The following is a 139,679-nucleotide window of genomic DNA, read 5'->3' on the forward strand; positions in this document are numbered from 1 at the left end:
CTGCACTGTCGCAGATCTAGAGCCTGGCTTTAGGCACCCAAATCAGGAACGTGGGCTCACGAGCACCAGAACTCGGCAGGAGGGACGCCGGTCACCCCAAATTCAGTATCCCCCCCAAGTAGGGACCTGGGTCCCCAGTTTTCATCACCTGCGACAATGCACTTGGCCACCATAACCATGTGCCCCAATTTAGACTTTGATCCTCAGGGCCCTGTTGTGTTTGACTAAGACTAAGGCAGCTGAACCCCCCCGAGCCAGAAAGGCCCACAGCCCACTGTGCCCCAGCCTCAGAGACCCCACCCCCCCGCCTCAGACCTGCATTCGGGCCCTGTCCTCCCCACGCTGGGTGTCTCTGTCCCAGTGTCCATCACCTCCACGCCCACGTGTTGAGATATCCCAGCCTTGAAAGCCCTTGGCCCTTTGTGACACAGATGTCCCCAAACCCAATCAAGCACCCCTCAAGTGGATCCTGGGCCCTGGGGTCCTGACCTCTCAGGTTCCAGAAGCCCAGACTCCCAGCTTCTGTAACCCCCAAACGGGGCTCCACACCAAGGCCACGCTTACTCAGAAATCCACACTGGTCCAGGGACCCCACGCCTGGGCCCAGGAGACCCCTGACTCAGTCACCCCAGGAACGCTCAGGTGCCAGCACACTGAGACTCAGCATTTGGAAGGCACTGCGTCCCCAGGCTCTGCACCCCAAACTACAGGACTGGAATGACAAACTGGTGATCTTCCGTCTTACCAAAGGGCACAACCACAACCCCAGTCTCTGTGCCCCAAGCTACACAGCTGGCCCCCGTGTTGCCACCCTCTACACAGATTCCTGGCCTAATGCCCCAGACTAGGCCCTGGACCCTAATCTCTGACATGTGAAACCAGGTCCCCACACCCCTGGGCACACCACCCCAAACAGAGCACCAGACCCTTAGTATGAAAATGTAACCAATCTCCACGATGGCGTGTGTCATCTCAAATTGGGCCACTGGGTCCCCAGTTTGTACCTCCCCAGACTAGACAACTGAGCCCCCATCTGTCATCCCAAAGTAGACTAGCAGAACTCTAGTCTCTGACACCCCAACAAGGTACTCTTGGTCTCTGTCATCCAAAGGAGGCAAGCTAGTTCCCCATCTCAATTCCTTCCAATAGGGGGACTTCCCTGGTGGCCCAGAGGTTAAGACTTCACCTTCCAATGCAGGGGGTGCGGGTTCAATCCCTGGTCGGGGAGCTAAGATCCCACATGCCTCAGGGCCAAAAAACTAAAACAGAAGCAACATTGTAACAAACTCGGTAAAGACTTAAAAAAAATTCTTTCCAACTATTCACCAACACCCCCAATCTCGGTTACCCCATCCCATCACCCCCAAATAGATTGTGAAACCCCAACTCTATCATCCCAAAGTAGATGACTGGCCTCACACAGTTTCTGTCACCCTAAACTGAACCATTGTTCACATGAATTGGCTCCAGACCCAGGGACAGGTAGTCTCTGTCACCTGGAACTGAGAGATGGTATCCCCCCAGCCATGTCACCTTGGACACCTGGTCTTATCACCTCAAACTAGACAACTGATCCCAGTACCTGTCTCCCCCAAATGGACAACTGAACCCCAATTAATGTCAATCCAAACTGGACAAAAGACTCCAGTCCTTATCACCCCAAATTAGAAAACAAGACCAACAGTTTCTGTCACCCCATCTGGGCAACTAGACCTATAGTCTCTGTCACCCCAAACATGACAATGGATGAATAAAGTCTGCAACATCAGGGACTTGCCTGGTGGTCCAGTGGTTAAGACTCTGCGCTCCCAGTGCAGGGGGCACGGGTTCGATCCCCGGTCGTGGGGCTAAGATCCCACATGCCACAGCTAAACCCGTGCACTGCAACTACTGAGCCCACGCGCTCTAGAGCCCACGCACCGCAACGAAGAGCCCTCGTGCTGCAACAAAGACCCGGTGCAGCCAAAACAATTTAATTAACTTTTTAAAAAAAGTTTGCAACATCAAACTAAACAACCAGCACTCAAACTCTCTCCACCAGTTAACAAGCTGAGCACCCAATCCCCCACTCGGACCATACCACCAACCTCTGGTCTTAACCAGCCTGTCACCCCCAAAACATCCTGGGATGTCAGTCTCTCAGTCCTACAAAACAGACGACCACGTAGCCGGCTTTGTCATCCCAAATGCTCCCTGGGACCTCAGTCTCCGTCACACGAAATTAGAACCAGACCCCAAGCTCTGTCACCCCAGGCATGCTCTGGGACCTGCGTCCTTGTTCCACAAAACCAGACAGACTTCAATCTCTGCCACCCCAAATCCTCTCTGAGATCCCAGTCAATATCCAAGCAAACCTGACAACCAGACCCCGGTCTCTGTCTCCCCAAACATACTCTGGGACCTCAGTCTCTGATCTCCAGAACTAGACCACCAGACCCCCATTCTGTCACCCCCAGTACACCCTGGGACCATGGCCTCTGTCCTCTGAAAACCAGACAACCATGTCCCTAGTCTGTCACTCCAAATACACTCAGAACCCTAGTCTCTGTCCCACAAAACTAGGCAACCAGACCTCCAGAGTGTGTCAACTGAATGCCCCTGGGACCCAGTGTTTTCCCCACAAAGGGATACAACCAAACCCGCAGTCTCTGACACCCCAAGTATGCCCTGGGACCCAGTCTTTGCCCCTCCCCCCAAAAACAAGACAACGGTACCTCTAGGCTCTGTCACTCCACTTTGGGCACCTGGGTACATAAATGTCACTTCAAACTAGAGACCTGACCCCACAGCCTGTGTAGCCTTCACCTTGTCAATCAAACTCCAGTCTGTCATCCTAAACTGGACCACCAGACCCCTGCTCCCGCTCATGCCACACTAGACGAGCAAACTCCCATTCTACGTCACCCTAAATGAGACCCCAGAGCTCTAGTCGTTTCATCCCAAACTGGACAACCGATCGCTAATCTCTGTCAGCACAAACTAGACAACTAACCTCCTAGTCTCTGTCACCCCAAGCCGGGTCCTGAATCCCAGAACCTCTGGTCTCTGCCACTTCAATCTAGACACATGAACCCTCAATTCTGATGTCCCAGACTAGACACCTGGACCCCCAGGCTCTGGCCCTGCACACTAAACAAAGACACCCCACGGTCCTCTGAAATCTCATGACAGCGGCATCCCTGGTCTCTGCTTCCCAGGCCAAACAGGAGCCCAGTCGGTCTGTCACCCGAACTAGGCAACCAGACCTGTACTGTCTGCTTCTTCAAACTCGCCAGATGGTCACCCCAATGTCTTTCAGCCCAGACCAGCACCCCAACCCCAGTGTCATCACCCTAAACTAGATAACCAGTCCCTTGGTCTCTATAACCCCAAGCTAGACAGTCGGCCTTGTGTTCCTGGCACCCCAAAGGGAATAACCAGACCACAGGTCTCAGACACCCCAGTGGAGTTCACCAGACCCCCGATTTCTGTTGCTCCAAACTAGAAACTGAAACTTCAATCTGATATCCCAAACCTCAGGATTTTGATATCTCAACCTAACAACTAGACTATCATTCTGTCACCCCCAAAAGGATTCGACGCCAAATCTGATACCCCTAAGGAAACTCCAGGGCCCAGTCTTGGTCACCGAAAACTAGACAATAAGACCCCCGGTCTGTCACCTCAGACTAGACTAGTCACCATCACCCCAACATTGACAAGAACCCCAGCATCTGACACCTCCAACTCCGGTCTCTGTCACTCCCAACCAGACAAAAGAGTCCTAAATCTGTCACTTAAAATCTGAGAACTAGACCCAGTGTTTTCAGCCTCAAACAGGACAAGCAGACATTCTCCAAACTAAAAAAAATGATCTCCTAGGGAGTTCCCTGGTGGTCTAGCGGTTAGGACTTGGTGCTATCACTGCCTTGGCCCAGGGGTTCAACCCCTGGCTGGGGAACTGAGATCCCACAAGCCACGTGGCACAGCCAAAAAAGAAGAGCAAATGTTGTCCAAAAAAAAAAAATCTCCTAGTTGCTGTCACTTCACACTGGGCAGAGAACCCCCCCAATCTCTGGTGTCCCAAATTACACAACAGGGTGCCCAGGCTCTGTCACCACCAACCAGACAGTGTTGCCTGTCTCTGCCACCTCAAGAAACAATCAGACCCCGATCAGGTTGCTTCCAGCCCAGGGGACACCCTACCTTGTCGTCCCAAACTAGGGCCCTGGACTCCCAGTGTCCTCAGGAATCCCAGTCTGTCACCCCAAGCTAGATAAATGACCTCAAAGTTGATAAAAGATCCCCAATTTCTATTACCCCAAACCAGAGACTGGACTCCAAGCTGTCACCCCAAACAAGACAATCAGATGGCCAGTCTGACACCCCGAATGAGGTGCAGGCACTCCCTGACTCTGTCACTCTACACTGGACAAGTAGATCCCTTGTCCCTGTCACCCCAAACCTGGGCCCACGGGCTCTTTAATCATGAAGTTGACAGCCAGAGCCCCAATCTGTCACTCCAACCAGCTAACTGGACCCCCAGCCTCTATCACCAAAATAGACAACCAGACTTTTGGTCCCCTGATGAGACACCAAGCCCCCAGTTTCTCTTTCCCCAAACCAAAACTCTCCACCCCAAGGTCATTCAGGAAGGGATAGAGGGGGAGGTGGCCCCCCCCCGTTCTGCCCACCCCCATGGAAGCTTCTGGTCTCAACATCAGTTAGGGACCTGGAGTTAGTCACCTCCAGGTTAGGCCTCTGGCCTGAGTCTCAGCCTCCCACCACCAACCCCCAGACCCAGGCTGCTGACCCCTTGCCCCAGGGATCTCAGTCCCAGGTCCTTGGGCCCCCGGCCTCTGTCACCTCCAAACAAGTCAGCCTGACCACATTGACTCCAGGCCCTGCAGTGGAAACTGGACGGAGTGACCACCCACCCCAAAGGGCAGTCTCCCCTGGGAATACTGGCAGCTGGATTAACAAACTAAATGCCCTCTGCCACCCCCAAGTTGGGATTGGGACCCCGGCCTCTGAGTAGACTCTCCTCCTCAGGCACCCCAGGTCTCCTTGGCCAGGACAAGTCCATCCCTGGCTCCCTCCCTGGAGAAGGTCTGGAGGAAGCCCTTTTCTGCCCTCTGGTGGCAGCCACTGGAAGTGCGCCCCTGGTGACTGGGAACAGAGTGGTCCCAGACACCTGAGCCCCCTCATGTTCCCATTTTGCCAGAAGTGCGGGGGTCACCCTTGCCTGCTCTCTCCCACTCAGCTCCGACGCAGGTCAGTCGCCAAGCGCCCACCCTCATCTTCCTGAACCTGCCTTCCCGTCCGTCCTTTCCGTTCCACGTCCCTGCCTCATCCTCCCCAACCTGGCTCATCCTCCCTGGTCTCACTCCTTCCAGCCCATCCCCCACACGACACCGAACGGATTTTCTTTTTCTTCTTTTTTTTTTAGCCCGTGAGGCACGGCTTGCAGGATCTTAGTTCCCCCATAAGGGATTGAACCTGTGCCTCCTGCCGTGGAAGCGTGGAGTCCCAATCACTGGACCGCCAGGGAAGTCCCTCAGAGAGATACTTCCAACGTTCACACCTGACCCTGTCCCTCCCCTGCTCAAAAGCCAGCCTTCCACAGTTCCACATTACCTTAAGCTAAAATCCAAAGCCTTCCCGTGGCTTGCAGGTCCTGCCTCATCTGGTCTTCGACTTCCTCCCCACCGTCATCTCCTATGTCACGCCCTTCACCCCAGCCACAGTGTTGCCTTGTCACTGGGCAGGTCCTACCTCAGGGCCTTTGCACTTGCAGTTCCCTCTGGCTGGAATACTCTTCCCCCAGACCTCTGAGGGGCAATCTTCTGCTCATTGCTCAGCAAGGCCCTGCCCCTCCACTCTAAGCGAGTCCCTCCTTCCCCTCCACTCTAAGCGAGTCCCTCCTTCCCCAGCTACCCTCCAGCCTCATCTGTTTCATTGGCTTTGCTGAGAGCTTCCTGCTGGTTGTTGCTTGGCTCATGAATGCGGGCCTACGTCTGTTTGTGGCACTGCTGGTTCCCCAGCATCTAAGCCAGTGTGTCCAGTAGAAACAGGATATGAGCTACAGATGTAATGTTGTATTTTCTTTCTTTTTTTTTTTTTCTGGCCGTGCCGCGCGGCATGCGGGATCTTAGTTCCCTGACCAGGGATCAAACCTGTGGCCCCTGCCGTGGAAGCGCAGAGTCCTAACCACTGGACTGCCAGGGAAGTCCCCTGTGTTTTCTACTGAATTACATTTTAAAAAGTAAAAGAAAAAGGTGAACATAATAATTTACCCTGGCATATCCAACAGATTATCCTTCCAACACATAACCAATATACACAATTATTAACGAGATATTTTACACCCTTTTCCTACTAAGTCTTTGAAATCTGGTGGGTATCTTACCCTCACAGCACATCTCAATCTGGACCAGCCATGTTTCAAGTACTCAGTAGCGACATGTGGCTGGTGGCCACCGTATGTGACAGGATTCCAGAACAATGTTGAGCACTCAGCGGGCCCCTGATAAACACTTGCTGAATGAACGATAAACCGGTGAGTTCTGGTGATGGAGACACGAAGCTGGGGAGGCCAGGGGAAGGCACTGCCAGGCCTGGGCACTGGCTGTACCTCTGCTTAGGCCACTCGGCCCACAGCTCTTCCTGTGGCTGGCTCCGCCTCCCTCAGAGCTCACTGAAATGCCACCTCCTTGGAGAGCGCTTCCAGACCAGCCCCATCTGAAGCAGCTTTTCAGACCCTACCTGTCACCTCACTTTGCTGTCACACCTGCCAAGTGCTTTCCCTACCACGTGCATTTCTCTTTTGTCAGCAGTCCCACACAGCAGCCTTCACGTTACAATGAAAAGCAAATTGTGTCACTCTCACCTCACTCAGGAAAACCAAAGCCCCCCCCGCTCCCCCCCCATCTGCTCCAGCCATACCGGCCTCCTCGCTGTTCCTCAAACCTCCGGGTACAGTGCTGTCTCTGGGCCTTTGCACCTGCTGCTTCCTCTGTCCAGAACATTCTTCCTCCAAAAGATCTGCGGCGGCTCCCTCACTCAATTTAAGTCTTCATTCAACGTCATCTCAGGGAGGTCTTCTTTAAACTATAACTCATTTCCAGAACTTTCTCTATGAGGAAGAGTTAACAGAGTAGGCCCAAGACTGCTGTCCTTAGAGAGGCCTGCTTGCATAGTGGCCCTTGGCTGGTATCTGGGAACCTGGGTTTCAGCACGGTTTTCACCACTCCCTGAAAGAGTGGCTCTCGTGTCTAAACTGTCTGTGCAAACGATGTTGTTTATTCTGAACAACTGCTTTCCTTCTGGGTACTAAGTCTCTGATGAGCTTCCCCAAAGACAACATTTCACTGCTGGGGGTATTACACTCAATCCAGGTGACTCCACTGGGAGAGGACTCTGGGCGGCTTGTGCCTGGTTTCCTCTGGATTTCGCCCCATGTGCCTTTTTCCTTTGCTGATTTTGCTTCATAGTCTTTCATGATAATAAATCACATCTGGGGACTTCCCTGGTGGTGCAGTGGTTAAGAATCTGTCTGCCAATGCAGGGGACAGGGGTTCGATCCCTGGTCCGAGAAGATCCCACATGCTGCAGAGCAACTAAGCCCAAGAGCCACAACTACTGAGCCCGCGTGCCACAACTACTGAAGCCCACGTGCCTAGAGCCCGTGCTCCACAACAAGAGAAGCCACCGCAATGAGAAGCCCGCGCACCGCAACGAAGAGTAGCCCCCGCTCGCCGCAACTAGAGAAAGCCCGCGCGCAGCAACTAAGACTCAACGTGGCCAAAAATAAATAAATTAAAAATAAAATAAAATAAAGCCCCAGTAAGTGGCAATTCATTAGCTTAAAAAAAAAAATCACATCTGTGAGTACAACTTAGATACTGAGTCCTGAGTCCTCCTAGCAAATCACCGAATATGGGGGTCGTCTCGGGGGCCCCTGCATACTCTTCTCCTCCTTAGAACTTGACATCACTGGCCGTCCTATCATATCTGTTATCCATCTTGTTTATTGTCCACCACCCTCCTCCCATCATGCCCGTGGCCCACTCGCTCCCCACCTTCTTGGCCTCTGCAGGATCCCAGCATCACCCGGCACAGACCCCCAGAAGACCCTGGGAGAATATTAGCTGAACAACTGTTAACAGTTTTATTTCCAAAGTTGGAGTCCCTCCCCGGGCTTGTAATGGGAAGGGGGCCTTTGGCCAGACCTGCAGAGCCGAGCGGGACGGGGGTGAACGGGGACAGGGCAGCTGGCCCGGGAGGCTGGCAGGTCCTTGAAGCCGCCTCACACAGGTTCCATTTGCAGCTCCACGCCGTCCACGGCCTCCACCTGATGGAAGGCGGCGTGGGAGCCGATGACCACGAGGGTGGCTCCTGCAGGAAGACGGGCAGTTCAGGGCCTGGCTGCCTCACCTGGCCCCCACTGCCCACAGCGCTACCCAGACCCTGTACTCACCCAGGACCCAGAAGACGGCGGAGCCTGCGCCAGCCAGCCAGAAGAAGGGAAAGGAGACGGTCCCAGCCAGAGCATACTGATGGGCTGGGCTCACCTCTCGGCCTGGGAGCAGACGGCATTGGGGCAGCTGTTCTGATACTCGTGCCCTCTCCCAGAGTAACCCCTGATACCCGCCCCACCACCACCACCACCAATCTGGTGTCACAAGACACCAGATTGTCCGGGAGCCTCAGGATCTAAACTCCTAGTGCCAAGGCCCTCCAAGTCCACGGGCCCCACCCATGTCTCCAACGTCCCCACCCACTGTCCGTGGGAATACAAGGGGCCTTCCTCAGCCCCCTCGCCACCCTCCAACCCCACTCCTACTAGGAAGCTCCCAGCCTCCCTTTCCCGAGACTACAGCTCTCCTGCTCCAACCTGCACTCCCGTAGACCTAGAGTCTCCAGCTGGTGGCCCAAGGGCCAAGTCTGACCCGTGGATGTATTTTTTTTTTTTTTTTGTGGCACGCGGGCCTTTCACTGTTGTGGCCTCTCGCGTTGCGGAGCACAGGCTCCGGACGGACAGGCTCAGCGGCCATGGCTCACGGGCCCAGCCGCTCCGTGGCATGTGGGATCTTCCTGGACCGGGGCACGAACCCGTGTCCCCTGCGTCGGCAGGCAGACTCTCAACCGCTGCGCCACCAGGGAAGCCCCGGCCGTGGATGTATCTTTTGAGTCTGCATATTATTCCACAAGAATTTGATTTGATTTGTGGCTGACCGAGAAACTGGATGATTTTTCTTTCTTTTGTTTTTTTTTGTGGGGGGCCGTGTTGTGCGGCATGCGGGATCTTAGTTCCCTGACGAGGGACGGAACCTGGGCCCCCTGCATTGGAAGCTTGGAGTCTTAACTACTGGACCGCCAGGGAAGTCCCTGGATGATTTCACAAAACAATACAGTCAGTCCTCTGTATCCTCGGATGGAAACCCGTGGATCATTGTTCTTCGTCATTTTTTACCAGGGATGGCAGCAGTGGCTGAAGCCACGTCATGTCTATGCCCCAGGCGCTCCCTCCATGCCCTGGGCTTGCCCGACATGCCCCTCCACCCAGCCCATCTTTGTCATGTACAAAACTGGCAGGCTTCTGAAGGATTCTGTCTTAGCTCTACCTGTTTGTCTGATCCCAATTCCCCCTTATACCCCCTCCAAACCTTGAGCTTCCCCTACTTGGGAACTCAGGCCCCTCTTTCTTCTCAGTGGCGCTTGGTGCCAGTCTGGGACCACATGAGCCACAGGCCTCAGCTTCCCTCTCTGAGAAGTCCCAAGATTTTTCCACTTCCACCCCAGGAAGCAGGAAAGGGGAGCCCAGCTATAGGCCAGTGTAAGGTCGCCACCTGGTGTCCAATGTGGGTACCTGCAGCTGATGCCTTTGGCAGGAGGTAAGGGAGGAGGGAGAGGGAAGGAGGTTTAAGGGACAGGAGCAGGTGGAGGTGGGTTCTGGGATATCTTCTGGGCTTGGGGAATAGCAACTTGGGGGGCTGAGAGTGGGTGGAAGCATCCGGTGTGTCTGAGACTTTAAGGGATTGAGTTTGGGGGATCTAGTGTAGATCTAGGCTTGGGCAGACTTGGGTTCACAAGGACTTAGGTTTGGAGTCAAAGGCTTGCATTCCAAGAGACCAGGATTTGAGGAGGGCAGGGGATTTCTCACCCATCAGCACAAACTTGGACTGCAACGTGCGCAGATAGAGGATGTAACAGGCGCCAAAGAAGACAGCCAGAGCCACCAGCAGCATGGGGGATGTCGCCCTGGAAGAGGGCAGGGAGGCATGCGTCAGGCAGCTGGGACTGGGCCCGACACGGAGGTCCTGACCTTCTACACTGGCGGATGACAGGCTACGCCCTTGGGGCTGGGGAAGTCTAGGTCACATTTGGTCACACTGAATCCTGGCCAGGCTGATGCGGGAGTAGGGACCTGGCCCTTCGGTCAAAAGGTCCGGCAGAACTACCCCACGGGGATGGGGCCTGGCCAGTGAGAGGAGGGGCCGAATGCTGAGGGCGGGGCCGGCCAGTGCGGGCCAGGCAGCATGGTGGGCGCGGGGCTGGGCCGGAGAGGCACTCACACACAGTACAGGATGAGGCCCAGGAACACGAACACATAGTTGCTCTGGTAGTACTCCACGTTGCGTACGAGGCGCTGGCACAGCTCGCCCACGTTGCGGGGCCGCGAGAAGCGCCGCTGGTCCACGAAGGAGCCCCAGGGCCGGATGGTAGCACGGCGCCGCTCCAGCCACTCACGGCCCGCGCCGGACGGAATCAGTTTCGGCAGCAGGGTCCTGGTGGGTGCGGGGCCAGGTCAGCGATAGACCGGGATGGAACCCGGACTCTCGAGCAAGAAGAGGACCGAGGGGGGCCGGACTCCGCGGTTCTGGGGAAGATATGGTCACAGACTCCTGGATCCCCGGGGAGAAAGGGGCTGAGGACCCAGACTCCAGAGTCCTCGAAGAGGACACCAGGGGCCCAGACTCATGTGTCTGGAGGCCCGGATTCCTAGGACCCCAGGGAGGAAGGGGCGGGGGACCAGGACTCCCGGGTCTCGGTCAGGGGGGTTAGATCCAGCTTGCTCACGTGGCGCTCAGCCCTTCCACCTCGGCATCCTTCTGCTGGTCCTTCTCGGCCGCCATGTCTGTGCTATGAGGGAAAGAACCGCTATAACGAACCCAGGGCCCTGCACACTCCGCGGGACCCGCCCGAGCCTGGCCTCACCCAGCGGAGCGGGAGCGGACGTGGCGCCGGTCTGGGGGCGGTAGTTTTTGCCGCCGAGCATTGTGGGAGTTGTAGTCCCGATGATGTCGGAGAGAGCGGGCGCCATGATGGTGGTGTGGCTCGCGAAACACCTTGGGAGATGTAGTCGCGTAAAGTGACGCCTCTGGGCATTGTGGGAGTTGTAGTTTCAGAAGCAGGACGCGTGGAGTCGGAAAAGGTGGGTTGTCAGGAGTCAGGGCGGTACGCGAGCTCTGAGCTCTAAAGTCAGAAGCCGGAGCTCTAAAGGCAGAAAACGTTGTGTACTCCCCCGTGCAGGGTACGATGGAGGCCGTGTAGAGCTGTCATTCTGACTCTAGAAGGTATAAAAGAAAACACTTGCTAAAACACGCAGATGTTCTGACTCAGCAGATCTAGGGTGAGACCATTCATTTGCATTTCTAACAAGTTTCTAGGTGATGTTGATGCTTCTGGTCCATGGCCCACATTTTGAATAGCGAGACTGTAGAGAATTTGTGGGAATCTATTTCTTCCTTCTTCAAGAGGCTAGTGATGGGGCCATGGTTGCTGGAGGGGGGTGCATCTAAGATAGGGGGCAAAGCTCCCCCCACAACCCTTGGGCTCCCAAGGATGAATGGGTTAGGGTTAGGGACCTAGGGATGCCCCTGCTTTGGATAGGACGGAGGGAAGTGGGGGAAAGGAAAGGGTTGAGTTTTTTTTCATTTTATCATTTTATTTTCTTCTAGTTTTATTGAAGGGGTGAGAATTTTTAAAAGACGGAGTTGCTATAACGAAAAGAGCTGGGATTCTGGAGTCAGAGGTCAAAATTCAGGCTGTGTTGACCTCATCACCTCCCTGAACCTCGGTGTCCTCAACTGGACAGTGAAGATCCTGGTGGTACTGTTACCAAGTCCAAGCTCGCTCTGCTCGCCGCAGGACAGGCCAATAAATCAGGAGATGAGGTGTTGAGGCAAGGAATAGCGACTTTATTTGGAAAGCCTGCAGACTGAGAAGATGGTGGACTAGTGTCTCTGACTGGGGTCTGGATGCCAGTTTCTTTTATAGAACAGAGAAGGGGAGGAGGTGAGGAAGTGAAGTAAAAAGGCCTTAAGTCTTGCAGATATCTCCTGGAATGGACAGCCTCAGGGAGGGGATGTGTTAATTTCTTCTTTCTTGCAGCCATTCACAGGTGGACAGGGTCAGGATGTTTCCCTGAACAAAGGCACTTTGGTTTAACATTCAAGCAGAGGGGCAGGGTTCCCTATAGACAGTATCCTTTTAGTGAACAAAAGCAAATGAGAAGCAAAGGTTAAAGTAAAAGAAACAGATCCAACCTGTAGTCCGATTTTGTTCGTCCCTGTAATTGTACCACACTCATGGGGTTGAGATGGGGTTGAATGGTCCATGTAAAGTGCTTGAAAGAGTCTTGATATTTTATAACTGCTCAATAAATGGTAGTCCATGTTATTGCCACTACATTATCATGACTGTTATGATTATTTCTAGAGTTCAGTCTTCTCAAACTTAGCAGTAACTTACTAGGGGCTGCTGGCCCCTTGGATGTCCCAAAGAGTGGCTGGCATCTGAGACATGGACCTTTCTTTCCCCTAGCTCTCACAGCCATAGTTCTCTCAGTCTTTGCCCCTGCCCCTGAGTGAGTTGTGGGAAAGAAGGGAGCACCAGCATGCCTCAAGAAATGTGTGTGGAAGTATTGGGAAGCCTGGGCTCCCTTACACAGACTGAGGACCTCATTTTCCAAGGTTGGGTGGAGCTGAAGGAGAATACTCACCTGGGAGATCCAGGTGACTCTTAACTCCAACTCTTGTCTTCCAAGGATCACATTCCTTTTGGGTTTGGGCTTTGAGGCCTGCTGGAGGGCATCCCCACAAGGTGGGGAAGATGACCCTCTCGAAGGGGCTGGTGTAGCAATAGGAGGGAGGCCGCCTGTGTGCGCGTGGCAGGGGGGTCCCAAGCTGAAACCGAATGAGCCATACTTTGAAGATCAGGTTGGCTCGTTACCGTTCACTTCCTCTTTGTCAGCCCCAGGCTTTTAGTAGAAGCTTGTTCAGGCTTCCCACTTGGGTCGAGCTGGGCTTCAGGAAATCAAGGGGGGGGGGGGTGGGCTGTGAGTCCACAGTTAGCCCAGAGCATTAATGGGGTAGCAGCGCCTGAGTTCAAAGTGATGGGAGCAGCAGGGGTAACCAGAAGAGCCCCCAAGAGGAAGATGAATCTTGGGGAGCAGAGAGTTGGAAGCAGAGGTCCAGCTGCCTTCTTCCAGGGCCGACCTGGGGAAATTGGGGTTTGACTTTTGTTATGAGGGCTTTGGGGTTTCCTCATAGGAACACGAATAAAAGTGATTTCACTCATAACCCGCCAGTACGTGCTCTGAGCAGAAGACATAACAGGCAAAGTCCTGGAGGTGTCAAAAGGCATGGGCCATGGGTGGTGGAGTCCAGAGGCAAGGACACTGTTGGAGAGGAACCCTCTGAGTGGGGCAGGACGGGAACTTTGAATCAGGGGATTCTGAGGGGCCTTGGTGTAGGGGCAATGTGGGGGAGGAGCCCCTTGAAACAGAGATTGTGGGAGAAGGGGCCCTAAGATGGAGATACTGTGAGAGATGGGAAGATCCGTGAGACAGGGGGATGAGGGGAGACTGGGGGAGAAGGGACCTATGGCAAGTGGGCCCTGAATTAGGGGGATGGTGGGAGATAAGGGGGTGCCTGAAAAGATTATGAGAGATGGGCCCTGGCCCTGTGGTCCCTCCACCTGAGGCCTCCTTCCTGCCTCTTGGACCCCTGGAGGAAGTGGAGCTGGGAGGGTAGGAGGACATTAGCACAGACAATCAGAAACCTGGTTTATTTTTCTGCTGTGTGACCTCAAGGAAGTCCCTGCCCTCTCTGGGCCTCAGATTGCCCACTTGTCTATGGGAGTGTTTCTTACCCTGTACCTGATGAATAGTTTCTCTGGCCTCCCCAGGAGAGGTCCAGGCTCACGTAACCCTTACCGGACTGGGCTCTGCCCTGGGCATCACAGGCGTTTCTGGCACACATGGCCGCTGCCTCCTGACTGCCTTGCCCCTCAGATTCAGGCACTCCTCCTCAGCATTGTCCTGTGCAGTGGGCACGTGCACACACTCACACTCATGTGGACTCTCAGCCTCCCGACCACCCAGACACCTGTGCTGGGAGGCAGGCAGGCCCGGGACCAGCCCCAGGCCTTCCTCTCACTCTAGTCTCTGGGCTGTGTTAGAAAGGCTGCCTTGAGGGAAGTGGTAGAGCTGCCCAACCAGAAGGGCTCAAATTCAAAAGACTGACAAGCAAGTGCTGACGTGGATGTGGAGCAACTGTAACTTTGATACACTGTTGGAATGCAGATGACGCAAGGGCTTTGGAAAGGGCGTGGCCATTTCTATTAAAGATAAACACTGTCTATCCCCCAATCAGCAATTCCATTCCTAGGCATGTACCCAACAGAGATGCACACATGTGTTATCAGAGGATATTACTAGAACGTTCCTCTTCCTAGAGGCTTCCAAAGTGTAAACAGCAAATGTCCGTCAACAAGAAAATGGATCAACAAATCGTGTAATAGTCACACACTGGAAAACTCCGCAGCAATGAAAAAGAGCAGCTACTGATACATGGAACACTGTGGATGGCTCTCATAGACATGGTGTGGAGGACAGGAAGCCAGACATGCATGCTGTAAGAGACAGCATGAGACAGCATGCGGTAAGACTGCATTTCTACAAAGTCCAAGAATTGGTACAACTAAACGATGGTGACAGAAAGCAGTTCAGCAGTTACCTCTGGAGGGGGGCTGCCTGGAAAAGGGGCACGAGAGAACTTTATGGCTAGTGGCTACATGGAAGTAATTTTTTAAATCATTGAGCTGTGCCCTTGAGACTTGTGCACGTCACTGTATGAAAGTTTATCTCAACAAAAAGAGAGAGAAGAGCATAGTGACTTAGAGCTTGGACAGCCTAGGTTCAAATCCCAGATTTGTCACCTCTCAGCTGTGTGACCTTGGGCAGGTCACTTTCCCTCTCTGTGCCTTGTGAGGATTGAGTGAGCTAATACACGTAGAGTGCTTAGGAGAGGACAGCACAGGGTGGGAGTTCAATGAACCATTAGCATCATCGCCTCCCCCGGTGCCTCTCCAATATGAGAGGATCCAGAGTCTGATTCCCTTCCTCTCCCCTGTTCTGATCCCATGATCCCATCTCCTGGCGAATTCAAGGTGCCCTCACTCTAACCCTTGTGGGGCTACAACTCCATGATTTGATGACTTTGAGATTCCATGACTCCCAAGCTCATGCCAGGCTAAATTCCTGGGGTTCTGTGAATCACCCAGCCACGGGTGCCAGCACAGGGAACACCGTCCTGCCCACACCCCGGGTCCACAAAGCAAGCAAGACACACACACGCGGCTTCTCTGTCCCCACGGATATATTTGATAATTGTCCAGAACCAGAGACGGCGTCAGCCAGGGGGTGAGGGGGAGTAAAAAAGAGCCCAGGGAGGGGGCTGGGTGGCAGGGATGAGGAGAGGGAGAGGAACAGACACACAAAAGAGAGAGAGGAGAGAGGCAGGGGGCGGGGCGGGGCGGGGCGGGGGCGGGGAGAGAAGCCAGCCAGAGGGGGAAGAGGGGGAGGGAGGCGGGAGATAACTTGAGGGGGCGGGGCCAATGGGCGAGAGGGCCCCTCCCCCCAGAATACAAAATGAGGGGGACCGGAGTGGGCTGTCCTGGGCTTGAGGGGCAGGGTAGAGACGGGTGATGTGATGGGGTTGAGGTCAGTAGTAGGTTTCCTTCTCCACCCAACCTGGAGAGACAAAGGAGGAAAGAAACAGAGAAGAGAGGGAGACGGGCACGGAGAGAAGCACAAGCAGAGACAGACAGACAGACAGCGGCACAGAAAGAAACCAAAAGGGGCAGAGACACAGGGAAAGACACAGAAAGGAGGAGGCCCAGAGAGCCAGGAAGAGAGAAGAGTTGCAAAGAGGGTGGAAAGACGACGCAGGAGGGAGGGGTTGGGGGGAAACAGAGAGTGAGGTTAGTATCAGTCACACAGCGCTCTCTCGCCTCCCCTTCCAGCTGCCCCGTCCCGTCCCCCCAGCCTCCCCCCTGTACCCAGTTAGCCCCTCACCCCCGGGGTTCCTGCGCAGGATGAGTTTGCGGATTTCGTCATAGACGAAGATGAGAAAACTGTAGGGGAAGGCACAGAACCACCAGCTGGGCCTGCGGAGACGAAAGAGCAGGAGGGCGTCAGTGTGGGGCGGAGACGGGGCGGGGGGCGGGGCGGACACACACAGGCAGGGTCCCAGAGGACAGACGGGGCCGCACTGGGAAGATGCTCCCCTGGTCCTTCGTGCCCAAGGTGAGGGGTGCCCGGGCCATGGCTGTGGGCTGGGGTCTGCACAGCACCCCCCTGTGAGGGCGTCCCGCGGGGAAGGCTACCCGGAGGATCCCGGAGCAGGTGGTACAGGGCAGGGGAGGGGGCACTCACTTGAGAGGGTACATGCGAAGGGCCACGTCCATGCCGGGGCAGTAGGACAGGAAGGCAGCCAGGGCTGTCTCCTCAAACAACCCGAAGATCAGGATCTTGTTCCTGGAGGCACAGGCAGGGCTGGACCCAGAGAACTCGAGCAGGCACCCCCATCCCACTGAGACAGAGGCTCTGCCAAGGGCAGATGCACAGAGACAGACATGGAGACACACAGAGATGGAGACCGAAAGAGGCAGAGAGGCACAGATGGGTCCAGGGAGACGGTGACACTGAAGTATAATGACAGAGACAGTGACACACAGGCAGGGGTATGAAAAGATACAGCAGGGAATTCCCTGGCGGTCCAGTGGTTAGCACTCTGCGCTTCCACTGCAGGGTTCCATCTCTGGTGGGGGAACTAAGATCCCACATGCCGTGCGGCCAAAGAAAAAGATAAAGCAGATCTGGAGAGGGACCAGGGACACCCCAGCAGTGTGCACACACACATATGGAGAGAGAGAGACAGAGAATCCAAGATAGATGTGACCACTGGAGAGAAAATCAACTCAGAGGCAAAACTGAAACAGACAGACAGACAGACACGGGGCGGGACGGAGAGCAAGCCCGGCGCCCGCGGCCCTCACTTCATGCCCTGCTGGAAGACGGAGTTCCTCCTGGTCTTACAGATGATCAGGTCAGCCCACTGCACGACCACTATGCTCACAAAGAAGGCCGTGTGGCACGTGAACTCCACCACTTTCCTCTGCTCGTAGGTCTGCAAGGGCGATGACGCGGGTGCCGGTCGGCGGTCAGTGTGGCCGCAGCCCCAGGCCCCACCCTGGGCCCACGTGCTCCTTGTCTGCGCCCCTGCGTAGGGCCCCAGGGCAAAGCGGGGACTCTGTCCAGATGGGATCCCCTAAGGGGCATGCCTTCCCTCTGTAGTTCAGAGCCCCACGGGAAGAGTCAGGAAATGTACAAGGAATTAGAGAGGATAATGGTGACCTCGGTTGTGGACCAGAGATCCTGGGGGCCTCCTGAGGGGCCTCCAGCTGGGCTTTGAAGGCACAGACAGAGATGGGGAATCGGGCAGCAAAGGCGTCTCGCCTGGTGGGGCAGAGAGCATGGCCGGCGGCCAGGACCGCGATGGGCTGGGCCAAGAGCGCCAGGAGGCCCCTTGTGTCCAGCGAGGATCTTGATGCCGCCCCTGGGGCAGAGGGACCATCATAGGAAGCTGCCCCTGCATGGTTGGGACGGCTCGCCCCAGCCCAGGATGCTGTGGGCAGGGATCCCGCCTGGGAGGTCCCAGGCCATGCTGTGGGACCCAGCCCTACGCACCCACTGCTGCCCGTAACTGTCCTCCAGGTCGTTGACGGTGCGGTCATCCCAGTTCAGCCGGATGCCCACCAGGTTGCCAGGCAAGAAGCCATTTTCTGCCAGGATCACAAAGTAGGAGAAAAAGCCACCAAGAGCCTGGATCATTCCTGGGGGAGGAGAGAAGGGAGATGAGAAGAGGCTCAGGTGGGGCAGGCAGCCAGCCCAGGGCACCTCTGAGGCCCCTTGAGACCCACACTGCGAGGATGGTGAGGTACCCGGTCCTCTTGCCTGACATCATCCGGGGCTGAGCTCCCAGAGGGCCATCTGAGGGTGCCACCTGGTGGTGAGCCCCTGAGATGGGCCCCTTGGAGCAGGAACCTTGGAGACGGGGCTCTCCTGAGGGGAGAACCTGGAGGCTCCCTCCCACCTGCGCCAGGCCACCTGGACATCAGGAAACCCCTGAGGACCCCCTAGGCAGGAATGACCTCCCTAGGCCTCTGACCACCCCCACCAAGCCTCTGCTTCCTGGGACACTCCCAGCAACAGGGCGCTCAGCACCTGTAAGACTGCACACCTCACCCCCAGCAAAGATGGAGAAGGCAGGAGGGCGTGGGGCTCACTCCTGCCCTCAGAGAGCTCACAGGCTGACTGGTCCTTCCCATCATGGTGGCGGGTGGAGCAGGGGAGTGGCCATCCTGGGGCCAGCCCCGATCTGCCACTCAGTATCCCACGTGCTCCCCGGGTGCAGCCCTGGGCCTTTCCTCCACCTGTGCCAGCCCCACCTTGGTGACCACCGCCCATCTGTAAGTCACTCCTTCCAAACCTCCAGCACCAAGTCCTACTTTTCACTCCACTCATTCGGCACAAGGTTTCTGAGCGCCCACGGTGGGCCAGGCACCGGGCACCCAGCCATAAGCGAGGCAGGGCCCCCAGGTCCTCACCGATCTGTCCGTAGGCCATGCTGATGAGCCTCTCATTGACCAACTTGTCAGTGCGTGGGTTCCTGGGCTGTCTCTTCATGATGTCACTCTCAGCGGCCTCGTACGCCAGCGAGATGGCAGGGACCTGGGCAGGAGAGGCCGGTAAGTCGGGGATCGGGGGGACCCTACCCTCCCGGAGCCTGGGGGTGGCCGGGGCCTCACCATGTCAGTGCCCAGGTCGATGCAGAGGATGGTGATGGTGCCCAGAGGCAGTGGGATGTTGGCCATGATGAACAGCAGGAAGGGCGTGATCTCGGGGATGTTGCTGGTCAGGGTGTAGGCGATGGACTTCTTCAGGTTGTCGAAGATCAGGCGGCCTGTTGGCAGGGGCAGGCTCAGACCTCGGCACCCACACCAGGGCACCCTAGTCCCTCTGCCCCTTCCCTGCCCAGTCCATGCATCCTTTCTAATCCATCCCCCCCACCGCCTGCCTTTCCATACAGATGCCCAACCATGTTGCCCCTGTTCAAACATTCTCAAAATACAACCACTTCGGAAGACTGCTTGGTAGTTTCTTTTCTTTTTTTGGCCGCACAGTGTGGCTAGCGGAATCTTAGTTCCCCAACCGGGGATCAAACCAGCGCCCTTGGCAGCAAAAGCATGGAGTCCTAACCACTGGACCACCAGGGAATTCCCAGTAGTTTCTGTTAGAAGTTAAACATCCCTGCCTTATTGACCCAGCAATCCTCACCTTATGTTTATATGCAAGAGAAATGAGTGTTTATGTCCACCAAAAAGCAAGTACACGAATGTTCACCATATGGCATTAGTTATAATAGCCCCAAACCAGAACTGACCCGCTGGCCATCAGTAGGTGAGTGGATAAGTAAACTGTGGTCCGTCCATACAAAGGAATACCACCCGGCGAGAAAAAGGAACGAGCTACTGACACCCCCAACTCCATGGATGAATCTCACTGATGTTATGTTGAGTGAAAAAAAGCCAGACACAGAAGCATTCTTATCACATGATTCCATTTGGAAGAGGTTGGAAATGAATCCATGGTGCTGAAAGTCAGGATAGTGGTTATTTCTGGGAGGGGGGATATAGACCAGAGGGGACCTGATAGAACCCTAACGGGAGGCTGGAAACGTTCTCTATCTTGATGGGGGTCCGGTGGTTGTGTGGGTGCGTGCGTGCATAAAAAGTCACGGAGCTGCCTGACTTTGTGTGAAAGCCATATCCCAATAAAGATTCAATCAGTACAGTGCGTATAAAGTAAAAAGAAACTAAAGATGAACCCAGCCAGCCCCTCCCTCCACCTTCCCCCGTGTGCTGATGAGCAACAAGGTGTGTCATTAAGAAGGCACAGAAGGGCTTCCCTGGTGGCGCGGTGTTTGAGAGTCTGCCTGCCAATGCAGGGGACACGGGTTCGTGCCCCGGTCCGGGAAGATTCCCACATGCCGCGGAGCGGCTGGGCGCGTGAGCCATGGCCGCTGAGCCTGCACGTCCAGAGCCTGTGCTCCGCAACGGTAGAGGCCACAACAGTGAGAGGCCCACGTACCGCAAAAAAAAAAAACAAAAAAAACAAGGCACAGAGGACTTCCCTGGAGGTCCAGTGGTTAAGAAAGACTCCACGCTTCCACTGCAGGGGGCGCGGGTTCGATCCCTGGTCAGGGAACTCAGATCCCGCAAACTGCGCGGGGCGGCCAAAAAATAAATAAATAGGTAGGACCCCATCTATCCTAGCACCCTGCTGGTTTTCTTCTTAGCACTTTTCACAATACGTAATTATGTTTGTTATGTTACAATCTGTTCGTTAACTTGCAGAAGGCTGTCTCTCCCAGCTCCTTGAGGGCAAGGACCCATGTCTGCTCTGCTCACAGCTGTTATCTCCAGCCCCTGGCACCATACACAAGGTAAGGAGCCCAATAAGTGTCTGGGCGGCGTGAGCGCCGCCGTGAGTGTGTGCTCTGCAGGTGCATGGAGGATGTCTTGGGGATGAGAAAGGGTTAACCATGTGTCCTCTGGGCCACAGGAGACAAGGGATAAGGGCGTTGAACCTGACACTGTAGGCTCAGCGGTTACCGTCTGAATTCTCTCTTATCAGGAGTTATTTTTTACACTGGGGACATTTCAAGTAGGACAGAGAGACTGGAAGAAAATGCATGAACAGTGATTACTTCTGGATGGTAAGATTATGGGTGATTCCAATTTGCTTCTTAATGCTTTTCTACATTTGCTATAATGATCATGAATTACTCTGATAATTAGAATAAAACGGAATGGGAACAAGCCCCATCTGTGGCCGCATCCAGGCCCGTCAGGAGGTGATGCCCGGCGGCCCCACCTGAGACCTTGAGGCCTTGCCTCTGTCTGCAACTCCCTTCGCTGACACTTCTCTACGTGAAGACTCCCACATGGCCCTAGAGACTTGGCACAGGCGATCCCTGTCCCCTTGGGGAGGCTTCCTTGGCCCCTGACTCCAGGCTGGGTGAGGGGCCTCTTCAGGGCTCCCTCAGGACCCTCTGCTTCCCTGAGGTTGTCCTTATGAGTATTTTTTTTTTAAAGACTTTTTTGATGTGGACCATTTTTAAAGTCCTTATTGAATTTGTTACAATATTGCTTCTGTTTTCTGTTTTGGTTTTTTGGCCCTGAGGCATGTGGGGATCCCAGCCCCCCAACCAGGGATCGAACCCGCACCCCCTGCATTGGAAGGCGAAGTCTTAACCACTGGACTGCCAGGGAAATCCCTATGAGTATTGTTTTTTAATGCTTCCGAATGTGCCTTGCCCACCAGACTGGGCCTGTGCTGGGCGACACCACGACCCAGAAGTGCGTTGGCTGAGTCCTGCCCCCAGGGAGCCCCCAACTCCTCAGGGGGAGAAAACCGAAAAGGACAAGCGCAGGCTCTGCCGGGGGCCTGGTGGGATTCTGTGGTCTCCTGCCGTGCATCTGCTGCAGCCCTGGCCTGTTCCCCTCCCCCTTCTCGGGCTTCACGCAGCGACCCCAGTCTCCAGGGCCACCTGGGCCAACTCACTCACCCTCCTCCACACCCGTGACAATGGAGGCAAAGTTGTCATCCAGCAGAATCATGTCTGCTGCCTGTTTGGAGACGTCAGAGCCGGCAATGCCCATGGCCACCCCGATGTCAGCCTTCTTCAGGGCGGGGGAGTCGTTCACGCCGTCCCCAGTCACAGCCACGATGGCTCCCTGGAGGGAGAGAGGGTGAGGATGACGCCCAGAGGCCTGGCCCCAAACCCTCTTCTCATCAAGGACCCCGGAGTCCAGACCCCCGGCCCCCTCCTCCGAGGGACCCCAGCCCGAGCCCACCTGTCTCTGACAGCCCTCCACAATGATGAGCTTCTGCTGGGGGGAAGTGCGGGCAAAGACGATCTCAGTGTGGTTCTGCAGGATCTCGTCGATTTGCTCAGAGGTGAAGTCCTTGAGGTCGGTGCCATGGATCACACAGGCCTTGGCATCCCTGGGAAGAGCAGAGAGTGTTCAGGACTTGTGGGGCAGTGACACCTGTTGGACAGACTCACAGACAGGAGAGACAGAGGACCAGGCTCCGATAGAGGGACAAGGGCTCTGGGGGTCAGAGATGAAGGGAAACAGGGGAGGAGGGGGCTGCAGTAGGAAGGATAGAGGGCAGACCTCAGGAAGAACCTTGGGACACTGGACTTAGAGGAACAGAGATATGCAGGCAACTAGGAAATAGAGACAGACGCAGAGAGACATGAGCGTGGGAAAGCTAAGTACGTCAGAACAGAGATGAGAGACACAGAGAGAGACAAAGACATGAAAGAGAGATGGGAAGAGAGAATGCCAGACACAGAAATAAGGGGTCTCACAGAATCCTCTCAGATGTGAATTACTAGCAGCCCATTTTAGAGAGGAGGAAACTGAGGCACAGAGAGGCTAAGTGACTTGCCCAAGGTCACACAGCTCATGTGTGGCAAAGCTGGGATGCGAACCTACCCCTTGCTAACCCCATGCAGCTGTAACACCAGGCTGCCCATCCTCACGATGGTAGAGGAACAGGACCCAGATGCTGAGTCAACAGAGGAGGCCCAGGAGGAGGGGGACCCGCAGTCCCAGAGGGACCTGAGCTGGGCAGGGCGGGGCTCACCGGGGGTTGACCTGGCTGACGGGAATGTTGAGCCGGGCGGCGATGTCCTCCACAGTCTCGTTGCCCTCGGAGATGATGCCCACACCCTTGGCAATGGCCTTTGCCGTGATGGGGTGATCGCCGGTGACCATGATGACCTGTGGGCATCATATGCAAACGGTCCAGCCTCACCGCTGGCCGCTGGGGCCCTGGCCCTGCCTCCCCTGCTGCCCCGGGCCATACCTTGATGCCCGCGCTGCGGCACTTGCCCACCGCGTCAGGGACGGCTGCCCGGGGAGGGTCGATCATGGACATGAGGCCCACGAAGCAGAGGTTGTCGGTGGTGAAGTTCACATCGTCACAGTCGAAGGCAAAGCCCTTAGGGAACTGCTCCTCGGGCAGGTAGTAATGGCAGAAACCTGGCGCAGGGAGAGGGGCACAGGGGCTCCAGCCTCGGTCCTCCCTGCCTCCTGCCCGCAGCTCCCGGTGCCAGCAGTCAGGCTCCCTAGTTGGCCAGACAGTCAGTCAACACCCATTTCTGACAGACGCCTTCCTGTCTCATTCATTCATTCATTCATGGTGCATTCTGGGAGGCCCTATTCTGAGCCAGGCTCTGGGCAGCCTCACATCCCTCCTTACCCTCAAGGGGCCCCCAGAGCTGGCCCAGCCCCTGCCCCAACTTGGCTCCACCCTTGGTGCGCACCAAGCACGCGCTCGCCCAGGCCCCCGAGCTCGAGGTAGGCGTTCTGGAAAGCCTCCTTCATCTCCTCGTCCAGCGGCTGCTCCTTGCCCTGCAGCAGGATGGTGGCGCACCGGTCCAGGATGCGTTCAGGGGCGCCCTTCATCACCAGCAGGTACCGGTTGTCATTGGGGTCCTCGGTCTCGTGGATGGAGAGCTGTGGACAGAGCAGAAGGCGGCCGTGCCTGAGCCTCACAGGGAGGGACCCGGAGGCTGCCCTGCACCCAGCTGGGGAAGAGGACCCCCCCTGCCGCCCTATCCAGAGCCACGGATGCCAGGACAGACCACCGCCAGGCTCCCCCAGAGGGCACTGCCCAAATCTCTCTACCCGAGAGATGTTCATCTGTTTCTCAGGCTCTCTCACAGAGACCTCTGCTCATCCCTGCCCGTTTCTGTCTCTCGGTCTTGCAGATATTTCTTCCCCTCTGTGTCTCTCTCACAGAAATCTCAGGGGTCCTTAGGATACGTGCTTCTCTCTCTGGCTTGCCCGACAACCTCTCATCCCGCATCTGACCCATCACCGAATCTGGTCAGCTCACCTCTGAAGTACCCGGATTCTGACCTCTTCTCACCTCCCCTGCCCTCCCATCCAGCCACCACCGTCTCTCATGAAATATCACAGCAGCCTCCACACTGAGTCCCTGTTTCTGCCCTCCCCTCCCCATAATATTTCCTCCCCATGGCAGCCAGAAGAAGCCTTTAAAATATGAGAGTCACAGGACTTCACTGGTGGCCCGGCGGCTAAGACTCCGCGCTCCCAGTGCAGGGGGCCTGGGTTCGATCCCTGGTCAGGGAACTAGATCCCACATGCTGCAACTAAGAGTTCGCATGCCGCAACTAAAGATCCCTCACGAGGCAACGAAGATCCTGTGTGCCGCAGCTGAGACCCGGCACGGCCAAATAAATAAATACTTTTTTAAAAAATGAGAGTCAGTGAAAAATGGTGCCGCCACTTTGGAAAACAGTCTCTGGCAGTCCCCCGAAAGGTTAAACAGAGTTACCACATAAGCCAACAGTTCCCAGATATATACCCAAGAGACATGCAAATGATGTCCACACAAAAACTGGGAGGCGAATGTTCATAGCAGCATCATTCATAGTAGTCAGAGGGTGCAAATAACCCAAATGTCCATTGACAGATGAATGGATAAACAAAATGTGGTCTATCCATTCAATGCAAAATCATTCAGCCATAAAAAAGGATGAAGCACTGATATATGCTACAACACGGAGGAACCTTGAAAACATTATGCTAAGTGAAAGAAGCCAGACATCAAAAAACACATATTGTACGATTCTGTTGCTGAGGGCTCGGGGAGACAGGGGGAGGTAGGGGGATAAAGCTGAGGAGGTGAGGTTGCTTTTTTTTTTTTTTTTTTTGTGAGGTTGCTTTTTGAGGTGATGGAAATGCTCTAAAACTGACTGGGTAGGGACTTCCCTGGTGGTCCAGTGGGTAAGACTCTGAGCTCCCAATGCAGGGGGCCCGGGTTCGATCCCTGGTCAGGAAACTAGATCCCACATGCACGCTGCATGTGCACGCAGCAACTAAAGATCCCGCGTGCCGCAACTAAGACCCGGCGCAGCCAAAATAAATGAATAAGTAAATAAATATTTTTTAAAAACCTGACTGGGCAGATGACAGCACGTATCGGTGAATATACTAAAACTACTGAATTATGCACATTAAGTGGGTGAGCTACGGTGTGTGAACTGTCTCTCTCAATAAAGCAGCTTTTAAAAATGTGGGTCAGGTCCCATCTTGCCTCTGCTCGGTGGCTCATGTCCCCCTGAGGGTCACACCCAAGTCCTGTCCACAAGGCCCTACGGGACCTGACCCAGCACCCACCGCCCTCCCCTCCCACCACGTTTCCTGGCTCAACGTTCCCTGGCTATTCGGTACATCAACACACTCCTTCGTCAAGACCTTTGCACACGCTGTGCCCGCTGCCCCCAGCCGCCTGCAGGGCTCCCTCGCTCAGCATGGTGACTGGCGGACGTATTCCAAATTTCCTAATGTCCTCATGCCTTTGTCATTGTCTGTCTCCCGGCACTAGAGCATAAGTTCCGTGAGAGGAGGGACTTCACTGCCGTCTGCGTCCGCAGCACCTAACACAAGTGCCTCTGACACGTAGTTGCTGCTCAAAAACATATTTGTTGAATGGATGAATGAGATCTCTGGCTGGTTCCCACTCTGCTGCAGGAAGATCTTTACTCCCCTGCTGCCCACTCCAACAGAGACATTGCTCTCACTCCCGGGTCTGTGTTCCTCTCCCCACTGGGTGGATACTCTTGGACTTATTTTACAGATGGGGAAACCAAGGCTCTGGGAAAGTTAATAACTTGCCCAAAGCAGGAGGGCAGCGGGGCAGAGCTGACTGCTTTTCGGGCGTCATAGAGAAAGTGAGATCCAGGCCGACTCTCCTGGAGAGCCTGGGGTACCTGGTATTTGTTGGTGGAGTTGAAGGGGATCTCAGCCACTTTCTTATTACGTTCGCGCATCAGCTTCACGGAGCCGGAGGACAACTCGATGCACTTGAGCAGGGCAGACTCGGAGGCATCCCCGGCCACATCCCTCTGTGGGGAGAGAGGGCTGTCAGAGCAGAGTAGCGCGGGGTGGGCAGGGGCCAAGCTGAGGCGAGCGGGAGGCCAGATCCACCTTGAGCACAGGGATGTTGTCCTGACCCCCCTTGAAGACGGCACGGTTGCAGAGTCCAGCAATGTGAGACAGGGCCACCCAGGTGTGTGAGCTCTTGTCAAATGAAGTCCCTGAAAAAGGTACGAGTCAGGGCTGGGGGGTGTCCGGGAGCCAGGCCCCCTCGGTCTTGCCTGGGCCCCACCCTCACCTGACTGGTCCTCAGTGGTGTCGGCCTCGTGGATCTGGTTGTCAAACCACATGTGGGCGACCGTCATGCGGTTCTGGGTGAGGGTCCCTGTCTTGTCCGAGCAGATGGTGGATGTGGAGCCCAGGGTCTCTACAGCCTCTAGGTTTTTCACAAGGCAGTTCTTCCGAGCCATGCGCTTGGCGGTCAGGGTCAGACACACCTGGAGTGTATGCAAGGGCAGGGGAGTTACAGGTAGAGTCAGGCGGTGCAGTTGGGCCAGCAACACAACTGCCAACAACCCAACTGCCCAGCCCAGAGAGAATCCTGGGCAAAGAATGGGGTGTCGCCCAGCCACTCCACCCAAGGTATAGACCCACAAAAATGGGCTCAGATGCACCCCAAAGAAATATACTAGAATGTTCATAGCAGCAACATAATAGTCCCAAACTGAAAACAACCCAAATGTCCACTAACAGCAGTAAGGACAAATAAATTGGGGAATAAAAGGTGGGAATACTATACAGTGGTGAAAAAGAACAAGCAACCACTGCCTACAACTGCATGGGTGAAATTCAAAAACATAGTGTTCAGCGAAAAATGAGCCAGAAACAAGAGTTCCTGCTGAATGATTCCACTGATGTGAAGTACAAAAGCTACACGGTTTGAAGCCAGTCTATCCTAGGGGTAACCCTGGGGTTGGAGGGGAGGGGCTGAACAGGTCTTGAGGGGGCTTCTGGGGAACTAGATCTGGGTGCAGCTGACCTGGGGTGTGTTCAATTGCCTCCAGCTCATCAGGCAGTACCTTCATATGTGCAACCCTTGTTTGTATAGTGTAGGTCAATGAAAGGCCTTTGACTTAGAGTAGCTTTGAATATGCTAATATGGAAAACGTTGCAGGATCTATTAAGTAAAAGCATCAAGGAACAGAATAGTATTCCTAGGATGGTCCCTTCTGTGTACCCCCAAAACAATGACTACGTACGTGGCAATATGCCCACCGTCGCCGGGAACAGGGCAGAGAGCCTGCTTCTGGAGGGGGGCTGACGGCTGGGCAGTGGGTCGGGACTGTTATTTTATTTTTTAACTATTTTAATGTATTCTTTAGACTTTTTACCATGAGGTTGTGCTTCTTAATTTTGTAAGTTAACTTCAAAAATGATAGGGCTGTTAGCCCTTTCTGACTGGCAGTGTTTCTCAAGATTCTTTGTTGGTTGTTATTTTTTTTCGGGGGGGGGGCCATGCTTCTCAGCTTGTGGGATCTTAGTTCTCCACCAGGTATTGAACATGGGGGCCCTCAGCAGTGAAAGCACGGAGTCCTAACCACTGGACCGCCAGGGGATTCCCTGTTGGTTTGTTTTGTCAATGAGGCCCTCTGAGCCCCAGGACCCTCCTCATTCAACATCTGGCAGGCTTGGCCCTTGATGTCCAAGTTGCAGTCAAGATTGTTGCCATCGGGCCCCAGCCCCCTCCTCCCTCAGACCCAAGGGTCCGGGCCTTACAGTAACAGTGGCCAGCAGGCCCTCTGGGACATTGGCCACGATGATGCCGATGAGGAAGATGACAGCCTCGAGCCAGGTGTATCCGAGAATGAGGGAGAGGATGAAGAAGGAGACGCCCAGGAAGACAGCCACGCCAGTGATGAGCTGGATAAAGTGCTCGATCTCAATGGCGATGGGCGTCTTGCCCACCTCCAGCCCGGAAGCCAGAGTGGCGATGCGGCCCATGACAGTGCGGTCACCCGTGGCCACCACCACGCCCCGAGCTGTGCCTGTGGGGTCAGAGGGGACTGGGCTGAGATTCAGCGAGCTTCAGAGGGACCCCGAGCCCCTGAGGCACGTCCATCTATCTGGACGAGCCCGGCCCCACGTGGGTGCCCGAACTGCCCCTCCCCGCTGCCTCACCTTCCACACAGTTGGTGGAAAAGAAGGTGATGTTCCGAGTCTCCAAGGGGTTGTCGTGAGTGCAGTCGGGGGAGCGGGTCTGGGGCTCTGATTCACCCGTGAGGGATGAGTTATCCACCTGGGGACACAGGAGACAGGTGTCGACCCCGGGCCTGGGGTCAAGGGGCATTTGTCCAGAGGAGATTTCAAGATTTTTGTTTGTTCGTTTGTTTTGTTAACGAGGCTGAAGGCTGTGTCCCTGGGAGTCACAGCTAGAAGTCTGGGTGCCTGTGTCTGGGAGGACAGAGGTTGGGCTCTTGAAGCTGGGGAGGGTACACGGCTTCTTGCCAAGGCCTAAGGTACCTGGAGGTCAGAGGTACTGGATCTGAGGGAGGAGGGGGCCTGGACTGCAGGGTCCTGGGGGAGGAGGGGCCAGGGGCCTGGACTCCTGGGTCTGAGGGAGGAGGGGTCCAGGGGCCTGGACTCCTGGGTCTGAAGGAGGAGGGGGCTGGGGCCTGGACTCCCGGGTCCTGGGGGAGGAAGGGCTGGGGGCCTGGACTCCTGGGCCACTCCAGGAAGGGCAGAGCTGGGCCCCAGGCCCCTGGCCCACCTTGCAGCCGTGGGCTGAGATGATGCGCAGGTCGGCTGGGACTCGGTCTCCGCCCTTGATCTCCACCAGATCCCCGACCACCACCTCCTCAGCATTTACCTGCATCTTCTCACCTTCCCGGATCACCAGGGCTTGCTGGGGGGAGAATGGAGAAGAGTCACCTCCCTGACTCCCTCTACCTGGGGTCACTGGGCATAGCCTTGCCCGCCTGTTCACCTCCATCTGGCCCCTCCCTGGGTACCCCTCACCTGGGGAACCATGTTCTTGAAGGATTCCATGATCTTGGAGCTCTTGGCTTCCTGGTAGTAGGAGAAGCAGCCGGTGATGATGACCACGGCCGCCAGCACGATGCCCAGGTACAGCTGTGGGGAGATGCAGAGTCACAGCCCGCCCTGGAGCAACTCCCCACCACCCCCATCCCGAGGTCTGTGGAACCTGGGAAGAGAGCTTTGAGTCATTGGGGGTCTGTATTTGTATGTCTGACCTCAGGTTGTGTCCATTTGAGGGTCTGTGTCTCTGTCTGCCTGTCCACGTTTGAGTCCCTCTTTCTTTCTTTCTTTTTTTTTATATGTTTGTTGTTTATATATTTATTTATCTATTTATTTGTTTATTTATTGGCTGTTCCCCGACCAGGGATCGAACCCAGGCCCTCGGCAGTGAAAGCACGGAGTCCTAACCACTGGACCACCAGGGAAGTCCCATACTTCACCTTTCTGAGTCCCAGTTTTCCTCATAGCTTCTCTGGTTCTCTCACTGGGTGACTGTGAGAGTTAGATGAGAAGAAGTTGGAGGCTGGGCTTTGAAAAGTCTAAAGGGAGAAGTGGGGTGTGCATACGTGTCCCTACATGTATGAGCCCTTGGGCACAGCAGGGTGGAGGGCACTCACGTTGTCGCCAGAAGGATCATCCTCAGTGCCTGCCTGGATGCCGTAGGCCAGGAAGCAGAGGATGGCCCCGATCCACAGCAGGATTGAGAAGCCCCCAAATAGCTGGCGGCAGAACTTGACCCACTCTGGGGTGGTGGGCGGCGGCGTGAGCGCGTTAGGCCCATCGCGGGCCAGGATCTCCTGGGCTTTGCTGTGGGTCAGACCCTAGGGGACACAGGACTCACACAGAACCCTCCCGGAGCAACCCTGGCGCCCCCAACACTTCCCGAGTGCCCCCAGGCACCCAAGGGTCACGGCTTCCCATCCCCTCCCCCCTCGGACCCTTCTCCCTCCGGTCCGGCCCCACCTGCACACAGTCGGTGTTGTATTTCCGGCAGACCTCTTCCACTGACATCTTGTGCTCTGTCTGAGGAACAGGAGTTTGGGGGGATCGGGTGAGTGAGGAGGCCGGGCAGTGGCGGGTGGGGCCTGCTCTGGGTGGGTGCAGAGGGTGGGACTTACCATAGCCACCTCCTTTTTGAGGTCATCCAGGTCCCGGCGGTCTTTGGTGCCCTTGCTCTTCTTGGGCGAGCCCTTGTCATCTTTCTTGTCCTGCGAGGTGGCGACACGATAGCTGTCAGAGCCACCAGACTGCGGGCGAGAAGGGGTTACAAGGGGACACCAGCCCTGCGTCTGCGCAGCTGCGTCTCTGGGCAGGGGCTGGCTCTGGGGGCTCAGTCTGTCTCTGCCCTGCGGCTCTGGGTATCTCTCAGAACCCCTGAGTCTCATCTCTTCCTACTGGCCTCTCCGTCTCTGGCTCCATGTACCTCTGGGTCTCTGTCCCTGAGAGTCTCCATCTGGGTCTGTCTGTGCCTCTCTCTCTCTCTCTGTAGGTCTCTCCCCTTCAGTCTCCATGTGTCTTTTTATCTCTCTGTGTCTTTTTCTCCCTCTCCCTGGGCACTTAGTCTGTCTCTTGCTAGGTCTGTCTGTCTCTCGCTACGTCTGTCTCTCTCTCTTGATCTATCTCTCCAGGTCTCTGTTTGCGCCTCTCTGTCTTATTCTGTTTTGTCTGTCTCCTTGTACCTCTTTATCTATCCTTCTCTTCATGTGTGTGTATCTCTGTCTCTCTGTGGCTGCTTCTCTGATCTCTCTCTCCCTCATCACTTCATATTGTCCGTCTCTCTCTCTGTCTCTGTCTCTGAGTCTCTGTGTGTGTCTCTCTCTGATCTCTGGCTCTTTATGTTTTCCATCTCATACAATATCTGTTTCTATCTCTTGAACTCTCTCTCCCTGAGTCTGGCTGAGTCTGTCTCTCTGGGTTCCTATCTTTCCCAGTTGGTGTGCAGGGATCTCAGACTGTCTCTGAGTGTCCGTATTTTCTGTCTGTATCTTTCTCCATCCTTATCTCTGCTTCTCTCTGATTTCATCTCTCAAGGTACCTCCTTTTCTGTAATGCTTGGTGTGTCTCTCCGTAACTGTCTCTACTGTTTCAACCACCTTGTCTATCTCTCACGATCTCGCTCTGCCATCTTCCTCTCTATCCCTGCATCTCTCCTTCTCCGAGTCCATCTCGGCATCTCTGTCCTTCCAGTTGAAGGTCTCCCCATATATCACTCTCCCTGTCTTTTCTGCCTGACTCTTTTTCTGGGCCTCTCTCCCCAACCCCATGGATGTCTCTGTCTCTCAAAGGACCCAGCAAATCTTGGGAGACCCCACAGGCCTGGCAGGAAGGGGGAGGAAAGGGCACTCCAGGTGTTAGTCACAGCTGGGACCAACGCCTGGGAGGCAGCCTACTGTGCACAGGGATGGTGGCCTGGCTGGACATGCAGCCAGTCCTGAGGGCCTAGACTGACAAGCTGTGGGCCTAGACTCTTTCCTGGGGGCTGGTGGGAGCCATGGATAGGTTTGGACAAGGGGTTGGCATGGTTAGGCCTCTGGAGGACAGACTAGGAGCTGGCTGGGATTTGGGGTGCAGAACAGCAAGAGGCAAAAGCCCCCGGGCTTGACTTGAACTGGATGTAGTGTGAGGGGGAGTGACTGAAGTTCCAGTTTGGGGATCTGGGCTGATGGGGAAGGAAGTGTCCTTGGAGGCTGGCAGGAGGGGTGGGGTGAGGCCAGGTGCTGGTAGAGGAGCGCTGACAGATCCTAAGGGTCCAGGGCCAAGCTGGGATCCCAGGCTCAGTGCAGCTCAGCGCTAATCCCCTCATGACCTTGTAGAGAGTTGAGCTGCCTGCTGTCTGCCCCCAGACTGGGAGGCTGAGCCTGGGAGGCTACTGCAGCCTGGAGGCCTGGGAGCCTGGGTTTCAGGGGTGGGAAAGAGGCTTGGCCCTGGGCCAGCCCTGCAGCAGCACTGCGTCTGACATGGAACATGGAGGCTTGGGGGACAGGGAGGACACTCCTCCACCCCCAGCTTCAGGAGGGGTCTCAGACTCCACAGAGGGGTAGACCCAAGGATGGAGAGAGTGGAGATATGAGGTCATGGGCACAAGTTAGAGAAATAAGAGGAAGGCAGGAGAGGAAAGAGATGGAGGCCTGGAAGGCAGGAGAGGAGAAGTTGGGAAGAAAACCAGCTGCCCACCCCTGAAACCTCAGGGAAGGCTGGGGAGCTGATGCTTGGCCCCTATGAGGCCTAGGGGTGGCTTCCTGGACTCCTGGGTCTGAGGGAGGAGGGGCCGGGGGCCTGGATCCTGGGGCTGAGGGGGGAGGGACTGGGATACCCCAGTCCCTGGCAGACAAGCCTTGGCTCCTCCTTGCCCTTGCCATGACCAGACTCCCTTGGGGGCGGGCTTCCATCTGTTAGAGGGGGAGCCGAGGCTTTCCCAGTCAAGGCAGGAGGCCCAGATGGGCGCACTGCAGGGCGGGAGCACCTCTGAGGGTGGGGGACCCGCCTGCCTCGCTGCAGCCCGCCTCTGCGGCTCCTCGCCATTTTCCATGCTGTCCGCCTCCCCTGACACCTGCCCAGCTCACGCAGCCTCTGCCCCTCAGCCTGCCTCTCCCTCCCCCTTTCAAGGTGTCTGAGGCCTCATCTCTGCGTCTCTCCCTCGACCTCCCCTTCTGCCCTCTGTCCCCTCTTCCTATCATTCAGGCTGCCTCTGGTTGTCTCTGGATAGGAAATGTCTGTCCTTGGGTCTCCTCATCTCAGCCTCAGTTTCTCTCTTTGTCTCTCCTTGTCTATGTCCCACTCATGTCTCTCTTCGTCTTTCCATGTCTCTCTGCCTGTGTCCGTCTCTTTGTCTCTATGTCTCTTTTTCTCTGTCTCTTTCAGAGCCTCTCTCTCAGTCTCTGCCCATTTCTCTCTGCTTTCCATGTCTCTGCCCCCATGTCTAAAGAGCCTCACTTCTCCTGTTCTCACGTCTTTTCCTAAGACCCTCCCGCTCCTTTTTTCTCTAAGGCACTTAGCCCCAGTCCTCTCCTCCAATCTGCCCTCGGCTTCCCCTCCATTTCCACTTACCTGGAAGCCATCACTGACTCCTACCTCCCCCTTCTCTCTCCCAGTCTCCTCCCCACCCAGTTCTTCTCTCCTTCTCCCCTCGCCCACCCCAAGCCACAGATCTGCAGCCCCATTCCCCAGCTCCATCCCTGGGCCCATCAGCCTTCATCCGCCATCTTTCTCTTCATCCTTCATACTCCCTCTCCATTAGCCTCTCCCATCCCGACCCCCTCTCTCTCTCCATCCCATCCATCCCAGCCCACCCGCCTCCTAGCCCCCCATGGCCCCGCCTGACACGCAGGGAGAAATCCAGGGCTGCAGCGGGGGTCAGGTGGTCAGCCAGGGGAGGAGGCAGCATCTGCTGGAGAGACTCACAGACAAGGACACACGGACACGGAGGAAAGGGCATAGCCAGGCATGCACAACCCCTCCCCCCATACACACACGTACGCATTTGCATACATACACCCTCAGCCAGGCTCTCAGTCTCCCCGCCATGACTCTCCTGCTCCCCCCAGCCCCTGTGTCTGCTCCCCCAGATTAGGAGCTAGACACACACTGCAGCCCCAGGCCACTCCGCATTGCGGAGCACCTCCATCCAGGCCTGGAAGGAGAAAGAGAGGTCATCTGGTGTTCATCCCATAGTCTGGACCTGTCCCCGCCTGGCCAAGGAAGCAGACGGGCTTCAACGCCCCCAGACACAAACACCAGCTTTCAGACACACCCAGACACGGTTACAGACATTCAGACACAAACCCGGGCCACACAATCGCAGGCAGACGGTGCTGCAGGGCCTGACAGAGCCAGGAGCACACACACGCACACATGCACACGCACACATACGGTTGAGCAGGCAACCGCACCAGGTCAGGCAGAGGTGCTGAGGGCGGGTCCGTGCCCCGCGGGCCCCGCACACAAAGGACACACCAACATGCGCCACAGACCCCAGCCAAGCCAGGCGGCCCCGCGCACACACTCAACCAGAGACACAACCACACGGACGGGCTGAGTCAGCCGGCTCACAGGTTCCTGAACCCGGGTCCCGGAGAGCAGGGGTCCCAGAGTCCCCGGCCCCCGCAGACACCCAATCTCACAGGACCCACAATGTCACACACACACACACACACGCATCGCCCGGCCGGCCCGAGCACCTACCCCCATCTTGTCGGCTCCGGGGGACAGGGGCAGGCGGGCGGGGCAGGGGCCGGGGCAGCGGCCTCAGGGTGGGCTCAGGCGCGGGCTCGCGCTGGGGGCCTCTGCAGCGCCCGCGCCTCGGTCCGCGCGTCCGTCCGGCGGTCAGCCCCACTGCACACAGTCTGCGGCGACCGCCGCCTCCGCCTCCTCATATGCCCGCGCCCGCCGGGGGGCCGGCGCTGGCCAATCAGGGGCGCCGCCGTTCTGATGGACGGCCCGCGGCCCCGCCCCCGGTACTGCAGCTGTCCTCCCCGCCCCCCACCCACTGCAAAGCGGCGGCGAGGCGGCGAAAGGGGAGCGCTGCGGGAGGCGGAGACCCCCGAAATGAGGGACCTGGAAACCCCCGCAGTGTGGGGTGTCGGCTCCGAGGAAGGGGCGCCGAGGGTGGGAGAGCCCCAGAATCCCCCTCATTGTGTGCCACCAGAGGGAGGAGTGCGCTGTGGAAGGTGGACACCCACCACGGGGTGGGGGGAAAGCCCCGTAAATCACCGCAATAAGGCAGGAGGGCCAGAGCACCTTCTTCTGCACTGAGGCAGGAGGGAACCCTGGGGACTGTGGGGTGCTGTTCAGGAGGGGGAGATGGAGGGGGCACAAGGGGCAAGGAAGACCCCACAGTGAGCGGGGAAGCTGCAGAGGGGGTAGGAGCCCTGAGGCTCCCCTCACTGTGTGACCTCCCCCCAACACACACACTATGGTATGGCAGTTATCCAACGAGACACAGCTACACAGGTACACAAGAGACACATCACAGCCAGAGGATTCCACCAAGCATCATACTCACACAGGACCATCACCCAGACAGCACAGATGCTGTGGACACACACGGACACCACCCCACCACTCACCACCAGTTTCACAATCACATTCCATCACACACCAGCTAATACCCTCCCACACACCCTACACTACCCCATCAAACAACCCCAGGGACTCACAAACATGTAGAAATGAAACACACATAGCACACACACCTTGCGCACCCCATCACACCATAGAATCAGAGTCATAAAATGCCATGTAGATTAACACACACCCTCAAAACACAACCTCACAGATATGCACATCACGCACTCCATCAGAGCTGGCCTTAAACCACCTCACATAGAGAGCCATAACCACAAAATCCACGGACCCACAAACCAGTACACATCTACACTCAGCACCATAGCACAGGCCTCACACTGCCCCAGACACCACTTGAGGCTTTGTGAACACTGTTTCACGCAACATCACACACACTCCTCCCCAATATATCTGGGCATAAGCAAAGGCCCACAGTGCAAAATTGCCGAAGTGTTGCTAATTGTGAATGACAGACAAAAGGTGCACACAGACTCACACACAGCACAATAATTCACCGACACAGATCACACAACACCATCCCACACACCTCACACACTACACACATCATGTATCGCAGTGCTATCTCATACACCTCTGTTGTAGCTCCAAACACACCCCCCATGCCCACACCCACACACCATGCACATCCCATCTTGGTATGTATATACACACACAGATGCACAGCCAGCACCCACACCCCAGGCCTGTCACATACACACAACACCCCGTCAGCCACCCACTGGAGCCTGAGGAGTTACAGCCTCCTACCTCCACCTCTCTGCTCTACGAGGAACACTCCCAGACTCTCCCTGAGAAGGGCAGAAGGGGCAGAGAGCAGGCAAGAGCCTGTCTCTGTAGCTTTCTCAGAATGTGGGTATCCTCCCCACCTATGGGAGTGGGGATGTGGGGGACAGGCAAGGGGCACAGAGTAAGCCTGGTGTATAGCAGGTGAGAGGGGAAGGTTAAGGACCTGGTCACCGAAATGTGTGAAAGGGTGAAGGCCAGAGGGAGACACACAAACTGAGAAAGACAAGAGTCAGAGATTCGAAGCCACAGAAAGATGGGCATGGACAGGGAAACTGGGCCAGAGAGTAAAAGGGGGCAGGGAGGTGGGTTCCTTGGCTTCCCCCAGCACCCAGAGCCTCAGCCCAATCCTGTACTCTGACCCATCCCCATCCCTCCTCGCTGTCCCTTGTTGCCATGGTAATAGGGAGGCCGCATTTGCAGCAAAGGAGGCTGGGCTTGCAGACCTGGCTTGTCTCCATGGAGACTGGGGAAGGGGGGAAGCCACATCTTCTAGCCCTGGTAGTTGCCCCCTACAACTCTGCCCCCTTCCAGAGGGAGGGAGGGAAGGAGGGAGAAACTGTCAACATATTATCTTTTCCCCCTCCACCTTGTCCTACAGGGATGGGCTTGGACCATGGGAGGGAGATTGGGGTGACAGAGAAGCCTGGGGATGTCAGGATCCCAGGAGATTCTCGGCTTTCTCTCCTCCTGCTTTCCAGCTGGACTGGGGGAGACCCCGGTCCCCCACACCACATCCCAGACACAGGCTCACGTCCCGCCCTCATGCACTCCTCAGCCTGGTGAGACTGATGACTGTGCACCGTGTTCCCAGCGCGAGGCTTTGCGGAAGTTGGGTGAGGGGGGAGGGAAGATTTACGAAGGTCACAGGGATGGATGGGGACAAGAGAACTCGGCAAGAGAGATGGAGGGAGAGACTAAGAGAAGAAATGGACGCACAGAGTTCAGAACCAGAGAGAGGCAAATAGGAACAATAAAACAGAAACACCAACAAAGACAGAGAGATGGGCAAAGACAGAAATGAGAAAACAGGCGTAAGAGGCAGATAAACAGAATTACTTAGTGAAGATGACAGTGACACGCAGGGACATAGAAAGCTAGGCAGACACGTTTGGCACACTGGGGAGACTTAGAGATAAAGACTGGGGAGACAGAGCAGAAATGGGGGTGGGGGAGACTCAGAAATGGGGAAAGACCCCAGAGGAGATCTGCTTGGTACTGGAACAGAGAGGGAGACAGACCAGAAATGTCTGCAATCATATTCTAGTCACCTTGACAGACTGACAGTCCCGCCCAAGGGCAGAGACATTGATTAGTCTGTGAGAGATGTGGAAACGAGAGACCTTGAGACACAAGCTCATCCCCACACCTGTCTGGGCACACACGGCAAGGGTCTGAGACACAGAAGAGGTCAGATGGAGACTGGGGGCGCTGTGTACCAGGCGGGGTCCCCCGAAGAGTGGCCTGCCCAAACACTGAGAAGGCAGGCAGGTCCTGCAAGTGAGACAGGGCAATGCTGCGCTCCAGGACCGCCAAGCCCAGCAGGCCGGTGCTGAACGGACAGCTCCCGAGCTCTGGGCCCCCTGCCCGAGGGGCGGGGCCCAGCCTCGCTCCTTTCCCTCGCTTGCTCCCTCTCTCGGTCTAGCGTTCCTCACTGCTCGGGCCCCCTACTGTCCTCATCTAGTTTTCTACAGCTTCTTGTCTCACCTGTCTCTGTTCCACCTCAGTCTCTGCTTCTCTCAGCCCCAACTCCCCGGGTCTGTTATTAATATCCCTGTTTTCTCTGTCTCCACCTCGTCCCCTTCTCCATTCTGTCTCACCCTTCTCCCACCTCATCATGGTATGTCTCCCTGTGTCTCCCCCTTTGCCCTATTTCTCCATCTCTCTCTGAGCCCCCCCATAGTCTCTCCCCATCTCTACCCCATCTCTGTCTCTTCCCTTTCTGTCTCTCCGCCATCCTCTCCCCATCTCTTTCTTTCTCTCCACCTCTCCATCTCTCCCCCTTCCACTTGGCCTCGTTTTGGTTTTGGCTGTGTGACCTTCACTTGTCCTTTCTCAGCTGCAGTTTCCACAGAAACCTCCAGTGGGGCGGAGGAGGGCGTGGACAGAAAGCAGACCTACCCTTCTCCCCGCTCAACCAGCCGTCAGCCTACCCCGCCCCACCTCCTCCCTCCCCCCGACTGGGATTTCTCACTTCCTCTCTTGGGGCTGAGGAGGTACGTTCTCAGCAGAAACACAGGGTCACAGTCACACAGCTGAAGGTGGGTTCACGGATGTACACACATACACACATGCACATGACTACAAAGTCATGACAAATTACCCTGGCCCAGGCACACACTTACCACCATACGGGCCACCCAGGCACCACCACACTGAACTGTTCACTCACCCTCCCCTCCCCCAGCCCCATCTGGTTTCTGTCTATGTCTCCTTTTCCTGGTGTCTCCGCCTCTCCAGATCCCTGTATCTCTCTCCATCTGTCTCAGGGTCTCTGTCGCAGCCTCCTTCTGTCCTGAGAGAAGGTCAGTGGAGAAGGGCCAGCTGCCCGGACCTGGGCTGACCTGCTGTCTGTGGGCAGGGCGGAGAATCGAGAGAGTGCAGGAGTGACTATCCAGTCTGTGGTTCTCAGCAGACTCCCTGGAGGGGGGAGCCCAAGCCTTCAGTGCCCTCGCACCCCTAGGAAATGAGACCCGGGTATCCCCAGTTTTGGGGTTTTGTTCTTTTTTTATTCCAACGGGGACTGGGGTGTGGCAGGGGGAGGGATGGGGGCCCAACTGACCCCCTCCCTGTGGGGGTCTCATAGAAATTCCGAAGTTTCTCCCCAAAAAAAAGAGAGAAAGAGAAGAGTCGAGGGGCACCAGGGGACACCCATCTGCCCAGAGGCCTCCCACTTCTCCAGAAGTGGGGAGGGCTGCGTTAAGTCTTGGGGAGCCCGAGCAGTCCCAGGATGGGGTTCTCCCCACGAACTGCTTTCCGCTTCCGGGAACAGCCCCTGCAGTCCTCGGCCCCTGGAGTCCTCGGTTCCTGCGCTCCTCTTGTTCGCAGTGGGGGACGGAGTGCGGGCGTCCGCGGCACCCTCTGGCGAGTCCACTAGGGGGCGCAGGCAGGTTCCGGAGCCGAGCCTCAGACTTCACCGGGAACCAAAGGCAAAATCGCGGCGTCCGGCGCGCGGGGGCACAAGTCCCGTCCCTCGCCCACCAGGGAAGCGAGGGCGGCCGGGGCCTGGGGCGAGCCCAGTCCCTGCGGTCAGTCCGGGCGCCCGCCCGGCCCCGCCCATGATCACTCGTGCTCGGCCAGCTCGCGGGGGCCGGCGGGGCCGGGCCGGGACCGGGGCGGGCTGGTGGCTTCAGCGGGGGCGCCCAGGCCACGCGAGGGCGCGCCGGCTCCGGAGGCCCGCAGCGCCTGGATGCGCCGGCACTCCTGACAGACACGCACGTGGGTGCAAGGGGTGGGGGCGGGGGGCCGGGCCCCGCCGGGCGGTCCCGGGTCGTCCAGGAGGCGCTGGGGGCCCCCGTGCGCGCTGCCAGCATCGCCCGCGCCGGCGGAGTAGAGCTTGCCGTTGCTGAGGCGCATCTCGCGGACGGCGCGTAGCGACAGCAGGGCCCGGCTTGGGCCTCCCGGGCGCCGGCGCCGGCGAGAACGCGACGTCTTGCGGCAGGACACCGCGTGCCGCAGCTCCTGCAGCATCTCCTGGCACACCGACACCTGGGGGCGGCGCGGGGCGCGGTGGTCACTGCCTGCGACCTCCTTGCCGCCGCCCCTCGCCGCTCCTTTCCCCTCTGGTCCTCTCGGAAACCTCCACACCCTCCTGCTCTCCCCGCCCCACCTCTGTGTTCACCTCTCTTTCTCTTTCCTGCAAGCCCTTTCACCTCCTCTCTTCCACCCTTTCCTCATTTCCCATTCTCTTCCCTCATAGTTCCCTTATTTCCCCGTGCTCTTCCTGTCTCGTCTCTCCACCTCTCAACTCCTGTCTCTCCTCCACTTCTCGCTCCCTTCTCCATTCTTCTTTGGATTTGTTCTGAAATCTGCCCTTCACCTCCGATCCACGCTCCTCTCTTCCTACTCCTTCCTCTTGCCTTTTCACTCGAAAGTTTATAACTGCTTCTAGTCCTTCCCTCGTACTCGTTCTCCATCCTCGGCCACTGATTCACGCACGCACTATTGCCAGACGTATTTGCTGACCGCCTACTGTGTTCCAGGCACTGTTTCAGGCACTGGAGATACAGCAGAGAACAAAACAGACAGAAGTCCCTGCCCTCATGGAGGTTATATTGTGCAGAGACAAAACATAAATATGTAAATATAAGTTGTATGTTAGATGGTGATGAGTGCTTTGGAGAAATATTAAATTGGGAAAATAGGTGGGGGTGTGGGTGGGGAGTGATGCTGAATTTTGAGATGGGTCCTTAGGGGAGACTCATTGAGAAGAGGAACTGCAAGTAGACAAACGCAGTGCAGGATGAGCTGCGTGGGGCCTGGCAGGAGGGAAGGCAGACCGTTCAGCTGGTTACAGGTGTGAGGTGCTGGAGGAATGTGGAGCAGGTCAGGGTGGCCAAGGCGCGGTGGGCAAAGGGGAGAGGGAGGAGGTGAGGTCAGGGGAGCAACGGGGGCCGGCTTGTGTAAGGCCCAGAGGCCACGGTAAGGGTTTGGCTTTTACTCTGAGCCAGACGGGAGCCACTGGAGAGTTTTAAGCATAGGACTGCTGTGCTTTCACAGGATCACTCTGGAGCTGTGCAGAGAACAGACTGTAGGGAGGCCAAGGGCAAGAGCAGGGGGCCCACTAGGAAGCTGCTACGGTCACCAGAGATCAGATAGAGGGCGTGAGAAAGAGGGAGGAGTGAAGGGTGACTCCACATATTTTGGCCTGAGCAACTGGAATGATGGCATTGCCTGACGGGTGGGCAGGAGCTCTGTGTTGGCCACATGACGTCACTCACTACCTGGTGGACATCCACGGGGAGATGTCAAGTGTGGAGCTGAATTTACAAACCGTGGGTTCAGGGAGAGGCCCCTGTAAGGGATACACATTTGAGGGTTATGGTAGGCAGCCTCCAAGATCCTGCCCCTGGGGTGTTCACACCCTTGTGTAGTCCCCTTTGCCTTTGTATGAGGTTCACTCTGTGACCAACAGAATAAGGCTAGGTCAGCTGACATTTTGGCTTCTTCCTGACTCTCTCTTGCATCACTCGCTCTGGGGAAACTCAGCTGCCACGGTGTGAGGACACTCAAGCGGCCCTATGGAGAAGTCCCTGTGTGAGGAACCGAGGCCTCCTGCCAACTGCTATGTGAATGAGTGTATTTTTATTCTCTCTATCTTAGGATGTTTTGACATCTGAAACATCTTGCTAGCCAGGGAGAGACTGCCCTCCCAGAGCTAGCCAATTGTTAGGGATAGCAAAGGGCTGGGAACCTGCCTTTCACATGAAAACCAACCAATCCTGAGTCTATACACCCCCTTTATCTGACTCTCACACATCAAGCCAATATTTCCCCTGCCCTAAATCAACCCAGGGCCGGGTACCAGACAATTAAAGACCACCCCTGTAGTCCAGAGCCTGCTGACAGTACGCACACTGCCCAGTCCTAAGCCGTTTCCTTAGCTGCCTTGCCCTTCTCATGGAAACCCCAATAAAGGCTCTGCCCTAGGTTTCTCTCTCCCTTCTTCTGCCTCCTGACCAAATCTGGTGCTTTCCTTGTGGCCCTATGTGGCGTGGTAGGCCCCCTCCTGTCAGGTAATGTAAGTAATAATTTCTTCTTTCACTGGCATTGGCCTCTTCTGCTCAGTCACTTCCATAAATTAAAACCCCACAGGTACATTTTGAGACAGTGAGCCATCCTGGAAGTGGATCCTCCAGCCCCAGTCGAGCCTCCAGACAACAGCAGCCCCAGCCAACATCATGACCATGACCTTACCAGAGACACTGGGCAGCCAGAACCACCCAGCTAAGCTGCTCCCAGATTCGTGACCTATGGACACTGTGAACTGATAGAAGTTTGCTGTTTTAAGTTGCTAAATTGCGGGATAATTTGCTACATGGCAAAAGATAAATAATACAGGAGTCATCAGCATACAGATGGTCTTACAAACCATTTGGCTGGATGGGATCACCAAGAGAAGGGAGAAAGAGAAGAGAAGAAGTCCAAGGATCGAGCCCTAGGGCGCCCCAACAGAACAGTGCCCGAGAGGTAGGAGTAAATGAGGCAGGAGCAGGGAAGAGAGCATTGTGAGGAGACAGTGATCGGCTGTGCTGAAGCCCATGGCTGCCTCACGATGATGAGGCCAGAGACTCAGGCGCTGGATTTCAGATGCGGAGGTCGCTGGTGGCAAGATTGGCTTCAGAAGAGAGGTGGGGACAGGAGCTGGATGGGAGTGTGTCCAAGAAGGAATGGGAGGACAGAAACTGGAAACAGCAGAGGGACACACCCTGTCAAGGCTACAACAGAAGGGGAGAAATGGGGTGGTGACTAGGAGGGGAAACGGGGTCCAGAGAGGGTTCCTTGATGATGGGAGAAATGACAGCACATCTGTATGCTGCCGGGCTTGATCCAGTAGAGGGAGAAAAGCTGATGATGCCGGAGGGAAGGAGAGAACAGCTGAGGAATGTCCTTGGGAAGGCGAGAGAGGAGGAGACAGGGCGCATGCGGAGAAGCCTTAGCGAGGAGCGTGGATGTTCATCTAGAGTCACTAACGGGGCGAGTGGAGAAAGCATGAGGGTAGGTGGATGTAGAGGTGGGGCTTGGCACGCTTTCCGACTCCTCTGCTTTTCTCAGGCCAGGAGAAGCAAGGTCATGGGCTCAAAGCAAGGAGGAGAGGGGGTTGGCTGGAGGCTGGCAGAGAGAGGGAAAGGTTGGAATCGCGGAGGAGCACGGGGGCCCGCGGGGTTAGCACTGGAGTATGGCTGGGGACCACCATGCCCGCGTGTGGGCTGAGACCGGCCAGCAAGTCTGTCTTCCTGCTGTCGCATTCAGCTGCATTCTCCTTGCCCCTGTCCCTCCTCCTATTTCTTCTTGCTTTACCACCTCATTCTTTCCCCATATCCTTCTCTCTCTGCCCCTCCACACTCCTTCCCCTGCATCCTCATCTCTGCCTGCGCCCTCTTCCCCCTCTGTCCTTCCTCATGTCCGTGGACCCTCTCTACCGCCTTCCGTCTGCTCTCACCTCTTTTTTTTTTTTCTTCTGGCTGCACCGCGGCTTGTGGGATCTTAGTTTTTTCCCCCATCAGCGATCGAACCTGGGCCCTCTGCAGTGACAGCGCAGAGTCCTAACCGCTGGACCGTCAGGGAGTTCCCTGCTCTCACCTCTTCATGGACCTCCTGGACCCCTGGAGTCGCTCCGATCCTCTCACGTCCCCAGCTCCCAGCCCCCCAACCCTCGCATTCTTCCAGTAACGGCTCCCAATGCCATAGTGTTCACACCCCCTGCCCCTGGGGTCCCACTTCTTCCCACACACCCTTCGCCAGCCCCCTCACCTCTTCTGACTCTGCCGACCTCCGCGTGGACCATATGAATTCCATGACTGCCACGAAGACAGCAATGATGAGGCCACAGATGAGCACGACAAAAATGCCGCCGATGTTCTCCATGCCCAAGCCTGGGGGTGGAGGGGGAGAGCCAGGGGTCGGGCTGCGTGGGCCAGGGGTGGCAAGGGGCCTTTGGGAAGGGCACAGCGTGCAGGAGTGGCTGACCTTTAGCTCGATGGTCCTCTTCCTTGGGGCACCGGCTCCCCTCCCACCACTTGCGCTTCAGGATCTCCAGCCGGTTGTTCTCCTGAAGCTGCAGAATGGCCAGTGTGATCTCATCCCGGAACGGGGAGCCTGGACCAGGCACACGGGGGGTGGATGGTCATCGGGACCCTGGAGCCCTGCCGGCCCAAGCCCCAGATGTTCCCTCCCCTCTGCAGCTGCTCTCCTCCCACCTCTGCAGCATCCCCAGCATCTTCCCTGTCCACCTTCAAATCTGACTACTGCTCACCACCTCCCCTGCAACCACCCCTGGGCCAAGCCCCCACTTGTCACATTTGTCACCGGTCCCCTCTCCCTGTGCCCCCTCCCCACTCTCTCCCCACCAGGCTCTTCTCAACACAGCAGCCAGAGGGACAGTTTCAGAAACACAGCCAGAGATCACGCCTCTCTGGTGCTTAAAACTCTCCAACAGCTCTGTCTGCAGCTAGAAAAAAAAATCTTCAAATGTTCAACAACATTCTGCATTCACTGGTCCCACCACCTGGGGCTCCCTTAGGACCTTTGCCTCTGCCTGGAATATTCCTTCCCTCACTTCCTCCGGACTCTGCTCACAGGGTGCCTCAGGGGCTCTTCTCTAACTCTATTTAAAATGACAGCAAGCACCCCACTCCCTGTCCATCTCTTCCCCTTATTTACTTCAGAGCAGTTGACACTGCTTGACATCACATTATAAAGCTATGTGTTTACTGTCTGTCTGCACCCCTAGTAGACGGCTGGAGGTGAGGGCTGAGCAGCTAGCTCCCCGCTGTGGCATCCCAGCACCTAGAGCAGTCCCGGCACACAGTAGGACATCAGATCTGCCAAGTGAACGAATCCCCAGCCACACCTCTCCTCTGCGTGGCCCCAACCCTGGACCACCTCTCTCCTCTCTACCCTCAGATCCTCCCCTTAAACCATCCTTGGGCCCCACACACCCCACCCATATCCTACCCTCTACTCATTTCTTCATTTACTACTATAGTTCTTGAGCATCTACCAGGTGCCAGGAACTAGGGATGCAGGCAAGTGGGGTGCTTGGTATTTATCAGGCACCTACTACGTGCCAGACCCTTGGTCCACAGAAGCGTACTTAAGTCTCACAATAATCCTGTGAGGCACGTGTTACCACCCTCATTATCTGCATGAAGCAGGTGACACTCTTGCCTGAGTCAGGGAGGAAGCTGGGATTTGAATCCAGGTTGTTGGGACTCCAGAGTCTGTCCCTCAAAGCACCAGGCTATACTGCTTCCCTGATACAGCACTGACCCTACCACAAAGATGCTAAGATTTGGGGTAATTTGTTATGTAGTCATAGCTAAGAAATGCAGTGGTCATCAGAATATAGGTGGGTTTAAAAGCCGAAATGCCAAAATTTGGTGGCAAAATTGGTGGTGAGTTTCCAGCACCAAGCCCTGGAAAAGCATGTCCAAGTCTCCCTAGCAGATCCATCCATCATTCTTCCTCCCTCCCTCCTTCCCTCTCTCCCTCCCTTCCACCCATCCAGCAGCATCCATTATGTTGCTGGACCACCTGCTCTGAGCCAGGCTGTGGGTTTGGTGCAGAGAATATGAAGTAAATAAACCCAGGTCCTCACCCTCGAGGGGCCCTCGGACCAATGGGGGAAGGCAGGGAATGCGCCTCACGGTTCACGCGCACTGACTTGTGCACAGTATCACCGGGTTCTCCCAACAGCCCTCCAGGGCTGGAGCTGATCGTTCCTAGGCCTGTTCATATGCAGGTGGAGGGTGCAGAGGCTCAGGAAGGTGGCATCACCTTCCCAAGGCCACATAGCTAGGAGGCCACACACAGCACACCCAGCCTGCTCGGGAAGGGCCTGGCCTACTCCCTGGCCTGCTCACACAGCTTGGTTTCAGCTGCTTGGGGACCCACGGCCTCCCACCCCACCCCACTGCCGCCATACCCAGCGGCATGCCGATGCCGTAGCCCTTGGTGTCGAGGAGACCCCCGATCTGGGTGAGGTTGCAGTTGAGGCGCCGGTGGTACTCATTCATGGTGGACTCGAGCAGGAAGGCATAGCGGGAGTTGAGGACGCGGGCGATGCCCTCCTCTGTGCTCTTGACAAACACACTGGGCTGCTTCGACTGCATGTAGTTCCACATACGCTGGTACGTCTGGTACCGTGAATTCTGGACAGAGGGCGCATGAGGGGAAGACGGGTGAGGGTCTTTCCACTCCTGCCTTTCCCCTGAGCCCTGTCCCCTGCCCTCTAGAAAGTCTCCCTCAACCCGAGAGAGCGGGGAGACCAGAGGAAGACAGGAAGAGCCAAAGACAGAGGAGACGCACAAGACAGACAGACTGCTCAGGGCCAGATCCAAGCCAACCCCACACCCACCAGCCCAGCGAGGACCCTGAGGACCGAAGGCTTGGGAAGACGCAGCCACAGCCTGCTCTTCAACCCTTTTTCTCTCTTCCACCCCTGGGCCTCGGCTCGGCTTGACACCAGCCCTGTCTTCCCAGTGTTCCCAGGCCTTATTCAGAGAAGCTGGGAGCAGATGCTCAACCATATACACCCAGGGCCCAGCCTGCTTCAGGGAGACCTGCGTCCAAGCCAAACAGGACAGCTTACTTCCTATGGGCCCCGCGGGAATCTTCTGAGGAATGCACTGCCCCACCCTGCGCTGCTGTGCACAGCGGGGATCCCGAAACCAAGCCTGGGTGGCTCCGGGGGCCCCACCTGAAAGAAGGTCATGGTGGAACCAGCGTGGATGGTACCATACTCAATGTTGGTCTGGTCCGCCAGGTCGTCGGCCGACTCCACAGGCACCTCCATGCGCTGCACGGTGAGGAAGGCAGCCAGGTTGGCCGTGTAGGAGGAGATGATGATCAAGGTGAAGGCCCACCTGGGGGGGGGGGCAGGGGTGAGCTACAGGCTGGAGCCGCCACTGCCCCCCTGCCCCTGTGGCCGTGCGCCCCACTGGTGGTGCCCCCTCAGTGACCCCAGCATCTAGAAGGCTGACTGCTGACTAGTGGAGGGGCTGGGAACATGGAATCTGGAGCAGATTCCTTGGGTTTAAAATTGCTTTCAGAGGGCTTCCCTGGTGGCTCAGTGGTTAAGAATCCGCCTGCCAATGCAGGGGACACGGGTTCGAGCCCTGGCCCGGGAAGATTCCACATGCCACGGAGCAACTAAGCCTGTGCGCCACAACTACTGAGCCTGTGCTCTAGACTCCGCGAGCCACAACTCCTGAGCCCGCGTGCCACAACTACTGAAGCCCGCGTGCCTAGAGCCCGTGCTCCGCAACAAGAGAAGCCACCGCGATGAGAAGCCTGTGCACCGCAACGAAGAGTAGCCCCCACTCGCCGCGACTAGGGAAAGCCCGCGCGCAGCAACGAAGACCCAACGCAGCCAAAAATAAATAAATTAATTAATTAAAAGAAAAGAAACGTTGATTTCCAAGGCAGAGCTGTCCTGAACCATGGCGAGCCCTTGGGTGTGGCGGCAGGAGGCTATGGCCCGTGTGGACATGAGATGAGGGGCCCAGGAGGGGAGTTCTGGCCGAGCTGCTGCTATTCAGGGAGCGGCCAGGTCCCTAGAGCACTGGCACCCACCCCCACCGCCCTACCACCGGCCCTGGCTTGCTGAATCACCAGGCCGAGGTCACATTTGGAGATTAAGAAACATCTGTTGAATGACTGAATGTGGGGGAAGACTCGGGGTGGAGACAAGAGTGAGCCTGAGGTCAAAGGGGTCAAAGGTGAGAGAGGGGACATGACTGTGGGCTTCCTGGGTGACAGCGATGGGAAGGGGCAGAGAACGCCCAGCTGGGGAAGAGGGTCCCTGACTGAGGAGCAGAAGGGATGGGCTGTAGAGAGTTGGTCACTGGTCCCCCACCTGACTGGGGGACTCGGCCAGATTTTTCACAGTGGGTCCCTTCACGCCCTCTCAGCCACCTCCTCACACATGCCTCCCTCTCGTGCCCGGCTGGAATGCGCCTCCCTCTCTTTGGCAGGCATGCCTCTGTTTGCACCTTCAGATGAAACAGCCTAGATGGTACCTCCTCAGAGGGGCCCTTCCCGAGCCCCTCATTCTCTACTGTTCTCTTTCACTGCACCCTGTTTGGTTCTTCAATAGCGCAGTTTACATACATCTGATACGTCATTATATTAAAAATGTTAATAAAGTTTAGTCGGGGTGTGTGGTAGGCAGAAGAAAGGCTTGCCTCCCAAAGATGTCTACATGCTCATCCCTGGAACTTGTGAGTATGTTCCCTCACAGGGTAAAAGGGTCTTTGCAGATATGATTAAGTTAAGAGTCTTGAGATGGGGAGATTAGCCTGGATTATCCTGTTGGGCCCATGGAATCACAAGGGCCCTTATGCGGAAGAAGGAGGTCAGAGTCAGAGAGAGAGATTTGAAGACGTTATGCTGTTGGCTTTGAAGTTGGAGGAAGGGGTCACAAGCCCAGGAACGCAGGCGGCTTCTAAAAGCTGGAAAAGGCAAGGAAATGGATTCTCCCCCAAAGCCTCCAGAAGAACTGGCCCTGCCAACAGCCTGATTTTAGCACAGTCATATCTATTTTGCACTTCTGACCTCCAGAACTATAAGAGAATAAATTTATGTTGTTTTTAAGCCACGAAGTTTGTGGTAATTTGTTGCAGCAGCAACAGGAAATGAATACAGGGTATAACTCCTGACATGATGCCAATTTCAAAATGTTAAAAAAAAAAAATCATCAAGATTCAAAAGTTTAGGGATCTCCCTGGCGGTCCAGTGGTTAGGACTCCAAGCTTCTACTGCAGGGGGCACGGTTTCGATCCCTGGTCAGGGAACTAAGATCCTACATGCCATGCGGCACATCCAGAAAATTTTAAAAATTAAAGAAAAAAAAACGTAGGGGCTTCCCTGGTGGCACAGTGGTTGAGAGTCCGCCTGCCGATGCAGGGGATGCGGGTTCGTGCCCCGGTCCAGGAGGATCCCACGTGCCGCAGAGCAGCTGGTTCCATGAGCCATGGCCGCTGAGGCTGCGCGTCTGGAGTCTGTGCTCCGCAACGGGAGAGGCCACGACAGTAAGAGGCCCACATACCACCAAAAAAAAAAAAAAGAAAAGAAAAAGAACGTTTCAAAGCCCCGCTGCAACTAAGGAGCCCACGTGCTGCAACTTAGGAGCCCACATGCTGCAACTAAGGAGCTCTGGAGCCGCAACTAAGGAGTCCGCCAGGTACATCTAAGACCTGGTGCAACCAAAACAAACAAACAAAAAGTTTCAAAGCCAATGGACCAAGCAAATTGCAAACAACTGCCAGATGGTAGTTAGCCTCGCTTAGCTGGGAAAGAGAAAAACCTGCCACCGTTATGGTTAGTCCTGAACAAACAAGTTTTGAATCAAACAATATCTTCGGGACATATTCTTGGCATAAAATATGATGTCCTTGTGTTTATTTATCTGTTTATTCTCAGTTCCTTTGCCTCTTGAGGACTGATTTTCCACCTGCCTGAGTGCCTGGCACATGGAAGGGCCTGAGAAGCACCTCTTGCTGAATGACTACTGAGCATAGATCCTGACTGATGGGGAGGAGGCCCCATGCCTCAGTTTGCCCTGGAGAGGCACCCAGGGCCTACGGGGTGGGTGGCACTGGGGCGGGAGGCTGGCTCAGCCCAGCCCTGCCTCTAGCCAAATGCATGCTCTTTAGCAAACCACTTCCTCTCTCTGGGTCTCGATCTTCTAATCCATAAAACCAGAGAATATTCCTTATCCTAAGCATGCTCCTCGGCTTTCTGTGGTTCTGATGAGGAAAAGGAGCTGAGAAGAGTTATATGAACTGCAACCAAGCCCAGATGCTATTTCAAAGATAGGGTGGCAAATGTGAGTGCTTATGGAAGCCAGGCCAGAAAGTGACTGAAGGAGGACTTTCCTGGTGGCGCAGTGGTTAAGAATCTGCCTGCCAATGCAGGGGACACGGGTTCGAGCCCCGGTCGGGGAAGATCCCACAGGCCACGGAGCAACTAAGCCCATGTGTCACAACTACTGAGCCTGCACTCTAGAGCCCTCGAGCCACAACTACTGAGTCCGTGCACCACAACTACTGAAGCCTGCGCGCCTAGAGCCTGTGCTCCGCAACAAGAGAAGCCACCGCGATGAGAAGCCCGCGCACCGCAGTGAAGAGTAGCCCCCGCTCGCTGCAACTAGAGAAAGCCCACATGCAGCAACAAAGACCCAATGCAGTCAAAAAAAAAAAATTAAAAAAAAAAAGTGACTGAAGGAGGGAGAGAGGACTGAGGCCAGTGGAACAGGCATCGACGCCAGGTGGGAACGCCAGCCGAGCACTACCAGATCTCCCAAATCTTTGAGAAAAGTGAGAAATCTGAATTTGGGGAGTTTCCTGGTGGCCTAGTGGTTAGGATTCCGGGCTTTCACTGCTGTGCCCCGGAACAAAGATCCCACAAGCCGCGCAGCGTGGCCAAAACAAAACAAAAAGAGGAATCTGAATTTGTAAGTGAATTTACCCAATTTTTAAATGCCAACTAATTCAAAATCTTTTAAACTATGGGCCAGATACCACCAGTTGTCAGTGTCTGCTCTCTGACACATAGGTTCTTGGAGCTTGTCTTGGGGGCAAAATAAGTTCCGTTCAAAATAAGTTACTGGGTCTGGGTAATTCCCTGGCAGTCCAGTGGTTGGGACTTGGTGCGTTCACTGCTGAGGGTCCAAGTTCAATCCCTGGTCAAGGAACTAACATCCCACAAGCCATGCGAGGTGTGGCCAAAAACAAAAGTTACGGGATCCACGTGGGACTTTGAGGGAGCAGGTATCCCTGTCCGGGGCCTCAGCCTCAACGTCTGGACAGTGAAGGCTGTCCTGGCTCAAGGATTCCAGTGTCTCTGTGATTGCCCGGGCAATGTCCGAGACAGCAGTAACAATGCCAATACTGTCCTGATTATAACCCCTCAGGTCAGCAGAAGCACTTTCCCATCCCTTAGCCACACCGAATCCTTACAACCTGAGACATGGGCATTTTTATCCCCATTTATCAGATGAGGAGACTGAGGCATGGAGACCCAAGGTCACACGGCCAGTGAGTGGCAGAGCTGGGGCTCAGCTGCCCCCACCCCATTCCCTGTCACACAGCTTGTGTGGGACACAGGAATGGGCCCAGGCCTCAGAATCCCCCCGCCCTCCTCCCCACCTCCGTCAGCCCCGGCTGGGGCAGACAGGCAGCCTCTCACCAGACTCCGCTGACGCAGCGTGTGGACAGCGCCCGGGGCATGATCTCTGAGCCCTGCTGCATGAAGCCCCCCACGGGGAACCAGAGGCTGTTGCCCAGCGTGTACTGATTCTCCAGGATGTGGGGACGTGCCCGCAGGCACGGGTGCGGGTTATACCACTCGTAGGGGCTCAGCCTGTGGAGAGACACGGGGAATGGGGAGAAAAAGGAGAGGAACAGAGGAAAGAGAGAGCCACCGTGATCAGAAGAGATGGGGGGACAAAAACGGAGGGGAAGATAGACAGAGATGGACAGAGAGAGACACACACACACACAGAGAAACAGAGACAGTGCAGGCAAAAGGGGAGGGGGACAGAAAGAATGGGAAGGGGAGAGACCCAGAGAGAACCACGGAGCAAAAGTCAGAACCACAAGAAGGAAATACAGAGACAGGGCCAGAAAGGGAGAAGGGAGGGTGCAGGGAATCCAAGGCCCCAAGTGGAGGCCGAGGATGGTCCAGACAGACAACAGAAAGGTCAGGCATGGAGACCCCAGCTCGTGCTTCCTCCCCGCCCTCTCCTTCCCAGGCAGCAGGTAGTGGACTCACCTGGCGGCCAGGAACAGGACGCAGCTGACAGCCAGGTAGGCCAGAAGCATGAAGAGCCACACAGCAGGGGAGAAGGGGTCCAGGAAGGAAAAGTAGCCAGGCTTGCGGCCCTGGTGGGAGACGGAATGAGAGCCGGAGCCACACAGACCTGAGCCCCTCCCCCAGCCCCAGGGCCCATGAGCCCCACCGGCCCATCCGAGGTCCAGCCCACAGCCTCTGCCTCCCTTGGGTGTCCGGCCCCAGCACCAGCCCCCACCCCCACCTCCAGGGGAACCGTACCATGTGCACACGGTAGAGGATGCTGATTCCCAGGGTCATGAAGGGTTTGGAAAAGTCGATGACCTTCTCCCGCTCAGCTGTGATGGTGAACGCAGCCACAGCCAGGTCTGCCTTCTGCTGGAGGGGAAGCGGGGCGGGGGTAGATGGGCGGGCCAGGGAGACAGATGGGCAGTTAGAGAGAACGCACTGAGGGAGCGACTTAGAATATCAGAAGGTGAGAGAGAGGCAAAGAGAGAGGACAGCAGAAGGAGCCAGGGGACTGGCTCCAAGAGTGCACCTCGGGCCTCCAGCTGGACCCTTGTCATCTCACATCTGCTGTAAGCGGCTCCTGTGGCCTCCTTCCTGCCCGGCTGCCCTGCCTCATCCAATCTCTCCCACTCCCCAGTCAAGTTCATCATTAAGACCCTGCTTTATAAAACCTACCGCTGACCCCCACCACTCCCACCATGCCGGGGTCCTGAAGAGAGAGCCTGAGATTGGAGCTGAGATGCCTGGACGCTGACCCACTCAGGATCCTCTTGGAGCTTTGGTTTTCTCTTCTGTATGAACAATTAACAGGGAATATTTATCAAGCGCTTACTGTGTGCCAGGCTCCATGCTAGATGTCACTTTATATAGATTATCTTGTATAATCCTCTTAACAGCTCCCTGAGGGCCACTACTAGGCCCATTTTATAGAAGGGGAAACTGAGGCTCAGAGAGGCAAAGGCACTAGGGAGGAAAGGCAGGGGCTGGGGACCATAAAGCAGAGACATGACCTCCACTCTCCTGCCCCTGGCAGACACCAGGGACCTAGATGTGTGCATGAAGCCACCCCTGACACACAGGACCACGCCCGGCTCAGTTGAGGTAACGACCTCAGGAGAAGCTGCACGTGGTCTTGAGTCGGGGAGGGGTGGCTGGGGTCCAGGTCTGAAGTGGTGAAGGGTGGGCAGTGGGTGGGGTATGGCGGAGAAAAGGGTGTGTGTTGGGGTCTCGCTGACACACTGGAATGCCTGATCCAAAGAGGCCATCTCGCTCTTGGCCAAGTGCACATCAGCCAGTCGTTAGCTGTGGGCAGGACACAGGCTGGGAAAAAACCTGGCACTTCTCACACACACACACACACACACACACTGCACACGTGAGCACTGTACCCGGTCAGGTCTACACCACCATGTGCACACCGTGCCATATCCACACATGCGTGCCCAGACACAGGCTGACCCAGTGACATACTGTCCACGTGGACTCAGGCAGACAAACCCGTGCCCTGCACGCGAGTGTAGGGAGGAGTGATGACATCGTGGGGGGCATTCCCTAGAGGCACAGTGCACACACCCAAACACGTGGGCTCACGTGTGCACATACATGACAGAGGGGGCAGGGTGCTGGGAAGGGCCGCGGGTGGGAGTAGAGAGCCCTGGCTCTGCCCCAAGCTCACTGGGTGACCAGGGGCAGGCGCTTGCTTCCATGTCTCTGGGCCTCAGTTTGGTCCTCTGTAAAACTGGGCGGGAGGGGAGCGAGTTGTCTCCTGGATTTGGAACCCGGCTCCCAGGACGCTCCTTCCAGGCATACTGATTCCATCGCCCAGGGCTCAACCGGGCCCCAGCACTGACTCCAAATTCAAGTAGAGTCCTCCCCCTGGGGCTGAAATAAGAGTCAAGGTCCTGGATCACTGGCCTGGGAGGAGGGACACACTCACCCCCCAGGGGGCTGAGACTGAGACCACATGAGGTAATACAGACTAGGACAGAACTGGGGTGGGGAGAGAGGGCACAGGCCCCAAAGATACTGCAAAGAGACGTGGCACAGGCTGAAAAGAAAACCAAGGTCAGGGAGAGATCACGTGGACCCAAAATGAAATCCAGGGTCTAGGAGAGAAGAGATCTGAAAGGCAATTCGATGTCAGGGAAAGAGGACAGACCCAGAAGATTAACCAAGAGTAGAGAGAGACAGCATAGATGAAGCAACTACGGCAGGGTGAGAGAGAGATGGCACGTCCCCAAGGCAGAATCCAGAGGCGGCCATGTGTGGCAGGGGCCCAGAACGCACTGGATTCAGAGCATACCCCTGGGAATTCCTGGGTGTTGAGAGTAAGGAGTGGTTCCCCCCCCCTTTTTTTTGGCCACACCCCACGGTTTGTGGGATCTTAGTTCCCCAACCAGGGATCGAACCCGCGCCCTCGGCAGTGAAACAGCAGAGTCCCAACCACTGGACCACCAGGGAATTCCCGGTTTTCTCCTTTCTTGTGCACTTGCCACTCTCGTGACTAATATGTGAATCGTTGTGAACAATGTTAGCTAATACAGGAATCTTTATTTTTATGCACCCACAGGAGGTCTGTCCTGGCAAAGGCCCCCCACGATAACCCATCAGCCTCCTCACTGGACCCCTGCCTCTGCTCATAACACGCCCCCCATCCAAAATGATAGTCACCTGTTTAAAAACCCTTGGGTGGCTTTTCCACTGCACCTAAGACAGTGTCCAGGGTGGCTGGAGCAGAAAGGGGGGTGGGGTGGGCAATGCAGCAGAGTGGGGACCAGAGCCCTGCAGGGCCTTGCAGGCCAGGGGAAGGGGGCCGGATTCTACCCCAAGGGCAACAGAGGACATCACATCAGAGGGTGTGTGCAGCGGAGGGTAACATGATCTGGCCGCCCTGAGAACAGACCACAGGGGCAAGAGTGGAAGCTGACTAAAGATGCCCACAGAGGTGCTGGGGGTGGGGCTAAGTAGAGGTGGAGAGGAGGTGGTCCGATTTGAGATGAATTCCGAATGGAGGATAGACAGATCCTTAAATGCTGCAAGTTCTTCTAGACCCCTCTCAGAGTCTTGGGAACCCCTGCCCCCTTTCCACCTCCTCCTCTTCCTCCTTCATTTCCCAAAAGGGACACCTGTTCCTTAGAGAAGACTTCCCTCCCCAAGGGAACCCTGACAGTTTAATCTCTGGGATGAAATCAGGAAGAATCCAAATGATAAGCCACCTGTAGAAATGACAGGGGGATTGTCTAAATGCCTAAAAACCAACCAAAGCACTTGTGACTGTCCCTCTGCCCCAGCCCGCCCTGTACACCAGCTCTGTGCAAACCATCTGTGCTGTGCCATCAGCTCCCTGACAGGCTCTGCCAATAGGGGGCACTAGAGGAAGGCTGCAAGGCTGGAGGAAGGACAGTTACCTGCTCCTTCTGGTCTACTCTCGGGTCGCCAGCCTTTCTGCGCCAAAGGCAGCAGCATTTCTTCCACAGGGCGGCAGACAAGTTCAGCCTGCAGCTTCCCAGCACTTGCAGAACCAGCCTAGCCCAGCCTTTCTTGGGGCACCAGCACCAGCTGGCGAGTGCCCCTTCCTCGGGGTCTGAGTTTCCGCCCCACAGAGCCCTTCCTCTAAGTTTCTGAGTTTCAGCTCTTCTCTGTTCCTTCAGAACTTGAGACAGAGCCACTTCCTGCCTTGCTACCTCCTTGATGCCTGAGAGAGAGCAAGGGTGTGTAAACTATGGCCCTCAGGCCAAGTCCCAACTGCCCGATTTTGAAAAATAAAGTTTTATTGGAACACAGCCAGGCGCACTTGTTTAGGTATTGTCTACAACTGCTTTCCATACAATGGAAGAACTGAGTAGTGACAGGATGACCTGGAAGCCAGAAATATTTACATGTGGCCCCTTGCAGAAAAAATGCTGATTCCTGCCTTGGACTTCAACTTTTACCCTCTCAGTTAACTAGTTAGCAACTTTATTCCTAGTAAATAATTCTCTTCATTCAAATATCTGGGGACTTCCCTGGTGGCCCAGTGGTTAAGAATCTGCCTTCCAATGCAGGGGATGCAGGTTTGATCCCTGGTCAGGGAACTCAGATCCCACGTGCCACGGGGCAACTAAGCCCGTGTGCCACAACTACTGAGGCTGTGTGCCACACCTAGAGAGAAGCCCACGGGCCGCAACGAGGAGCCTGCACGCTGCAGCGGAGATCCTGCGCGCCGCAACAAAGATCCCGCATGCTGCAACTAAGACCCGATGCAGCCAAAAATTAAATAAATTAATAAATATTTTTAAAAACCCCACAAATATCTGGAGTGATTAGTTTCCCCGTAGACCCCTGACTGATGCCAAAATGACAATACCCAGGTGACATGAGCGCTCAGGTCACGGGGTCACTCACTGTCCATGGGCAGGTGTTCAGTGTCTAGCAGGTAATGAGCAGTTTCTCAAAAGGAGAATAGTATCTGCAGAAAACAGCATGATTTGCTTCAAAACCCTAGAGGTCTGCATGCGAGTCACCTCTTGGTGCCTGCTCCCCTATTTGCCACCAGCACTCTACACTTCCCGGGATCTGCCGGGTCATCAGGCCCAGGTGGCAGATCAGCTTGCATGAAGCCAGGACCTGCTGCAGAGCTTTTGCACGCTCTGGGCCTCCCTCAATATGGAAAGCCTTGCAGGTTGTTTGGTAAAGGGATTAAAGCAGCACACACAAGTTATACCCAGGTATAAGTTGTTGCTCAAATCCAAAAACCCCACCAGATATCCGCAATACCAGACAAACAGCAAAGGTCTGAGTTTCAGCTCTATGGGGACCCTCGTCTGAGTTTCTAAGGTTTAATCTTTCCAACTTCTTCCCCTTTCCCCTTAGCCCTCGGGGTGATGGCTGCTTCCTCCAGCTGCTACCTTCAGGATCCATTAGATTTCTTTTTACTCTTTCAGTTAGTGGGTTAACAACTTTACATCTAGTTAACAATTTTTTTTTTTTTTTTTTTTTGGCTGCGCTGTGTGGCTTGCAGAATCTTAGTTCCCTGATCAGGGGCTGAACCTGGGACCTCAGCAGTGAAAGCATGGAGTCCTAACCACTGGACCGCCAGGGAACCCCTAGTTAACAATTCTTTGTATTAAATTCTCTCTGTTCAAATAGCTGATAAGAGGGGAATTCCCTGGCGGTCCAGTGGTTAAGACTCCGAACTTCCACTGCAGGGGGCACGGGTCCGATCTCTGGTCAGGGAACTAAGATCCCACATGCCTCGAGGTGCAGCCAAAAAAAAAAACAACAACAAAACAAAACAAAGAAACAAACAAATATAGCTGATATGATTCTGTTCAAGTAACTGGCGCTGTTTTGTCTCCAGACTGGACACTGACTGACTGGTATCAGCCGTGGGTTTATTGCCAACCTCCTCACTAAATGTTATTTCAGACTCATAAGATCTGATCAGCAAAATGTTGCCAATGTGATGGACCAGCGTCAAGAGACCAAGTTCTCGGTGTTCTATATCGGGGTCCCCAACCCCTGGACCGTGGACCGGCACCGGTCCGCAGCCTGTTAGGAACCAGGCCGCACAGCAGGAGGTGAGCGGCGGGCGAGTGAAGCTTCATCTGTCGCTGCCCATGGCTCCCCATCGCTCGCATTATCGCCTGAACCATCCCCCCGCCAGTCTGTGGAAAAATTGTCTTCCACGAAACCAGTCCCTGGTGCCAAAAAGGTTGGGAACTGCTGGTCTGTATGATGGCAGAAAGCAAGAGAGTTGATGTCAGCCTGAGGCAAGACTGAAGGTTTATACTCCTGGCTTCTGGTGGTCCTTGGAAAGTGGTATGGAGGAAAAAGCATTTGCTAGGTCAGTAGCTCACACCAGCTGCCAACGGCTGTGTTGACTTGCTCCAGTAAAGATACTTCATTTGGGCCAGCATCTGCGATTGGAGTCACCACCTGATTGCATTTACAAGAATCCACAGTCATTCTCCAAGATCCAGCTGCCTTCTGCACAGGCCAAACAGGCTAGTTGAACAGGGATGAGATCACTACCCCTGCTTCTTTCAAGCCGTTAATGGCGGCACTAACCTCTGCAATTCCTCCAAAGGATGTAGAATTGCTTTTGGATTACTATCCTGGGAAACAGGGGGAGTTCTAGGGGCTTCCTCTGGCTCTTTCTACCGTAATGACCCTGACTCCACAGGTCAGAAAGCGTATTCCAGTTATACAACCAGGACCTGGAAAAACACAGAGTGAGTCCAAGGGCCTATCAGGCCCACTCTGAGTGGAACTTGGGCTCAGACTCCATTTATCACTTGGCCACATAAACCCTACTGTGGTCCACCAGACAAAGCAGGAAAAATCAAAATGACTTGCCATCTATGAAAATGACAGGAGGTTGTCTGAATATCTAAAAATCCATCAAAAGCCTCAGTGCCAAGAAGGAGCCTGTATAGAAACTGGTGTTAAAAAAGAAAAAAAAAAAAAAAAGAAACTGATGTAGTCTTTCTGGAAAGCAGTTCAACAGTATATAACAAAAGCCATACGAAGGGTTTTCCTCTATCACCTGGTAATTCTATTGAGATTCAATCCTAATCAGCTACAATGCAAGCCAAGCTTTCGTGCATAAAGATGTTTGCTTATGGTTGTTTTTAACAGCACAAACAAACATCTAAAAATACCTGGAAACAACTAAATATAAAAGATGCTTCAATAAATTACAGTACATCCACATGGGAGTTAATATGCAGCCATGTGACATTCTGTTTAGCTTAAAACAATGAGATATTTTTAGCCTCTCAGATTGGCAAAGGTTTTTTTAAAAGATTGATAATACCCATTGTTGGCAAGAGTGTGGAAAACTTGACATTCTCGTGAACTTTTGGTGGGAATATAAATTGGTGGAACCTTTTTGAAGGACCATTTGGCAGTATATACTTAAAAAACATTCATACCCTTTGAACCAGTGCCTCCACCACTTGGAACTTATCCCTCAGGAATACCCCCACCAATCCAATTGATGGTAGCGTTGTCTATGCCTGCAAAAACTGGAGACCACCCAAATATCCATCAATAGTGGACAAGTTAAATAATTCATGCTCAGTCACACAAGGAAATTCTTTTGTCTCCCCCTTGAATTTCAAATAGGCATCTCAAACAACCCACGCCCAGAGATAATTCTTATCCCCCCGACCCCCGACCCCACCAAGCTTCTCCTCCTATGTCCTCCCCATGGTGGAAACTGGCCTTGCCATTGGCCCAGCTGCTTAGCCAAACCCTGAGTCACTCTTGATTCCTCTCACCCTCTGGCACACATCCCACCTGGTGGTACACCTGACACAGCTACCACTCGAGCACAAGCCAGCATCTTCTCTCTTCCACACCTTCCAATGGACCCCCTTGTCTCTACTCTTGGTCCACTACGGTTATTTCTCAGCAGCCAGAGTAATCATTTTTAAATGATTTTGAAATTAAATCAAGGTCCTCTATCCATACAATGGAATATTAGTCAGCCCTAAAAGGCAGTACTCATCATTTTACAGCGTGGATGGACCTCAAGCACATCATGCCGTGTGAGAAGCCAGGCACAAAAGGCCACATATTGGCTGATTCCATTTATATGAAACGTCTAGAATAAGTAAATCCATGGAGACAGAGAGCAGAGTGGTGGTTGCCGGGAGCTGGGGAAGGGGGGAATTGGGAGTGACTGCTTAATGGGTTCGGGTTTTCTTTGGGGGTCATGAAAATGTCTTGGAACTAGATAGAGGTGATGGTTGCACAATACTGTGAATATACTAAATGTCACTGAATTTTATGTTATATGAATTTCACCTCAATAAAAAAAAAGAATAGGGCTTCCCTGGTGGCGCAGTGGTTGAGAGTCCGCCTGCCGATGCAGGGGACACGGGTTCGTGCCCCAGTCCGGGAAGATCCCACATGCCGCGGAGCGGCTGGCCCCGTGAACCATGGCCGCTGAGCCTGCGCGTCCGGAGCCTGTGCTCCACAACGGGAGAGGCCACAACAATGAGAGGCCCGTGTACCGCAAAAAAAAAAAAAAAAAAAAAAAAGAATAAATAAATTAGATCATGGCACCTTCCAGTGACTTCATAACACAATAAAAACAACATCCAAAAAGGAGAAAAGGGACTTCCCTGGTGGCACAGTGGTTAAGAATCTGCCTGCCCATGCAGGGGACACAGGTTCAAGCCCTGGTCTGGGAAGATCCCACATGCTGCGGAGCAACTAAGCCCGTGTGCCACAACTACTGAGCCTGCGCTCTAGAGCCCGTGAGCCACAACTCCTAAAGCACGCACGCCTAGAGCCCGTGCTCCGCAACAAGAGAAGCCATCACAGTAAGAAGCCCAGGCACCGCAGCGAAGAGTAGCCCCCGCTCTCTGCAACTAGAGAAAGCCTGCGCGCAACAATGAAGACCCAACGCAGCCAAAAATAAATAAATTAATTAATTTAAAAAGGAGGAAAAAAGGGGGGGTTGATTCCCTGGCCATCCAGTGGTTGGGATGCGGTGCTTTCAATTCTGGGGCCCGGCTTCAATTCCAGGTCAGGGAACTAGGATCCTGCAAGCCACTTGGCTCGGCCAAAAAGAAAACAACAAGAACACGCAAACTCCTTACCTGCAAGGCCCCGGTAACTCAGGCTCTGTTGTGGGACCTCCAGCTTACCCCTCACCCACTCCCCACAAAACTCTGTGAGGGAGGGAACATCATTCCCACTTCAAGAGGGGAAGCTAGTTCAGAGAGATGAAATGGCTCACCAGGGACCACACGGGAAAGCGGGCAACCTGAAGCTGGCTCTGTCTGGCATCTAACCAGCCCACAGCTGTAGTGGACACCGTGGTGGCCGCCCAGACCCTCCTTCCGGATCAGGCACTCATGGTACCAGGTGTTGGTGGCTGATTGCTCTGTAGATGGAAGAACCCCTTTGCCCCAGGTCCTGACCCTCCCCGAGGACAGCCCTCATCCAATGACGTGTCGGTGGGGAGCATAAAAGCCTTCCCCCTTACCTCAGGGGGATGTCTTTTTTTTTTTTGCGGTACGCGGGCCTCTCACTGCTGTGGCCTCTCCCGTTGCGGAGCACAGGCTCCGGACGCGCAGGCTCAGCGGCCATGGCTCACGGGCCCAGCCGCTCCGCGGCATGTGGGATCTTCCCGGACCAGGGCACGAACCCGCGTCCCCTGCATCAGCAGGCGGACTCTCAACCACTGCGTCACCAGGGAAGCCCAGGGGGATGTCTTTGATGGCCATCCCAGCGCCAGAGCTGCCCGTGGGACGGCTGAGGTCCAGTCATGACTGCAACACAGCTCAACTCCTCCCTCTGCCCAGGCCTCCTCCTCCACTCGCTGCTTTCCAAGGGCACCGCACACACCTGCCTGCTAATCTGCACCTCGGAATCTGCTCCCTGGAAACCCGACCTAAGATATCTGCCTAGTCCTTTAGGGCCAGACTGGAGGGCCCCGGGGGGTGACAGCTAAAGCCTGTGAGTGATAGGTCAGACTTGCCTCGTACAGAGATCCTACTGGAGGACAAACTGGAGTGGAGAGAGACGGGAGGCCAGGAGGCCCAGGAGGAGGCTGGTGAGAGGGGCGGGGCCTGAATTCACAGCACAGCGGTGATGGCAGGGAGAAAGGTAATTCCAGCAGTGGCCACTGGGTGGAATAAATGGACCATAATTCGAGACTGGCCTACAAGCCCTGAGCCTGGCCGGGGGTGGGGGGTGGGTTGGGGGGCGGTGGCTGGGGGGATGCTGGTGCCCTGGGCTGTCTTCCATCTGGAAGTCACTTATCAGCTCTGGGCCAGCCTGCTGGGGTGCCAGCCCTGGCTCTGCCTGTCACTAGCCATGTGGCCTGGACAGTATCTTGGTGCCTTACTCTGTCCATTAGAGAAAACTGGGCAAACACCAGGCCTTCCTCAGGGGGTGCCTGTGAGGAGTCAAGGAGTTAACACAAGTTCATACGGTTCGGACAAGGGCCTGGCACGGTGTGAGCACCACCTTGACCACTCTAGGCTTCCCAAGTACCTGCTGGGTGTCTGGAAAGGACACAGGCCTTGGGTCAGTCACACCTGGCTGCAGCCCTGAGTGTTGGGGGCAAGTCCGTTCACTACTGAGCCCCTGATCTCACATCAGTAGGAGGGCAGTGATCCTCTGGGCCAGGAAGGATTATTAGAAGAATTAAGTAACACTTGCAAAGTTCCTGGCGCGTGGCGTGAAGTCCATAAACGTCAGCTGCTGCTGCTGTGAGGACAGTGCTGAGTATCTGTGCGAAGCTCAGTGTACTTGGCCATCCCACAGCAGGCAGCTGAGCCTTGCAGAGGCCAAACTCCGCCCATCCTTTGCACTCTCAGCCTGCTCCTCCTCCAGTGTTCTCTCCCTAAATGTCATCGCCATCGCCCAGCTGCCCAAGCCAGAAACAGAAGGAACGCTCACGTCCTCTCTCCTCCGCCCCCGCCACAGGCGGTCACCAAGTCCTGGCCCTCTCCAGCCTCCCCTGACCTCCCCGCAGGCCATCGAGCAGCCGCGATGATTCTGTTTCCTCATTTGAGCCAGCTCAGCCCTTTGTGTGCAGGGGGTGCATCCCATGGACCTCTGGCTGCGGGCCAAAGTCTTTAACCGTAAGAGCAAGGCCAGGCCAGGCCACTGAATCCCCAGGGTGTATCACAGGGCCTGGTATACAGTAGGCACTCAATAAATACTAGCTGGCTGGAGGACGGACGAACGCATGAATGTATGTATGTGCTGGCAGGAATAACACTAACGATAGCACAGGCACACAGCACCCACTACCTGCCCGGCCTTGTTCCAAGCCCGTACATGGATTAACGCATTTCATGCTCACAACAGCCCTATGTGCTAGCATTTGTTATTTCCCCAGTTTTACAGGGAGGTTATGTAACTCACCCAAGGTCACACAACAAATGCTCAGCAGAGACTCAAACAGGACGCAGGACCACAAGAGCAGTAACCAATGAGAAAAGCTCCCAGCCCTGCTATGCTTACCCCAGGCACCTTCACACTAAGTCCTAAGGGAAGGCTCGAGGCACAGGGAGTTAAGACTCTTGCCCAAGGTCATACAGCTGTAAATAGGACTTCTCTGTTGATGAATAAACAGAGGTCCAGTTGACGGTGACTTTGGCTGCGGGGGCTGCTCTCCCGGAGTCTTATTTCTGGGCGCCCTGATGAACAAAAGTTCTGAGCTTACGAGACTGGGGACCCGGCTATGGCAATGAGGTCACAGGGAAGCCTGCCAGTGAGGTGGGCGTCCGGCCACCAGCCCCTGCCTCCTGTCTCCTCAGGCCCTGGCTTCAGACTCTTGAACCCACCCAGGGCAGAAGCTTTCAACCAGCTGGCTGCCTGTAGGGCAGTGCCTCGGGCCTGCCAGCTGGGTGGGGTGAGAGAGACCGAGCCACCAGAACCCGGGGGACACCCCCGACCTCTGTCACCCCCAGAGCAGCTCTGCTTTGTCCAGGGCCCTGAGGGCGCTTTCAAACGGAAGAAAGGCTCTGCAGTCAAAACAACTTTCGAAAATCAGTGCCTTCCGGGGATAAACATCCTTGTCAAGCAAAGTGGCCTTTCTGAGTCTCCCCCGGTGACATTCGGGGCTCAAGAGGGTGAGAGTCTCTGACGCTGTCAGCCAAGTCCAATGTCAAGGCCACCCTGACCGTTTGTGGCCACAGGTCCCGGCTCCACACACCTGCCCTGGACGTGCCCCTAAGCTGGGGGCCTGTTTGTCTTTTTTGGGCATTCGCCCACATGGCTTCTCATGACTGGAATAAAAAGAACAACCTATGACAAGAACGTGTGCAGCGTGTCTGTAACCTTACTACAGACCTGTCAGGTATCATTATCCCCATCCTAGGGAGAGGAAACTGAGGTTCCGAGGAAAGAAATGACTCACCCCAGCACTCAAAGCCAGGTTGGTCTGACTCCAAAATATTTTTTCCGCTGCACCCCTGCCTACCACCCCCCACCCCACTGCCTCTTGCCCTCCTCACCTACATTCAAATCCTGCCCACACTCAGGGCCCGGCTGCTCTTCTAATACGCCCCACACCCAACTCGTTCTTACTCATGTTCCCAACCCACCCCCCGCTGTTTGTAAATGCCATCAAACACATTGCCCGTCTCCCATACCCCCCCTTCACCCTGCTGACTCCTTCACACTCTTTGGGAATCTGCTTGGGCATCACCTCTTCTGGGAAGCCCTCCCTGGATGCCTGGCTGGGTCAGGAGCCTCTGGGTCCCTCCTCTGAGTTTTCCCCATCAGCCAATGGCTCTGTCTTGCGGTCATTTGCTTTTCTGCATCTCAGTGGAGCCCTAAGTTGCTGGGAGCAGGGTCCAGGTCCCCTGTGCTCACCACTATATCCCGCGCCAGCGTGGTGCAAGGCACACACTAGGTGCTCAATAAACACCTACTGAATGCGTGGCCTTGTGAGCGCAACAGGCAGCCTCCATGTCCACCTCCTGGCAGGTGCTGGGCACAGCGAACGTCCCGGCCGCCTAGCCCTCTCCCTGCCTCTCACAGGAAGCCTTCTTCATCTCCTCCACATCTGTCCAATTCCCACTCCACATCTCTTTCATTCACTCAACACATCTTTGAGCACCGACTAAGCCAAGGTGACGTGAGGGAAGCATTTGAAAGAGGAACACGGGAAGGGATGCATCGCCCTTCTTCCCCACTGTGCCCACCCCGTGGTGCTCACCAGCCACAGGGACACAGCGCACCGTCGGCTCCCACCCCTTGTATGCACCAGGCTGGTTCTGAGGCACCATTGGCTGCCCGCCTGCCCGCCTGCCCACCCTTGCTCACCCAACCCACGGCCCCTTCCTCAGCCCCGGCCCTGCCGTACCCGGTTGATGAGCTCGCCGACCATGCCCGTCCAGGAGCCGTTGGGCTCGGGCGCCCCGTATAGCCCGTCCTCCACCAACCGCAGGCGGTAGCGGAAGCGCAGCAGCTCGGCCAGCTCCCGCAGCATGTCCACGCAGAAGCCCTCAAAGCGTTCGTTCCCCGACAGGGCCTGGAAGTTGGGCCGGCGCATGACGTACGGGTTCTCCTGGGGAAGCAGGAGAGAAGGGGTGGGGGGGTCAGAGACTGGGGCATCTGGGGGCTGGGTCGTGGGTCCCAGGGCCCAGGCTACAGCCAGATCAGGAACCTGCCCGCAGAGTGGAGATGACGGAGTCCTTGCCCTCATCCCCTGCTTACAAATGCTCAGAGTCGGTGGCGGGGGCATGTAAATTAGGAGGCTGGGATTAACATATACACACTGCTGTATATAAAATAGATAACCAACAAGGGCCTACTCTATGGCGCAGGGAACTCTACTCACATTTTGTAATAAGCTATAAGAGAAAAGAATCTGAAAAAGAATATATGTATATATACATACATATATATGTATAACCTGAAACTAACAACACTGTAAATCAACTATACTTCAATTTAAAAACTAAAACTAAAAATAACTATCAAAACAAAAACAAATACTCAGAACCAGGGAAAAAGCACAGGGACCCTGACAGGCCCTAGCAGATCGCAGGAAACTGGTTTGATCTCCACCAGACAACCTCATCTCAAGCTCAAATGGCTACAAGGGAGGCAGGTAACTTGAATGAATCAGACTGGATGGAGATCTTGCCAAACTTTCAAACTTTTGGCTAAAACCCGCAGTAAGATATATATATTTTACTTGTAATCCAAGTCATACACATATGTCTGTGTGCTCACAGTTGCACACATGTAACTAGACTTAGTTCCACAAAGCAGTCCTGTCCCTTAAGACTATGGCAGAATACCCTGCTATTTTCCATCCTGCTCTACTTCATTTTTCTACACAACCAATAACAACCCATTAAACTGACTTCATGAGCCACCAAGGGATCAAAGAGGATCTGCCCCACCAGGATTTAGCTCCAGCCCAATGCTGCCACAAGGGAAGCAGGCCTGAGATGCCAGATGGTCCAATGTCAAGAGAATTTGGAAACCCAGGATGTTTTGTAAAATCTCCTGATTTTAAAGGTTAGCAACAGTTCAAATTCTAATACCAATTTTTTTTTTTTTAATGCTTTGCAGGCTAAACAAACACCTGACAGTTTGCAATCTCTGGCCTACAGCTGTTTTGCTATGTTGATGCTTATTTCTGAGGGGTTTGAGCAAACTTTACCGACCGTTTTTGTGCCAAATAAGGACAAAAGCAGAGAGAATATTCCAAGTGCTAGTAAGACGAGGCATATGAAGATGATGGTAACAAAAGGGATACTTATCTTACATAGCTATTGTCTAAATGGTCGTTTGTACAGTGTCACTTTGGACTTAGGAATAAAACGAGTTAGGACTTAGGAATCAGCAAGAAGACCTTTGGCAATAATACCCATATGGTTACCATGTGGACTGAACACCTGCGAAGTTCCAGCCCCTGTGCTGTGTGCGTTCTCTGGATTTTATCAATTTAATTCCTCACAGTGGGAATTCCCTGGCGGTCCAGGGGTTAGGACTCCATGCTTTCACTGCCGAGAGCGCAGGTTCAATCCCTGGTGGGGGAACTAAGATCCTGCAAGCTGTGTGGCGTGGCCATTAAAAAAAAAAAAAAAGGGCTTCCCTGGTGGCGCAGCGGTTGACAGTCCGCCTGCCGATGCAGGGGACACGGGTTCGTGCCCCGGTCTGGGAAGATCCCACATGCCGCGGAGCGGCTGGGCCCAAGAGCCATGGCCGCTGAGCCTGCGCATCTGGAGACTGTGCTCCGCAACGGGAGAGGCTACAACAGTGAGAGGCTCGTGTACCGCAATAAAAATAGAAAAAAAATTCCTCACAGTGACCTTCCACGGGAGGTATCCTTAGACTCACTTTACACATGTGGAAACTGAGGCTCACAGAGGTCAAGTGACCTCTGCCACCTCTCATTCATTCAGCACAAAATTACTGAGCTCCGAGGTAGAAGCCCAGTATTTTGCAGCTCCTCCCATCAAGAGATAGAGCGGGGCTTCCCTGGTGGCGCAGTGGTTGAGAGTCTGCCTGCCGATGCAGGGGACACGGGTTCGTGCCCCGGTCCGGGAGGATCCCACGTGCCACGGAGCGGCTAGGCCCGTAAGCCATGGCCGCTGAGCCTGCGCATCTGGAGCCTGTGCTCCGCAACAGGAGAGGCCACAACAGTGAGAGGCCCGCTTACCACAAAAAAAAAAAAAAAAAAAAAAAAGAGAGCGGATTTCTCCACTCCTTGGGTCTGAGCGGCCCTCAAGACTTGCTTTGGACAACAGAATGCATTGGAAGTAGTGCTGTCTGACTTTCAGAGCCTGGGCCCTCAGAGAGATCTCTTGGGACCCCAGTGTAAGGAAGCCCGGGCCAAGGACTTCCCCGGTAGGACAGTGGTTAAGAATCCACCTTCCAATGCAGGGGATGTGGGTTTGATCCCTGGTCAGGGAACTAAGATCCCACATGCCGCAGGGCAACTAAGCCCACGCACTGCAACTACTGAGCCTGCGCACTCTGGAGCCCATGCGCTACAACAAAAGATCCCGCATGCTACAACTAAGACCCGACGCAGCCAAATAAATAAATATTTTTTTTTAAAAAAAAGGAAGCCCAGGCCAGCCTGCTGAAGGATGAGGGAGAATGAGTGAACCAAGATGTGCCGGCCAACAGCCCAGCCTAGACGCCAGCTGAATGCAACCACGGTGAGCTTAGCAGAACTGCTTAGTTGGCCCACAGAACTGTGAGAAATAATAATCGTTATTGTTGGAAGCCTCTAGGTTTTGGGGCGGTTTGTTATACAGTGATGGGTACTATAAGGTACCTATAGACTAGATTCCAGGACCCCAACAAAGTCTCAGAGCTGAGGGGAGATGGGATGGAGGGAAGTCAGTGCTTTTCTCTCTCTCCCAAACCACATTTTCAAATCCAAAACTGTGGAACCAGGAATAGGAATGAGATAATACTAATAATAGCAGCAGCAGCTAGCATTTCTTGTGGGCTTGCTGTGTGACAGCTATTCTGTCAGCGTAGGAGGTCAGTATTATTACCTCTATTTGAGAGTTGAGGACACAGGTCCTGAGAAGTGAAGTAGTGAGTGGCTGAGATGGACAAGTCAGGCTGAGTCCAAAGCTCTGCTCTTAAGCCCTATGCCAGACTAAACAAGATCGGAGCTGGGAGAAGCTAGACACAGAGACGGGGGGGCTTGGCCGGGTATCAAAGCTAGAGAATCAGAAATCAAGAATTCTCTAGACAAACACCCAGTGTTAGAGCTGGAAGGTGCTCATACAGCCCTCTTGATGTACGTAGGAGGAAGCCAAAGTTCAGAGAGGTCAGGTGTTTTGCCCAAGGTCACACAGCTGAAGCAGGGCAGTAGGAAGGGGAGATTGGGCAGAGCTGGGATTCAAAATCCAGTTGCTGTGCTCTCCAAAGCCCTTGTTCCTTCCACCAGGCCAAGCTGATCTTCAAATTCAAGACTGAGGCACCTGGGTTCTGGATTTGGGTTTGAGGCCTCAGGATCAGGTGGGAGCTGATAGAGCCAAAAACAGGGACTGAGGCCTGTGAACAGAACGCTAGGTCAGAAAACAATGATCTATCACTCAACCCGCAGCCCCAGACCATCAGATCCAAGGGTTTTAAGAAGCCTCTAATCCAAGGTTTTCAGATTTCTTCAAAAAGAATCTTCTGCAGAAGCCCAGCATTGCAGACGGACAGTGGGATGTTGCTAAGTCTGATTCTAAGAACTCATCCTACGAATGGCTATGCACCTGTACACAAAAATGTAGGTCCAGGAGGATCATGGCAGCATTTCTTGTATCAGGAACAAAGACTGAAACAGCCTAATTTGGAACAGGTTAAAAAGATTATTGATGTCATCAAAGAATCCCAGGCAACTACTAAAATAAGTTCTATAAGATATATTCAGAGGAAAAAAACAAGCTACAGAACAACGTGTACAATATGCTATCCTTTGTGAAGGAAAAAGTGGGTATGGGCTCGTACATGCTCAGACATATCTGGGAGGATGGGGAAAAAAATGGGGGACTGGGGAGGGAAGGGGATGGATTTTTTCACTCCCCCCCTCCCCACACGCTTTGAATTCTATTTAGTGTAGAATTAAACTGAATGCTACTTAATTCTATTTAATTAACTTCTGTCCTGCCCCCAGTTTAAAATATTAATATTAAAATATTTTAAAAATTTTAGAGATGATATTTAAATGCATATGGAAATGTAAAAGATCAAAAGAACCAAAGCAATCCTAAAGAAGAACACGAAAACTGGAGGATTCACCCTACTGGGTACGAAGACAATTTAAAACTGTGGTGTTATGAAAGAATGCTCAACATCATTAATTATTAGAGAAATGCAAATCAAAACTACAATGAGGTATCATCTCACACCGGTCAGAATGGCCATCAACAAAAAATCTAGAAACAATAAATGCTGGAGAGGGTGTGGAGAAAAGGGAACCCTCTTGCACTGTTGGTGGGAATGCAAATTGATACAGCCACTATGGAGAACAGTATGGAGGTTCCTTAAAAAACTAAAAATGGAATTACCATACGACCCAGCAATCCCACTACTGGACATATACCCTGAGAAAACCATAATTCAAAAAGAGTCATGTACCAAAATGTTCATTGCAGCTCTATTTACAACAGCCAGGTCATGGAGGCAACCTAAGTGTCCATCAACAGATGAATGGATAAAGAAGATGTGGCACATATATACAATGGAATACTACTCAGCCATAAAAAGAAACGAAATTGAGTTATTTGTAGTGAGGTGGATGGACCTAGAGTCTGTCATACAGAGTGAAGTTAAGTCAGAAAGAGAAAAATACCGTATGCTAACACATATATATGGAATCTAAGAAAAAAAAAAAGGTCATGAAGAACCTAGGGGTAAGACGGGAATAAAGACACAGACCTACTAGAGAATGGGCTTGAGGATATGGGGAGGGGGAAGGGTAAGCTGTGACAAAGTGAGAGAGCGGCATGGACATATATACACTACCAAACGTAAAATAGCTAGCTAGTGGGAAGCAGCCGCATAGCACAGGGAGATAGCTCGTTGCTTTGTGACCACCTAGAGGGGTGGGATAGGGAGGGTGGGAGGGAGGGAGACACAAGAGGGAAGAGATATAGGAACATATGTATAACTGATTCACTTTGTTATAAAGCAGAAACTAACACACAATTGTAAAGCAATTATACTCCAGTAAAGATGTTAAAAATAAATAAATCAATAAATAAAATAATTAAAATAAAACTATGGTATTTAAGACACTGTGGTATTAGAGCAAAGACAGACAAACAGACAATAGAATGGAGAGTTTGGAAACCCACACATAAATGGATACTCGATTTATGACAAGGGTAAGACTGTGCTGAAGGGGGAAAGAATGAACATTTTAATAAATGGTGCCATTCAATAGAACATCCATATGGAAAAAACGTACTCTGACCCCTCTACCTCACATAACACATAAAAACCAATTCTAGGTGGATTGTAGATCTAAATGTAAAAGGCAAAATTATTACATTTTCAAGAAACATATAGGAGACTAGCTTTATGAACCTGGGGTAGGCAGAGAACTTTTTTTTTTGGCCGTGCTGTGTGGCATGTTGGATCTTAGTTCCCCGACCACAGATTGAACCCATGCCCTCTGCCGTGGAAACACGGGGTCTTAACCACAGGACCGCCAGGGAAATCCCAAGAATTCTTAAATTCTAAAAGCATTAACTGGACTTCCCTGGTGGTGCAGTGGTTAAGAATCCACCTGCCAATGCAGGGGACACGGGTTCCAGTCCTGGTCTGGGAAGATCCCATATGTTGTGGAGCAACTAAGCCCGTGCGCCACAACTACTGAGCCTACTCACCACAGCTACTGAAGCCCACACGCTCTAGGGCTCGTGCTCTGCAACAAGAGAAGCCACCACAATGAGATGCCCGCGCACCGCAATGAAGAGTAGCCCCTGCTCGCCACAACTAGAGGAAGCCCGCGCGCAGCAACGAAGACCCAACGCAGCCAAAAATAAATAAATAAGTACGTACGTAAATAAATAAATAAATAAAAGCATTAACCGTAAAGCAGGGAGAAAAGGATAAAATGGACTTTAGGAAAATTAAAAATCTTTTCATCAAAAGATACCACTGGGGGGACTTCCCTGGTGGTCCAGTGACTAAGACTCTGTGCTCCCAATGCAGGGGGCCCGGATTCAATCCCTGGTCAGGGAACTAGATCCCGCATGCTGCAAACAAGAGTTCATAAGCTGCAACTAAAGATCCCGCACGCCGCAACAAAGATCCTGCACTCAGCAACAAAGATCCCGCATGCCGCAACTAAGACCTGGCACGGCCAAATAAATAAATAAATATTGAAAAAAAAAAAAAAGATACCATCGAGGGGAATTCTCTGGCTGTCCACTGGTTAAGACTCCTCACTTTCACTGCCGAGAGCCCAGGTTCAATCCCTGGTCGGGGAACTAAGATCCCACAAGCTGCACGGCACAGCCAAAAAAAATACCACCAAGAGTGAAAAGGCAAGCCTCAGAGTGGGAGAAGTTCTCTGCAATGCATATTCCAACAAAGAACTTATATCCAGAACATATAAATAGATTACAAATCAATAAAAAGGTCAGATATTCCAATTTTCTAAAAATAGAGAAAGATCTTAGCAGGGACTTCCCAAAAGAAGGTTCCAAACAGGCAATAAATGAAAAAGTGGTCACCTTCCACGGTCGTTAAGGAAATGTAAGTTAAAACTACAGTAGGGTTGGCACCTTCCTATACTCAGCACCGGCTAAACTGAGGAGCGACTGGAATTCTCCTTCACACACTGCCAGTGGGAATGGGGAATGGTACCGCCACTTTGGAAAATGCTTTGGCAGTATCTACCGAGGCTGGAAAACTCCAGCAATTCCACTCCTGCAAATACACTCGACAGAAATGCCTATGCATGTTCACCGAAAGGCGTGTGGTAGGGTGTTCACAGCAGGACTATTCACAATAGCAAAAGAACTAGAAACAACTTCAATGCGCATCAATTTGGTGGGTAAGTAAATCGCGGTTCGTTCATGTAACAGGACATATAACGAGACTAAACTATTTGCAGCAACGTGGGTGAATCTCACAAACACGTGTTGTGCACAAGAAGGCAGACCAGAGAGAGAACATAGAATACGATGCCATTTATGTGAAGTTCAAAGCAGGCAAAGCTAACCTGGGGGGCGGTTAGAGACCAGAAGGGGCATATGGAGAGCTGGGGGTGGGAGAACTGGTCCCACAGGTGTGTTCAGTAATTGCAAATTCAGTGACTGGTACACTTAACGATTTGTGCAAATTTCTGTATGCATGTTACACTTCTATAAAAATCCCTTGAAACTAAGAAATGTTAAAGTAGGGTGGGTTCTAGAACATTCCTCACAAGCTGCTTGCCTGGACCTTTTTTGTGAAGCCAGGACCCAATTCCATATCCAAGACTTCCTGGAGGGCAGTTTAAAGGACCCCAATCTAGTTTACCCCCTTCAGTTTATTATGAATATTTTAGTTCCCTCATTTTATAGGAGGAAGCTGAGGACAGAGAGAAGAGACCCACCCAGGTCACAAAGTGTACGGACGGCAGGGCCAGGCCTAGAACGCAGAAGCGAGGGCTTGGAAAGAAGCAGAAATCGACGTGGTGTGGCACAACGTAGAAGCACGTGGGCTCTGCCATCCTCTAGTTGCGCGATTCACGTCACCTAACCCTCCTGCACCTTAGTTTTGTCTGAAAATCGGCGCTCACAACGGTACCTGCCTCAGGGCTGCCATGAATGCCAAGTAACTCCAGCAAAGAGCTCAGCATACAGCTCAAAGACTCTGGCCACGATGGTGGCTATTCTTTACTTTTTTTGGCCCAACTACTCGGCTTGTGGGATCCTAGTTCCCTGACCGGGGATTGAACCCCGGCCCTCAGCAGTGAAAGCGCAGAGTCCTAACCACTGGACAGCCAGGGAATTCCCGACTGCTATTCTTACTGATGATGCCAGATGGGGAGAGAAAAGGGATTCACATGTGCTCAGCACATCTTCCCAGCAGGACACTGCCAGGGGGGCCTGCTGATCTCATGCCATCCTCCCACAGCCCTTCAAGGTGGGACTATAAGACCCATTTTACGGATGAGCGTATGGAGCCTCGAGAGTTGGATGACCTGAGGTCCAGGCAAAGCCAGGAATGCAAGTGAGGTCTGTCTGACCCCAGAGGCACCAAAGAGCAGGACGACATGTCCCAGTCTGATGAAGGGAGAACCTCTCTGGGAGGGGGCGGGGCCTGGGGCTTGGGGAAGGGTCCTGCAAAGCCTCATCCCCTGGGGCACCTCTCCTGCACCCCCAGCTTCCCTGAGGGACCTCTCTCGGTCTTGGCACCAGCCCGCCCTCGCTCAACTCCAGATGTGTGGGCACCACCCAGGGACAGCCCCAGCCTCCACCCCACCTGCTCTCTCCCCCAGCCCAGCCCATCAACATCCCACACCAGATCCCCTCCCTCCCCACAGCCCCAGACAGCTCAGGCCTCATCCTCCCCAACCTGGGGCGTCTCTCTCTCCTGCAGCCTCCCTCAGGGCCCCACTTTTCTGACACCCAGATCTGGCCCTGCCCCTTCCTGCTTAATGGTCTCTAACGACCAGGATAAGCATAACTAAGTTCTCCAGAGACCCTTCCCCACCTCTGTCACAGCACTCACCACCCCTCCATCTCCATGTTCGTTAGGTGCCAGGCACCACCCCAGGCCCAAGGGACAGAGCAGGGAATAAGACAAGCCCTGAAAGCTTCCTGTCCCCGGCGCCCAGGTTGACTCACGTCTGAATTCCCAAGTGCCTGGAGCAGGCCCAGCCCAGAAACACAAGTCTGAAAATGTTAGTGAACGAATGGGCAGGTCTGGCTGTGCACACTGAGGCCACTGCCTCCGCATCCGATCTGGCAGACACCTCCTGAGGCCCCTGCTCCTGTGGTTCCTGCTGCCTGGAAGGCCAGGTCCCTCCTTCTCTGTGCAACCAACTCCTACACAGCTTCTAAAGCCCTGTCTAACACCACCTCCTCTGTGAAGCCTTCTTCAGGCCTTTGAAGGCTGAGGTAGCCCCTCCTTTCTGTGGGGGTCCCTTATTACCCTGTGTGAAAATGATTGTGTCCAGGTCTGTCTCCATCAGACTGGGATTCCCCCTGCAGGGTCACTCAAGGATAGGGAGACCACGGGACCACCTGGGACTCATTCCTCCGCCTCCAGAATATGTGTGAGGTCTGGCGCAGGGCAGCTTCAGTAAATATTTGTGGAATGAATGAGAAAATGAATGACTCCATCAGGAGAAAAATGAAGGTCAGGAAGAGGGCAACACTGGCTCAGGGGCCCTGGGGAGAACTGGAGACAAGTGTGGGAAAAGACTGGAAGCCCCCCGGGGTCACAGCCCTGCTCTCCTGATACCCCCTCCCTGACCTCCGCCCCTGCTCCCCACCGAGAACCCCAGGAAGCCTCTGGGGTTGGCTCCACTCCCACACGTGCAGAGGCGCTCCGTCTCCCAGCCAGCCTGGCCTGGTCCTCAGGGCCCCTGAGTGAGGCTGTTACGAAGTGTTTGGTTTCCTGTCTGTAAGCCATCTGGCCCTCCCCCGGAGAAGGTCCACATTAGGTCAGGAGCTCCCTAGGGACAGAGGAAATAGCTCTGTGACGCGCTGCTTTAGGGGGCCTCCGACGTCCTGTGGAGCCTGTGTAATCCTCTCAACCTCAGCATCCACAGCTCTCAGCCAGTCCGCCTCACGGTGACCGAGGGGCTTCGCCCAGACAACGGATGCCAGCGGGCCAGGGACCCAGTTGCTCGAGGCAGCTTCCTGCTCCCCAGGTCCTGTGCGTCTCCCGTCCCTGGCCTCCTGGCAGGAAGCAGCAGGTGCAGGGGAGAGGGCAGGGGCTCCGAGCATGTCACTCAGCTCCAGCAGGGACTCGCCCTGTGACCTGTTTCCTTACCTTCAAAAGGAGGAAGATAGGACAAACCTCACCGACTAGCTGAGAGGTTTAATGAGTGACACCTGAAAGGGCCTAGCACCGTGCTGGTGCAGAACAGGTGCTCCATATATCCTCGCGGACCCACAAAGGCACCTCGGTCTCTGGTCTGGTAAAATGCAGGAGTGACACTCCAGGGGCTACAGGACCATCTCCACGGCTGGTGCTCAGGAAGGAGAGGACTGGACATTCAGAGCACAGTGGTTAAGACTCGGGCTCTGGAGACTCAGAGACGCGGCATCCATCCTGGCTATGCCTTATAAGAGACGTGGCATTCGTCCTGGCTATGCCTTATACTTGCGGTGTGACCTGGGCAAGTCGCTTTACCTCTCTTCAAGATGGATATTAAATAAGTTGGCATGTGTCAACACACTCGGTGGGCAAATGTGACAAAATGACTGCTCTAGCAATGGCGATTTACAGGGGCCTACCCTGGGCCAGGCGCTGCGAGAGGCGCCCCGCCTGTACCGCCTCGTGGAATCCTCATGATGCCAGTCGTTCCCATCTCTGCCGTGCATCGGCAGGCTGGCAGCACCCAGGGCTGGACCTGGCTCTGATGGCAGAGTCTGTGCCCACCGCTGCTCCAGCAGCAATTAGGCTGGTGACGTCGCGGCCACAGTCAGGAGTTGTTGGGTGCCTGGGTCACGTCCCCACTGGTCCGTGTGCCGTGCCAGCCCAGGCATCCCTCCTCCTCACTAGGACTGGCCTGGGGCACCGCTCAGGAAAGGCACCTTCATCTACCGCCTGTCCCCACAAGGGCCACTCACCAGGATGGTCGTAACCACCAGCGTCTTATTGGCCAGTGTCTGCGACAGGTTGATGTCCAGGGTGGTGGCGTTCATCGCCAGGGTCCGGTTGGAGTACCACACCCCGATCTGAGGCAGAGAGGGCACTGTCAGCACAGGCCCTGCCTGAGGATGCCTCAGCCCTCTGGGCCCCGCCCCGCCCTGCCCCAGCCCCCAGCTCCATCCAGGCTCTGGCATTGTCCTGGGGATGCTCACCTCACGGTGGCCCTGCCGAGACTTCTCCAGGATGCGCAGGGTGTAGTTGGTCCTCTGACCTTTGCTATTGAACTCGACACGCCCAGTCAGCCCGTCATACTCTACCTAGCAGGGCGGGAGGAGGGCAGAGGGAAGGGTGGCAGGGGCCCAGAGGGGAAGAGACAGAGATGGAGGAGACGAGAGAGAGGGAGAGGGACCAGGAAGGACCACAGTTAAACGAGTAAGACAACATGCCAGCAAACGAGAGGAGATGGAACAAAGAAGCAGGGCAAGGGCAGCGCAGACAGGCAGAGGAAGGCCGGGAGAGGAGAGACAGATGGGAGAGTGAGGCCCAGGGAGAGCAGGAGGTGGGGCCGGGGTCGGAGGTGGGGGGACAGGGCAGGGGGGGTGCCGCGGGGTGGACACAGTGAGCACCGCCCCGGGAGGCAGGCTGCCACGCCACCTCGGCCCTCCCCACTCCCGGCTCACCATGCGCAGGTAGTTCATGAGGCTGGTCCCATGGGGCCAAATGTTGGCCGACGTACAGGCCAGCGGCTTCACACCGATCTCCTGGCTGCGGTTCAGCTCCCGGACGGCACTCACCACCACGTGCACGGCGTCGAACATCAGGGCAGCTGACAGCTGGGGTGTGGGGTGTGGGGGGGGCAGAGATGGGGAGGGATGGGAAAGATGCAGTTCAGCCAGGAGAGCCCCAAAGCCCCGTGTACCACCCCCAAGCCCTGAGACAACTCTCCTCTCTCCAGGAACATAAAACCACGCAGGTCAGGAGCGAGGACGGTCTTCTAGGGGATCGGAGATGACAGTGGGAAAGACGTGCATGCTGCCCACGCCGCCATGGGGGCAGCTCTTCCTGACTGCGTGCGGCCTGTGTCTGTTTGGGGAAGGGCACGTCTGACAGGGTTTGCCTAGACGGCCAGCTGTCACCCTCAAGGGGGATGTTGGTGGGCGCAGGAATCTGTGTGTCTTTGTGGCTGATGTAGGGTCATGGAGGGTGGGGGGAGACAGCCACAGCCCCTGTCTGAGTGTGTCTGGGGACACATTTATGTGGGTGGGGCTGGAAAAACATGCTTATTTGTCTATATACAGGGTGGGCCTGATGTGCAGGAAGCAGGAGAACGTAACGGTTATGAGTCCAGGGCTTGGGAGGCTCTGAGCTGGAGGCCCGGCCCTACTACTTCCTGTAGAGAACCAAGTCCACACCTCTCTCAGAATCTCAGTTTCCTCCCTTGTAAAGGAAGGGTGATAGTTATCTCTGCCTCCGAGTGCTTATGTGGGGCTCAAGCGAGACAATGCATGCAAAGTGCTCAAAATAGCGCCTGGCACACAGTGAGCGCTCGACACAAACTGGCCACTGAGCGGTGACGGCCAACATGGGATGTGTGTCTGGGAGAGCGTGTCTTGGCTGGGTGGGGTAAAGGTCTGAATATCCGTGTTGGGTAGGTAGGTGTGGGGTGCAGATGGACGCTCCCCTGTCCGTGTATGTGTGCGATGGCCCTGCATGCACACGTCTGACTGCAAGGCTCAGTGTCTGTGTGAGTTTTTGTGCACGTAGGAGTGTCTTGGTACCTTGGTGTATGGCTAGATGTTTGTGAACAAATACACATAAATATGCATCTTTTGTATGTTTGCATTTATTCAACATATATTATCAGATACTACTCTGAGCAGGTGGTTTTAGATGCTGGTTATACCATAGTGAACAAAACAGAAATGCCCGCCCTCATGGAACTTACAAGCTAAATATCTGTACATACCTCTAAGCAAAACATAGAGCAAGCCACATGGTGATTAGATAAGCAAAGATAGATGCTATGGAGAAAAATCTGGCAGGGAAGGTGGCTAAATAGTGGGTAGTTTGCCATTTTGTAAACAGGGGGACATTTGAGCAGTAACTTGGAGAGGAGGGAGCAAATTGCTAGTTCCCTGGGGAAGTGCACGCAAAGCAGCAGGAAGAGCAAGTGCAAAGGCCCTGAGTTGCGCATGTGCTGGGGCAGCAGAGGCACCTGGAGGAGACCCATGTGGCTGGAGCGGCTTGGGAGGTGGAAAGGAAGAAAGGGCTCAGACTTAGCTCAGGGCCACGCTGTGAGGCCTCGTGGATGTTCTCAGAAAGCGAGTGGGGCACCGGAGGGTTCTGAGCACAACCGGCCAAGGCCTGAAGGGGCCCCGGAAGTGTCTGTGTGCAGGATGCCCATGTGCCGGGGGCAAGGGTGTGAGCTCACCGCGGGGCCGGGGTAGGTGCTGGCTTCACAGTTCTCCCTCCAGGACATGTTGAGGCTGCGCACAAACTCAGGATAGAAGGGGTGAGAGGTGTTGAACATGGAGAAGCCCAGGATGTTGGAGGAGTCCTCCACGATCCCGTCCAGGTGCAGGATGGGGAAGTCCTGGGACCGAGAAGAGGGGGTGAGGGAGGGGCTGGGCCCACGTCAGGGCAGATGCTGCACGGGGAGATGGGGGCTTCGGGGGCTGCAGAGGGTACGCACCATGGTGGTGAGGATGTACTTGTAAAACGCTGAGGTCATTCCCAGCTCCGAGGCCTGGAGAACACAGGAGGCAGGCATGGGGAGAAGTCGAGAGAGCAAGAGAGATTTAGAGACAGGTCTTGCAAGGAGACACCCCATAAGGAACAGTAAGAGACACCCAGAGACAGAGAGAGACAGGGGAAAGGAGACAAGTGGGGGCAGAGGGAGACCTTGGCTGCTCATGTCCCGCAGGGTGACTAGGGCCCAGGTGGGAAGAAGATTTTGTTGGAGGAGAGAATGACACCCTCAAGTGCCCGCCTCCCTCTTTAGGTCACATAGAAGACTGCCTTCTGGAGACAGGCAAAGGGACACCTCAGAAACAGGGTGGGGGAGGGCAACCTTAACCTTAACCTTAACCCCCAGGTTGCCCCAAAGCCAAATTTGGGCTGCTAATTTGTAAGGCTCAGCCTGGTCACAGGTCAGAAAAACTACCCCCTGCAATCTTTAAAAGCACTTTGCAGGGCTTCCCTGGTGGCGCAGTGGTTGAGAGTCCACCTGCCGATGCAGGGGACGCGGGTTCGTGCCCCAGTCTGGGAAGATCCCACATGCCGCGGAGCGGCTGGGCCCGTGAGCCATGGCCGCTGAGCCTGCGCATCCGGAGCCTGTGCTCCGCAGCGGGAGAGGCCACAACAGTGAAACGCCCGCATACCGCAAAAAAAAAAAAAAAAAAAAAAGCACTTTGCAATGAAAGGCAGCCAATTTAAATCTCAAGATTCGGGAATTCCCTGGCGGTCCAGTGGTTGGGACTCCACGCTTCCACTGCAGGGGGCACAGGTTTGATCCCTGGTCAGGGAACTAAGATCCCGCAAGCCGTGCAGCACAGCCAAAAAAATAAAAAAAATAAAAAGTAAATAAAAATAAATAAATCTCAAGATTCATGTTGTGAGCCCCCTTTCTCACAGTCCTCAAGGAAAACAAAGTTAGAAGACGTCTCCATGCTAGGAGTGCCCAGTTCTGTCCTGCTACCACCATTAGAACATGAAATGGCACCAGACTGCATTGCCTGTGTGGCAGGAGCTGTTATCACATGGGTTACAGCCCATTCCAGGACAGAAAAATGCAGGCTTGAGAGGAAAGTGACCACCGGTCACTCGGCTCGCACAGGAGGGGCTGGGACCCCGGCCCAGGCCTGCATTGTCTGGCTCCAGAACCCGAAATCTTTTCTCTAAGCCTCAAGAGCCCTGTGGATTCTGTCCACACTTCTTCCTGTTAGCTACGATAGACAATGATATATGGTTTTAATTTTTTAAAAACTGGAGAAAAATAAATAATACACATTCGATTATGAGGAAAAATTAAGAGCAGGGAACAATGAATGATTAATGAATGTGGGTCACCATTGGATGGCATGCGGAGGGCCCATGGGGAAATGTCCTGTGCTGGCCCTTCCTGGGTGGTGCCCTTGAGACAGTCCATTCCCCGCCCCCGCCAGAACCCCTGCTTCTTCATCCAAAAAATGGTATCATACCTGCCCTGCCCTGCAGGTTGGAGTGAGAGCCAAATTACCTTGTTTTTTTTTGTTTTTTGGGGGCCACACTGAACGAATTGTGGGCTCCTAGTTCTCCGACCAGGGAGAGAACCAGGGCCCCCTGCAGTGGAAGCGCAGAGCCCTAACCACTGGACCACCAGGGAAGTCCCGAGAGCCAAATTAAAGAAGGCACGCGAACACCTCGACACAGAGTAGGAGAGGCACTCAGTAAAGATGACAGGCGCTCCCACCACGCCCGCGTTTATTCTGGGCCAGGGCCTGTCCCAGTGCTTCCCCACCTTTCACTCATTAACCCTCACGGCACCCCACTGAGGTAGCAGGTATGCACAGAGAGGGAAGGCGACTGTCCAGGGTCCAACCAAGGGTGCAGCCGGCAAGCAGCTGAGCTGAGAGACAAAACTTCCTATTTAGCGTTTGCACGTAGGAAGCGGGGCTCCAGACCACCACGTGATAACTGAGGCCCATGGGCCTTGGTTGACTTGTTCTGTCACCCCATGTTTCTGCTCCTGATCCTGTAGGGAAATCAGAGACGGGACCCACCAGAGAGGGGAAATCAGGTGGGGACCCACCTTACGGAGAATGAGGTGGGAAATGGATGCGTTGGCGTCGATGATGATGGTGGACACTTTGTCATCTCGGATCTCCTTGAGCAGCGGCGTGGGGTCCCGGCTGTCGTCCAGCATCCTCACTGACAGCGTCTCCTTGGAGATGAGGAAGCCACGCACCAGTTCCTCCAATCGCAGCAGGCCTGAGGGAGGGGTGGGGCCCTGGGTTAGAGCCCCTCCGTGTGCCTGGAGTTGGGGCAGCCGCTCCCTCCTTTCTGGCACGGGGTAGCTGGGAGAGGACCAGGGCTCGCCCAGGATGTGGGGTGGCTGTTTGGAGTGCAGCTGGCTCTCTTGGGGTGCTGGGCCCAGGTGCCTGATGCTCAGGTCCTCTCAAATTGAAGTCTCAACCGAGACCTCCCCCGACCTCCAGATCGCTGTCTCCTGCCACCTTTCTGCCCCCACCGGGCTGCATGACAAACGTCGCACACTTCACGTGTGCATAGTCGCAATCTGCTCTCCTCGCCAAACCACCACAGTGGTGAACAGACTCCAGCCGGCCAGACGCTCAGGTCAGAACCTTTGACGGCAGCCTGGCCCCTGTCTGTCTCTCACACCCACGGCCAATCCACCCAGGCTCTACTTTCAAAACACACCCCATGGCACCGCATCCCCGTCACGGCCCTGGCCCGAGCCACTGCCATCTCCCGCCTGTGACATCGGCCACGCCTGCCCCCGGAGAGTCTGTTCCCTACACAGCAGCCAGAACTGCTGCTGTAACGCAGATGTGTCCTCCTCTGTTCCAAACCCTCCAACGGCTTCTCGCTGGTTCGGAGTGAAGGCCAAAGTCCTCACAGTCTGCAAGGCCCTACTCCATCTGCCGACTCACTTCATTATGTCCCTGACCTCATCTCCTCCTCTCCCACTCGCTTGGCTCCAGCCACGCCGGCCTCCTTGTTGTCACACACACACACACACACACGTGCCCCATGGCCTCTGCGCTGGCTGTTCCCTCTGCCTGGAACGCTCCTCTCCAGACCCCCACACTCCAGATCTTTACTCAGATATCACCTCCTCAGTGAGGTCCACGCCAACCATTCTATTTCAAATTGCACCCCCTTACTCCAGCTCTCCCAATTCCCATCATCCTCCTCTATTTGTCCACAGGACTCACTACTCCTGACCAGACCACGTCTTCTCTATGTCCACTGCCTGGCTCTTCTCATTAGGTTTGACAAGGGCCTGGTTCATGCACTGCCACATCCCTAATACCAAGAACAATGTCTGGGGACTTCGCTGGTGGATCAGTGGTTAAGAATCCACCTGCCAATGCAGGGGACAGGGGTTCGAGCCCTGGTCCAGGAAGATCTCACACGTCTCAGAGCAACTAAGCCCGTGCGCCACAACTACTGAGCCTGCGCTCTACAGCCTGCGAGCCACAACTACTGAAGCCTGCGCGCCTAGAGCCCATGCTCCACAACAAGAGAAGCCACTGCAGTGAGAAGCCTGCACACTGCAATGAGTGACCCCCGTTGGCCGCAACTAGAGAAAGCCTGCGTGCAGCAACGAACACCCAACACAGCCAAAAATAAATAAATTAAATAAATAAGTAAAAAGTAAAAAATAAAAATAATGTCTGGACCACGGCAGGTGTGCAGTGAATACCTTTTGAAAGAGGAATCCCTCCTGGAGGTGACTGAGCACAGTCCTCTCTCTCTCCAGCGGCACCCACAAGCCCGTCAGCCTCCCAGACGTCTCCACTTGAATGTCTCAAAGACACCTCAAACACAGTGTGTGCCCCTGAACTGACTGTCCCCTCCTCCTCGGGCAGGACCTGGTCACCGTCCGTGACCCCACCCTCTCCCTTCCCTCACAACTCTCCTCAAATCCATTCTGGCCCCTCCGTCCCCATGCCACCACCTGAGCCCTAACCAGGACCATCCCTCCCCGCCTCTAGCTGCTCTCCATGCCACATCTCGTGTCATGGAGTCTCCAAGTCTGCTCTCTGTGTTGCAGCCAAAGAGCCCAAAGAGCTCTTCCTGCAACACACTCGTCCCTGCCCGGTATGGGTACTTTCCATGGCCCCCATCGTCTTCAGGAAAAAACAAAAGGCCCTCAGTGATCATGCCCCGTTCCCGGGTCCTACTTCATTGCTCCCATGCTGGGAGCATCTCTGAGCCTCCCAGGGCCTCGCCTCTGCCCTGCCCTGCCCTCTGCTTTGTACATACTCCCTCTCTTCTCTCCCACCTCACCTCCTCCCTACCTTTCAGGTCCATCTTAGAGGTCCCTTTCTCTGGGAGGCAGGCTCTGAACCTCCTAGACTAGGGTTGGATCACCCCCGCTTAACTCCTGAGAGCTCGCAACACTCCGCATCACAACTGCTCGACCACGGCGTCCCCCAGTGGCCCCGGAGCTCCGGGAAGCCGGGGACCACGCCTAGCGTTGTTCACTGCTAAATCACTGGGACCTAGCAGGGGCCCTGCTCCGAGCACGTGCTCAGTCACTATCTGCGGACTAAAGAGTCTCTTTAGGGGCAGGAGTGGGTGGGGAGGGGGTGGCCTGTGGAACCAGAGGTCTGGGTTCCTAAAGGGGAAGGGATGGTGGAGACTAGGAGAGCCTGTGTCTGGATCCCCCGGGCCTTAAAATCAGGGGGCATTCATGACTGTGGGAGACTAGATGTCTTGGGAAGGGGAGTTTGGGGAAATAGAAAACAAGGCATCCAGTTCTCCTCCCTCGTGGGACTTCCCTGGCAGTCCGGTGGTTAGGACTCTGCACTCTCACTGCCAAGGGCCTGGGTTCAATCCCCAGTCGGGGAAACTAGGATCCCACAGGCCGGGCGGCGTGTCCAAAAAAATAAAATAAGAAACAGTTCTCCTCCCTCACACTCGGCCTTGGCGCAGATGAGGCTGGCCGAAGGGTAGTTGAAGGACTTGAGGATCCGGGAGACCGCCAGGCTGACGTCCTCGTTACTGGGGTACAGGCTGACAGACGCGAAGCGAAGGTACTGAAGGCGGGGCATCTCCTCGGGACCCACCTTGACGTGGGGGATCTGAACAGAGAAGAACCTTTGCTTCCATCCTGCTCCCCCCTCCCCAGCCCTCGCCTCCAGGGACCGCCCCCCCGCCAACCCCGCGTTCCCACCTCACCTCCTTCTCCCCACAGATATGGCTCACGGTGGAGGCCGACGCAGGGCTGGAGGAGGGCCCCAGGACAGACACGACCCCCTTGGGCAGGATCTGACACACTGTGAGGGGTGGGAAGAGACCGCAGATTCAGGGACCCTCTTCCTCCTCTCTGTCCCCGCCCTCAGGGAACTGCCTTGGCCCAGGAGAGAACCCGACACTCCACATGGAGCTGCCTGACCCTCCTCCACCACCTGGGGACCCAGAAGCCCAGTCCCTGACCCAGCCCACCGCAGGAGACAAAAGGAGGGGGCACGAGACAGAGGGAGGCAGGGAGACATGGCAACAGAGGGCCGGCTCAGACCAAGAGAGAGACAAAGGAAGAAATGAAGAGGATACACCAAGGACCTCCTTCTGGCTGCAAATCCAGTGCCTGGTTTCTCAGCCTTTGTCTCTCTTAAGCTTTTGAACCACGCACAACCTAAGGTGCATCCAACACCCCCTCTACCCTGAACCCACAGCCAAGGTCCCCTCTACACTCTACACCCCAAACACCATTCCTCTGCTGCATTTCCTCGCTCCTCTTTCTTCCATTTTCTTTCTCCTTAAACGTGTGCATCTCAAGACTGGGAGGTGGACGGAAGCCTTGGTTTTTACCTGTCCAGTGCCCATCCCCATGGCAGAACCCTAACTTTTCCTGAGGGAATCACATGGTTCCCAGAATTGATTGGTACCTGACCCAGGATCAAAGAACCACATTGTGCTGGCCACAGGGATCGGTTCAGAGATGGGGACAGGCTCAAACTAGGCCACTGAGAGCCTTCCCCAGGTCCTCTGCTAAAATTATCACTGCGTTTGCTAAACTGGTGAGATGCAAAGTTTTGAGCAGTTGAGGCCATCTTGCCACCAGCTGGGGAGGGCCTTCCTGAAAATGAAGCCAATTTAGAGGAAAGTAGGACCCAGAGATGAAGACACAGAGGTTCCTGGAACATCATTTGAGTGCCTGTATTAAGCCTTGCCTGAAACAATCCTGGGATATCATTTGGGTACCTGGATTCAACCAAGCCTGAAATTAATCTTTAGGCCTTTTAGTGACATGAGCTGATAAGTTCTCTTTTTTCCTTAAGGCAGCCTGAGTTGGGTTTCTGCCATCCAACTAAGAGCACCGTAACTAAACGTCTCACCTTCCTCCAAACTTATTCCTTCTGTGTCTTCCATGTTGGTGAGGGTCCCACCATTTACACTCACCAAATACCTGGAAATGGTCCTTGCCTTCAATCTTCCTCCTAATGGCCAATTAGTCACCAAATCCTGTCTCTTTTTTGTCCCCAAATTTTCTCCTATCTGTCCGCTTCTCTTCGACCCCTCCTCCCCTGTCCTGCTTTAGGGCTGTCAACTCAGGCACGCACCAGTCTCCTCGCCAGCTACCCAAATCTAGCTTCCAGACTCCACTTTCACCAGCTCCCTGTTCCAAACCCATCAACGACTCCCCACTGCCTGTAGGTGAAGGTAGCGTCTTTCAACCTGACCTGTAGACCTCCTCGAGCTGGCCTGTCAACCTGCCCAGCCTCACCTCCCACTGCCGAGTCCCACTCCAGTCCAGAAGTCTCTCACCATCCCCCCAAACACGTCCTGAGTCCAGGTGTTCAGGATGGGCGCAACCCCACATCGAGTTGCTTGGCTCCAAATACTCAGCCCTCCCCTCTCCCCAGCTCCAGACTACAGGCACATGCCTGGAATACCATCTCCCTCCATACCCTCCGACCCGGTCTCTCATTGTGTTCTGTGCTATACCAGTCAAAAAAGTCCAGGAAACATTGGACCCCATTCTCCCTCTCAGTGATCTGAAACACACATGAACATAACAAAGGCTCCGATAAAGGCCTGCAGGAAAGAACCTGTCTAAAACACCTTTGAAGGCAGCATCTCCCGAAGGTCTAATGTCCCCAGCACGTCTGTTCAAGGGACATTTGCTCAGTCTGTGAGTATTCAACAGACTCAGGCACCCCTACTATAGGGCTGGTTGTGTTCCACGGGGCATACCTTGAGCAACACCTCTCCCTCTATATCCTGCTCATCTTTCAGAGCTCAGCTTCAGTTTAGTCTTCTCCAGAACACCTTCGCTGTCCCTGCCCCTGAGGCACCCTGGCCTCGCTGCCTGGGCCCCTCATTACTTAGCTCTGGGGGCTAAGTGTCCCCAGCCAGCTGTGAAGCTTCTCTTTCAAACGAGGCCCTCAGCTCCTCCAGGGCAGCACGGGGGTTGATGCTCTCCCCACCGCCCCAGGCCCAGCAGCACCATCTCTGGGAAGGAGAGGGCAGTGCAGACAGGAAGGAAGGGGCAGATGGAACTAGAAGAGAACACGGCAAGCTGAGGTGGCCAGGGCCGAGGAACAGACGGAGGGCCACCAGCCTGCCCTGCCTCACCCCACGGCCCCTGTGGCCCTGCTCACTGGTGTCCGTGGTCTCGTACTGGCTGTCCCGCTGCAGCTCAAAGATGTCTACTTCCACGCGGGCCTTGGCTGGGACCTCGATGATCCCGTTGATCTGCTCCCGGGCCAGGGCCAGGGCCAGACGTTCACCGCGGCCACACACTGTCTGGTCGTCCAGGATGGCAGCTGAGGGGACACAGGAGTTGGGGACCATACTCCTGGGTCCTGAGGGAGGAAGGGCTGGGCTCCTGGATTCCTTGGCTCTGAGGGAGGCTGGAGGTGGGGTCAGGGCTCCAGACTCCCTGATCTGAGGTTGGAGAGAGCCGGGATCTGGACTCCTAGGTCCGGAGGAGGAAGGAGCCGGGGGCTGCTGGGCCGAGGCCCAGATCCCTGGGTCCTGAGGGGCTGGCAGGCCCAGAAAAGAACCCCAGGGAGGGCTCCGGGAGGGTCTGTGAGGAGGCAGGGGCCAGCGGGGGCGCTGTAGGGCCTCACCCATGCGCAGTGATGAGAGCACCTGGCAGCTGGGGCTGGCAAAGGCGACAATCAGCAGCAGCAGCAGCTCAGCCGGCATCTTCCTCCTTCCTCATGGGGACGCAGCTGCCGCGGCCCCCACTCGCCACCTGCAGGGAGACCCCCAGCCCACAGGGAGATTGCTGATATGGGGGCCTCTGAGCCCCTCTGGGGACTGCTGGATGGGGTGGTGACCACAGAGCCTGGGACACTGTTGCTGAGCTCTGAAGGGCCCTGCCCTCATTAGAGCTGATGAGACTGAAGGCATCGCTGTAGGGGGAGCTGAGAATCAGAGGAGCGCTAGCAGGGAGAAGCCCACAGCACGCAGGCACTGAGTGGGAGAAACACTGCTAGAGCCACCAAAATGGGAGGCAGGCATGAAAAGGATCTCAGGTAAGAGCGAATTCCAGGAACCATCTCCACCCCAGGAGGAGACCAGGAAGTGCCACCCCCCCACCCAATTCTGCCCCTGTCTCTGGGCAGGCAGCTGTTACTAGGCAACAGAAACCGGCTGGAGAGGATGCAGTGGTTGCTAGGCAACCCCATCCCAGGCCTCACTTGCCACCTTCCTGACGTCCCTGGTTCCCACAATCCCACAGGGAGAGAGGCCTGGACATCCGGGGTCTGGAGGGGAGAGTATCCAGGAGTTAGGAAACTTGGGAAGAGAAAGACACATGGAGGCACACAGATGGAGTCAGATGGTCAGACCCGAGGCACCTAAGGGACTAAAAAAGAAAAAAGGAAAAAAGAAGGGTAAAGAGAGGGAAGGGGGGGAAGCCGAGAGACAGAAAGAGGAAGAGAGGCCAGAGGTGGGAGGGATACCAAGAGACTCAGGAAAGGAGAAAGGGAAAATAGGCCAAAATATAAGGGAACAGAAAGCTGATATGAAGACAAGAGAATGGGGATAGCAATGGAGAGAAACAGAGGAGAGTTACAGGAAGATGAGGACAGGACTAGGAAAGAGAAAGAGGGAAGAGATAGGAAGACAGTGAGACACGGAGATGGAGAGAGAAAGGGCAGGGCAGAGAGAGGAAGAGAGCAGGCAGGCAGAAGAGAGGGAAGTCAAGACACAGGAGGGACACAGAATAGAACAGGAAGACAGAATGGAGAGGACACAAACCCACCGGAGATGCCACCAGAGACCTGGATGGGAAGACTCAGTGAGGCAAGGGGTGCACTGTCTGCAGAAGCGGGTCCCAAACTGTGCCCCCGCACCCAGCACCAGGGAGCTGAAGACTAGGGGCAGACAGTGAGTCTCTGCTCCCCACAACTGCTCCAGGTGCCCTGGGCTTCTGCAGGGTGACCACTGGGCAGGGATGAGTTTGGCCAGATGCATGGTGCCCCCTGGCCAACGGCCATGCCCCCAAGGGAAGGGACACTTGGGTTTCCATGGGAGGGGGTTACTGAGAGGCCTAGAATGCTGTGAGGTGAGCCTGGGGGGCTCCCCGCACCCCACTCATGCCCACAGAAGGAGGGCTCAAGCTGGGGAGATGGTAGAATGAAACTTGCTAATGGAGACAGAGGCACAATGCAAAGTTCAGATCATCCCTTGAAGCCAGAAAACCTAGGCCAGGGCCACAAGAGACCCCGCCCTCAGCCCCTGCTCTGCCACCGACTCCCAGGTGACCTCGAGCGGATCCCTCTCTCTCTCGGGACCTCTGGGAAAGACAGGCTGGGGCTGGGAGGGCCTGCTGGACAGCCTGGGGCCTGTGGACTGTAATCGGCATCTAAGGTGAAGGCCTGTCAAGGGTGGAGGAGCAAGGGAAGCAGGGAGAAGCTGGAAGGAGAATTCACAGGGGGAGGGATGTGGAGGGCGGGGCTAGGAGAGAGGCTGGAGTGAGGGGGTCATCCTGAGACACCAGGGGCTTCTGGGGGCAAATCAGGGAGCAGAGACTAGAGGATAGATAGAAAGACCGAGAATGAGACAGGAGCCAGAAGGGCAGGGACCCACAGGTGGCAGACACGGGTGGAAGCCGAAAGACACAGTCCAGGGACAGGGCTGGGGGCAGCAGATGGACACAGAGGTACAGGAAGGCACAGACAGAAAAACAGACAGACCAAAAGTAAGTAACTGGGGCTAAATGAGAGAGAAGGACACACACACATCACCTACAAGTGAGACACCAAAGGGGACAGAGACAAGACAGAGAGCGTGAGAGAGGAGGGGCAGGGAATCAGGCCCGAGTCTCACAGGCCCAGGTACTTAGGCAAAGCCAGATAAAGATGGAAACACAGCAGCTGAGTGAGCGGAAAGGGCCCTGCCAGGGTAGGAAGACAGACAAGTGGGCAAGTGAGAGATATCACAAAGGGGAGAGGGCAAATGAGGTGAGGCAAAACAACTAACAGGTACAGGAACCGTGGGGAGAAGAGAAATTGAAAAACTCTGGAAAGAAGGAGGGCTAGTCGGAAAGAGACAGAGAGAAAAGGTACGTGAGCCACACAGTTTCTCTCGAGAAGAGGAAGGGGCAAGTGGGACAGACACAAGATAGACAGAGTCCCAAACAAGGAGAGACGAGAAGTGAGAGTCAGGGAGGGAAACTGAGGGAGGAAGAGTGAGTGACCTGGAGGGGCACAGGCAGGAGACAGGACAAGCACCCACCTAAGGGGGGCAGGTCCACACAGAGGTGCATCACTCAGAGCACCTTGGAAGGGGCGGTCATTCCCAGAGCCTGCAAGCCCCAAAGGGAGGGAAGGAATGGGAACCAAAGGCCTGGCAGGGGAATGGAGAAGTGGGAAGAGAGAATGGGGGTGGGGGGGAGATCACCATAGAAAAAACAAAGTGGACCATGGAGGGGGGCAGTTGCTAAAGGAGTGAGGGATGGAGGAGACAGGACGAGGAGTGGATCCGGGGAAGAAAGCAGAAAAGTAAGAGGAGGAAGACAGCCTCCGAGCCCAGAGTTAGAGAGGCAGACAGGGGAGCAGAGGCACAGGCAAAGCAAACAGGGGACAGAGGGCAGTGCAGAGAGGGCTAGACGGGGCATGGGATCCTCCCAAAAGAGAGAGAGGAGAGACAGGGGAGTTTCGAGAGACAGAGGGAGGAGAGGGAGACGGAGACAGAGATCAGCAGAGACACACCAAGAAAGGGCTGGGCTAGCAGTAAGGAGAAACAAGTTGGACAGAGCTAGAGCGAGGCCCAAGAGACACATGAAATGGAGATTCCAAAACGGAAAGACATTTCCAGGAGATACAGACCGGCTGGGATGGGACGCATGGCAGGCAGAGAGGATGAGGCTCAGAGGAAAGAAGAGAGACTGAAACAGAGTGAGAGAGCAGAGCCGGTCACCGCGGGGCCGAGGCTGGAGCAAGCAGGGGCGGAGACCAGCCAGGAGTCCCGGAGAGGGAGTGAGACCGCAAGTAAGAGCCAGCCAGCCCCTCAGGAGCCCAGCAGCTGGGGGCTGGGAGGCAAGATGAGCTCTGTACCCAGAAGAAGGGGTGAGGAAAGGCCAAGGGGAAGGAAGGCTGGGAGATGGAGGGCGCAGGGCAGGCCCTTGGTGGGGGAGGGTATCTGCCGTTCCGGGGAGCAGGGGAATGCGGGGCCCCCCACCAGGCCGCAGTGAGCCCAGCCTTCCAGGACCCGGGCCCGGCCCCAGCCCAACCCCCATCCTGCAGACACTCACGGATCCTGGTGGGACGGAGGGCTGGGCTCCCTCGAGGCCCGAGGAACGACAAGGAGGAGATGCTCTGACGCTGGGCGGTGTGGCTGGGGCGGGGGGAGAGGGCAGTCCAGAGGGCCCCCTCCCCCACCTCCGGCAGTGGCCCCCAACTAACCCAAAATGGGGGTGCTCCCGGGGCGCAGGGAGGAAGGACAGGTGGAAGAGGAGAGGGCGGGCCGGGGAGGGGAGGAAGGGGAAAGGAGAAAATGGAGGAGGGAAGGGGAGAGAGGAGAGGGGGAAGGAGCAAATGGAGGGGAAGGAGGGAGGAAGGTGAAAACGAAAGGGAGGGGGCACAGGCAGAGCCGGGGGAGGGGGAAGCCGGCCCAGGCAAGGGCCCCCGCCCCCTCCCCTAGCCAGGCCGGCCTGGGGGGGCCACGGGGGGCGAGGACTGGGTGGAGACAAGGAAGCTGGCCATCGGGAGAAGTGGGGGAGGGGAGGGCTTGGTGGGGGGGAGGGGGCCACCCCTTCCCCCCTCCCCCCTGGAGCCCCGGCCCTGCCCTGGAAGAGGCTAGGGCCTGTGGACCTCAAGCCCTCAGCCCCCACGGGAAAGCATGCTGGGGGCAGGGAGAGGCAGAGGAGTGGAGGGCCTGGGGAGGACGGGGTGCTGGGAGACCCAAAGAGTGATGAGAGGGCCGGAGAGGTGGAGAGATAGGGAGGAGGGAGAGGAGGAGGGAGGGGAGGATGGAGAGAAGCAGGTGGAAGAGGGAGAAGGAGGGGGGGGGTGTCCCGGGGGCACCCAGCGCAGGGCCTCAGCAGGAGGGCCTGGCCATGGACCCCTGGTTCCCTGTGAGAAGCAGCCGCCGGCTCCGGGTCCCCAGCTGGGCCTGCCTTCCTGCTGCTGGTTGCCACCGCAGCCGCGGCCACCACCACCACTTCTCCTTCTCCCCTCCGAGGCCGCCGCCTGCCTGCCCGCCTGCCGCCCGCGCTGGGTCCTGGAGCGCAGGGGGGCGGGGGGGAGAGAGATGAGGGAGGGAGGGAAGGAGAGAGGGAGGGAGGGAGACGGGGAGGAGGGTGGGCAGGAGGGAGGCAGGCAGTCAGAGAGAGAGAGAGAGAGAGAGAGATGGAGCGATGGGAGTCAGGGGAGGGGGAGCCCGTAATGGTCCGAGCTGGGGAGCCCCCGGAGAGGAGAATGCTGATGAGGGGAAGGCGCTGCATTGGACAGAGGGCCCACCCGCCGCCACCTCCTCCACCACACCATGCCACCGCCCTGCCCAGGCAGCCCTTGGGCACAGGAGTCCACAGAGACACAGCTGAGAGGCAGGGAGACCTGGGGAGAAGGCCATGGAGCTGGGGGAGAGGGCTACAGAGATGAAGAAAAATGCAGAGAAACAGCAAGACAGCCATCAAGAGCCACAGAGGTGGACCAAGGTCCGCAAACCCCACAAGGACAAGGACAGGGAAAAGCCCAGAGCAAAGAAAGGGTCATCTAGACCAGGGAGCAGACCACAGAGACAAGCTAAGGACCTCGGAGACAAGGGCAGTTCGTGGACTCAGAGAGCCCCCCATGAAGATGGGGACAGGGGGCAGCTCATGGACTCAGAGAGCCCCCAGGAAGATGGAGAGAGGCCCACAGGAACGGAAAGCACTCCTCAGGCATGGGGAGTGGTCCATAGTGACAGGAGAAGACCATGGACAGGAGGAGAGAACCACAGACACTGGAACAAGGATGCATATTACAGAGACAAGGAGGAGGGCCAAGAAAAGTGGGAGAGGGTCACGGAAATGGAGGGAGGCCCACAGACACCAGAAAACCCACAAAGGCAGAATGTGGACACAAAAGGCCCACTGAGGCAGGAGCAGCCGGCCCATGGAGAAAAGGGAGAAGCCCCCAGAAATAGAAATAGTCCCCATGGAGGTGAAGGGATGGGTGGTGAGTATGAGAATTCTCCATCATGCAGAAAGAAATCCTGGGGACCTGAGTGGGTGGGAGAAGATTCACCCAAGCATAGTCAGTGGGAAAGGGCAGGGAGCTGGAGGGCAGAGCCAGCAGAAGTGGAAGACTCCCTCCCTCTTGGAGAGAGCTGAGCAGGGCAGGGGGATGGAAGAGAGAAGCAGAGATACAGATCTTGGAGTGGGGGTGGGTGGTGCATGGCTGGGTGGGGGGTGAAATTTTGGGGGAAGGAACATGACAGTTGGCGCTGAAGGCTGAGTCCATGACTCACCACCACCCCCAATGCTCGTGATGGGGAGGAGACACTGAGACACTCACGTGCAGCCCCCAGCACACGTGACCGCATGCCTCGCGCGCATATACTCTGCACGTGGCAACTCTCACATCGGCCTGGCATGGGAGGCCCCCTGCATCCCCCACATGCTTCTGACATATACATCTGACCCTGAAGGCCCACCGACTTTACATATACCTCCTCGCCCTACTTAAGGGGCCCCCAACACCCACCCTCAGCTCCAGCTCGCTCTGAAAGCGCAGACTCGCCCTGGCCTCTAGGCCTTTGCTTATGCAGGGACCCCAGCGTAGAATGCCTATCCTAGATTGAACCTGTCCCAGAAGTCCTAGTCCTGTGCCACCATCTCCAGAAAAACTGACGCAGGCCTCAGGTTACTCCTGTATCATCTGAAGTGAAGGGACCTAGTCAATCCAGATAAATTGGGAAATACAAGCAGAAGGTCGCAGCAGAAAGGGGCCTGATAAATCAAGCCTGACCCTTCCATTTTCAAGTGGACAGGAGTGAGACTCTGCCCCAGGGCATGGAGCCTGTCAAAGGCTGAGTCTAGCTTCCAGGTTATCTGGTTCCTGCCCCTGGTGATTTCATCCTGAGGGCAAATCCAGATTACTAGCCTTAGAGCTCACTGGTTACCACCAACTTCTTTCCTTTACTTATTGCATTCATCCATTTAGCATGCCACTCTGGACGTCCCACCTGTCAGGCAGTAGAGCCTGGGAGCCAAGAGTATAGACCTTGGAGTCAACTCCTGGGTTACAATCCTGGCTCTGTCTCTTCCTAATGGAGGACAATTTATTTAATTTCTCTGAGCCTCAGTTTCTTTGCAAAGTGAGAGCAATAGTTCCTCCCTCCCAGGGTTATTGAGAGGATTAAACTGTATGATGCATGGAAAGCACTGAGCATAATACTTAGCAAGTCATAACACACTCAAGACACATTAGCTATTATTACTAGGCTCCTTGAGATCCTAATAAAAATAACTCTTGGGTTTCCCTGGTGGCGCAGTGGTTGAGAGTCCGCCCGCCGATGCAGGGGACACGGGTTCGTGCCCCGATCCGGGAAGATCCCACATGCCGCGGAGCAGCTGGGCCCGTGAGCCATGGCCACTGAGCCTGTGCGTCCAAAGCCTGTGCTCTGCAACGTGAGAGGTCACAAAAAAAAAAAAAAAAAAACCTCTTACATAGATTAAAAAGTTTTTTTAATTAAAAAAATCTTACTGAAGTATAGTCGATTTACGTGTTAATTTCTGTTGTACAGCAAAGTGATTCAGTTATACATATATATTCTTTTTCATTATGGTTTATCACAGGATATTGAGTATAGTTCCCTGTGCTATATGGTAGTACTTTGTTGTTGCTGTTGTTGTTTTGCACTTTGTTGTTTAATCCATCATACATATAATAGTTTTCATCTGCTAATCCCAAACTCTCAATCCTTCCCTCCCCCACCTCACCTCCTTGGCAACCACAAGTCTGTTGTCTATACCAGTGAGTCTGTTTCGTAGGTATCTTCATTTGTGTCGTATTTTAGATTCCACATATGAGTGATATCATATGGTATTTGGCTTTCTCTTTCTGACTTACTTCACGTAGTACGATAATCTCAAGGTCCATCCGTGTTGCTGCACATGGCATTATTTCATTCTTCTTCGTGGCTGAGTACTATTCCATTGTATATATACCACATCTTCTTTATTCATTCATCTGTTGATGGACATTTAGGTTGCTCCCATGTCTTGGCTACTGTACATAGTGTTGCTATGAACATAGGGGTGCGTGTATATTTCCAAATTATAGTTCTGTCTGGATATATGCCCAGGAGTGGGATTGCTGGATCATAAAGCAACTCTATTTTTAGTTTTTTGAGGAACCTCCATACTGTTTTCCATAGTGGCTACACCAATTTACATTCCCACCAACAGTGTAGGAGGGTTCCCTTTTCTCCGCACCCCCCCCAGCACTTAACTCTTACATAGCTTTTACTCTGTGCCTCACAACCACACAAGACAGGGGCTATTATCCTGCAAGTGAGGAAACTGAGGCACAGAGGAGTTGACTTGCCCAAGACAACAGCTAAGAAGTGGCAGGGCCAGGATTCCAATCCAGGCAGCCTGGTTTAATTACATGGGTCTGGAGTTAGAGTTTAATCTAGTAGAAAGTTAGGATACCCAGTTAGAATCCAATTGAAGGACATAGCAAGAGTGGCTGAAGAGTCAGACCTAGGTCTGACTCAGTGTTTGGGGTCCCCTAGGAGCTTTTTGGCCTTAGGAAAGTAAATGACCAATTCCTCTAGACTCAGTTTACTCATCTGAGAAATGGGGGGGGGCAGTTAGAACAAGTGAATCTCTTGCAGCTCCTGTCCTTGGGAAGTAGCACTGGAAACATAACAGTGCTGGGGCAACTTGCTCCCAAGGCTCTGAGGGCCAGAAGGGGACGTTGAGTAGGAGTGGCCAGAGCTCCTTGAACATATAGGTACTCCAGCTTCCCTGAGCTTTGGGGGCATCAGCCTGGAAGGGGGGCACCCTAGAAGAAAGGAGAATATAATCCAGACATTACAGGGTCACTTTCTTCAGGTTCTCACCCTGGTTGTCCTTCAGGTCATCTACCCCCGACATTTCCTGTTTCTTCAAATGAAACTGCCTGAGCTGTCTGAGGACTGGGCACTGTCACACCCACTGGCTCAGCCCTGGGGTCGGGATTGGCCTGAGACCTTAGTGACACTTGAGTAAGGGAGATGGGGCAGGGACTAGGTTTCCCAATAGGCAGGGATTCAGACCTCTGCCCTTGGCTAGAGGAAGCCTGTGGGTACCATGGCAGGGAGAGAAGGGGCCCTCGAGATCCCCATTGCAACTTCCTCTGTCCTGTCTGACCTGGCTCTGAAAGCCTTGATAATAAAGAGACACTGTCCTGGACTTGGTTTCCTTTGAGACTCTCTTGGACCAGGGCCTGGGTTGAGGGGAGCTTGGGGAAAAATGATGATCCATCTGGATACTTTCCATCAGTAGTTTACTGGCTAGCTCCTTCCTGTCATTCCTCAGTGACCTCCGAGAGAGGCCCACCCAAGTTCATTCCACACCCTCTGCCTACCTGCTGTATTTTCTTTACAACACTGTCACTGGCTGTCTACATTTATTTTTGTACCTGGTATTTTCTACCCTCACTAAAATGTAAACTCCACGAGGGCACAGACTTTTCTTGTTCCTTCTCTATCCCTACAAAGATTAACCTTGACCTGGCATATCGTAGCCGGTTATTAAATAATCACGAATAGAAAACAAATGAAACTGCCCGTCCCCGATTTTATGTTTTCTCCTCCATTTCCCATTTCCTCCCTTATGCTTCAGGTTTTCATTGTTCCCTCAGATTCCTTCTCTCCTTGTTTTTCCTCCGACATTTCTTCTCCCCCTCCCTCAAGAGTCCCTCGGTTTTTCTTCCCTTCCTTCTTGCTGCCTTTATTCCTCTTTTTTAAAAAATTAATTAATTTATTTTTGGCTATGTTGGTGGTGTTGTTGTTGCCGCTCCCGGGCTTTCTCTAGTTGCAGAGAGCGGGGGCTACTCTTCGTTGCGGTGCCCGGGCTTCTCATTGCAGTGGCTTCCCTTGTTGTAGAGCCAGGCTCTAGGCGCCCGGGCTTCAGTAGTTGTGGCTCACGGGCTCTACAGCGCAGGCTCGGTAGTTGTGGCGCATGGGTTTAGTTGCTCGGCGACAATGTGGGACGTTCCCCGTCCAGGGCTCGTACCTGTGTCCCCTGCATTGGCCGGCAGATTCTTAACCACTGCGCCACCAGGGAAGTCCCTATTCCCTTCTTTCTAATGAAGTGAGTCTGGAGCCTTGATTTCCCCTTTTTCTCTCCCTGCAATTGGTGCTATAGTTTCCCGTCTCCCCTTCGCGCTGACTGTGCTTCACTCTCTCCTTTCTTTCCTCTGGAATTCCTGCGCCTCGAGTCCCCCGCCTCCGCCCTCCGAGTGTCGGGTACCTCAATTTCCCCCACTTTACCCCTCGACCCCGAGGGACCTCCCGACCGGCAACCCCAACATGGCGCCCGAAGCAGCGCTCCGCCGTCTGACGTCACCGCGCTGTCCTCCCCTCTAGAGCCTTCAAACGGAATCGCTGAGGAGGTGGAGGAGGAACATCCTTCAGGGGGCGTAAGGGGGCGGGCACTATCAACCCGGGGGCCGGCCGGTGAGAGAACGTCGCTGGAGGATTGGTTGGGCGCTGCGGGGGATCCAAACGTCACATATTATTGGCCCAGGGCTCGGAGACGTGAGCGTCGATTGGCAGAACGGCAGGGGCCAGACAGGCGATGATTGGGCTCATTCGCCATCGGCGCGGCGGCCGACGAGGAAGGTGGGAGGGGCGTTCCTGAGGGTGATTGGGGGCGAGAGCGAGGCTGCGGAGCAGGCGAGAGGAGACGGCGGGAGCTAGAGAGGGCGTAGCGCTAGGGTGGCCGCGCGAGGGGAGCTGCGGCCCGGGCCCGGGGGGTGCGAGACGGCTGAGGCGGGTAAGTGCGGGCGGGCGTGTGAAGGCCGGCCGGGCTCCCCACCCTCCCCCCGCGGTCTCCACTCGTCACCTCGCCTGCGCACTGAGGGCCGGAGGGGGGCGCGCGCCGGGAGATGAGGGCGGAGCGGTACCAACGGCCCGCGGGGCGCGCGGGAAGCTGGGCGGGGCCCGGGCCGGGGTGGCGGGTGGGAAAGGGGCCAGAGTCCTGGGAAGGGCGAGGAGGGACGGGGCTTGGGCTGGGGGCTGGCAGGGACCTGGGTGGTAAGGGAGGCGTTAGAGCTGCCCCCGGGAGGGTCTCCAAGACTCCTGGGAGTACGCGGCAAAGGGCTGGGCGCTGGGACAGTCCAGGACCGAAGGAGGGTGGACGGTTAGAGGGCAGTAGGGTGCCCAGGGAGGGGTTTAGGCCGTGAGAACAGAGGTGGTTAAGTTACCGTAAAGAGAAACTCTAGTTATTCCTGGAGAGTTAGGCCAATGAGAGGGGTCTTGGTGTGAAAAGATATCAGGAAATGGATGTGCCTAGAGGGGAGATTTAGAGCTGAGGGAGAGGTCCCGGTGTGAAGAATGGGGTTACATTAATGTGAAGAGTTAAACCACAGTGGGGGGGGCGCGTTGGGTACCCTTGGAATGGGTTGAGAGGGGTCTCTGTGCAAAGAAGGGTTATGTTTTATGTTATGTTAAGTGAAACTGGCGTCTGGGTATCCCTAGAATAACTTGAGGAGAAATGGTCTTTCTGAAAAGTACTAGGAATTAGGTCAAGGTGAAGAGTAGGAATTGGGGATCCCTGGAGGGAGTTAGGGTGGTGAGAGAGATCTGTGTGTTAAGCTGGGGAGGTCTGGGTAGCCGCAGGGTAGTAGGATGGTCAGAGGGCCCTGGGTGTGAGGAAGAGGGGTCTGGCTATCTATCAGGGTTAGGGTGGTGGTAGGAGGGGTTTTGCCTAAGGGGGGGTTTCACGGTATTCTTAATGAGATTTGGACAGTGGGAGGGGTATGTGGGAAAGGAGTTTAAGCCATTATGAAGTATAGTCTGTATATCCTTGGATTGTAATGGAGTATGTGTGGGATCTTTTTGTGGAAAAGAGGAATTTTGATATGAAGAGGGGGTCTGAGCATCCCTGGAATGGGTTAGGGTGGGGTTGGGTCTTTTTGCAAATAAGAGGGGTTTAGGTTGATACGAAGAATGGTGTCTGGGCATCCCTAGAATGGGTTGGGGTGGGGAGGAAGGGGGTCTTTTTGCAAAGAAGAAAAGGTTAGGCTAATAATGTGAGGTGGCGGGAGTCTGTCCCTAGAATGGGTTAGGGTGAGGGTGGGTCTTTTTGTAAAGAAGAGGGGTCTGGGTATCCCAAGAATGGGTTAGGGTGGGAGGGGTCTTTTTTGCAAAGAAGAATATGTGAAGAGAGGTTCTGGGAATCCCTGAATGGTCTAGGGTGGTTGTCCATAAAGAAGGAGGGTTTAAATCAGTATGAAGAGGGGGTCTGGGTACCCCAGAGAGAATTGTAGATGATGTCTCAGTGCACAGAAGAGGTAGGTGATTAATGTGAAGGGTGTCTGGGTGCCCTGGAAACATGAGTTAGGGTGGTGGGAAGGGTCTGAATGTGAAGAAAGGATTAGGCTTTTGTGAAGATGGGTTTGGGTGTCCTGGATAGGCCCTTAGGGTTGTGGGAGAGGGCTTTGATTTGTAGAGGGAGTTAAATAATTTGAAGAGGGGGATCTGGGGATCACGGGGAAGTGGTTAAGGTTTGGAAAAGGTCTGCGTGTGGAGATGGGTTAGGCCAATGTGAGAAAAGTTTATTGATGTGAGGAACCTGGGCATCAAAGGGAGAAAGTTAGCGGGTGACAAGCTGTGTACAAAGGAGGAGGGTTGCATCATGAGAGGGTGCTGAAAGTGGCAGGGCCCTGGGGCAGTTTGAGTGGTCAGTGTAAAAAGAGATAGAGAACCTGGGGGTGGGAGCAGAGGAGGAGTGAAGCTCTGAACAGTGGGTGGTTTGGGCCTGTGTGAGGACTCTCCCCGGCAGTTGGGGGTAGGGATGGGGTAGTATGTTGGTAAGAAGAGTCAGTGGAAGGAAATCTGACTGGAGAGGGTCCTGTGTGATGGGTTGGGGCTTTGGGCCAGCTGTGAGGCATGAGAATGAGAGATTGGACAGGTTGCAAGGATCTGGTAGGTGGAGTTTAATGCTAGTTGATGCAGAGGTGAGATTTGGACAGATCCACTGGGAACGGACTGCGGGGAAGGTTTTGTGCTTGGTGCTCTTGTGTGTTCAGGAGAGGAAGGATTGTTAGGGAGTGGAAATATGGAAGCAAGAAGTTAGATGGGGAAATTGATCTAGGATTTTGGTAGGGAAATGATAAAGGGAAAGAATTTTCCCTGGGAAGGACTGAGGAAGCAGTGGCTTAGATACAATTTGTCCCCACTTCTCCCAGCCCAGGGTCTTGCCGCCGTCATGACTGAGGAGTCAGAGGAGACAGTCCTATACATTGAGCACCGCTATGTCTGCTCTGAGTGCAACCAGCTGTATGGATCCCTGGAGGAGGTGCTCATGCATCAGAACTCCCACGTGCCCCAGCAGCACTTTGAGCTGGTGGGTGTGGCTGACCCTGGAGTCACTGTGGCCACAGAGGCAGCTTCTGGCACGGGCCTCTATCAGACCCTAGTGCAGGAGAGCCAGTACCAGTGCCTGGAGTGTGGGCAGCTGCTGATGTCACCCAGCCAGCTCCTGGAGCACCAGGAGCTGCACCTGAAGATGATGGCGCCCCAGGAGGCAGCGCCAGCTGAGCCACCACCCAAGGCACCCCCCCTGAGCGCCAGTACCATCCACTATGAGTGTGTGGATTGCAAGGCTCTCTTTGCCAGCCAGGAGCTCTGGCTGAACCACCGGCAGACGCACCTCAGGGCCACTCCCACCAAGCCTCCGGCTCCAGTTGTCCTGGGGTCCCCAGTTGTCCTGGGGTCCCCCGTGGGCCAGGCCCGCGTGGCTGTGGAGCACTCATACCGCAAGGCGGAAGAAGGTGGGGAAGGGGCAGCTGTCCCCTCTGCCGCTGCCACCACCGAGGTGGTGACTGAGGTGGAGCTGCTCCTCTACAAGTGTTCTGAGTGCTCGCAGCTCTTCCAGCTGCCAGGCGACTTCCTGGAGCATCAGGCCACCCACTTCCCGGCTCCCGCCCCAGAGTCTGAGGAGCCTGCCTTGCAGCAGGAGACTCTGACCCCATCACCTGCAGAGGTGCCTGTGTCTCAGCCTGACCCACTGCCATCCTCTGACCACAGTTATGAGCTGCGCAACGGTGAAGCCATTGGACGCGATCGCCGGGGGCGCAGGGCACGGAGGAACAACAGTGGAGAGCCAGGCGGGGCAGCCACCCAGGAGCTCTTCTGCTCAGCCTGTGACCAGCTCTTTCTCTCACCTCACCAGCTGCAGCAGCACCTGCGGAGTCACCGGGAGGGTGTCTTTAAGTGCCCCCTGTGCAGTCGTGTCTTCCCCAGCCCTTCCAGTCTGGACCAGCACCTCGGAGACCACAGCAGCGAGTCTCATTTCCTGTGTGTGGACTGTGGCCTGGCCTTTGGCACAGAGGCCCTCCTCCTGGCCCACCGGCGAGCCCACACCCCAAATCCTCTGCATTCGTGTCCATGTGGAAAGACCTTTGTCAACCTCACCAAGTTCCTTTATCACCGGCGTACCCATGGGGTTGGGGGTGTCCCTCTGCCCACAACACCAGTCCCACCGGAGGAGCCTGTCATTGGCTTCCCTGAGCCAGCCCCAGCAGAGACTGGAGAGCCAGAGGCCCCGGAGCCCCCCGCTGCTGAGGAGAGCCCAGCAGGGCCTGCTGCCCCAGGCACCTACCGCTGCCTCCTGTGCAGCCGTGAATTTGGCAAGGCGTTGCAACTGACACGGCACCAGCGTTTTGTGCACCGGCTGGAACGGCGCCATAAGTGTAGCATCTGCGGCAAGATGTTCAAGAAGAAGTCTCACGTGCGTAACCACCTGCGCACACACACAGGTGAACGGCCCTTCCCCTGCCCAGACTGCTCCAAGCCTTTCAACTCACCCGCCAACCTGGCCCGCCACCGGCTCACACACACAGGGGAGCGGCCCTACCGGTGTGGGGACTGCGGCAAGGCTTTCACACAGAGCTCCACCCTGAGGCAGCACCGCCTGGTGCATGCCCAGCACTTCCCCTACCGCTGCCAGGAGTGCGGAGTGCGTTTTCACCGCCCCTACCGCCTGCTCATGCACCGCTACCACCACACGGGCGAGTACCCCTACAAGTGTCGCGAGTGCCCCCGCTCCTTCTTGCTGCGACGGCTGCTGGAGGTTCACCAGCTTGTGGCCCATGCCGGGCGCCAGCCCCACCGCTGCTCGTCCTGTGGTGCTGCCTTCCCTTCCTCGCTGCGGCTGCATGAGCACCGCTGTGCAGCTGCCGCTGCCCAGGCCCCGCGGCGCTTCGAGTGTGGCACCTGTGGCAAGAAAGTGGGCTCAGCTGCTCGGCTGCAGGCCCACGAGGCAGCCCACGCAGCTGCTGGGCCTGGGGAGGTCCTGGCTAAGGAGCCTCCGGCCCCTCGGGCCCCACGGGCTGCTCGCACACCAGTGGCCTCCCCAACGACCCTTGGAGGCATGGCACCTGCAGCCCCTGCGGCCCCTGCCCGACGCCGTGGCCTGGAGTGCAGCGAGTGCAAGAAGCTGTTCAGCACGGAAACGTCACTGCAGGTACACCGGCGCATCCACACAGGCGAGCGGCCATACCCGTGTCCAGACTGTGGCAAGGCCTTCCGTCAGAGTACCCACCTGAAGGACCACCGCCGCCTGCACACAGGGGAGCGGCCGTTCGCCTGTGAAGTGTGTGGTAAAGCCTTTGCCATCTCCATGCGCCTGGCAGAACATCGCCGCATTCACACGGGTGAGCGGCCCTACTCCTGCCCCGATTGTGGCAAGAGCTACCGCTCCTTCTCCAACCTATGGAAGCACCGCAAGACCCACCAGCAGCAGCATCAGGCAGCTGTGCGGCAGCAGCTGGCAGAGGCAGAGGCTGCCGTCGGCCTGGCTGTGATGGAGACTGCAGTGGAAGCCCTGCCCCTGGTGGAGGCCATTGAGATCTACCCTCTGGCTGAGGCTGAGGGGGTCCAGATCAGTGGCTGACCCTGCCTCATGTCCCTCTTCAGCACCACCATGCCCTCTTGCTGAAGAGCTTTCTCTACCATCCCCTTAAGTCTCTGTACATACTGTGCCCCTTTTCCACCCCTCTCAACTGCCATGTAAGTTCTGTAACTGGATTTATTCTTTCTTCTGAGGGGGGTGCTCTAGGGTCCTTGACGTGCATAAAGGTGCCCCCGCCCCCACACACACCTGTTGGCCCCAAGGTGAAATGGTCAATAAAGACTGAGTTGGACATTTATGTGCTTTTGTCTGGCCTGGCCGTGTGGGGTGGTGGAATTTGGGAGCTGTGAGCCCCAGGTTCTTGGGTCTGACTTTTCATGGCTGCATTCCCAGTGCCTAGAACAGGGCCTGGCAAGTAGTGGAGCTCAGTAAACGGAAACTAAGGAGGACCTAGAGTCCATGGGCATGGCTTTCAGGGAGCAGGGACTTCACTGTGGTAGTAGATGGGGCCAGCATGGTTCTCTTGCCACTAGAGGTCCCCACAGCCCCATAGAAAAGCCTGAAGCTGTTTCTGCTGGTGGCAGGAACATTTAGGAAAATCTTCAGGTTCTCACCACCCCTGTCCCCTTCTCTCTGGCCTGACGTGAGCCTTCTCCTCCAAGGCCATCTGATTTTCTCACTATGCATCCCTGAAGGCGAACACAGGTCTCGGAAGGGCACGGTCTCCGGGGCAGTAGAGGAGGTGGCTTCTGGGACACGATCCAGCTGTGGGATTGGAGAAGATTCTGAGTAACAGTCTCTGGGGGTAGGAAGCCTCACAAGGGGAGGTGCTCTGACACCCACCTGGAGTTGGCCTCTGGCTCAGCCCACGGATGTTGGTTGTGGGGAGAGGGGTGGTTGGGGTAGCTGACTGATGTTTGAATGCCCAATTTGTCTCAAATATTTTCCTACATTTTTGGGAATGATCTTCACACTGATCCCGTGAAGAGAATGTTTTGTAGGAAAGGAGTCTGAAGTCAAAAGCAGTGAAGTGACTTGCCCAAGGTCATTCAAACCAGATAGGGCAGAGCTTGAATTTCAGTGTAGTTTGATTTGGTTTAATCACCTGGACGCATTCCTCTACACTCTTCTGCCTTCTCCATACTTGGGGGAGGGCAGTGGAGAGAGGATACGGTGAATGTGTGACTGGTGGAAATGCTCAGCTCCTATGCTAGTCTTTTCTCTTAAGAGCCACACTCCAAGAAAAATACCCCCCCCCCAAGGTTACTGTAGTCTTTTTGTTAGAATTCTTATCGGAACCCTAGTAAATGAGAGGTAAAGGGAAGCTGTTTGCATTGAAACGAGGGGAAAGGGAGGCCTGAGAGCAGCCCACTCAGCCTCTCCATTACTCTCGACTCCCTTCATCAATCCTGTAGCCCTCTGTGGGCACTGGAGCTTATGCTTCTCTTCATTTTTAAAAAGGTAAACCACTCAGCCTTTTGATATCTCGACAGCTCCTAATGAAGTAGAGCGCTTAATATGTTAAGCAGTTGTTTTCGACCAGAGTGTTTTGATCGTGGGCACCATCTTTCAGTAACCTCATACCCTGCAGAAAGGACTCGAGCCATCTTAGCCCAGCATGCCAGAGCCCCTTAATCCACAGGTGAAGATTCATTCTCAGACTGCCTCCTTTCAGGAAGAGCTGTAACATCCAGAAAGTCATATCAAATAAATGCTTAGAACAATTGGAGGATTTATCTTTGCAAAACCAGATAAAAATCAGGCTGAATCAAGGGACAGGAATGGAGGAAAAAACCCTGAGGGTCAACCCTGGATGACCCCAAGATAAAGATGCTTTCAGCAGAGAAGCAGCTGGGTGACAGTGGAGGGGATCACCCTTCCTCTATTGTGGTTCCTTTTTAGAGCCTCTAATGAAAACTTTAGACTCCCACCCTGAGAAAAGTTTATGTGTGCAAACATGTTTATGAACAAGCCATGGTTCACCGTCACCCTACCGAAACTTCCGTGGTCCTCAGTTGGACCACTCTCCTAAAAAAGATCGGACTAATCAGACCCTTCTTGGATGCTGGGATTTGCATCGGACAGGCAAAGGTTCTTGAACTTTCATGTGTGTTAGGCAATTTCCCCAGAGATTTGGATCCAGCAAGCACGTCTTGGTGAGACCTAGGCATCTGTGTTTTGAACACACCAATTCGGATGCAGGTGACTTGCAGACCCCACTAAAAAGAACCTTGCATTGCTTGGTTTTAGTTGGATGTGGAAGCTGCTTAAGCAGAACTGTCAGGGGGACAGAACAGTGGTCCTCTAGTGACAATATGTTCTTGATGATATGAGGCCCAAGTATGACTGTACAGGGGAGACCCTGTAGAGCAGCTGAGCACGTTTACAAGGCTACAGGTGGATGCCTAGTTCAGCTCCAGAGTGCTCTCAGGTGTGGCATCTGTGCTTGTCACAGGCTGGCCTGGGTGCCAAAGACCTTTTGGGTCTGTATGGTTCTGACTGCACCCCCTACAGTCAGGGGGCTGGAACAAATGACCTTCCTCCGGGTACTACTCTGAACCTCCAGCCCAACATCCCACTGCCCCATCCCTACTGACTTGGCTGGAGAGTTGGAGAAGTACTTTTTTTTTTCTCTCTTGCCAAAACGGTGCAGTACTAATATATTTTCTCTTTCGAAATGATCAAATCCTCTCCTACTCGTTTCCTTTCTCCTGTTCCCCTATCCCTTACTATTGAATTTGCAGAATCCCAGCACCTGTGTGCCAGGCATACGTTAGAGCATGGAACAGTGACAAGAAGACCTGACAGCAGTGAGAACACACAGTTATTGACACCATTTCAGATTTTCAGCAGTGAGGTCCTGGGGATCAGCCCGTGGTCTGGCCTGTGGAACGGTTGTTCCTGCCAAATGACTTAGTCGAGATGAGCACAAAAATTTGAGCGAATGAGAGACCTAATGTTCTGAAAAAGAAGTCAGGTGTGTATCTTGTACCACCAGACAACTTCAAAGTCAACTCTTTGTAAAGGGTCTTGTTAGTCCTCTGTGGATGGAGGTAGGGAACTACTCACTTGTTTCCTGCATTTCTCATAGTTATTTATTGAAGCCAGCGTGCTGGAGATCTGTCCTAAGCACCTACGCCATCTCATTTAATTCTTACAACCCCACAGGCTACATATTGTCTCTGTGTTACAGATGTGGACACAAGTTCACATGTTGAAGGTCATATAAAATGGCAGAACTGAGATTTAAATTCAGGAATTTGAATTCGTTCTAAGTTCCAAGGCTTGTTTTTTTCTTTTCTTTCTTTTTTTTTTTTTTTGGCTGCATTGGGTCTTCATTGCTGTGTGCAGGCTTTCTCTAGTTGCGGAGAGCAGGGGCTACTCTTCGTTGTGGTGCTCAGGCTTCTCATTGTGGTGGCTTCTCTTGTTGCAGAGCATGGGCTCTAGAGCACAGGCTCAGTAGTTGTGGCTCACGGGCTCTAGAGCAGAGGCTCAGTAGTTGTGGCGCATGGGCTTAGTTTCTCCGCGGCATGTGGGATCTTCCCAGACCAGGGCTCGAACCTGTGTCCCCTGCATTGGCAGGCGGATTCTTAACCACTGCACCACCAGGGAAGCCCCGAGGCTTGTTTTTTTAATTGGTGAAAAAAAATTGCTCAGGTCTTACTTCTGAACATTCCCTGAACAGAAGTAAAGCCTTCCCCTCCACAGCACGCACACACCCACCCCATACCCTGATTTCCCCGCCACCTTTCCCAAGACAGAGAGGAGACCAAGGGAGAAGAGGCTGTATTTCTCTCTGTACAGTTTTTAATTTTTTATTTTTTGATGTTGTTCAGATGAATGACACACTCAAGTTACAAAAATGGGGCCTTAAAAGAAGCACATTGTACAATGAACAAGCAGATTGGAGTTAAGAACACTGAAACGCTAACCCGCTACCACGAGAAGAGACAGGGAGGGGGTACAGGGTGGGAAGGGAGGGGCTACCAACACAGGGGTCAAACAGAACTGAAAGGGGGGCTAACTTGTTGAGAATGGAGGAGAGGCAGGTCTCCTCCAGGGCCTACTCAATTTCCAGATGCCACTTCTTGGTCTCCCTTACTCACCACTTGCCACCTCTTCCCATCCCCATTCCAACCTGGTCTTTCAAATGAGTAGGTGAGAGACACCCACCCCAAAAAGGGCCAAGCCAATCGGATCTTTACAAGGTGGGATCGTCACCTTGCCCTAGTGGAGCCTTGGATTTGGGAGGAGATGGTGGCAGCAGTGGGATAAGAAGCCAGAAAGGAGCTAGCAGAGAGGAACTGACCAAAGATCAGGCCCCTGCTTTTCTCCAAAGACTCCTTGCCCCTTCCCCACCCTACCATGATTCAAAGGACCTCTCTACAAGTTGTCGAGAGAGGACCCCAGTCACCCTGCAATTATATAAATAAATAAATACTGAGCCCCTGGGCTTGGGGGACAGGCTGGGGGAGGGGCAGCAGGGATAGAGGAAAGGGAAGAGGAGAGGAGGGTGAGGCAGAGGGGAGGGGTCACAGACATAGTAAATAGTTGTCTCCGTCCCAGCAACAATTCTCTCTGGATTTTTCTCTCCTTTTTGTGTTTGTTTAACAAGGAGTTAACATCTCAAGGACAAATACTTAAAAATATACATTATTTTTTCTTTTTTTTGTTCACCTTTCTCATCGTCATCTTGCTTTGGAGACTGCTGAGGTCAAAGTTCAAACCGCATGAAGGAACTGCGGCTTGGAGTTTTTGTGTATTTTTTTTAATTTTTATTTTTAAATTTTTTTCACTTTTTTTTCCAACATATAAAAAGGTAGCGGAGTTGTCTGTGGGTTTTTTTTTTTTTTAATGGTTAAATCTTTGGTTTGTTTCTTTTTTCTCTTGGAGGCCTTTATCTCTCGCACTTGCCTTTCCCACTCAGAGGCCAGTGGGGGCCCGCGTGTCTCAATCTTGCTCAGTCTGTCTCACTCTCTCTCTCACTCAGTTCCCCCTACCCTGGGCTAAAGGGAGAGAGAGGCACCCTGGGATTTGGGTAGGGGGGGAAATCTAGCCAGTTCAAGAGGTCCCCCACTACGTGGCTAGTCCCTTACCCCATCTTCCCAGGGTGCAGGGCTTGGAGACCCTCTCTTGGCCTTCCCCAGGGAGGAGATGTGCGGGAAACTCACAGCCTTACTACCCCTTCTGATCTTAGCCCCAATCCATACAGAGGCTTGGGTTCCTCATCTCCACTGACCCCTACTTACCCTCCCCCAGCCCTCCCTCCCACTTCCACCCCCACCCTCCCAGAAGAGAACAGAGAGAGGTGTTTTAGTTACTGGCTTTTTTTTTTTTTTTTGGCACAATTAAAAGGCCCACCATTAGGTAGACCCAGTCTCTGTCCCTCCCTCCAGTAGGAGGTCAGGGTTGGGGAGGAGAAATTCAGAGGGCTTCCACTTTCTCCAACCCATTCATCATCCTTTCTAGCCCAGGCCCCTGGCCCCCCACCTCAGACATCTCACCTAGCCCAGAACCCAGCCTGGGGTCTCCTTCCCCAACCCCACGTAAAGTTCCCCAGCCCCCCAACTCTCTCGCTCGCACACAGACACACGGACACAGGCTCTGTACAGACCACAAAATAAAAACGATGAGATAGTTTTGTTTCCCGGAGTCGAGACGGGGTGGGGGACTGGAGTGAAAGGGGCAGAGGGGGTTGGGGGGCATGAATTCCCCCATCACCTTCCCAACCCTGGCTCCCCCAGGCCCCCGGCCCCTTGCCCTGGCTGGCCCCCAGCCAACGATATTTGGTTTCCATTTTTTAACATTAAAGTTCTATGAGGTATTTGGTGCCTTATCTCGAGTCCTCGGGGGAGGGGGCCCAGAGGGGAGACCTGGGGCGCACTTGCCCCTCCCTCCCTCCCACCCCCTTCCCAATATTTGGTTTCACAGCTGTAGTTAAAGCTTGGGATTTGGTTATTTTTCCCCCTTCCAGGAATTTTCTTTTTTTCTTGTTTTTCTTTTCCCAGTTATGGGGGTCGGACGGGGAGGGTCCCCACCACCCCGGCTGCACAGGGGTCCCTCCACCAATGTCAGGGCATCAGCCCCATCCCTGCCCCCTGCTTCCTCCTCTCCCCTCTGCCCCGCTCCTCCCACACTGGGGTGGAGGAAGGTCCCAGGTGGCAGGACTTGATGGAGAGGAAGCAGGATGAAGTGGGTGGTGGTGAGTCCTGGATTTTCTTTCCTTTTTTTTTTTCTTTTTCTTTTTTCTTTTTTTTTCCTTTTTTTCTTTCTTTTTTTTTTTTTTTTTTTTCTTTTTTTCCTTTTTTTTGGTCTAGAATCATAGTTTTTGTTTGAGTCATCTCCACCATGCCTTCCATGCTGCCTGTCTTCTCAGAGGGGTTTTTGGTTGTAATTCCTTTCACTTGGCTCTGCTCAAATGTCCTTCCTATCTGTTCAGGAGCCCTTGGCCCCCTCTCCACCCTTGGGCTGGGGCCCAGGCCCTCTAGCCAGTCCCTTCTCTTCAGGAAATAAAAATGGACAAACTCAGAGGTAGGGTAAGGGCAGGGAGTCGGTTCAGCGGAGATGCTTACATTCTGGCGAGGATGGGTCGACGGCAGGCCAGGCCCCATCGGTGCCAGGGTGGGAGGGGCAGCCACTCCACCACTGCCCAGACAAGGCACCCCGAGACCCCTGAAACAGCTGAGCCTCTGCTGCCTCCATGTCCCAGCCCAACAGTTTCATTTCCCGAGTGGGAGAAAGGAGGCAAGAAAGAGAGAGAACGCTGAGGCCTCGGGGCCCGGGGTGGTGTCTGAGGCTCTGTCTGCCTCTCCTCGGAAGTGTCCGGCGGCACTGCCCATCTCCCGGGGCTCTCCCCTCCCTCTGCTCCTGCCCGGCGAGGGGCGGGGCCACTCTGATTTCAATGGCTCGCGTCCTTCACAGCAACACTTTGGTTTGAGGAGAGACACAGAAAGAAGGAGATTAAGAGAGGTGAAAGCGGAGGGAAGGAAGAGGGAGAGACAGACCAAGAGAAAGGAGGAGACAGAGGGAAGAGGACAGACTGCAGAGAACAGAAGAAGAACTCAAAGGAGGAATCAAACCACCCGAAAGTTTGTTAGTTTTCCTTCGTCCATTCTTTTTTGCTTTCTTATTCCTTTTTTTCCTGTTTTTTTTTTTAAAGCTTTTTCAGTTGATTGGGGGGGCGGGGAGCTCGGGGCTCTTCACCCCTGTCCCTGACACCCTCTCTCAGCCCTGCCCACCCGCTTCCATCCACCCTGGCTGAGGGACAGGCCCTGCCCCAGCCGCCCCCGTCCGGCTTTCCCGAAGACGACGTCCATGAGGTATTTGTGAAGAGAAAGAAGCATCTGTCCTTCCATCCGCCTCGGGGACCAAGGGCCTGGACCACTGGTGCAGGGGCTTGGCTCCCCCTCGCGGCTCCTTCGTATCCTTTGAAGAGTCCTCGTCTTCTTTCCCTTAAATATATATATATCTATAAATTCTTTTTTTTTCTAGTTTTAATTTATTGTTTGGTTTTTTGTTTTTGTTTTTTTTGGTTCAGAACTTTGTTGGCCTCCACAACAGCAGGAGGGCAACGTGGCTCCCAGCAGCGTCTCTCCTCTGTCCGTCGAGATGTGTCCAGGGCTGGGCAAACACAGGGTCCAGCCAAGACTTGAGGGAGGTCTTGTGGGAGTGGTGGCCACCACAGCGCCCTCTCGGATGGGGGCCACAGGTCACGGCACTGTCCCTGCCACACGGACCCTGATGGGGACGCCATCTCGAGGAACCCCACCACTGGGGTGCGTGCGTGTGTGCATGTGTGTGAGGGGAGAGGAAGAGGCATCTGCCAGTATCGGAGGGGCACAGGGTGGGAAGAGCGAGGTGAGTTCTCTTTTTGGTTTCTGGTCAATGTCAAAGAACGTGAAGGATCCCACGGATAGGCACTGGAATATGAATTTTTTTTTTTTTCAGGGAAACTGACAGACGAGGATGGAAAAAAAGACAACTTGAAAGCCCTCACCTCATCCTCTCTTGCCTGAAGCTTCCACCTTCCCTCGGACTAGGGATGGGGGGGAGATTCCAGAGCAGAGGAGGGTGACAGGGTTGAGGGGGGACATGTGAGAGCTAGAACTTGGCAAAACGGCCTAGCCCACCCTTCAAAGGGAAAAAGGGGGAGGTACAAGGGGTGAAAAGTCAGCCCAGGCCTTCCCCTGAACTCTCCCCTGGCTGGGGTAGGGAGGAGGTTAAAGCGAGACCCCCCTGCCCGGGCAGGGAGAGCTGGGGGCCGGGCGAGAGGGGGGACACGTGACAGGGACACATTCTGTTGAGCACAACGCTAAAAATTCTGTACATCCTTTGGATGAAGCTACTGAATATTTGGTGTAAAGTTGTTCAGGCCCTTTCTCTTTCACCTTCTGGAAAGGAATATTTGGCGGGTGGTTCTGAGCCCACCCCATCAGCCCCAGGCTGTGCCCTCCCTGCCTTGGCTGGCCCAGGACTGAGGGCTGCGGCTGGGAGGCTGGTACATTCTCTTTTTCCTTCTCTGCCCACGCCACACGCAGCGGGAGGCTTCGCCCCGCAGCCAGGGGCCCGCGTGTCCGCCCCGCCGAGGCTTCTCCGCCCCTGGCTGGGGTTCTTATTTGGTGTCGTAGCAGTGAGGGTGAGCACACTGAGGTCTGGCTCGAGACTGGTTTTTGGTTTGTTCGGTTTGGTGAGGGATTTTTTGTTTGTTTTTGGTTTTCTTTTTTTTTTTTTAATGTTTGTTTTTCACCTCTTGTTCCTTTGGGGCAGCTGGTTTCTTTGTGATTATTTTTGGTTTTCTTTTTTCTGTTGGTTGGTTTCTTTTCTTTCTTTCTTTTCTTTCTTTCTTTCTTTCTTTTTGGTTGGTTGTTTTTTTGTTTCTTGTTTTTTGGTCTTTCCTCCCTCGTCACTCCTGCTCCGAGGACCCTCTGCATCCCCACCAATGGCCTCCTCGCCCTCTTCCCAGGTGGGGGACGGAGGCGGGGGTCAGAGGAGGAGGAGGGGAGGCGTGGCGGGCCCTCACTCAGGCTTGGACCCTACCTCGGGCCCCCCTGGGCCTCCAGGGGTCTGTGCTGCCGCCTCACTGCAAGTGGAGGAGGACGACGAGGATGAGGACGAGGACGAGGAGAGGCCAGGAGACTTGCTGGAGATGGAGGCCGCCACGGCCGCCGCGGCTGCCGAGACCAGGCCCACACCAGGCGGGGCGCTGAGCAGGGGCAGCCCGGCGTGGTTCAAGAAGAGTGACGAGGTCACCAGGCCCGGACTCCCTGGGGCCGCGCCAGCCGCCCCCAGCACCAGGTTTCCGCTGCTGTCAAGGCTGGTAAGGGGCAGGGTTCCACCAGAGGCCAGGGCTGGCGGGGAGAGAGAGAGGCTGGGCTGGGGGCGCCTTCCGGCGTCCCACCCGCAGTGCCCCGTCTTCCCGTCTGACCCACGGACCCCCATCAGCACCCCTCACACCTTCCCCAAAGGTGAGATGGGTATGAAGAGGCGAGCGATGCAGTGTGCAGGGGCAGGATGGCATGGCTGGAGCAGGAATGGGATGGGGGCTCGAGGCCCTGGGGGACAGGGCTGGTGGCGAGGGGAGTGACATGCGGGAGCACGCACCTTGGATAGTGGCCAAAGGGTTGTTGCTCATGAGGGCTGGACTCAGCCCGGAGCTCAACCCCACCATTGTGCTTCTGCAAGAGGCAAAGCAGAGGCATTAGCGGGGGCAGAGACCCTCCCACAGAACTGGGGGCGCAGCTCCCCACCCTGGAAGCAGCAGCGGCCCTGCTTCTCCCCACAGCCTCCTACCTGCAGCTGCCCACTTACCCCGTGCTGGGGTTCAGGCCCGACAAGCCGATAGCCGAGTGGCTGCCTTGAGGGCTGGGATTTGTGCTGTTGGTGGTGGCCGGGGGTGGGGGAGTGACAGAGGGGATGGAATTGAGGGGGGGCGCGGCCCCGCCCCCGGCCCCACCCCCTCCAGCTGTCCGGCTGGGGTGGAGGGTCCCCACAGCTGAGGATAAGGTAGTAACTGCCAGAGAGAGACAAAGAGATGGAGACTTCAGCTTCCACTCGTCCTCCACTGAGGTCGACGCCTGCTGTCTTCCCTGCCCCGTCCCGCGGCATCTCCTCAGTCAGAACACACTTAGGCCTCCTGCCCTTATCTTCTCACAGCCATTTCTTTGTGCCTCTGCCACGGTGACAGTAATCGCAGTAAGAGCAGCTGCCTCCCACCGAGCCTGTGCCCTATGCCAGGAGCGTGCTCACACCCTGCTTATCCAGCCCGGAATCTCACCTCTGGGCCCCTCTGTACAAAGAACCAAGGGTTCCCAGAAGACAGAGCCCTATGGCTCCCTCTAGAGGCCAGGCACGGGCGTGTGGCCGCGCACACTGAGGCTGAGAGGGCTCTGAGCCCAGACTGAGACCAGACACCCAGGACAGCAATTCCCGGCCCTGGGACGTCCCAGCTGTGCCTTCAGGTGAGCACCTTCATCTCTCTGACCTTCAGTTCCCTCATCTGGAAAATGGGGCAGATAATGGAACCTATCTTATAAAATGGGTGTGAAGATTAAGTGGGTCAATATTCTTTATAAAGAGTTTAGACCAGTGCCAGGCACACCCTTATTACTTTATAAACTTCCACTTATTATTTCTTAACCTGGGGAGGGGAAATATGGCGTCTGTTTTTATATTATTCTTACATATGGTGTTATACATGCCCTACCCCAGGAAGGGGCAAAGGAGGGCTTTGGGTACAAAAGTGTGTGTGAGTGTGTGTGTTTGTACACACACACACACACACACACACGTACACACTCTTCTGTGTATATATTCATGGATATAGCTTCTGTATGTATGTTATATTCACAATAATTTTATAACTGAGGCTCAGAGAAGTAAGGTCACTTCTGGAGTTCACACAGTTCATAAATGCCAGAAAGAGAACCCAAATACATCACCTTTATCAACCCCGTGCTTTTCTCACATGAAATCGTGGAGCAGATGAAGCCTGAGCTGCTCTGGCAGGGGGGGGTGAGGCTGCCCTCTCCCCTTCCCTGCCCCGCCTCCCGACCTCCAGGCTCAGCCTTGAGGCCTAGGGGTGCCCTGAACCGCTTGAGAACCTTGCGCTCGGGCCCGCGCTGTGTTCTCCCAATCCCCCTCACCATCCTCTGCCCTCCCTGACCTGTTGTGCTCAGACTGCTGGAAGCTTGGGACAAAGGCAGGGTCCCGGCGCCCCCTTGGGGCGTGACCTGGGGAGAGAAAGAAGGCACGGTTAGGCCACTGTCTTCCAGCAGCTCCCATGGTGCTCGCTGTGGTTACAACCCCCACACCTCTGCCTCCAAGACGGAGAAAGGGGGCTCTGGCTGCAAGGCTGTTTGTATCACGCCAAGCGCTTTCCATCAGCTTTCGTCACGTTTACCCTAGGTGATCCCGGGGCACAGACAGGAGGCAGTCGTTCCCTGCCTCTCCTCTGACACTGTCCAGTTGCAGGTCTGAAGTGTGTGTGTGTGTATATGTGAGAGCGCGCAAGCACACGTGCTCGTGAGGCTAGGGGGTGGGGTGGGTTATGAGGATAAGGTGTGTCTCTGCATCACAGTGTTGATACGTTATACTGCTTGATTTTCTGGGACCACCCACCAGCCTCCTTCTTAGCCTCCCTGCCTCCAGTCTCATCCTCCATCAACCCCAGAAGCCTCACTCTAAGAGTGACCCAGTCCCTCCCGGGCTCAAAACTCATCCTTAGCGCCTCACTGCCTACGGTTCAAGTTCAAGCCCCTTCAGCATTTGACTTGGTGTCTGGCCCCTGCCCATCCCCCACCCTACCCCCATACTCATTCATAAATAATCATTCCAGCTCTAAACCGCACTGGAGTTCCTCAAATTGGGCTCGGCACTCTGGCTTCTAGGTCTTCATGCACGTAGATCCCTTTGCCTGTCCTTCACGTGACTGACTCTTGTCCTTATGACTCAGCTTAGATGATCCCTCCCTTTACGTCATTGGGGAAGGGGGCTCCTCTGGGCCCCTTGCTGCTCTCTGTAGTGTCACAACCCTTTCCACACTAGATGGAATAAAGGGATGTCCCAGTGTGTCTGATCTCGAGGAGGCTGTGGACCTGAGTGCACACCCAGGGGTATAATGATCTCCCTGCCAGCATCTGTGTGGTCGTGAACCTGTGTGAGGGGGGATGCCTGTATCCTTTACCTAGTATCCATCCCCGTGTGGCTACGTCCTGTGATAACTCTGTGTTTGGCTACGTCAGTGTGTGTCGGTGGGTGCTTGTATCCCCCATGTAAGACCACAGTTCCCTGGAAACGGTGTTTCTCTGTGTGACTGTGCCCCACCGCTGTGACAGCCTGTTCCCAAGGGTGACTCTCCCTGCCTCTGTTCTAGGAACTGTGGCCAACCGGGTAGGTTGTGCTTCACACGAGGCGCCTGCCAGGAGGCGAGGGTGTGCCAGAGCTTTGTGGCCCCACCCCTCGAGGGGCTCTTGGTACCAGATGGGGGCTGTAGCTGGCTGGCTTGCCCGGGCTGGGCAGCATGGGGGCCGCGCTGCAGGGGTTGATGCGTTTTTCCTTCTGGCGCCGGTTGCAGAACCAGACGCGGATCACCTCCTTCTCCATGTGCAGCTGCTCTGCGATCAGCAGGATCTCCTCTGAGGTAGGCTTCTGGTTCTGCGGGCAGAGGGCTCGTTAGCCCGGGGCCCCTCCTCCCGCCAGCCCTCAGGACCGCCCGGGAGGGTGGGGCCTCACCGCTAGAAAACTCTTCTCTAAGGCGAAGCGGACGTTTGTCTCGATGCTGGTCCTCTTCTTGCGTCTCCGGCCGGGGAGCCCGTCGAAACCCAGGCTGGGACTGCTCAGCTGGTTGGGACTGGGCAGGCTTGAGTCCACAGACATAGTCTCTGTGTCCAGGAGGAGACGGGGTCATGAGAGGGCGCTTCCCCCGGCCCGCCGCCCGCAGCCCGCCCGGGAGCCCCCAGCCCAAGTCTCACCTGCGTCGTTGAGCCACTTCTCCAGGAGAGGCTTGAGTTTGCACATGTTCTTGAAGCTCAGGTTGAGGGCCTCGAAGCGGGAGATGGTCGTCTGGCTGAAGTCGTTGCCGTAGAGCTTGCCCATGGCCAGACCCACGTCACCCTGGACCAGTGGGGCAGGGATGGGGCTGCGTTCAGAGCCGGGCAAAGGGCTCAGCCCCGCCCACCATCTGGCCACACCACACCCCGCCCACCAGGTGACTATGCCCCCCTTCACCCCGCCCACTAGGCAGCTACGCTCCCTCCCCCTGCCCACCTGCCGGTCACGCCCCTCACCCCGCCTACCATATGGCTACGCTCTCTACCCCGCCCACTAGATGACTAGGGCCCAACACCCCGGCCACCAGCTGGTCACACCGCCCTGTCACCCCACGCCCACCGCCTGTCCTGCCGGGTGGCCCCAGACCTGCGTGAAGCCCAGCTTGATGCGGCGTTGCTTGAAGGTGCGAGCAAACTGCTCCAGCTCCTCCAGGTCACTGGGCTCCTCGGGATGGGATGGTGGCTCCAAGCATTTGGGGGGCTGCGGGTGCGAGAGGTGCGGGTCGGGCAGCGTGGGGCGGGTCACGGCCTGGTGGGGTGGGCAGGTGGGTGGGATGCAGGACCGAGGACCAGGACGGGGCTCAGCATTGGCTGCGCAGTCCCCCCTCCCTCCCGCCCTGCCGTCCAGCCTCTTCCTGCAGACTCCCCTCCACCCACCCCCAGGTGGCCCCTCCACACTCATTGCCAATCAAGGTGACATTCTGCTGCCCCACAAGGGCCCGCTCACTGCCTGAAACTCTCTGCACATTCCTCCCAGTCTGCAGGCTTCATAAGGAGCAGCCATCTCCTTTCACCAAAGGCTCTTTCCCTGAAGCTGGGGGAGGGGCTGGTGGTTTTAGCCTCCTCTCAGGCAGGGAATCAAGGATCAGCTCTGCTACCGAATTGCTGGGTAACTCAGGCAAGTTTCTTAATCTCCCTGGGCCTCAGTTTCCCCCTCTGCAGAATGGGAACAATCATGGCTACTCTACCTACCCCATGGGGTTGTTGGGAGAATCGGGTTAAAAGTAAGTAGGCTGCAAATAAAGTAAAAGTATTTTTAAAAATAGACAAGGAGGGTGACTGGGGGAATTTACAAGGAAGCAACAGTTCTCTCTGGAATGCTTCATTTCCCTAAAAATAAAACATCTAAGTAGGTGGTGGGTACAGGGATGTTGGACGCACAAGTCCTTGATCCGTTATCCAAAACCCTGGGACCAGATGTGTTTTGGAATTCAGAATTTTTTCAGATTTTAGAAAGCCTACATGGGGCATGTATCATAGATAATGTGAACCTCCACCATTAGGGTCAAGGCATCACCCCATATTCGGACATATCAACAGCTGTCAGCAAAGCACAAGTACCACACAAGAGGGATAAAGAAAAGTCACACGCTGCCTGGCATCAGGCCAAGACAGGTTTTGCAGACTTCCCTAGTGGCACAGTGGTTAAGAATCCGCCTGCCAATGCAGGGGACTTGGGTTCGAGCCCTGGTCCAGGAAGATCCCACACGCCGTGGAGCAACTAAGCCCGTGCGCCACAACTACTGAGCCCGCGTGCCACGACTACTGAAGCCCGCGCGCCTAGAGCCCATGCTCCGCAACAAGAGAAGCCACCGCAATGAGAAGCCCGCGCACCGCAACTAAGAGTAGCCTTGCGCACAGCAGTGAAGACCCAATGCAGCCAAAAATTAATTAATTAATTAACTTTTTGGTTTTTTTGAAACAGTTCATATATTTTTTAAATTTTATTTTATTTTTTTGCGGTACGCAGGCCTCTCACTGTTGTGGCCTCTCCCGTTGCGGAGCACAGGCTCCAGACGCGCAGGCTCAGCGGCCATGGCTCACGGGCCCAGCCGCTCCGCGGCATGTGGGATCCTCCCGGACCGGGGCACGAACCCGTGTCCCCTGCATCGGCAGGCGGACTCTCAACCACTGCGCCACCAGGGAAGCCCCCCATATATTTTTTAAAAGGGCTGTTTTAAAAAATAGGTAGGAGGGAACTTTAAAATCCATAATCATGAAAAATTATTATTAAAGTTTAGGACCCAGTGGGAATTCCGTGGTGGTCCGGGGTTAGGACTGCACACTTCTACTGCAGGGGGCGTGAGTTTGATCCCTGGTTGGGGAACTAAGATCCCTCAAGCCCCAAGGCGCGGCCAGGAAAAAAGAAAAAAAAAAAAAGTTTAGAACCCAGGCAGCAAACTTCAAGAAAGGCCACGGGGACCAGGCAGGAGGACACCAAGGCAGCCTGAAGAACTCACGCCTTCCAGGAGGGGGCCTGAGCTCACGCCGTGTGTATGCAGATCCAGCCTTCCCAGAGCTTCTGGCTTGTCAAAAGAAGCTGGGAATCTGGTGTTTTCCGGGAATTTTGTTGACAACTAACTAAATTTTTAAATGAGTGTGGGCCCTTGTTTGCAGTCTCTGGTCTGGGAAGGGGACGCGAACTAGTACCCAACAGACCCTCAGGGAACGGCCCCCATTTGGAGTGCTGGAAGAGAGCTGAGGCATTCATGCCCTAAAGGCCTGTGAACCCCCTGAAGTTTTGTGTTTGTGCACACGTGCATTTGGGGGCAGTGGGGGTCGGATTCAAATAATCCATCAGATTCTCAAAGGAGTCCATGTGCCTGCAAGGGTTAAGAGCCACTGGTCTGGCTGACTCCCCTCATTCCGTGGAGGAGGAAGCTGACTCAGACAGGGAAAGTGGCTTGCCTGGGGTCCCACAGCAAATTAGTAGCAGAGCAGCACTGGGCCCCAGGGCTCCTGACTCCTATCTTGGCCCCTGTGGCTGGTGGAGGGGGGAGACCCTCACTGACCACCACTCCACGCCATCTGGCCACAGCCTGACGCACTCAGTGGACCACTCACCTGTGTGGGCAGCCCTGCCCGGGGCTGGGAGGTCAGAAGAGCTCCCTGGGTTTGCTGAGGTAGCTGGAATAGATTTGGCGTCGGTAGCAGGCCTGGGGGGACAAGAGGGATCGCACAGGGTGAGGGGGGCAGAGAGAGTTCTGTGGAGGCGTTGGGGAGGCCATCCGGGGTGAGGGCCTTACCTGGCTGACTCTGCTGGGCCTGCGGCAGCAGGAACTGAGCAGGTGGCTGGAGGTGGTGACCCGGCACAAGCACCAGCTGCTGCAGCTGGAGGAGCTGCTGGATGTCCTGACGGGGAGGGGGGTGGACAGAACGACAGCCTGAGTCCTGGCCCTGCTCTTCCCTCTGCATCGCCCGAGCCCCGAGGGGTGCGCCGCAGGGCAGGCTGGCATAAGGCGTAGAGGGATGGAGCATGGGTCACTGGGTGCAGCCCTGAGCTAAGGGCATCCGGGAGGCCGGAGCACCCTACATGGGTCATCACAGGAGGGCTCGCTCTTTATTTACCTTTTCTTTCTTGATGAAATATTTGCCTTTTCCTATATTCCCACAGAACAAATAGGATCGTTTTAAAATGTAAATCAGACCAAGTCTTCCTTTTAAAACACTCCCAAGGCAAATTACATCATGTCTGGGAATAGCTCTAAAATACTCCAGCCCCTAGCGGCTGATTAAATTGGTACAGAGACTTTGGAAAACTCTCTGGCACTCCTGTAAGTTGAATTGTGTTCCGCCCCACCCACCACCAAAAAAAAAAGATATGTTGGAATCATAACCATCCCCCAGAACCCCAGAGTGTGACGTCATTTGGTGATAGAGTCTTTGCATATGATCACGTTAAAATGAGGTCATATTGGGGTGGAACCTAATCCGGTACGACTAGTGTCCATATAATACGGGGAAATTTGGAGACAGACGCACTACAGCTGCACTGAGATACTATTTTTACCTCATGACAGTGCATGACACACTATGTTGGGGCGTGAGGGAAAACAAAAATTCTTGCACATCGCTGGTGAGAGGGTAATCCGGCAACGTCTATTAAATTACCAGTACACATATCCTTTGACTCAGCCACTCCACTTCTAGGAATTTATCTTAGGGATATACTTGCACTTGTGCAGAATGTCCTCACTAGAAGGATACTCCCAGTAGCAAGCAGTGTTTTAGCAAAAGAGTGGAAACAAGCTGAGTGTGTAGCAGCAGGGGATGGGTGAATGAATTAGGGTAGATCTTCATGACAGAATATTATGTGTTCATCAAAAAGATCGAGGACACTCTTTGTTCTGATATGGAACAATCTTCAAGATGTCCTGTGGAATGGAGAGCTCAAGAGGAAAAACACTGGGTATGATGTGCTACTGTTTGTGTTAAAAAAAAAAAATTATACCCTGGTACCTGCTTGGGTATGCATAGATTATACTTAAAAAACGATACCAGAAACTGGCAACGCTATAAACCCTTCTGTACCTCTTGAATTTTGAACATTTACCTTGTCCAAATAAAGGAATAAATACCCAGGTGTCCCACCCCCACTCGCCTGGTTGAGCAGTCACTTGTGCCCAGCATCCCTCCTTTTCCAACCACTCGTCTTGCAAGAGTTCCAGGCTGTTCCCTGTCCACCTGCAAAGGCCTCTGCTTTCTCCGTGTGCTTTAGCAAGTGGACAGAGTCCCCAGATGCTCCCTCACCTCTCAGCTTTCTCACTCTAGCTGCCAATCATCTAAGAATACAGTTTAAGGAGTTTGACATCCTACTCTATATCCTTTGAAACTGTATCCACTCTGCCTTCCCTTTTGAGACCCTCCCCACCCACCCAAGAAGGCCTCCCTGGCTATTTCTCTTCCACACTTGGATTGACCCTGGGCGGTGAGTGAAGCCGGGGCTTTAAGGCCTGCCATTTACGGTGGGGCCTGCCATTTATGGTGGACCCTTCCAAGACCCCCATACCTAATCTTGTTTTATAATTTTGTCTTCTTCTTCTTCTTTTTCTGGCTGTGAGGTGGCTTGCAGGATCTCAGCTCCCCAACCAGGGATTGAACCTGGCCCCTGGCAGTGAAAGCGTGGAGTCCTAACCACTGGACCGCCAGGGAAGTCCCTTTTCATCAAATTTGTAATATCGATTGTACACCCAGCTCCTTGCCATGGCCCTGCATGACCTGGCCTTCCTCACCTCCCACGACTCTCTCACCCCCTAACTCATCCAGCCACACTGGTCTCCCTCCTGCCACTGAACCCAGAAAGAAATCCCCACCTCAGGGCCTTTGCACGTGCTATTCCCCCCCCACCGCCGCCGCTCTTGATCTGCACATGACTGGCCCCTCATCATCATTTAAGCCGTTATCAAATGCTCCTTCCTCAGAGAGGCTTCCTCTGGCCACCTGCTCTGACACGGAGATTTTTCCCCCCTAGTCGCTCTCTTACAATATGTTCTTTTCCTTCCCTCATAGCAATATCAGCTTCCTGTCTGTCTCCTCAAGAAGGGTTGGTGCCAGCTCCACGAGGGCACAGATTTGTTTGCCTAATTCCTCACTGTAACCCTCATGCAGAAAGGTGCCTGGGTGTGGTGGATGATCCCCAAACGCTGGTTGACCAAAGGAATTCAAGAAGGAGAGAAAGAGAGAAGATTCTGGGTGAACAGTGAGCTGACTCAAGACTGGGGTTAGGAACTTCCCTGGTGGCGCAGTGGATAAGACTCTGCCTGCCAATGCAGGAGAACGGGTTCGAGCCCTGGTCGGGGAAGATCCCACATGCCGCGGAGCAACTAAGCCCATGAGTCAGAAGTACTGAGCCCGCATGCCGCAACTACTGAAGCCCGCGCGCCTACAGCCCGAGCTCCGCAACAAAAGAAGCCACCGCAATGAGAAGCCCGCGCACCGCAACAAAGAGTAGTCCCCTATCGCCACAACTAGAGAAAGCCCGCGCGCAGCAACGAAGACCCAACGCAGCCAAAAAAAAAAAAGACTGGGGTTAGCCAGTAGAAGGCGCCATTTCTCCACAACCTAGAGCCAGCTGAATCGGCACACCAGCTGAAGCCACTTGGGGGCGTGTTAGGACGGAGACAGGGTGGAGAAATTGGAGTAGGCGGAGGGATGCCAGCGCTCCGCAGGCCCACCCCTCCCCACCCCCGCCCGTAGTGGATCGTCTGCTCTGTCCCTAACCCGTGAGAAGAGCTAGCACAGCCCATTAAAACCGAGAAGGGGGGAGAGAAATTCTTGCTCATCGCTATATTCTCTTCACTCCCCTGCCCCAGTGCAGGCATAGAACGGGCAATCCATGAATTTTCAGTGAATGAATAAGGTAACCCTTAGGACTGGTGGTGTTTGGGGGCAGACTGGCTGTGCTTTGCCACAGGTGGGATCTTGGCCACAGACTGGGGGCAGAAAGACTGAGACACACGGTTCATATGACACATATGGGTTCATATGGGTGAACTGCAGTGTAATCACCCACTGGGCTTGGTTCCACCTGGTGGGGAGAAGGCAGCCTTGAGCAGGAACTAGAGGCCGCTGGGGCCCCAGAGCCGTGCAGGTGCGCTGCCTCACTCCAGCGCGCAGGGCCGACTCCCCTCTCCCCCATGACTGGCCTCACATGCTACACTCCCGCAGCCCCAGTGGGGACGGTGTTGACATGCACGTCGTCGACACTCACTTGCCGTCTCTGATATGGCAAATTTTGACCAGTTCTGGACACTGTGTGCTGCGAAGACGTGGACAGCCTAGAGTGACGTCCAGAGTGGGGAAGGGATGGGGTCTGGGGACCCTGTAAGTTACTTGCAATTGATTGTAGAAGGGACCGCCTAGGGAGGAAGGCAGTGAGCACCGTCCTGGGGGTCAGCTGGGTGAAACTGCACCCCCAGAATGGTGCAGAGGGAGTTCCCACACTGGGTGGGAAGGTCACCTCGGTGTGCAAGGATCCCTTCCAGCCGAGAACCGTGAGGGCTAGAGTCCTGGCCATCGTGCCTGCTTTTTTTTTTTTTCTTTGTTTGTTTTTGTTTTGTGGGATCTTTGGGGATCTTAGTTCCCCACCAGGGATTGAACCCGGGCCCTTGGCAGTGAAAGCGCGTAGCCTTAACAACTGGACCGCCAGGGAATTCCTGTGCCTGCTTCTTGCTGTGTGACTTGGAGGAAGCCAGCTGTCTCTCTGGGCCTTACTGTATAGGGTGACAATGCACGGTGTCCTGGAACCACCTGGGCTCTGGAGATGGCCAGACACCTGACTCTGTCCCTGACACACCGTGAGACCATGGGCCGTTCCTTACCCTCTTTAAGCCTCAACTTCCTCAGGTGACACCTCAATAATTCTTACCTCATGGAGCTGTTAAAGGATTAAATGAGACAACAGGTGTAGAACGTTTAGTCTGATCCCTGGTTCACTGAAGTGGTCCTCCGTAAATGGCAGTCCTTTTTAACCGAGTCATTTCTCTCAGGGCTCAGTTTTATCATCTATAAAATGGGAGTAATAATGTCTAACTCTTCACTGGGTTGTTTTGAGGCCTGAGGAATATTATTCTTCTCAAAGCATTTTGGAAATCACAACCTACTCCTCCAACACCAGCATTTGCTAGCACTGCACCCTCACATCAGCCGCTTCATGTCACCCCGTGAGCTCTCGAGGGCGGCAGCCCCACCAGTCCATCCTCTTCCTGAAAACTTACAACGTCCAGCTCCCGCCCAGACCCTCCACTGAGCTGCAGCCCCGAATATCCATCTGCCTATTTGATGTCTCCCACTTGGGTGATTAATAGACTCTGAACACTACCACGTCCGAAGTGAAACTCCTGGTTCCCCAGCCCCACCCTCCAAAACACCCTGTTCCTCCCCTGCCTCCCCCAGCGCAGGAAACCACCTCACCACCACCAATCTCTGAAGCCCAAATCCCAGGAATCACCCTTGACCTATCGGATCCACACGAAATAGCATCCCGGACCCCACCTTCACCCTCATCGCCACCTCGATGCCTGCAAGGACTTCCCACTCCTTACTTCTAGCCCATTCTCCCCACAGCAGCTGGAGGGAGCTTCGTAAAGGGTCAGTTGGGACCCTCGCCAGCTTAGAACCCCCAACAACCTCCCATCATACCCAGCACACATTCCAAACTCCTTGATCTTGCCCGTGAGGCCCTGCAAAAGCCAGTCCTGCCTGCCTCCCCACCTCACCAGTTATTTGTCTCCCGCTCACTCTGTCCCAGCCATTCCACTTTCCCCTGTACCCTGAACAAGTCAAGCTGGTTTCCACCTCAGGACCTTTGCACTTGCTGTTGCCCTTTCCTAATCTCTCCCGCTGCCTTCTTCATGCCTGACTCATTCAGGTCTCGGTTCTCAAAGGCCACCTTCTCAGTGAAACTTTTCCTGACCACCCCATTAAAAGTGGCTTCCTCCCTTGGGACTTCCCTGGCAGTCCAGTGGTTAAGGCACTGCACTTGCACTGCAGGGGGCACAGGTTCCATCCCCTATGCCGTGCAGCAAGGCAAGAAAAAAAAAATTGTGGCTTCCTCGGTCTAGGACAGCGCCCTGTGTCATTTTCTTCATTACCCTTATGCTAAAACCGTCTTGTTTTGCTGATATGTTTACTTGTTTACTGTCTCGCCACTAGAACATAATGTCCTCAAGGACAGCCACCTCTGCCTCATTCACAGCTGTCCCCTCAGGGCCATGAATGAGCACCTGGCATACACAAGGTGCTCGATAAGTATTAGTTGAATGAATAAATGACTATGATTATTCCAGTCCCTCCACTAGGGGAAGCTCTAAAGGTTGGAGGTGGGGGGTGGACAGAGGTAGCCTGTCTCTAGCGCCGGATCTGCTACGTACCCCCGTCCCCCAGAGGTTGGCCCTGCCACATGGAGCCCACGAGGTCCTGGCGACTGGGGCAGAACACCGTGGAGCAGAGAACCATTCAACAGGGAGAAAAAAACACCTACCTGCCAATTGCACATTACATTCCATGCTACCTCATGCTAAAATTCCAGGACAGACGAGCAACGGCAGATCCCAACCCAGGAGTCCTGGAGTGACTGGCATGCCTCTGGACCGGCCCAGCTCCTGGACTCTGGGGCCTGTGGTGCCAGGTGGGCGGCTGAGCTGACCTGGCATCCTCTGCCCCTGCTCCAGCAGCAGGACCCATCTCCTCCTCTTGGGGACCTGCCCTCCCCCACTCTCAGGTCTCGCAGTCCAGGTGGGGCTGACCCCACCCTCCCGGGAGCTGGGAGCAACGACTCAAACCTGGCCACTGGGTGTGTTTCTTCTCTCTGGGTGGGGTGGCTGCAAGTCTTGAAGTGCTGGTACCCATTATGCCCGACCCAGAATGAAAAGGGAGACAGATCCCTGGGGCCAGGCCTGATGTTCCAGGCTGGACCTTTTCTGTGATTTGAGCCAAACAGTCCCTTTTCCTCTTCAGCTGCCTAGAGTGTGGCTGTGGCCCCACTGACACCCGCTCCTGGCTCATCCTTTGCTGCCTCCCACCCCTCACCTCCCCAAGCCTGCCCTGCTCTCTCGCTTTGCCTTCACCAGTCCCACGCCTGGAACCCTTTCCCCAGCTCATCCACCTGGTAAACTCCTACTTGTTTCCCGCCTCGGTTCAGATACCACCTCCTCCAGGAAGCCTTCCCTGACTCCCTCAGACACAGACCCCTTTCTTTTCCCGCATCCCCCACTACATCCAGCAGGTTTCTCTGCGAAACCCTTCTTCACTAGGTCCTACCCCCTGAAAGATCTTCTCAAGCATTATTTGCCGTGGTCTTATTACGAAAATAGGGACGTTCCTCCCCGCCCCCACCGCCGCCGCTCTCCAAATACAAAATGATGTTTTAACAGTTAATGTAAATGTTCAGTCAATGCCTACCCTACCCCAGGCATTCTGAATTTACTCCCCTGGAGAGATGTCTTCCCTACCCTTGATTGAAAAGCTGCAGCAAAACATCCCTCATTGCTTCAGTAAACGTCTGTGTGGCCCCCTCGGTAGAAAGCATCATGCTGAGTTGAGTGCTGGACACACAAATTGTAAACCTGTATTATAGGGACTTCCCTGGTGGTCCAGTGGTTAGGACTCTGTGCTTTCACTGCCGAGGGCCCGGGTTCGATCCCTGGTCAGGGAACTACGATCCCACAAGGCAAGAGGCGCAGCCAAAAAAAAAAAAAAAAAAAAGTCAGTGGTAAAATTGTATTATAACTGTCCCTTCTGTACAGGCTAGGGAAATGCAGGGAAGGTTCCTGCCAAACTGACCGGCATTCCTTTGGAAGTTGGCAATAGAAGGACAGAAGGGGGACTTTCCCTTCGTACTTTATGTAATTTTAAAGTGATAGGGTTATGGATGCTTTTTGACTTTCGGAATATTTTTCAAGTAAAGCATTTCTTAGTGGCTCATTGGTGTGTCTGTTTCCCTACAAGACAGGGAGCCCCTCTGGGGACAAGGCTGGGTCTGAGTCATGCCTGCTTCCCACCAGGGCCTGACCCAGGAGGCGGGAAGTGTCTGCGAAACGAGGGCAGGACAGAGCTGGGCAGGCACAGGCAGTTGCACTGGCAGGCACGCGACACAGGCTGGGGAGAGGGTCAAGCCCAGGGCCGAGGCCGGCTGTGGCTGCAGCAGGCAGCGAGGGCAGAAGGACGGTGGTCCCCACCCCGGCTTGGGCACGGTATGGTGACCGGCTCATGGGCTGTACGGGATAAACATTGGTCTGTTGGGGAAGTGAGATCACAGGGTGACAGAACTCCCAGAAAACAACTTCAGCCCAGCTTTGCACTTGCAGGAGACAGATGGAGATCAGAGCTGAGGGAAGCTGGGGCAGGAGGAGAGAGAGGAAAGGGCTGGGCAGGAGGGATTCGAGGGGACCTTGAGAATCAGGGCCTGGGCAGGTTACAGGTGGCAGAGGGTCGGCCTGCTGCTGCTGGTGGCCGTAGGGGGTCCGGAAGAGGTGGTTCTGGGGGGTGTATGAACAGGAGTGCCTGCTGGTCACAGGGGCTGAGGGCCTGGCTGGGTCTGCGCTAGGCTGCCCCGTCCCTCCTCCCTCCCTGGGTGATCAGGGCTGTGGCAGAAGGAGAGGCAATGGGCTGGGGGCCCCCAGAGGAGACAGGAGGCAGGAAATCAAAGCAGCTGGAGGGAGGGAAGTCATGGAAGACTTCCTGGAGGTGCAGGCTCCCAAGCTGGGGCTTAAAGGATGGAGAGGAGCTCTCCAGGTAAAGGGAGGGGGCTGACTTCCAGGTAGAAAGGAGAATAGGCGCAGGAACACCAAGACTGGAGGAGCCCTGAGCCTCCACCTTGCTCAGTGAAGCGCCGTGTGTGCTACAAAGCAAACAGATCACCGGCTGCTGGGGTCTCTGGTGGCCGGGGTGGGAGGGGTGCCAGTTAGAGGCAGCAGCCCCAGATCACGTGGTTAGAGCCCTGGACTCCCAGGCCTGGCTTCCAGGCTGGCTCTGCCACTTGAGTTCACGGTGTGACCTGGGGCAGGCAAGTCACTTTGCCTCCCCGGCACGCCCGCTCCTCCCCCCACCCCCCACCGGCGCCTTGGCCAGGATGAGGATTTGTGGATTCAGGGAGGTCACGTTAGCATAGTGCCTGGTACAAAGGCAGCACCCAACAGACTACCTATGGCAACGGTGGCAAGCCAGGCATTGGGAGGATCTGTTTGGAAGAGTCACTGCAAAGCAGCGAGGCCAGATTGCTCTGCGTTTCTGCAGAGCCAGGCCCAGCGGCAGGAAGCTCTAAGGAGACAGAGACGCACTCAGTGTTAAGGACAGCCCCAAATGGGAGTGCTGGTCAGCAGTGGAACGGGCCCATCGAAGGCCGACCGCCACCAAGGGAACAGCCTCGCGGGTGCTGGACAGCTCCCTGGTGTAGACAGCATAGGCCAATCCCTCGCTCTAGGACTTGCCAGGCCCTTCACTGCGCTGGAACACGGGCCACAGACTCAAACGCTCTATGGAAACCAGGTTAACAGCACAAATGGGTGACATGGCAGGGGTGGAAGGAAGGAAGGGGTGGGCTGGAAAAAGCAGCCTGTCGGAAGAGGAGGCCTGCCCAGCCTCTACTCTGCTCCCGCCAACCATCCTTATGGGAAGTCTGTTGGCCAATATCATGGTTGAATTGTGTCCCCTAAAAAGATATGGTAGGGGACTTCCCTGGTGGTCCAGCGGCTAAGACTCCATGCTTCCACTGCAGGGGGCACGGGTTCGATCCCTTGTCGGGGAGCTAAGATCCCACATGCCGCAAGGTGCGGCCATTAAAAAAAAAAAAAAGAAAGAAATGGTAGGAGTTCTAACCCCTGGTGCCTATAAATATGACCTTGTTTGGAAACGAGGTCTTTGCGGATGTAATCAAGTTAAAAGGCGGTCATTAGGGTGGACCCTAATCCAATGACTGGTGTCCTGATAAGAGGGGAAATTTGGACACAGAGACAGACACACTCAGAGAAAAGATGGCCACATGACGGCAGAGGCAGAGACGGGAGTCATCCATCTACGAGAAAGCCAACGGTTTCCTGCACCACCAGAAGCGAGAAGAGGCAAAGAGGGATTCTCCCGTAGGGCCTTGAGAGAGACCCCAGCTCTGCTGACACCTTGATTTTGGACTTCTGGTCTGAGATGATACATTTCTGTTGTTTGAAGCCACCCAGTTTGTGATACTTTGTTATGGCAGCCCTGGAAGCTAATACAGCCACTCATGCATGATTCCACGCAGACCAGAAGTCTCCAGAATGGGGAGAGAGAATGCAGTGTTTCCTAACTCACAGACCACAGGCCCCTTTCTGAAAGAGCGTCTCACTGGATGAGCCAGGGCACTCGATGTGGGGCACCAATTCTGATTCTCAGCCTTTCTTTTGTAGCCACACAGGTCCTGTGCATGGAGGTGACCCCTGGTTTCCTCTGCTGTAAACTGAGGATAATGTGTCAGCCTCCCAGGTGGCGGCGGACCCTCAGCGAGATGCACAGAAAGCAGAGAGTCAGGCGCGCCCATCGCGTGGAGGGTGTCCTCCCCCTGAGCCTCGCTTTACCCCTCTGAGAGATGGGTGGCAGCATCTCCCGAGGCTTCCCGGGGTTGCTGGGGACCGCCTGGCCCAGCGCTGTGGTCAGAACGGTCCACGTGGACCGGCCAGCCCCCTGCACCGGCTCGGCTTCCGCGGGGCCTCCGCTGGAGGGCGTGTGCTCCCCGGGGCTGCCCTTACCTGTGCTGTGAGCTGGATGGGTTGGGACAGGGTGAGCTGTGGGGTCCCGGGGGGCTGGCTGGCAGGCTGTGGTGGCGGCAGGTCGCCTCCCCCGGAGGAGGCTGGGGGCTGCGAGGTCGAGGAGGAGGAGGAAGAGGAGGAGGAGGAGGAGGAGGCGGCGGCGGCCGCGGCGGCCAGGAGCTGGGCCTGCGCTTGCTGCAGGAGGAGCTGCTGCTGGGCTGGCATCAGCGCCGTGAGCTGTGGGCGGGGCGGGGCGGGGGCGGGGCGGCAGGGGCCGGAGGAGGGGCGTGGGGGGAGCAGAGAAAGCAGACAGGGGTTAGCGCCTGAGCCAAGCGGGTTAGGGGGCAGGTCTTCCAGGAGGACAGAGGAGGGCGAGAGGCAGGCGTTGAGAGAGTGGCCGTGGCCGTGGCCACCAGTCCTGTAACAGACGGGAGGGGGCTGGCCTGTCCCTGCCCCCGTGCACCCCAGGTACTTACCCCGGCTAGCTGGCTGCCCGTCAACATGAGTTGGGCCTGGGGCAGATGCGGCTGAACCGGCTGGGGGGGCAGGGGTGCCGCTGGGGCTGAGTCACTGCTGGGGTCTTCAGCCTTGATCTGGGGGGGAGAGAGGCAGGGTCCGGGACCCCAGAATGTTAAGTGGAGGCCAGAGAGAATGCCCACCTGTGAACCAAAGAGAGGGCACGTGTGTGGCAACGGCAGCCCCGCGCCGCCAAGGGAGAAGACTGGGGTGCGGAGGCCGGGCCTGCAGTGGCCCGCGGGGACCTCGGGCCACCTTTCTGGCCTCAGTTTCCGCACCAGTCAGAAAAGGCTAACACACCCTCTGCACCCGAACTCCCGACAGGAGGGGGTCACCCTTGGAGAGCGCTTGTACCCTCCTGGGGGTCAGTTCGCCATCTTTTAAAATGGGAAAGGATGCCAGTAGGGGTCCCGGGACATCAAAGAAGGGGGTCCTGTGTGCCACACCCCTCATCTGCTTCAGCCAGAGGTGCACCTCTTATCTGTCCCGTGGAGTAAGACTTTATTGGAAGAAAGAGGATTAGGGTATGAAATAAAAATCACCACCTTAGAAAATGGGTCATGAATTCAAAGCCTAAGGAGCAGGCAGACAGCACGAATGGGTGATTTGGGCAAGTGTGGACGGAGTGGGCTGAAAAGAGTACGCCCGCCTGCCGGAAGGGGAGGCCTGCCCAGCCCCACCCTGCTTCTGCCGGCAAAAAAACCAAAGCAAAAATGCTGCAGGACAGCAAAGGATGTCTGCAGGCCAGATGTGGCCCAGGTGCTGCCAGCTCTCAGCCTCCACCCCAGAGTCCGCTGAGCCCCTCCTCCTCTCTCTGTGGAGGATACAGATGCATCTCGCGTCCACCACGTAGGACAGACCAGCTTAGAGGGGTCCCAGCCTTCTTCCTCTCCTACCTGAAAATGCCAGACAATGGTGGCCTATGCCTGAGAGGTCTGCTGGTGAAAGACACATGGGGTGGGAGGTGTGGCTTGATGAGTCGCACACTCTCAGGCCCAGAGGGGACATGAGGGATCATCCTTCAGCCCAGTGTCCCAACAGTGTTTTGCAAAAGGAGATCCAGAGAGGGAAAGCATCTTGTGTAAGGCAACACAGTCACTTGGCAGAAGCGAGCGTGGCATTTGCAATACAGACTGAGACAGACAGATAGAGGCCTGGGAAAGGGCCAAATAACAGAGGGTGAGTGGCATGCCCCAAGGGACGGGATACAAGTGTCAGAAAGTCTAAGGCGTACAGGGATGCAGCGTGAAACAACAGTAGATACTAGAAGTCAGAGCAGTCGCTGCCCTGGAGGGGAAATGAAGGGCTTTCTGGAAGTCTGATCATGTTATGTTTCTTGATCTGGTGCTGGTGACACAGGTGTCCAATTTGTGAAAATCCACAGAGCTGGACACTGAGGATCTAAGTGTATGTCATATTTTAATTAAAAGTTTTTAAAAAACCAACATTGTGGGCTTCCCTGGTGGCGCAGTGGTTGAGAGTCCGCCTGCCGATGCAGGGGACACGGGTTCGTGCCCTGGTCCGGGAGGATCCCACATGCCGCGGAGCGGCTGGGCCCGTGAGCCATGGCTGCTGAGCCTGCGCATCCGGAGCCTGTGCTCCGCAACGGGAGAGGCCACAACAGTGAGAGGCCCGTGTACCGCAAAAAAAAAAAAAAAAAAAAACCAACATTGCGTGCCATGGTGAGAACACTATCCTTCTCATGGCTCTTTCCTTCTCTCTCCTTTAAGCCTCCATTAGGTTCTAGGACGTCTCTAACACCTTCCAGCCCTGGCTAATCGCCCCTTTTAACAAACAGAGAACCGGTCTCAGGCTTATACCCGACAGTAGGCAAGAGTCTCTGGGTACATTTTAATAATCATTGTATTTATTTCCATGGCAAGTGATTCTGGTTTTCCATTCATGAAATTTCCATTTAAAAAAACGTTTTATTTCAGCTGCTGAAAAAGCAAGACAGCTCATGAGTTGATAATTGTTGAGGCCGATTGACAGGTACCTGGAGGTTTGTTTTCGCTATGGTCTTCCTTCTACTTTTGTATCTGCTTCACACTTTCCATAATAAAATTTTTTTTTTAATTGAGCCAATTTAACAAAACTATGATGTAAATAATTGAACGCGGTGGTGTGTGCATTTGTCTGAAATCATGATGGAAGCACATGAATCACTGCAATTAGGGAAAGACTGACACAGAAGAGCTGCAGTGAGGTGGAACAGCAAAGGCCAGGAGCGGTGGGTGACCAGCTGTGGATGGAGACCCAGAGTCAGAGGCCGCTGCTGCGCGCTCTGCCTCAGGCTTTCCCCGGGAAGCAGGCCCAGGCTGGGGAAGGGGAGCGAGAACCCTTTCTTCCTTGGGCCCCACTAGTCTCCTAGGGGAGAAGCAGGGCTGCTGTGGAGCAAGGAGAGGCTGCAAAGATTCAGCGCAGGGAGGGCTGGTGCTGGGGGTGTGGGTGATGGATGCCCCCGGCTCCAAGGGCTATGGCCAGAGCCCAGCCTGAGATCAGAGGGAAGACGGTCAGAGTCAGAGCCCTTCTCCCCAGGTCCCGTCCAGCGCCCTCAGAACAAGACACCTGCCCACCAAGTAGATCAAGGCACACCAGCCACGGAAGGGACCTCAGAGACTCCCCTCTCCACCCCCACCCCCATTTCCCATGTTAGAGAAGAGGAAACCGAGAAGCCCAGAGTGGGGGAGTGATTCTCCCATGGTCACAGAGCAGTTCCTGGTGCCCCCGCCCCATCCTTCTGCCACCTTTGGTCAGGGTCAGGAGTCCTGCCCGTGCCCCCTCCTCCGTCCCTGCCCTCTGCGCCATCTTCAGGCCTCTGGACCTGCCGGCTGCCCCCGCCAGACTGGAGGGTGGAGACCTGGGCCCCAGACACCCCAGGCAGCCCAGCAGTGCCCAGGAGCAGGGCCCCATCTGGATCTGGCATTTGCTCTACGTGGTCACTTCCGGCCTCCCCATCGTCCTCTCCTCCAGCATCCTCACTGGGCCTGCCCTCCCCTCCCCACTCCCCAGTCCTCCGCTGGCCCCTGAGTGTGTACTGGGGGGGATGGGGGGCGGGGCCGGCCCCTGTTCGGTCAGGGACGTTGGGATGGGGGCGGGGCCCTCAGCTTCCTGTTGTTCATCGCCCTGGGGCTCTGGGGGGGATTTCCCTGGCCACCCCCACTCCCCCAGGGAAGGGGAAGAAGCCCTGGTGAGTCACAGGCCTGGGGCGGGAGCCCGAGGGTGAGAAGGGGCGGCGGGAGGAGTCCCGTCACTGAGGTACCAGGCCCTGGGCCCTCGGCAGGCATCTGCGACCCTCTCCCAAATGCCAAACCCGGCCCATCGCAGGACACCTCTCCCCCTGCCCTGGCTGCCCTGACAGGTGCTTACCTTGGTGCTGGGGCCAGTCGGGGACACAGAGAACGGGGAGGTCTTATTCTGGGGGTTCTGCAAAGAGTGAGTTGGGGTGGGAGATGGGAACAGTGAGATGAAGCAGCTTCTGACACCCTGCCCTCCCCCACAGAGCTCCCCTCTGCTCCCTTCTCCCCCCTCCCCCTCCCCACCCTCCTTCACATCCATCCCTCCTGACCTGATGGTTAGTGTCTGGTCCATTTCTTTCCGTGTCTGCAAGGAGAGGGACAGAGTGAGTTGTCACGAGCCACCCCCAAAACTCCCCCGGCGCACCTGCCCTCCGCCCGTGGTGACCTCTGCCCTCCCTGCCCCCTTCCCCACTCACCTGTGTGCTCTGACGGGGAGTCCAGACCTTGCTTCTCGGCCTCCAAGGGCTTAGACATTCTTATTTCTGGGGACAGAGGAGGGATGCAAGTGGGGTGAGGGTGCAGAAGCCTGAAGAGCTCTGGGGCCCCTCCTCCGGCACCACCCCAGCCTCTCCCCAAATACTCCCACACCCCCTGCTGCCTTGCAAGTGTCTCTTTCCGGGAGACATGCCCTCTGCTCTGAGCCTCTGCTCTCCTCCGGCAGGACAGGTGAGGGGCCTTCGGGCCCTGGGGATCCCCTTCACCCCTCCAGGAGGTGGCACAGGGAGGGTCAGCCCCCGAGCCCCCGTGAGACCCTGGGGCAGGGTGGGAGGGTAGAGGTTGGCCGTTGGTCCTGACAAAGCTCTGGCCGCCCAGGGGGAGGCTGGTGACACTCCAGAGCAGCGAGTCAGCCCTAGGCTTCCTCTTAGGCTGCCGCCCAGGCGCCCATCCTGCCTCACCAGGTTTCGGTGAGGCATGTTTTCCACTCTGAGTAGGGCCTGGGAGGTGTGAGGGGACTGCAGCATCCCCAAAGGAACGAGTTGTCAGATCTCCGGCTGTGATTCAGCCGCCCTCTGGCCCCCTCCCCGGCCCACCACTTTCCTGTCCATATCCCACTCCCACCGGCCTCCCCTTCAGGTACTCAGCACACAGGTGGCCCCACTCTGATCTTTGTGACCCCGACCCCATCCGCTTCTGCCCCGACCTTGTCCTCAAACCTAATCTTAGACCTTACCTGGGACTTCAGCCTTGAATTGCAGCTGCACACCCCAATCCAACCTACAGTCCCTGCCCCTACAGACGCAATCCCACCCTATAGTTCCGCGGGCAGAGGAAATGAAAGAAGGTGGCCGAGGGGAGTGGCAAGCAGGGGACACAAAGCAATGGAGACAAACCCCCGTCCTCACAGCTCCCTGATGCTGGTCACGGGAAGGTGAGTGTTACCAGGGCCAAGCACAGCGCCAGGTATGATTCAGAGCTCATGCCGGCAGTTGGTGCTAAGATTACCCCCATTTTACAGAGGAGGAAACTGAGGCTCCAGGGGGAATGGCACCTCCCCAAGAACACAGTGGGGCAGCAGAGGCACCCTGATCGGACCTGGGTCTTTGTGACTCCAGGGCTCCCACTTCTTTTTTTTTTTTTTTTTGCGGTACGTGGGCCTCTCACTGTTGTGACCACTCCCGTTGCGGAGCACAGGCTCCGGACACACAGGCTCAGCGGCCATGGCTCACGGGACCAGCCGCTCCGCAGCATGTGGGATCCTCCCGGACCGGGGCACGAACCCGCGTCCCCTGCATCGGCAGGCGGACTCCCAACCACTGCGCCACCAGGGAGGCCCCAGGGCTCCCACTTCTGATCAGTATCGCTGCGGTCTCTGATGGGCCCGTCATGACGTTCACCACCTCATCTCTCACGGTCACCCCAACCCAAGCTTACCCTGACTCCGACTTGAACCCAGCCCTTCCTGGTCCTAGACCCCCGCACAAATCTGGGTTTCTGCCCGACCCGTTCTGAATCCTCTTTGCCCACCCTGATTCCCAACTCCTGTCCAGACGACCCGAGTCCTTCATCTGACCTCAACTCCCAACTCGGCCTCAGACCTTACTCCTGACCCTGACTCTGACCCTAAAGTCTCCCCTACAGCTCACTCCAAATCCCCACCAAGACCCCACCCCATCAAAGGAGCTATCCAACTCTAGTGTGCCTGCATCCAAGATATTCAAAGAAGGCCAGCTAGAGAGAGAGCTGGGACAGCGTCACCAACTGAAAAAAAAAAAGTCCAGAAATTTTGCAATTACTCGACACGGAACGCCACTCGGATTTAAAATTCCCGATTAAAAAGCCAGGTCACACACTGCTGGTGGGAGTGGAAATCAATACAAGCACGATTCAGGAAAGCCGAGCGGCGCCCCTTCCCTGTGGCCCGGCACATCCACTCCCGGGCACCCATCCAAGAGAAAGGAGCGTCCTGCCCACTATCACCACCCCGGGCACACGTGTTCCCAGCTGCGCTTTCATAACCGCTCCCCCCCCCCGCCCCCCGGAAATAGCTCAAGGGCCCATTAACGGGAATGGGTCAACAACACCGGTACGTCCATACAACGAAGTACTCCACAGCCGGGGAAAAGAACCAACTCCTGCATCACACACACTGAATCTCGCAAACATGATGCCGGGGTAAAGACGTGAGACACAAAAGTGGACAGACAGGAGGACTCCAATTATGTGAAACTCAGAAACAGGCAGGATGACATCAGATGATTAAGGTCAGATTAGTGGGCACCTTTTGGGGGGTGCTAACCGGGAGAGCATGTGAGAAAGCCTGCAAGGGGTTGGAAATGTTCTGTTTGGTGGTTATGTGGGTCTGCCCATATGTAAAAATTCATCAAGCTGTACGCTTAAAATTTGAGCACTTTATGTATGGTATGTTTTCACAAAAAAAGAAAAAAAGTTTGAGTTGGGACTTCCCTGGTGGCGCAGTGGTTAAGACTCCACGTTCCCAATGCAGGGGGCCCGAGTTCGATCCCTGGCCAGGGTACTAGATCCCACACTCATGCCACAACTAAGGAGCCTGTGAACCACAACTAAGGAGGCTGCGAGCCACAACTATGGAGCCCTTGAGCTGCAACTAAAGGAACCCATGTGCTTCAACTAAGGAGCCGGCAAGCCGCAGCTAAGGAGCCCTTGAGCTGCAACTAAAGGAGCCCACGTGCTACAACTAAGGAGCCAGCCAGCCTCAACTAAGGAGCCTGCCTGCCGCAACTAAGACCCGGTGCAACCAAATAAATAAATACAATTTTAAGCTAATAACAATAAAAATAGTAAGCCAGCATATAGTCCTATTAAGGCATGAGCTTATGAGGGTTGGGGTGCAGGTGCCCAGATGCTACAGGAGCTCAGGCCCTGTTTCTGGGCACTGGGAAGGGGGCAGCAAGTGGCTAAGGATGCTGAGAGAGCCAGGGGATGAGGCCCCCTCCTGACTCTGGTGCATCAGACGTGGGAGTCCTGCCTGATCCTGGTTCTACATCTCCCAGACCTTGGCCCTGCTCCAGGCAACCACAAATCCTGACGTGGCCCTAAATCCCACCCCTCCCAGCATCCCTGAAAGCCAGGCCCCAGCCCCCTCCCCGGCCCCCCTCTCCAGCCAGTGTCCACATTGCCACGGGAGCTCCCCGCCTGGCCCTGAACCCTATCATGGCTCCCCATCTCCTAAGAAAAGCCCAGGCTCCTCATCCTGGCCTTTAGGGTGTGACCCTTGTCACCCTCTGCTGCCCATCTCTTGCCACTTACGCAACTTTCTCTTCAGCCACGCCAGGTATCTCCCTCTGCTTGACGGGGAGTCCAGACCTTCAGGTTCTTTACTCCCCACCTAGCTAGCGAACGTCCCTCCTGATCACAGACCAGGGTGGCCTCTGACCTCACCTCCACCCCAGAGAGTCCATGCTCATTCTCAGCCTCTCTTATGTGCTGAGCTGTGTCCCCCAACATTCCTATGTTGAAGTCCTAACCCTCAGTACCTCAGAATGTGACTGTCTTTGGAGATAGGATCTTTAAAGAGGTAATGAACTTAAAATGAGACCCTTAGGGCCCTTAGGGTGGGCTCTGATCCAATATGACTGGGGTCCTTATAAGAAGAGGAGATTGAGACGAGATTGAGACAGGGACATGCCCAAAGGGAAGACCGTGTGAAGACACAGGGAGCTGACGGCCATCTCAAGCCAAGGAGAGAGGTCTCAGAAGAAACCAACCCTGCTGACACCTTGACCTTGGACTTCTAGCTTCCAGAATTTTGAGAAAATAAATTTCTGTTGTTTAAGCCATCCAGTCTGGGGTACTTTGTTATGGCAGCCCTAGCAAACTAATGTAGCCTCCCTTGGTCGTGCCTTCTCGCCGTCCTAGCCCCGAGCCCGCAGGGCTGTGGTCACCTGCGTCCCTGTCCTTTCCCACCAGCCCAGCGGGCAGGCCTGGTCTGACTCAGCGCTGGGTCCCCGGCATCACCCAGCTCAGAGAACAGGTTATGTTTGCTGAGCGTCCGTCCTTCCCTGCAGCTCTCTCTGTCTCTTACTTGTTCCTGCCTCTGTCCTGCTGTCTGTCTGCCATTTAACAAATGTTTCCCGAGGCCTTGGCATGGGCTGGTCCCTCTGCCTGGAACGCTGTTCCCCACTCTATCTGCCTGGAGATCTCCTACTCATCCTTCAGGGCCCGGCACAGGCTCTGTCTTCCGTGAAGTCACCACCCCTGATGACTTCAGGCAGAGGGTCTCTCCCCTGTTCCCTCCACCCTGGCTCCATCTCCCCTGTCACTGTCCTAAAGGCTGTAGCCATCTGGGCCCCAGAATGTCTCCTCCTTCAGGCTAGAAACCCCTCAGGGGCAGCTCTGACTCATCTGGGGTCCCCAACGGGACATGTGGGTTGAATGAACAAGGGTGGCCCTGCTCTCCCTCCTCCAAGCCTTCGCCTCTGCTATTCTTCCACCTGGGGCAACCCTCTCCTTCTCGACTAGCAAATTCCTGCTCCTCTTTAAGGCGCCAGCTCCACGTCACCTCCTCTGTGATGTCCTCCTTGACTGCCCAGGCGGTCAGTGCCTCTCTCGTCTGGGGTCACCCTGTCCCCTAACACACACTGACAGCCTGGACAGTGACCCCCACCCCAGACTGTGGTCTCCTTAGGGCCCAGGCTGCACAGTCTGGGACTGTGTCTTTGGAACGAACAAAAGCATGAAAGAGTCTCCTCTCCTTGCTGTCACCTGACACTTCGACCCTCAGCCTCGTCCCCAAGCAGTTCCAACCTAAACATTTAAGGTAACATCCCCTCTGCAGGGATACTGGCTGCAGAGGAAAAAGTGGTTTGAGGGGAAATTTCCACCACTCCATTTCCCTTATTCTCATGGATCCTGCCCCACACTAGTCCCAGCTCCCACACAGCCCGCGCACCCCTGCAGCGCTCAGCTGGGCCAACAGCATGGCCAGAGCTGTCCTTCGCCCAGGCCTCTTTTGTTGCCCTCTCCTCCTCCATCAGAGCCCAACCCAAGAAAAGGGTCTCATCAAATCATCCCCACCAGCAATGAAGAGGGAACTCCATTTCCACCGCGACCCAAAGCTAAGTGATGTCTTAATGGGGACTCTCGAGGGCGCGGCGACCCTGGCAAGGGGCCTGCTGAGGCTGTCTCAGCCTTGGCCCAGGCAGGGTTCTCTCTCTCTCTCTCTCTCAATCTCTCTCTCTCTTTTGACTCTAGAGAAACACTGATGCCTAATCCCTCCCCCGACACTCTGATTTCATTGGGACAGAGACGTAGGCGTCAGAAACTTTTAAGCCCCTTCCAGGTGATTCTAATTTGCTACAGCCCCCTGGCGCCTTCGGAAGACCCCCCTCAAAGCCTCGTTCACTCGCAAGGAAAGTTTGGCTGGTTGCTTCGGGTCACCCCTCCCTTCTCCCATCGCAGGCAGCGTGCCACTTTTTGGAGGAACAGGCAAGCAAAAGCAATGCAGAGCCCGACCGGGCCCCTCAAACCCCACCATCCTTGGGTCAGACCCACCAGGGGCGGCCACGCCCCGGGCTCACACTCACTTGCCCGACTGCCCCAGGCCTGGGACGCTGGGTCCCCTCCGCCCTTCCTCGCCCCTCCCTCCCCGGACTTTCACTTCTCCTCTGCATTTCCCCCAGCCGGTTTTAGCAGACTTGGGCCAGCTTCTCGTTAGCACTTACCGAAAATGGGGCTAAATATAGAGGGCCCAAGGGCTTCCCCTCACCCCTCCTGGCCCCGCTTGGCCTGTCCCCTGGGTCCCCTGTCTACAAAGACTGCTTTAATCAAGGCTGTGGCCTGGGAGCCCCTGTGGGCAGGGTCTGCACTGCTGGGAACCTCTGCTCGCCCACTGGCCCAGCCCAGCCTCCCCAGAAGTCGCATTTCACACCCCCACACCCCGCAGCTGTCCCCAGGCGGCCTCCAGGGATTGAACACTTCTGAGTGTCAAGGGGGACGGATGGAGATACAGGCAGCAGACACAACAAGAGAGGTGGCCCTACAGCTGCGCTGACAAAAGCCGCCACAGACACTGAAGCCACAGCCAGGCAGGGCCCCGGACACGGACGGAGACCACGCAAACGCACACGGGGACAGGTGTGCGCAGATCCCAGACAGGAATGTTTGCAGATGAAGACACAAGCCCAGACACAACGACACAGGCAGATATGCAAAACACACACCCAGACGTGTGTGGGCACACCTGCACTTACACACACTCACACACCAAGTCACCCCCAGACACACAGATAGACACAGATGTGCATACACACACAGACACCCAGGTCACTCAGATAGACACACGCAAGATGTACACGCACACTCTCACACACACACACACACACCCCCAGACATACAGATAGACACAAATGTGTACGCACGTGCACATACACACACACACACACACACACACAGTCACTCAGACATAGAGACAGATAGAGATGTGCATACACACGCATGCGCGCACACACACACACACACACACACACACACAGGTAACTCAGATAGACACACACACAGACATGCATGTACTCACACTCCCAGAGTCACCTCCTCCTGGGAGATGGCCAAGGTGGACCCCTGAACTCAGGTCACAGATGTAGAGCCCAAGACCAAGCAGTGATCTGCCCAAGGTCACACATGTATTAATTCATGTCCATGCCACGGAACCCAGGGCAGGCCTCACAGGCAGGGCAATTCTGTGAGAAATCCCAAGTAAAGGGTTTAACCCAGCGCCCAACACGTACAAAGCCCCCATTCAACCCCAGACAGGGAAGAGACAGCATGCGTGTACAGACGCCCTGGGTCCCTGTGTCTACACTGTACATGCACACGCACGCACACACACACACACATCCACAGCTGCACATATCACCTCAGTAAATAATCACAGCATCTGGCAAGTGGCCTTCCTTCCATCTCACAGCCCTCCTTGCCTCCCTTGCCTTACTCATACCCACTCATCCTTCAAATCTCAGACCACACATGCCCTCTCCCAGGAAGCCCTCCCTGATAGCCTATCGGCTGAACTGGGCAAGTCTCCTGGGCTCCCCCAGTCCCCTGTGCCTCCCCTGTCCCAGCCGTGACCCCTCAGCCTATGCCTCCTTCCCTGTCTGGTGACAGGTCTGTCTCCCTCCCCTGGACTGGGGACTCCAGGAGGACACACCTGAAGCTGCTTTTTTCAGCTCTATTTTCAACATCCAGCACAGAACTGCTCAATAAATACATGTTGATGACAGATCACAGGGATGCCCGCATACACGGATGCACACAGACATGCACCGAACCAAGCATCCCCACAGACACCCACAAATGGGACACATCCCACACATCCCCACAGTCAGACCTAGAGGGCCGCAAACAAAACCACCCTGAAGTATGGACGCTTGCCCAGTCCCAGGCCCCGTGGTAAGCATTTACCTATTACCTCACTTAACTCTCCCATCAGCACCGCGGAGAAATAACTATCATCACACAGAGATGGACACATTATGTCAAATGAGCCAACAAATACAAATCGCTTTGTACGGTGCTCGGCGCACGGTGTTCACTCAGTCGACTGACACTTGGTGGATGAAGCAGTTCATGAGCACACAAACATGTAATAAATTTTCAGGCAGTGATGAGTGCCATGAAGAAG

General features: G+C 55.2%; 5 protein-coding genes across 21 annotated transcripts in view; 1 reads left to right on the top strand and 4 right to left on the bottom strand.

Moving 5' to 3' along the window:
• Window positions 1–8,125: 8,125 nt before the first annotated feature.
• Window positions 8,126–11,227, bottom strand: RABAC1 (Rab acceptor 1). The gene is made up of 5 exons (XM_082676621.1): window positions 11,062–11,227; window positions 10,557–10,769; window positions 10,145–10,242; window positions 8,459–8,560; window positions 8,126–8,376 (listed from the first exon to the last, which is right to left on the bottom strand). Exons 1-5 carry the CDS (start codon window positions 11,115–11,117, stop codon window positions 8,288–8,290), a joined length of 558 nt encoding a protein of 185 aa, XP_082532747.1. The 5' UTR covers window positions 11,118–11,227; the 3' UTR covers window positions 8,126–8,287.
• Window positions 11,228–15,989: 4,762 nt separating this feature from the next.
• ATP1A3 (ATPase Na+/K+ transporting subunit alpha 3) lies at window positions 15,990–30,587 on the bottom strand (the record flags this gene model as incomplete). 2 transcript variants are annotated; one of them, XM_082676330.1, is made up of 22 exons in its annotated part: window positions 30,465–30,587; window positions 30,310–30,369; window positions 29,964–30,167; window positions 29,326–29,439; window positions 29,078–29,212; window positions 28,489–28,606; window positions 28,087–28,355; window positions 26,609–26,807; window positions 26,422–26,531; window positions 26,205–26,339; window positions 23,730–23,922; window positions 23,270–23,445; window positions 23,048–23,184; window positions 22,249–22,399; window positions 21,960–22,128; window positions 19,138–19,292; window positions 18,937–19,060; window positions 18,017–18,162; window positions 17,326–17,456; window positions 16,703–16,804; window positions 16,343–16,434; window positions 15,990–16,018 (listed from the first exon to the last, which is right to left on the bottom strand). In XM_082676330.1, the coding sequence occupies exons 1-22, from the start codon at window positions 30,465–30,467 to the stop codon at window positions 15,990–15,992; spliced, it is 2,952 nt and encodes a 983-aa protein (XP_082532456.1). In that variant the 5' UTR covers window positions 30,468–30,587. The 2 variants fall into 2 exon arrangements, with proteins under 2 accessions (XP_082532456.1, XP_082532457.1); XM_082676331.1 differs by having other exon boundaries at window positions 16,343–16,428; window positions 30,465–30,548.
• Window positions 30,588–39,004: 8,417 nt separating this feature from the next.
• Window positions 39,005–86,385, bottom strand: GRIK5 (glutamate ionotropic receptor kainate type subunit 5; the record flags this gene model as incomplete). Of its 2 annotated transcripts, none has more annotated exons than XM_082676988.1 (19): window positions 39,005–39,921; window positions 43,687–43,808; window positions 43,903–44,031; window positions 45,860–46,085; window positions 46,634–46,799; window positions 51,124–51,297; window positions 51,709–51,818; window positions 51,988–52,104; window positions 64,556–64,759; window positions 75,465–75,572; window positions 75,699–75,803; window positions 76,167–76,319; window positions 77,918–78,079; window positions 78,179–78,232; window positions 80,276–80,454; window positions 83,132–83,297; window positions 83,395–83,492; window positions 85,821–85,985; window positions 86,292–86,385. In XM_082676988.1, the coding sequence occupies 19 exons, from the start codon at window positions 86,368–86,370 to the stop codon at window positions 39,496–39,498; spliced, it is 2,943 nt and encodes a 980-aa protein (XP_082533114.1). In that variant the 3' UTR covers window positions 39,005–39,495. The 2 variants fall into 2 exon arrangements, with proteins under 2 accessions (XP_082533114.1, XP_082533113.1); XM_082676987.1 differs by having other exon boundaries at window positions 51,988–52,101; window positions 86,292–86,370.
• A 10,131-nt stretch (window positions 86,386–96,516) lies between these two features.
• On the top strand, window positions 96,517–101,992 carry ZNF574 (zinc finger protein 574). 2 transcript variants are annotated; one of them, XM_082677193.1, is made up of 2 exons: window positions 96,517–96,643; window positions 99,060–101,992. In XM_082677193.1, exon 2 carries the CDS (start codon window positions 99,080–99,082, stop codon window positions 101,765–101,767), a length of 2,688 nt encoding a protein of 895 aa, XP_082533319.1. In that variant the 5' UTR covers window positions 96,517–96,643; window positions 99,060–99,079; the 3' UTR covers window positions 101,768–101,992. The 2 variants fall into 2 exon arrangements, with proteins under 2 accessions (XP_082533319.1, XP_082533320.1); XM_082677194.1 differs by lacking the exon at window positions 96,517–96,643 and adding an exon at window positions 96,861–98,162.
• A 7,512-nt stretch (window positions 101,993–109,504) lies between these two features.
• Window positions 109,505–139,679, bottom strand: part of POU2F2 (POU class 2 homeobox 2) — a gene marked incomplete at both ends in the record, with an annotated part of 30,838 nt that continues 663 nt past the window's right edge. Inside the window, 15 exons of one of the 14 annotated variants that reach the window (XM_082676910.1) lie at window positions 109,505–111,072; window positions 111,326–111,399; window positions 111,533–111,734; window positions 112,887–112,953; window positions 114,200–114,376; window positions 114,455–114,603; window positions 114,694–114,835; window positions 115,139–115,252; window positions 117,616–117,707; window positions 117,798–117,903; window positions 127,770–128,006; window positions 128,246–128,362; window positions 131,655–131,711; window positions 131,854–131,888; window positions 132,001–132,058. In XM_082676910.1, coding sequence (XP_082533036.1) covers window positions 110,741–111,072; window positions 111,326–111,399; window positions 111,533–111,734; window positions 112,887–112,953; window positions 114,200–114,376; window positions 114,455–114,603; window positions 114,694–114,835; window positions 115,139–115,252; window positions 117,616–117,707; window positions 117,798–117,903; window positions 127,770–128,006; window positions 128,246–128,362; window positions 131,655–131,711; window positions 131,854–131,888; window positions 132,001–132,058 — 1,959 coding nt within the window. Of the gene's footprint in view, window positions 111,073–111,325; window positions 111,400–111,532; window positions 111,735–112,886; window positions 112,954–114,199; window positions 114,377–114,454; window positions 114,604–114,693; window positions 114,836–115,138; window positions 115,301–117,615; window positions 117,708–117,797; window positions 117,904–127,769; window positions 128,007–128,245; window positions 128,429–131,654; window positions 131,712–131,853; window positions 131,889–132,000; window positions 132,067–139,679 lie in introns of those variants that run through there. The other 13 variants (XM_082676903.1, XM_082676909.1, XM_082676914.1 and 10 more) reach the window with 13 other exon arrangements.

Source organism: Grampus griseus (genome assembly GCF_964374135.1).
Source record: "Grampus griseus genome assembly, chromosome: 19".
NCBI lineage: Eukaryota > Metazoa > Chordata > Mammalia > Artiodactyla > Delphinidae > Grampus > Grampus griseus.

Excerpts from the sequence above, each read along its gene's own strand:
- RABAC1 (XM_082676621.1), bottom strand. The coding sequence starts at position 11,117 with ATGGCGGCCGAGAAGGACCAGCAGAAGGATGCCGAGGTGGAAGGGCTG. Across the intron at positions 10,243-10,556 it reads GGCCTCATCCTGTACTGTGT|GGCGACATCCCCCATGCTGC; the intron begins GTGAGTGCCTCT and ends GCCCTCTTCCAG. Across the intron at positions 8,377-8,458 it reads CGCCGTCTTCTGGGTCCTGG|GAGCCACCCTCGTGGTCATC; the intron begins GTGAGTACAGGG and ends GTCTTCCTGCAG.
- ZNF574 (XM_082677193.1), top strand. The coding sequence starts at position 99,080 with ATGACTGAGGAGTCAGAGGAGACAGTCCTATACATTGAGCACCGCTAT.